The 125409-nt window shown below is 37.5% G+C and overlaps 3 protein-coding genes and 1 long non-coding RNA gene across 4 annotated transcripts; 2 read left to right on the top strand and 2 right to left on the bottom strand.

Annotated features, from left to right (window-relative positions):
• Positions 1–36248: 36248 nt before the first annotated feature.
• LOC121259423 lies at positions 36249–43174 on the bottom strand. The gene is made up of 3 exons (XR_005939584.1): positions 42940–43174; positions 40634–40638; positions 36249–36260 (listed from the first exon to the last, which is right to left on the bottom strand). It is a non-coding gene; the product is annotated as an uncharacterized LOC121259423 (long non-coding RNA).
• Positions 43175–45533: 2359 nt separating this feature from the next.
• LOC121259422 (transcription factor BHLH42-like) lies at positions 45534–54511 on the top strand. Its single transcript, XM_041161015.1, has 7 exons — positions 45534–45976; positions 46109–46363; positions 50799–50895; positions 51443–51514; positions 51623–52247; positions 52897–53873; positions 54225–54511. Exons 1-7 carry the CDS (start codon positions 45873–45875, stop codon positions 54312–54314), a joined length of 2220 nt encoding a protein of 739 aa, XP_041016949.1. The 5' UTR covers positions 45534–45872; the 3' UTR covers positions 54315–54511.
• Positions 54512–55429: 918 nt separating this feature from the next.
• LOC121259421 (general transcription and DNA repair factor IIH helicase subunit XPD) lies at positions 55430–70601 on the bottom strand. The gene is made up of 12 exons (XM_041161014.1): positions 69954–70601; positions 68136–68416; positions 67728–67810; positions 67223–67626; positions 66770–66963; positions 66435–66615; positions 66206–66330; positions 64261–64350; positions 64007–64085; positions 63805–63881; positions 59370–59478; positions 55430–55785 (listed from the first exon to the last, which is right to left on the bottom strand). The coding sequence occupies exons 1-12, from the start codon at positions 70485–70487 to the stop codon at positions 55666–55668; spliced, it is 2277 nt and encodes a 758-aa protein (XP_041016948.1). The 5' UTR covers positions 70488–70601; the 3' UTR covers positions 55430–55665.
• Positions 70602–84666: 14065 nt separating this feature from the next.
• Positions 84667–104954, top strand: LOC121259420 (mitochondrial Rho GTPase 2-like). The gene is made up of 14 exons (XM_041161013.1): positions 84667–85018; positions 85427–85559; positions 85694–85843; positions 88289–88465; positions 88566–88817; positions 90586–90654; positions 90764–90819; positions 92394–92475; positions 102204–102415; positions 102637–102703; positions 102954–103066; positions 103957–104107; positions 104395–104581; positions 104687–104954. Exons 1-14 carry the CDS (start codon positions 84684–84686, stop codon positions 104758–104760), a joined length of 2058 nt encoding a protein of 685 aa, XP_041016947.1. The 5' UTR covers positions 84667–84683; the 3' UTR covers positions 104761–104954.
• Positions 104955–125409: the final 20455 nt, after the last annotated feature.

Here is a 125409-nt window from a genome sequence, read left to right as displayed (position 1 = left end):
GAATCAAGCATAGCTGCAATAAATAAGATTTTGTTTACCTTCTCAAAATCTCCCAAATACTTTTCATTTTTCAACAGCATCCTCTCCGACATGGTTTTTAACATATCATCACATATGATCATCACCCATAGAAAATTTGTTCAATTGGTTATAGATTGTAGCTATTTCTTTGATTAACAAATTCGAAGTTGCATGAGTTAAGCTTGAAATCCGCAAGGTGACATCCTAAAGAATCTTCTAAAATCATACAAAAACCTTGATGATTTTCCAATCATTTAAAGTTGTGTTCCTTTTCCAACCTCACGTAAATACGGGCCAAACTTATTGTCTTCATCTTGCATCACCTCAAACGCTGCATAATACATGAGAGCCACACTCAACATCAGATATGTTAAGTTCTACTTGGTAGGAACATCAAGAGAAAGAAGCCCACCACCCAATATATTTTGTCTCTCTACACATGACTTGAACTTATCCAGTCTTGGATGGGAAGACTTCACAAATTTCACCGCATTTTGAATCTTTACAATTGATCCATCAATTTCTTTCAAGCAATCATGGACAAAGAGATTCAAAATATATGCACAACACCTTATGTGCATAAGGTCATTGTCTAATACCATACAATCCCTGACTTTAGTAATTTTTCTCAAATAATCGATGGTCATAGTATTAGAGAATGCATTGTCTATTGTGATTGTAAATATCTTCTTTATGCCTCATCTAAGTATGGATGACTTGATCTCTCTTCCTATTGTCCCTTTATGATCAAGAAATTTAATAAAGCTTATAATTCTTTTATGCAAATCTCAATCATCATCAATAAAATAGGATGATATGCACATATAGTTAAGATTTTACATTGATACCACATGTCAGTAGTGATGCAAATCTTATAATTGGATGACATGAATATGTCATTTAACTTGTCTTTTTCTCACAAGTACATGTTCATATAATCTTGCATAATGGTAATGTGAGAGGGGATTGGAAATCTAGGCTCAACTACAAACATAAAGTCTTTAAATCCCTGTCTTTCTACAAATCTAAACACACTCATCCACAATTATCATCTTAGCTACCACCAATCTTATTTTCTGTTCATTGTATTTGGCAAGCCCAAAAGTAGGATTGCTAGTTGTACCATCCACCCCATCCTCCCTAAGTCTGGTCATTTTTTATTAGGGGTCATCCCTTCCAATCCCACTAGCAATGAAGGTCTTGCATGTGTCATTATGGTACTTCAAGGATGAAGTACCTTGTTTTTTAAAATGACATAATAAAACCTTACCATAGTAATTGCATGCAGCTTTGTACTCATTAGGATCCTCATCTTCAATCCTAGTAAAATAATGTCATACATTTGATCTACCCGAGATCTTTTGATAGGAGGGCAAACATTAGGACTAGTTGTAGGAAGAGAGCTATCCAAATGAATCACATCGAGGATTGATTCAAACTCGGACGAAGGCATAGCATTAGATTCCATAAGGATCAACTACAATTTGAAATAAAACAAGCATCATTAATCACATATATCAACTTTATAACACAAATTAATCCACAATATAACACCAGAAAATAAATAATAAATATATCTGGTGTGTATATATATATATATATATATATATATTTAATATTAAAGAAACAACATGCAAATTCGCATACAGCATGCATGTTCACCATAGATGATAACAAAGATATATGGAGGGGGCCATATCATTTGCTAAACTGAGTGATACTTCTAAACATATCTATAATTTTTCTAATAGAAATAAATAAGTCATCAGTGCCACACTCAACTAAAAAAATGCCAAATTAATTAAACATGTTTATTTTGACCATGTTTGAGAGAGGTCTTAGAATAAGGGAGTACAATTTCAAAGCAAAGGATTATACGTAAAAGAAGTGGGAAATGATTAAATTAAGAATATGTGTGTGTGTGTATTACACACTAATAAGGGTCTTTGGTGATCAGATCTGGGCATATCTTCATAAGAGCTCCAAATCCTTTTCAGTCAATAAGTTTCAGGACCCAAGCCAAGATACATTATCTCTATAAAGGCACCTGGTCTGTGTTTGTACCTGTTGGTAATGGGTAAATCCCATGACCAAGTGGTGTCCACATGGGTGGGAAAGTTATTTGTTAACTCCCCACCACTATCACAACTCAAGGGAAGTTATTTAACTTCCACATATTTAGGGAAGTTAATTAACTTCCAAGCATATCTCTTCTAAGATAAGAGGGCGTACATCATTTAGTTGTGTGCGAAAAAAAGTCCTACAAGAAGACAAAAACTATCCTCTCTCTCTCTATCATCATTTTTTCTAGAGAAACCATCTAGATCTCTTGATCTTGAAGCATGGAATTTTCTAGGAAACTCTAGTAGCCTCCTAAACGACGTAGAAGTGCAAACAACGAAATGAAGTAGACTGTAAGATGAGCAAAGATCCGACCTTGTAGAAATTCCGCTCCTTGAGGTATTTCGATTTAACCTTTATTTAACATTGGTATCAGAGCTAGGTTGCTTGTTTTCGCCCATGTGAATAAGATTACATGTTGTTTGATGCTTTGAAATGAGTTTAAAAGCATATTATTAATGATATGCCATGGTCTATTAAGTTTCGGATTTTTCATTAGAGGCTATGGTATGACATGTTTAAGATTGAAATATTTACATGAAAATGATCCTTATAATGTCAGAAACGTGTCTATTAAATTTGGTGAAGTTTTGTTGCATATAGAAGAAGAAATTTGAAACCCTAGTTTTAAAACTTCTTGTTTGGATCATAATTTCGAATCACGTTTTAGCCAACCAAATCTAATTTGGAAAGCTGGGTTCATTAGCTTTAATTTGATATATCATATGCTTAATTTGGACTCTATACGAGTAAGTTATGATCGATTGAACATGGCTGCTTGAAATAAAAAAAAACCAGTTTTTTTGCTTGAGGAAGAAGATGATGAACAATGTTTTATTTTCCAGTCCCACTCTCGATAAGAGAGAGTGTAGTCCACCCATCCACTTTCCTCCGTTTTTAGTCACTTTATCGACACATATACACATTAGTATGACTGAATTTTGAGCTTAGAAGTCTCAAAACACCGTAAGCGGAAGAGGTGATGTACACTCTCCATCACAGCAAGTAAAATAGAGGCAAAACAGCCTCTAGAGCAAAAATGAATCCCACACGCGTAGGCGGCGCGTGGGGGCGTGCGCAGACGATTCTGATGTCATTTTTTACACTTCCGGCACGTGTAAAAATGTGTTGGTGTCTAAAGTTGATTGCTAATTTTTTTTATTGAAACAGAGAGCCGAAAATATTTTTTTTGAAAAAAAAAATGATTTGGGACTTTATATTTTGTCATACTTCCTCAAGCCATATTTTTCTGTGTTATGTGATATTTATATACGTCAGTTGTGGATTCTCTATCCATTGAACCATCATGCATACCAGTATGATTATTATTTTTTTATATAAGAAATGGATAGAGTTGACATTGGTAATTTGTTGGGATCATGTATAATGCTTGTATGTATTTTTATGTGAATGGATAAGGTGTTACTTTTAAGTATATTGATGACGTGGCATCTCTATTTATTTATTGTTTTTCCTAGAAAATTTGTAGTAGGATTTTCTTTGGAAATGTAATTTTATTATTGAGGCCATGTAAAGGGATGTGTTTCACGTCTATCGATATACCTTAACATGATGCACTAAATTACCAATGTGGCTTCAGGTGGAGCCTATGTGCTATGTGTTTAGCGCAATAATTATTATTTTTTTCATATTTGATCAATGGACTATATGTGCATGAATTTTAAGGATTTAAAAAAAAATCCTCCATAAATTTTATTCAAAATTAATTAGATATGGCATTTGGACTTATATAGTGGGAGATGATTATTAGCTTTTTGTGAAATTTTTCGATCTCACTATATAGGAAGGAATTCCATAGTCTAGTTAGATTTTGGAATAAAATTAAATGTGTACTAATATCAATCTCACGCAATGAATGTAGTGATGGCCACTAAGAACGTAGTTGCTGACCTTACTAAAGGGGAGAAATTGGACAGAACTAACTATGACATGTGGCATAGAAAAATTCAATATCTGCTTAATGAACAAGAGGTCCTTGAAAATCTGTCTCACCTAATGATACAACCTGATGAAGGGAATACTTCTCAATATCGTCGTGATATGGAAGCCTATCAGATTTGGGCAAAGAAAGATCGATGTGCACGCTTTACCATGCTTAGCAGCATTCACAATGATCTTATTGGGGAGTTTGAGAACTGCCCAACTGCCCAAGATATCTGGAACCAGCTGAAAATCACCTATGGAAGGATATCAGCGACTAGGCTCTGTGCTCTCACTTTGAGGTTTGAGCAATATGTCATGGACCCTAAACATACCATGACTGAGCATTTGAGGTCGATGTCTGCCTTGATTGGTGATCTAAAGGTTGCTGGCAATAATCTCACTGATGAACAACAAGTTACCGCTGTGATACGATCTTTGCCCGAGTCAACTTGGGGGCAAATGAAGCTTGTTTTGACACACAGTAAGAATATTAAGACTTTTGCTGATATATCTCGCCATTTGGAGCTAGAGGTGGAACGCAAAGATGCGCACCGTAATATTCTACTTGTCGCCCAAGTTGGGTAGCACAAGGCATTCAAGCCTAAGCGCAAGCAACATGGGAGATCTGCTGGATCGGCAAATAGACTTGGGCCAAGGGATGGAAAATTAGCAAAGCACCATAGAGGCAAACGTGCTAGCATGGACAAATCCAAAATGAAGTGCTATAACTGTGGAAAAGTGTGACACTTTGCTCGTGAGTGCACTGAGGCAAAGAAGGTATCCCCTAAACACAACTCTCTCATTGCTTATGTTTGTTTATATATTTTTGTTGCTCATTCAATCCCTGAATGGATTGTAGACACAGGAGCAACCAAACATGTAGCTCGAGATTGAGTTGGGTTCATAGATTAAAGAAGAATACCAGCTAGCAAACAATACGTTATATTGGGTAACAGAACAAGGAGGAAGTGCTTGGAGTTGGCACCTACCAACTCAAGATGCATCTGGGGCGCTTATTACTTCTTCATGATGTGCTACATGCACTTGGTGTTCAATGTAATCTATTTTCAGTTATTTCTACGTTGGAACTTGGCTTTACTTTTCATTTTGATAGCCCTCAGTTGGACTTTTATTTGGATAGGGCTTTGTATGGACATGCATTTCTTTCGAATGGTTTCTTTATGTTGGATTTAGATAATTCCTCATTTTCTTTTATGGCTTCAAATGATGATGATGTTGTTTCTAATTCATTGAAATGGCATGCTAGACTAGGCCACATAGGAAAAGATAGAATAGCTAGATTAGCTAGAGAATGTCTATTGGGGTCTCTCGCTAATGTTACCCTACCTGTGTATGAGCCTTGTTTAGCTGGTAAGGCTTGTAGGAAGCCTTTTGGAAAGGCTCCTAGAGCATCTTATCCTTTAGAGCTAGTCCATTCTGATATTTATGGACCTATAAATATAACGGCATGCCATGGCGCATTTTATTTTCTCACATTTATAGACGACTACTCACGTTTCAGTTATGTCAATCTGATCTCTCATCGCTTTGAAACATTAGATTGTTTCAAGCGCTTTGTGGCTATGGTTGAGAATCAGAAAGAAAGAAATTTAAAAATTCTACGAACTGATCGTGGTTGAGAGTAGTTGTCTAAAGAGTTCTAGGGACTATGTGAGCAAAAAGGGATACGCAGGCAATTAGTGATTCCTGGCACACCACAACAAAATGGTGTTGCGGAAAGGAGAAATCGTACCTTATTAGAAATGGTTCGATCAATGATGGCGCAAGCTAACTTGCCAATATCTTTTTGGGGGGATGCTCTTCAAGCTGCTACCTACATTTTGAACCATGTGCCTTATAAGTTCGTTCCTTCAACCCCATATGAATTATAGAATGGTGCAAAACCAAATTTTGAACATTTGCGGCCTTAGAGTTCTGCGGGTTATGTTCACACCACTTCCCATAAATATGGAAAACTTGGCCCTAGAGCAAATAAGCATATCTTCATAAGATATTCAGAGACCTCAAAAGGTTATGTGATGTTTGGTGAACATCCTAATGGAGGGATGACAGAAATAGAGTCACGTGATGTCACATTTATCGAGAATGATTTTTCCAATATTGGTGAAGCAAAGAATGATCTTGAACTTTTTGAGTTGCAAGAACTTGAGGGAGTTACACAATCCTTAGGCGAGGATGGAGAATTATCACATCCTAGAATCACAAAAGATAGTGGGAGTGACTTGCCTCCAAATGAGAGTATACCACTAGAATGCAACTCACAAGAGTCTCAGTTACGTAGAAGTGAACGTGGAACCATTCCTCGTCGTCGTTTTGAGATTGAAGGGGAATCTTTCATGTGTGCTCTGTGTGACTTTGATGACCCTTCTTCTTATGAGGAAGCATTAAATTCACCTGCTTCAAATAAATGGCTGGCTGCTATGAAAGATGAGATGAGTTCTATGGCAAAAAACTAAGTTTGGGAGTTAGTTGATCTTCCACCTGGGCGCAAATCTATTAGAAACAAATGGGTTTTAAAAATTAAGCGTCAGGCAGATGGATCAATTCACAAGTATAAGGCCCGACTCGTGGCGAAGGGCTATACTCAAAGAGAGGGCATAAATTATGAAGAAACATTCTCCCCTGTGGTGAGATTTGCTTCCATTCGCCTTATTCTAGCTATAGTTGCACATCTGGATTTGGAACTTTTCCAAATGAATGTGAAAACTGCATTTCTCAATGGAGAACCAGACGAGGAGATCTATATGGATCAACCTGTTGGTTTTGAGGTTGAGGGACAAGAGCGCAAAGTATGCCAGCTGAAACGTTCCATTTATGGCCTTAAACAATCGTCTAGACAATGGTACTTCAAATTTCATGAGGCCATTACTTCAATTGGCTTTGAAATGCTAGAAGAAGATCATTGTGTGTATGTCAAACGTACAAGAAAAGGTTTTTTGATTTTATCTTTGTACGTGGATGACATCTTATTAGCTGGAAATAACATGAAGATAATTGTCGCCACAAAAGAGTGGTTGTCCTCTACTTTTGAGATGAAGGACATGGGTGAAGCAAATTATGTGCTGGGAGTTAAAATTTCAAAGAATCGATCTAGGAAACTTCTTAGTTTTTCTCAAGATACTTACATTAAGAAAATTCTAGAACGATTTCGTATGCACAACTCCAAACCCATAGACACTCCAACTGAGAAGGGTTATACTTTGAGCCTAGAACATTGTCCTAAGAATGATGAGGAAAAGAAAGGAATGACCAGAGTTCCTTATGCAAGTGCAATTGGAAGTCTGATGTATGCTATGTTGTGTACACGACCTGACATTTACTTTGCGGTTGGATTGGTTAGTCATTATCAAAGTAACCCAGGACCTGTTCATTGGCAAGCAGTTAAGAGGATTTTTTGATATCTTCGTGGGACAGCAAACCTTGTTTTTTGCTACCAGGGTGGAGACATGAGATTGAAGGGTTATAGCGATGCTGATTGGGCTAGTGACAAAGATGAGAGAAAATTCACGATAGGTTACGCATTTATGCTTAGTTTGGGAGCTATTTCTTGGTGTAGCAAGAAACAATCATGCATTGCTTTGTCCACGATAGAATCAGAGTACGTTGCTTGTTCAGCAGCTGTACAAGAGGCTATCTGGTTGAAGAGATTTTTCCAGCGCCTAGATGAAGCAGTTGTATAAGAGGCTGCTTGCAGATGAAGCCATTAAGATATACAGTGATAGTATGGCAACTTTGGCATATGTCAAGGATCCCAAATACCATGGTAGAACCAAACACATAGATATTCGTTTTCATTACATTCGAGATGTTGTTGCGTGAGGTGAGGTGATCCTACAACATATCTCTACTAACCAGATGGTAGCTGATCCTCTCACTAAGGCTACTAGTAGAAATATTTTCCAAACTCATGTTAGGAGGTTTGGGACTTCATCGGATTTGATATATGTTGTATTAAGGATATCTTAGACTTTATTGTATATTTAACACTGTTAGTATCTATTGCAATGAGATTATTGTGTTTATCTCATATTATTAAATAATTGATACTAAGTGAAAAGCACACATTATAAAGAAGTTACCAGGCAAAGATCAGTCCACTCACATGGATGATCACCTTGGCGCTTGAGTAGCAAGCAAAATGAGACAAGTTGATTACTTTGGCGCTTGGAAAGCAAGCTAGTAAATATCTTAATGCTTTAGAGTATTTAAGATAAATTTAAAGAATGTCGCCTTAGCTTGGCTAAGATGAGACTTACAAGAGTCGTATATAAAGTATTTGCACAAATTCATAAAGCCTGATTAAAGCGGAATATAAGATCTTAGACAGGCGCTAGATGAGTGACCGTGCTAAGAAACTCAAGTTAGAGGGCCTTTGTGGCGACTAGACTAAGATTCCTACGGCGTTTGAATGTGACAAGCCCAATTAAGTGGGAGTTTCGTCGTAACATACATTTCATACTGTATGTGCTGTAGACAACCATATGAGGAAGTGATTGGATGGGTCCCTGCTCCATCACTATGTGAGTCCTAATAGATCATTAAATGATCTAATCATATGCCCTTGAACCTAGAACTATGCCATGAAATGAAAACTTGATGATTACTACTTTAGCATGTTTTCTTAGGGCCACGAATAATACGGTCTCGCGGAACATGTCTAGGAAAGCAATCAAGTCTAGTTGAATTGACATGAGTGTCTAGGGAAGATTGTTTAGATTCTTACTTGTTATTTTATGTCTCATAGCCCGGGCGATTGTGTCGTTTTAACTCGATATAATCATGAGCATATTATATATGTGAGATCAAGAATTGCTTTGACTTATAAACTTATGAGGGATTAAGGACACTTGATCTAGTGAGATCAAATAATATGGGGCATAGACAAGATATAATGAGTGATGTACTATGTTGGTATGATGGTGACTTAATATAGTACTCATACCCTTTGTCTTCTCGTCAGGTTGCACGCTTCATTTTCTGTATGAGAGATAATTGATTGAGAGAATATGAGGAGATTGTTAATGGACATAGCACCCATAGTGAACTAGTGGGAGATGGTACCATTAGCTAGGTTGCATATATCAGAATTCAAAGGCACACATGAAGGAAGAGCTTGCCTATCTTGATAACAAGGACCGTGTCTGATTTCAGTGTATTACTAATTCAAGTATATAAGAACAATGATCCTGTTTTCTACGCCTTCCCCAAATTTCTTCTTTTACCCTATTTTCTCCATTTTGACCCTGTTGATCTCTAAAGTACATCAGAAATTGTTTGAGGTTATTTCCTTGGTAGTGCCTTCAAATTCCTTTATGTGGTTTTGAGCATTACTCTCAATAAATCATGATCCAACCATTAACTACATGCATATGCATGTAGTCCAGTGGACAGAATCATGTCCTGTATTTAAAAATATACATATCTAACACCTATAGCTAAATGCCACTAAGCTATCAGTCTAGGGCATATGTTTTAATCATATAGACGATATGCAGCACAACCTAAATGCTAGCTTTCAAGGTTCTCCTGCATGCATGGAAACTAAAGGAAAGAGGTGTTCTATATCCCTTGTGAATCAACTGTATGAAATAAATGGTTTATTTCCAGTATGATATGCTGACTAACACCCGCAAATGATAAACTAAAAATCAAAACAAAATCCCAATGTTGTAATTTTTAGCAACATTGTAACATAATGATAAAGTGTTGATGATGACGCCCAGATTTTGATCCAAAATTATAACCCCTAAAATGATGTTCTGTAGAGAAATTGATTAAAAAAATAAAAAGGAACATATGTTCGGTTGCCTACCGTCTGCTATTTCAAATATTTGTTAGTTATATTAAACTTTTTAAAATTTCAAACATTTTTATAATTATGCCAAGAGAAAATGGAATGATTAATGGTATGTGCGCCCACTCTTCATTGAAAATGAAAAAAAAAAATCTCTTGTTCAAGAACAACAATCTAAACAAGCCTTTCTTCTTTAAACGAAAGTTAAAAAAAAAAAAAAAAAACAACAACAATGTAAATGCTTGCTACGGTACTCATGTCCATGCCCGTCCCATCCAAAGCAACACAGGACTTGGTAATAAGAGAAATTATTTACATCAGCCGTTGTAGCCGCAGCACACCGCGATGAGGAAGAAAAAAAATCACGTTAAGTGTGCGAAGAGTGCGGCTGATGCGTATCATTGCTCTGGTAATAAACCGCGAAGACCCATCTTCCAATACAAATGAATAAGGAATAAGAGACTAGGAAACAACAACTCAAGAATGGATAATCGTATGGGTAAAACGGAGGACATGATGACTACTCATTTTAGATTGTAATAGGGGTGGGCAATGGTACCACGCACCCCGCTGCCCCGCCCCACATCTGGCCCCCCTAGCGAGGGTGGGGGGCAGGGAGGGCCCTACTCCGCCTCGCACTTATATATTTTATTATATATATATTTATACTACACATATTTATAAATATTTATTATTTGTACCATATATAAATATAGTAATATGTATTAAGTAGAATTTTTATTTAATATTTTGTGTAAGATGATCCTTTTATAGATTGCGAAGGCAATACAAGAGTCCCACATTGCTAAGTGTGGGACTTGTATTGTGAAGGCAGTCTATATAAGAATCACCATACTACACTACAACTTATACAAAATATGCACTAACAAATTTAAAAACTACATTATTTTTAAATTATAGTCATATTTACAAATTTAAATTTACAATTTGGATCCAAAAATGTGTTCTTAATAACTTTTGGACTCAGGAATAATTTTTGGGCCTAGTATATTGTAATTCATTATTGAATTGGGAGTCCGCCCTGCCCCTGGCATGTGGGGGCAGGGGTGAAAACCCCACCCCTCGTTTATTAACTGTATGGTGCAGGTAGCACCCCTAGGCTATAAGTTAATAAACAAGGAAACTGTCACACGCATTAGGGCACGACAGAGCTTAAAGGGAGTCTGGGTTGTTCGTGGGCCAGGGTCATGAAAGGCCTTCACTCTGTCTGCATGCATGATCCGTGTATGGGTTTTGGCCCAGTTATCTATCTATACATAAGTGTTAAGCCTTAATCGGCTCAGTAGTCTAGTAGCAGTTGTTTTACTATTTTACCCTTATTGTTTGTTATCAACACTTTACTGCTATTGGGTGAGGCTCTGAAGGCACCTAGTGGCAGCATTTTACTATAAGTGATTGTAGGCGTGTAAGGGGAGAACGGACGAATCTTTTTAACAAGAATACAATTTCTCTCAATTTCTATATTTGTCTCTCTTCCTTTCTATGTTTATGGAGGATTCTCACCCTCTTAGTGAGCAAAACCCATTTCAATCCTTGCATTCCCTGGTGTGTGTTACAATCTTGTATCAAAGATTTCGATCTCATAGTGCAAAAAAATGGCAGATGGTACACGATTGAGTCAATTACAAGATGGCATAGCAAATCTCACTAGATCTACAAATTCCCAATTTAAAACTATACATACTCAAATGCTAGCTTTGAAACACCAATCTGATGCGATTGTACAGCAACTGGCTGTGATGAATGCGGAGTTGCAGAGGAAGAACCACCAGACCCACCTTGGAGAGTCTTCCAACCAGCACCCCCACTGTGAAGAGACCCTGGAATCTTGAGAAGAATCAATGCCAAGGTCAGTACAAATAGACTTTCCAAGTTTCAATGGAGAAGACCCCACTGGATGGCTCTATAAAGCCAACCATTTCTTTAATTTTTACTACACATTACCCCACCAGAATTTATGGTTGGCATCATTTTATATGGAGGGACAGGCCCTCATTTGGTTCCAAGACTTAAAAGAGTCTGGGAACTTAGACCATTGGGATGGATTCACTAAAGCACTCTTAAATAGGTTTGGACCTAGTTCATACAATGACCCAATGGAAGCTTTAACAAGATTGAAACAGGTGGGAACTGTAGAGGACTACAAATCCAAGTTTGAGGCGTTGTTAAATAGACTCAGGGGGCTGTCTGAGTCCTATAAACTTAGCTATTTTTTGAGTGGCCTCGAGGATGATATCAAACTTCTAGTACAAATGTTTAACCCAGAAACCTTACTCACAGCTTACAGCCTAGCAAAAATTCAGGAGGAACACTTGGGAGTGACAAGGAGAAACTACAAGGGACTACTGCCCTTACCAGAAATAGGAACCCTGAGAAACAACACCAATGCAGCCTCTAAAGGGCCTCCAAAAGCCCTAGTTCCAATCTAGAAAATAAACTCAGTCCAGATGAAGGATAGGAGAGAGAAAGGACTCTATTGTTATTGTGATTCCAAGTAGAATCCAAACCACAAGTGCTCCAACTCTAAGTTGTTTCTAATTAAGGAAGTAGAAGAGGTGGTTGATGAAGAGATTAACCCTGATGAAAACACTACAGAAGAAGAAGTTTTCAAAGTTCCTTACACACCTTGGTGGGGTCCCAAAACCCTAAGACTATGAGGGTTAAGGGAGGGTGGGGGAGCAAGAAGTGGTGATACTTATTGACTCAGGTATTACCCATAATCTCCTAGACCCTTCTGTGGTTATAAAGGGAAACATCTCAGTGCTTGTTGATGAGAGGGTTAAAGTAAAAGTAGCTAATGGAGAAGTGATTTAGTGAAAGGAAATGTCCAGAATTGAGGCTTAAGGTGCAGGGAATCAGTTTCACTATTAAAGTGCATGTTCTAGTGTTGGTTGGGTGTGATATGGTGCTAGGGGTGCACTGGCTGAGAGAGATGGGGCCAATACTATGGAACTTTGGGAACTTGACCATGGAGTTCCAGCAAGAAAAATAATATGTGAAGCTAAAGGGGCTCAGTCCGACAACTAGAATTGAAATGGGTGGTCTAAATAAAAACAATAAGTTAGAAAGGAAAGGCCTATGGTTATAGTTGATTGAAGAGGAAAAACTTATGGGGTATGGACAGATTCCCGAACCTGTGCAGAAGCTTTTAAACTAGTTCTCTGGTGTGTTTGGGAACCACAAGGACTACCACCGCGCAGGGCACATGACCACTCCATCACTATACTACCAAACACCCCACCAATGTCAGTGAGACCATACACGTACCCCAATTTCAAAACGATGAGATAGAAAAAATTATCCGAGAGCTAAAGACTGGGGTGATTTAGCCTAGTCAAAGTCTCTATTCCTCCCCCGTGTTATTGCTAACGAAGGCGGATAGATCATGGAGGATGTGTGTGGACTACAGGGCACTCAACAAGGCCATTGTTAAGGATAAATTTCCAATACCAGTGGTCGAGGAGTTGCTGGACTAGTTCTGTGGTGCAAGGGTGATCGCAAAACTGGACTTAAGTTCAGGTTACCACCAGATTAAGGTTAGAGAAGAAGATATCCCTAAAACGGCCTTTAGAACACATGAGTGTCATTACAAATGTTTAGTTATGTTGTTTGCGCTAATTGATGCCCCCTCTACCTTCCAAAACCTTATGAATAAGATATTTAGGCCCTACTTGAGAATGTTCATTTTGGTATTCTTTGATGATATTTTGGTGTATAGTAAGACAGCTGAAGAACATGTACAGCATCTGAAACTGACCTTGGAGACACTGGGGCACAACTTGCTTGCTACACCCTCTAAATGCATATTTTCTTGTGCTAAAGTAGCCTATCTGGGGCGCGTAATATCAGTAGAGGGAGTGAGGGCAGATCCTGAAAAAATCAGAGCTATGGAGGACTGGCCTTTTCCCACTTCACTTAAGGTATTAAGGGGCTTCCTAAGCCTCACAAGGTACTATAGAATTCATTAAAGGGTACAGGGGCATTGCTAGACCCTTAACCAGTTGTTAAAGAAAAATCAATTCAGTTGGACTCAAGAAGCCAAGGAGGCCTTTATTAAATTAAAGGCAGCAATGACTAAGCCCCTGGTGTTAGCTTTACCAGATTTCAATCTGCCATTTGTTATTAAGTGTGATGCATTGAGGAAGGCCATTGGGGCTTTATTAATGCAGAAAAATAGGCCAATAGCCTATTTCAGTCAAGCTCTCAAGGGTAGAGTATTGGCTTAGTCAACCTACGAGAAGGAGTTATATGCATTGGTGGTTGCTATAAAAAAATGGAGGGCCTACTTAATTGGACAGAAGGTAGGGACCCCTATGCAGCAAAAATGGGTGTCTAAGTTGTCAAGCTATGATATAAGGGTGGAATACAAAAAGGGAGCAGACAACCGAGTAGCTGATGCCTTATCAAGAAGGTATGAAGGCACCAAATAGGAATTGAAAATGAATGTTTCTGCCTTGTCAGTACCTACCACTATTTGGTGGGATGAAGTGAGAAAGGGGTACACCCAGGACCCTTACACAACCAACCTGCTCAATCAGTTAAAAAATGAGCAGCTTCCTCAAAACTTTGCAGTAAGATAGGGGTTGATTTACTACAAACAGAGGTTGTGTGTGGCCAACCAGGGGGACTCTAGATTGAAAATAATGCAGACACTCCACAGTGGTCGCTTGGGGGACAATCAGGATATGACAAGACTCTGTAGCGTGTGAAAAGAGAGTTCTACTGGCTAGGGTTGAGGTCTGACTTGAAAATGTTCATAAGGGAATATGAAGTCTACCAAGGGGTTAAGCAGACCAATCTAAGCCTAGTGGGCTCTTACAACCCCTCCCCATTCCATCAGAGCCATGGATACACATCACCATTGACTTTCTAGAGGGATTGCCAAATTTGTAACGATTCAATAGTGTGTGGGTGGTTGTGGATCGATTCACTAAGTATTCACACTCCATCCCTCTAATACACCCCTTCTTGGCCAAGACAGTGACCCAACTCTTTGTTGAACATGTCCTGAAGCTACATGGAATGCCCCAGTCGATTGTCTCTGACAAAGGAAGCATCTTTACAAGTTTGTTTTGGTAGGAACTCTTCAAAATACAGGGTATCCAGCCGGCCTTCAGTACCTCCTATCACCCTTAGACTGATGGCCAGACTAAAGCAGTGAACAAGTGCCTGTAAAACTACATTAGTTGCTATATGTGGAATCAACCTAAGACCTGGGCACATTCGGTTCCCCTAGCCAAGTGGTGGTACAACACTAACCACCACTCCTCTACACGTACCACCCCATTTGAAGTCCTATACGGCTATGCCCCATCTAAGTTTCTTCCTTACGTTCCTCGAACTACTAGGGTTGAGGCCGTGGAAGAAAGTCTAAAGTCCAAGGACAAGATTCTTTAGTTACAACGACACAACTTACACAGGTCACAAAAATGATGAAGAAGTATGCAGACTTAAAACGGAAGGAACAAAATTTTGAGGTGGGTAAGTGGGTTTACCTCAGACTCCAACCATACCGACAGCTCTCAGTAGCTCATCGACAAAGCTTGAAGCTTTTTCCCTGATTCTATGGGTCGTACCAAATTACTCAGAAAATTGGTGAAGTTGCTTACAGGCTAGAGCTCCCCCCATCCTCCTCCATCCACCCGGTGTTCCATGTGTCCCATCTCAAGAAGAAATTGGGACAACAAGCATCAACACTCCAGACCCTACCTCCCGTCTATACTGAGAGCGTGATAAAGCCAGAGCCAGAAGAGGTCTTGGCTAGAAGAATGAAGAAAACTCGAAATCAGCCCCTAGTCGAGCTTTTGATCTGTTGGCAGGGGCAACACTGTGCAGATGCGACATGGGAACCCTTCCATGAGTTGAAGAGAGCCTACCCACACCTTGTTGGCAAGGTGTTCTAAGGGAAGGGGTTCTGTCACACGCATTAGGGCATTGCAGAGCTTAAAGGGAGTTTGGGTTGTTCGTGGCCCAGGGTCATGGAAGGCCTTAACTCAGTCTGCATGCATGATCTGCATATGGCTTTGGCCTAGTTATCTATCTATACATAAGTGTTAAGCCTTAATTTGCTCAGTAGTCTAGTAGTAGTTGTTTTACTATTTTACCCTTATTGTTTGTTATCAACACTTTACTACTATTGGGTGAGGCTCTGGAGGTAGTTAGTGGTAACATTTTACTATAAGTGATTGTAGGCATGTATGGGGAGAACGAACAAGTCTTTTTAATAAGAGTACAATTTCTCTCAATTTCTATCTATCTTCGTCTCTCTTCCTTTCTGCATTTTTGGAGGATTCTCATCCTCTAAGTGAGCAAAGCCCTTTTCAAGCTTTGCATTCCCTGTGTGTTACAGAAACTATTATAATAAAAATCAAAATAAAGCAACTAATAAACCAAAAATCACAATCAATACACAAAATTCAAATAGGGACAAAACTTATAAAATTCCAAATCCAGCAACTATCATACAAACTCTAAACCTAGGACCTCATAAAATCAAAATAAGGACAGAGATACAGTCCTACAAAGAGAGAGTGAGCTGCGATACAGAGAGAGTTATGAGAGGTCGTTGGGTGAGAAAGAGGGAGACAGACGACTGTGTGGCTGTGTTAATATATATGTGAGTAAAACGACGTTGTTTTCAGGTATTCAATTTGGATAAAGTTCGGGTATTGGTTAATACCCGATTAAATGGGGACCAATTAAGGATTATTCCGTTTCCAACTTATACTAAAACGGGTTAGGTAAATCGATCGTGTCGGGTAAACGGCCTTTTTTATAGCCCTAATTGCAGGTATTACCTCTCTCTTTCTCTCTCTCTCTCTTTATATATATATATATATAAGACTATGATCACCTGAATCTCCTTTAGTGTTGTATCATCTTATAAGCATGCTTAATTTTATCATAGATTATGAGTTAAATTTCTCCATAAACTTGCTCTAATAACCTGTAGTTTTTCTTGGGGAAAATAAGTCCAGCAACCCTATTGGGTTAGGCCTTTTTCCTAGCTTGTTTATATTTTTACCTTATTGTTTCAATATTATGATTTTCTTCTGACATAAAAAAATTAAATTAAAGATAGCAAAAACTTCACGAGATTAAACATAATTAATACTAAATCACATACACATCATGTTGTAACCACACCCACAAACAACTATAATGAGACAGATAATAAAATAAATGCAGAAACACAGGAATCAAGTGCACACACATGACACACAGAATTTAATGCAGTTCAAAAACGTGCCAACGACCACAAAGTTGCAGGAAATTTTAGTCTAGAGAAGATAACAAACACACATGATGAGTTACAAGAGATTCACTCTACTCACAAATCTCAACTCTATCTCTCTCTCTAGGGCCTTTTTTCTCTCTCTTTTGTGCTCAACACACCTCTCTCTGTTCTCAATCTAATCAATTTATGTTCCAAAACATAACATCTATATAACATGGTGTTAGAAACCCTAAGGCGGCAAAACAAGGTTATTCTCTCTAGCGAACAGCCTATCTAGCATTGGTTCAAGCCAACCATCGAGCGCAACTCGAGCGAATACTAGGGTTGTGCTTCGTCCTAGCCCACTGTCGCACACGCCTCGAACGAACAATCTGTCTAAGCTTCTCTTGATCTAATCATCAAGCCCAACTCAACCGAACTCCTTGCTTGAGCTTCGCTCAAGCGCCTTGTCTAGCAAGAGTCAGGGAACTCTAGGCTTAACGTCTTCTCAGCTCAAGATGAGGCTCCATAATCCAATAATCTCATACTTGGAGACTGGTTCTTCACATGCTAGCCATTGTCTCCAGCATAAGCCCTACCCTATCACCTCTATAGCTCACAGCTTCCATCTTCGTGCCAGAAGATACATTAAAGTTGAGCCCAACTTTAATCTCTCATGTACATCACCCTCAATCAACACATTGACTGGGTGACTCACAACTCCCATTGCACTGGAAGCATTTAGTCTTGAACCAACCCTGGTAAACATCAGAGAACCTATTGTTGACATCCCAATCTCTGATCTGGGTGACTGATCCCACCTCCTACTGATAACATGTTCTATCTTTAGTCGACGTGCCCATCTCTTATGTTGTCTTTGCTTCCTCCCTGGAAGTCCAATCAGCTTCCTCTCAACTAATTCCCATTTGCTCAATCTCCCATCTCACAAGATTTTCCCTTTGTATCGTGGTTCACAACCTTTTGTCAGCAGGACATAGTTCAAGGTAGGTGACCATTGTGTAAGTCTAGTCGTCCTAGTAGTTCAACAAGCACCAACTGTAGGTGTAGATGTCCCTGGAACACTAGACACTTTGTCCCCGTCTCTTACACCTCTACTTTGCATTGTGGTCTTGGGAGATTTCCCCAGGCTTACATGAGGAACAAAAAAATTGAATCCATTTTGCTTCCTCATCTGATTCGCGCGACCAAGCCTTCTCTACTACAACCTTATATCTTCCTACACATTAATGGAGCCTAATGTCAAATACATAGTGTTAGTTCTCTTACCAGGCGCCAAGAAGCACACTTTGTAACCTTCCACGCTCCTTCAGAAAACATTACTGTATGTTTATTGTCATCAAGCTGTCTCACAGAGATCAGGCTTTATTTAAGATCTAGAACATGTCTAACTTGCTGCAAAGTTCATACACTCCTAATTGGGAGTGCAATGCTCTAATCACTCACTCCCACTACATCCAGTGCCTCTCCATCAGCCATGTACATCTTCCTAAAACTACCAACAACATAAGTTATGCATTATCTCTCGATGTGAGGTGCTATGGAACAAAGCCTTTGAATCTAACACTCAACCATCAAATTTCTTTAGCCACCACGTTCACAGCATCATTCTTAGTCTGTTTCTGATTCTGGCACTCTTTTGATATTGCCTGGCTTGCCACAATTTTAGCAAGTGATCTGCTACCCAGATCTTGACTTACTCGAGCCCCTGTTCTTGGACCTATCATGTCCCCTACCCTGATCGTCAACCCTCAGGGCAGAACCTATACTAGAAAACTCGCAGAGTCTTTCCTGCGTACCTCCTCAGCAAGAATCTTATCACAAACATCATCGTAATTCAATTTCATCTTGCTAGTAAAATTACTTGCCACCATTCTCATGGCCTCCTAACTATTTGGCAACTATGCCAACAGAATCAACATTCTAATCTCATCATCAAACCCAATTTCTTTAGACAACAATTGATTTGTGAACATCTTAAATTCATTCAAATGTTGGGCCACAAACCTACCTTCTACATTCTCAGATTGAGCAATTTCTTCATTAGATGCATATTCTTATTTTCCAATGGCTTTCCGTATATATATACCAGACAAAGTCACCATGAGATCCATCGTAGTTCTCTCCTTTACAACATTGTGCACCACTAACCTAGACAATTTGAGCCGAATAACTCTCAGAACCTCTCGATCTAATAGATTTCAATCAGTATCATTCATACTCTTCGGCTTCGATCCCAAAATATGTGCTATCGAACTTCTCAATTCCAACCTTTACGTCTTCTCCGGCCATCATTCAGCCCCGAACTCCAACCTTAGAGCTCAAATACCAGTTGATATGAAAAACACCACACCCATAAACAACGATAACGAGACAGACAATAAAATAAATTCAAAAATACAGGATTTAAGCACACATAGAATTTAACGTAGTTTGGCAACGTGCTTACGTCCACAGAACTGTAGGAGATTGTATTCCAGAGGAGATAACAAATCTCAACTCTCACTATGGCCTTTTTTCTCTCTCTTTTGTGCTAAACACGTCGTTCACTCTCTATGTTCTCAATCTAATCAGTTTCTATTCCAAAACATAACATATATATATAACAAACGACATTAGAAACCCTAAGGCAGCAAAACAGGATTATTCGTTTGAGTGAAGTGTCGAGCACGCCTCAAGCAAACATCCTATCCAATATTGGCTCGAGCCAACCATTAAGCGCACCTCAAACGAACATTAGGGTTGTACTTCACTCGAGCCTACGTCGCGCACTCCTCGAACAAACAATATATCTGAACTTTGTTCGAGTCAACTGTCAAGTGCACCTCAAGTGAACTCTCTACCTGAGCTTCGCTTGAGCACCTTGTCAAGTAAAAGTCGAGCGATCTCTCGATTTGACATCTTCTCAGCTCAAATCCAGGCTCCATAACACAACACATCAATCTAAGGACAATGAGGAGAAGTATATATTTTCTCTCTCATGAGCACCAATCTATCTTTTCTCTCTCATCCCTTGTAGAAGTATACCTGCATTTTATTAGGATTGAGGAAGGATCCCAATTAGCACAAAGCCACATGCAATTACTGTAGTAAGGTTTTATTATGTTGTTCTTAAAAACAAGATTTTATTATGTCATTATTATTGTAGTAATATTGTTGTAAAATCTTTCTTGCTAGTGGGATTGGAAGGGATAACGCCCAATTAAAAACGATCAGAGCTAAGAAGAATGATTGGGGTGATGGTTCAACTAGCATTCCTAGTGTTGAACTTGCCAAATATAATGAACAAAAGATAAAGTTGGTAGTAGTTAAGATGACAATTATATCAACTTCTAAGGATTGCCAAATTTTATAAAAGTGTTGATATTAAGTTGGCAACCATCGAAGAATATGATATTGAGATATGAAAAATATTGGAGGATTTTGAGGCAGTAAACAAAATCTTGTTTACTACAGCGACCCGCGCTCCAAAGTTGGAAGTTTTAAGTTTTGGTTGATTGGTTTTCTTGGTTCTGAGCGAGCATTTGAACTTATTGCACGACTAAGGGGAATTGTTGAGCTGTTGTATAAGCAATATTCGAGTATGGGCCAATCAAGTCATGTTGATAAGACCCAAAACAACGCATCTTATGATGATGAGGATGATCTTTATAGTAAGAATCACCAATATCAAGCATTAAAAGGTATTGTAGAGTCCATATTAGAGTTGGATAAGTATTTCATGGGAAGCCTTGAAGGATTAACACCCATCTTTGATATTCTAATGTAATGGAAAGTGAACTCAACCAAATTTTCGATCCTTGCCAATGTAGCACGAGATGTGTTGGGTATTATCATCTCTATTGTTGCTTATTAGTCGGCATTCAGCATTGAGATCATGTATTAGATTCATTTTGAAGCTCCTTGATCCCAAAAACAGTTGAACCTCTTATTTATACACAAAATTGGTTGAAAATTCCTTCCAATAAGTACGACTCCCAAGACTAGTATTTAATGGAAGTTGCTGAAAGCTATAATCTTGAAATTGGTTAGTTGATCATTTTGAAGTGCCATATATTTTCATGTAGTATTTTTTCATAATTATATTTTTAACATAGTTTCTTTTTTTCTTATAGAGATAACTTTGTATAATATTTTGAAGGAGGGTAATTGAAGAATATTTGGCTTTTCCCTTCTTAGATTTATGGCGATTGTGAAGTTTCTTATGGTGTTTCATAAGTTCATTTAACTTCATTGGTTGGCTAACTTATTTAACTTGATGATTTTTTTAAGAGAATATGGACTTCTTATCCACCTGGCCGCTTGTCTAGAGATCAGTATTAATGTGACCTTTTGAGCTAAGGTATTGTCATACACTTGAGAAACCATGTACCATGTCCACTCTAAAAAACAGGCCAACACCAACCCCAACCCCATGCAAAAGAAATAGTTTATTATGTATTTATTTAATAATCATCATGAGCATTTCTTTAATTTTTCTCTAAAGTCTACTTCTTCATATTAAAGAATCGTATAAAATGAACCCCATTAATTTCTTTTCTTTTCCTTTTGTTAACAGGCATGTAAGTGTTATAGGGCTATTCGTGTGACAAGTTTGATTTCTGGACTCAAGAGCTGAGGCCGGGGATTCATGGGTTGGTGTTGGCAGTAGATGCAAAAAACTGGAAGGTTTGATCGACGTTGGTCTTGTGTGAGGTTTAGTGGGGGGAGATTATCATTTTGATCCAATCTGTTATTAATTGGATGGTAAGAGATTGTTTGATTCAATAGTCTGTGATTTTTTTGATAATGTAGTGATCAATGCCTTGAGAAATGATTTTTTTTGTGGGAGACTATTTGGCCATTTTTAACTCACATGACATGTATTTTAAATGCTTGATATTGTTTAATTTGGTGAGAAATTAAGTGGCTACATTTTGTATGTAAATAGAGCATGTTAAACTGCATTTTAATTTTACAATGATCATTTGAAAATGTCAACCTAAGAAATCTCAAATTTGAAAACAACCAAATTTGGCCAAACGATCAGTTGTATTTGGCCATATGGGTTTGGTTTTGGTGTAACAAAAATAATAATATTTAATAAATAAAACCGGGTCAGGTCGGAAAACCTGCTTTTCCAAATAGAATCGGATCGAAAATACTTCCTCCGGCAGCTTCAAGTCGGAAATCTAGCCGGCCAATTCTTTGATCAATTTTACTGGTTAATGTATTTTTTTTTTTTTTTTTTAATCTATCTGAAGTGCAAAAGAGGTTAGAAATTTTGTTTTCCACCCCACTGTGTCACGTACACAAAAAGAACCACGTACGTTCCGCACACCGTGCTCCATCTTCAGGCCGAGTTTCTGGGCCGAGCCCCAGTGGGCCTTTCTTAGGGGGAGAAATCCCCTGGAATATCAAATAAACCATCATAATAGTGACTTCTTTTTTTTTTTTTTTTTGTTAAATTTAGATAGTGAGTTGAGATGAAAGTTAAAAATTAAATAAAATATTATTTAAATATTATTTTTTAATATTATTATTATTTTAAAATTTAAAAAATTTGAATTATTTATTATATTTTATTTGACAATATATAAAAATTATAATAATGAGATTAGATGGATTGAGAATATTTCTCAATCCAAACCTAACTTAGCCAACATGACAGTTCTCTTGGCCAATAAATTATGGTATGGGATGCTAAAATCTTCTTGCAAGCGAATTCACTCATCAAATTGTGCACCGATACTAATAAGTAAGGTATCTGTTTGATGAAACGATACAAATTAAAAACGGAAATAATTTTTATCAGACAAAGGATCTTCTTTTTCTCTCAAAAAGTTTATTCTTTTATTTTTCTTTTCAATAAAAAAAAATGTCAGCGTCGGTACAAGCATCAAACTGATTGTACCTAGCAAGCTCCAATTGCTATCTGTCAAGCACTGTGTTTGGGTTGCATTCAAGTGTTTATAGGGGCACCCACGTCCTTTGTCGTATACTTGATAACTATTGAATAAATTTATTCGTCCAGAGTATGGGCCTAGACTATTTTATTTGGTCCATTGCTTTTTTTATTTTTTTCTTACTTTCATTAAGTACTACGTCTCTTGTTCGAAGTTTTTGCTGGGGGTATTAGTATTCTACCCCCTCCTATTTCCATTAATGCATCCATGATTTTCTGGGGAAAAAAATAAACTAAATAGCATGAATCAAAGTGTACATGGCGGATAGCACAGCCACAAACTAACTTGGATAGAAGCTACTAATGAAATGAACAATAATATTAGAAATGTTATTTACTGTCATGGATATGCAAGCCTCGCAAAAGTAGGTAAATCTGGAACACATAAAAAAAATATTTTTTTAATAATAGATCTTACTTTTTTTTAAAAAAAATATTCAAAATTTATGAACCCTAAAACTATATCTACTATTATTTTAATAATATATAATAAATAACTACTGGGCCAAAACTAATTGGGCTTAGTTTAATTTCCAGTACTAAGACTTTTTGAAAAGAGATAGTTTAAAGGAAAAATCTAATTATAAGCGATTATACGCACTAAAACGCGTATTCATTCAATATGATTGGTCAAAAAATAAACTTTATTAAAAACAGTACTAATTTAAATTTAAAATATAAAGATAACAATATTAATACGTAAATTGATACGCAAACTTACTTCTACCTGACAAAATTCTAGTTTAAATCCTTAAAATATATGCGCACCTATTGGAAGAAGGTTGGATACTTTTTCTGCCCCTAAGCCTGGGCGAGCGAGCACCTAGGGGCCTAGAAATTGGCCCCGGTGGAGGCCACTATGGCAAATATATGTTATAAGACAAGTGGGAAACCCGTGATAGATTCAGAAGGGTGATAATTTATCTATGAAATGTAAAATCAATGTCATGTCCAAAGGAGGAAAGGTTTCATGCGAATGTTCCAGCAACTTTGTTACGTACCAAAGCATAAACATAAAGACTAGTCTGCAGTTGTCACATCCATCGTATCAACTTATGCTAGCGGTGTCTCGAGTCTTGAGAAAAGCTCGAAGCGCGATGGATTTAAAAGAGACTTTTATACAAGTCAATAATAATAATGTGTTGTATAGACATTTTTGAAAAATTTTAATTGAATTCATGTTCATCCGATTCTTTTATTTTTCTTCATATTTTTCAATCTTCTTTATCCATCATTTACACGTCAATTTCTCTTAAAAAAAAATAAAAACTCTCTCTCTCATTTTGTATTTTTTTTTCCTCTCTTGCATTTGCTTTCTTTTGTTTATTTTTTACAGAATTCTTGGTTCTTTCTCCAATTTTGAAAATCTCTTACGTTTGTTTTTTCTTTTATACTTTAAACCATAAATATCTCGGTACTTTCTCCAAATCAGTCGAATTTTTATTTACCTTTTGTTGGAATTATTCATGGAGTTAGAACAAGAAGTCAGCGTTATTATTTTGTGAAGAACGAAATTAGAACATTTAGATATGTGATTTTCTCGTTACGAAAAAAACTGAATATAATGATGTGAAAATCTCCAACTTCTTAGTTCCTTATATTTCTCGTCATATTTGTGGGTTTATCCACATCAAACTTTTTGTTTACATTTTGAGCTTCATTACGTATCGACTAATAGTATATCCGAGTTTATAAACCTAAAAGAACTCAAAGAAATAGAATTTTTATTTTTTTTTTCTGAGAGAAGCTTGCTTGCAGATGATGGGTTGGGGGAGGGAGAGATTCAGAGGAAAAGATGAGGATCGGGTGGACGTGGGTTCAGCTAGTATTTTCTTGAAATGTCTACGTGACATATTACTATTGGCTGGTATAAAAATTACTTTTAAATCCATCCGGCCCAAAACTTTTCTCTTGAATCTTGTCTTGATTTACAAGAGGGTATCTTTCTCACATTATTGATCAGTGAGATTTCGATCGAATTCTCTATTAATTAATGAATCTGTTACTCCGGAGTTACAATTTAGATATATAATTTTCACACGACACGATACAGCAATTAGGATTAAAAATTCACCAAAAAATGGATTATTTTGCCTGATATTAGAAATGCATGCAGCAATATCCCAAGCAGTTTAATTGACAGCTGCAGTACCACAAAACTTGGTATATACTGCATTTGAATTGATGAACAACGTGCATGCTTGCTAATCTCCAAGTAGTTTGGGTTCGATCGCCTAAAGTGAGCTGTCTTGACTTGACTGACTCATTGTCCACACGATTCAAGCCTCGAACCTTATTCCATGCCTTGATCAGACCGATATGCATGAACGCATGTCCAGCAGAGTTTCAGTGTCAAACTCAATGCAATGATTTTCTCAAATTTCATTGGCCAGTGTATACAATACTTGAAATATTGGATGATGATGTCTTCGCAAGAAACAAACGACAGCAAAAATGCATGGTAAAGTGTACGTACGATACAAGGAACTATCTCCGTCTTCTAGTTAGCTGGGGTATACGTACTGCGTGCGTCGTACGTACCTTTATTATATAGCTAGGGATAATGCTAATTTTCTCATGAATTCAATTAACTCCAAATTTTAGGATTATATTTCGTGGAAAATATCATTTTCTAGGTCATTCGCGAATTTTTTTACCGCTACCAGGTGAACAACCCACCCACTCCCAAATAGTGACTGGGTATACAGTAATTAGTTTGGATAGTAAGATAATATAAGATAGTTTTATATGAAAGTTGATAGTTGAATAAAATATTGTTAGAATATTATTTTTTTAATATTATTATTGTTTTAGAATTTGAAATATTTAAATTCAGATTTGAAAAATTAGTTGAATTGTTTATTATATTTTGTGCGAAAATTTAGAAAAAAAAAATTGTAATGATGAGATGAGATGAGATGAAACACTCTCTGAATACAAACGAGAGCTTGGCTCAATTTGGATTGAGAAACACTCTCAATTCATCTCATCTTATCTCACCATTATAACTTTCACAAGCTCCTATATAAAATATAATAAACAATTAAACTTTTTCAAATCTCAAAATAATAATAATATTAAAAAATAATATTCTAATAATATTTTATTTAACTTTTAACTTTTATCTTAACTCACTATCTAAACCTAACTTCATTTTACATTGGGACAATTATAATCTTAGTTCTTGGTGTTTGGTCATTTTCAAATAGCTTAAAAAAAAATTGGCATCGATATTTAAAGTAATACTCATGTCTTAATAACAGCGAAATTATCATTTGTCCTAAAAGTTTAAATGGTTAGAAAGAGATGAGTTTTATTATTTATATTATATCTTTAATACTCTGTGGCGCCCTATTTTCTCATTAAAGAGTTCAGCGAGGATCCTCAATGTCAAGGGTGCCAACCAGTCGACAACACCCAAGATCTAATTCAAGTCTAGGCATGCATTCTCAAGTGTAGCGCACGTTAAGTGAAATGTATATTGCAGTGGAATAAGTACTAGGATTAGTCGTAGACTAGTATACTGAGTATACCAAAGATTTATACCGTAAGAAAATTAACCTTCATTGTGATTTATTCCAAATTATATACTGAAATTATCCAAGTACCTTTGTAATGCAGTGGAAATATCTATCAATTCACTCAACAAATTAGTTAGTATTCAAGCATGCAAATAATTTAATAATTAAATAATAACATAAAATAAATAAATTACATAACACTAACATTGGTATCGAAGGGAAACCCTTTAAAGAATTCTTTAAAGGTAAAACCCTACGGGGCAACCAAACTTACGAAAATCAATCTTATTATTTGAAAATCAATTACAAGTACTCATCAATTACAAAACCTTTGCAACTTGATTCTCTTATTTGTCCAGACAAACGACCTGTTTATCTTCTACCGCAGTAGCAGCCAGAACATCTGGCGATCTTCAAATATTGACTTTCCCCTTAGAATTTTAGGGGCTGAAGTCCAATCACAAGATCTTCCACGCTCGAAACATGATCACACTCAAAGAGAGATCACAAATATGAAAATTCACTAAAGAATTTTCTCACTAAAATAATGCACTAGAAAGTGCTCTAGAAAATATGTAGATCTGAATCTCTGTGGATCCTAACCAGTAGGATCCTTTAAATAAACAACCTGATAAGATTTCCAGTTTCAGTAGGATTCTGCTGACGGATAAAATCTGTCGCGAAGATGTCTCCTGACTGATTGCTGACATGTCGCAATAACTCTTCTCTACAGTAATTGATTTCTGTTCAGCTTCTGTTCTAGATAGCTTCTTGATAGTTTGAAATTCTTTCTGCTTGATATCTTCTTTTTGAATCTTCTATTCAGATCACTTGATATCTCCTATCTTTCCGAACATTCAATCTTGATCAAAAGTCTTTTGAACATTTATCTATTTAACCACTTATCTTAGAATTCAAATATTCATAGATAAAGATAAAAATAAACCTTTATCTATTAATCTATTTATCTTTGAATTTAGATATTCATAGATAAAGATAAAAACAAATTACATTCATCCAATAATTCAAATAGGTCCTAGTCATCTAATCCTAGCCAACAAACTTTTACATCAACATATACTATCATCAATTCTCTAATTACATCAAAACACAACAAATTGTATATGATTCATCACATAACTAAAATCTATATCTTAACAAAACAAATATCTAACATAACTAAAATCTATATCTTAACAAAACAAATATCTAACAATCGGAGACAGACCTATGTGTCTATACCTCGGGTGGGGCTAGTCCTCATCCTCATGAATATTTGTATGTGCCAAATCTGCATCAACATCTACAACTCCGATAAATGTAAACGAAACCACAGGTGGGACCATCATAGTGAGACTTCTAAGAATTATTCATTAGGGGTGTACCTGGTCTTGTTCAGTCTAATTTTGAACAAGATTTGGATCCAAACTGATATACACCGGTTTTGAAAATTTAATAACCAATACAAATAGATTTATCACCAAAATCAAAACTTTAAATTTTTTCAATTTTAATCCAATCTAATTTTTTAGTTTACCATTTACACGTGACACTGCATAAGTTGAGAATATATAATTGAGTGTGTAAAAACATATTTATCAAAACTAATATATATTATAATTTATTATGTCAAAAATTTATATATCCACGAACGAATGATGAATTGTTAGAATAAGAAAGGACATCCATTTGTTGGTGTCAGGTCCGAATATGCTAAAGGCAAAGGGAGATTTGAATAGCTTCTATCTATAGCTAATTTGTCATTTCATGATGTGGCTTTGTCTGCTGCTGTATGTTATCATGACATCCTCATCCAATCTCAGTTCAACATTTAGTTCACATAGAGACGAGCCACAATCAAACGCTTCTGAAGATAACCACCATCTGCGGCAATGACAATATTAATAGAATTTGGTTATCGAAAAAAAAAAACAGTATTAATAGAATTTTGACTGTTTTCAAATATGTATTTATCAAAAGTAAGTTTATATTAATAACTTAATTTTAATGTTCATATTTAAAATTAAAGTTTCATGTTAAATTAATAAGCAATTTAGAATATATAATATATTATAAAAAATTAAAATATATATCGGTCTGGTTTGGTTCAAACTGATTTTCAAAATTTGTAAATTAGTACCAAACCCACCAGTTTGGTTGGTTCAATCGGTTTTCAATTTTTTTTTTTACGTCCCTAATCCTAGTAGATTAAAACTCATGACAATACTATTGATGAGAAATAATGGACATGAATATGCATTCATTGTTTCATGTAAATTAATATGTGAACACATATATTTATGCATGGTGAGGAATCACCCTTCAAGTAGAAACACATGTATTCATAATGATGGAGAGCAATCACCCTTAGAATAAGTCACAAATATATAAGTATGGTGAACAATCACCATCCGAGCAAATCTCATATATGGATAGTCATTATCAAGGCGAAGAATCACTCTCTTATTAAAGTACATGAAATTCACAATATCTCATCATATAATTACCAATAGGGAATTACTCCACCGTTCGACGCGTTGAATCACTCAACCCGGTCAACACACACAAGGACACCACGCATGATCAACTCAGAGACTCTCTTTGTAAGAGCCACGCTAACGCAAGGGGACAGACCACCAATGGGGTTGAATGAAAAGAAAGATGAGGAACACTTCATTGGTTTGTTGAAGAAAATAGTTGTGGATATTGCATAATGCAGCTAGTCCAATATGTGAGTGAGCGAACACCTTGTAGAAGGCTTAATAGATACATCCTAGCGTGAGGTGGGTATGAGTATCCCGCCTTATGGTAGGCGACTTAGAAAAGTAGTCCACCATTAAGGTAAGGACGAAGAGCTGAAGAGGCTGGTAGCTCTGATGAGATAAGAGCTATTCACCCAAGGTGAGCAAAGGTCTAAGACAGACTGGAACAGATATGGGAGCATTCCGGAATCACACAGAAAATGCTCAGAGTGGTAGTATCGTACAGAAAAGCCCACATTCCACCTAAAGGGTCACATCTAGAGTGGGTCTGCAAAGGAATTACGACTCGAGAAGTCATATCGTCTGAACTTAGAAGTATGGCCCAACACAACATGGAAGGCTTTGATTCAAGGAAGAATTAAGGAGTTGCTAGGCCATAAGGGAGTGTGGATTATGCCTTGGTCGTCTATCACTATTATCCCAATGTACGACAGATGAGGCTAAATGACTCATATCCAAGCATACCTGTAGTTAGAAGTATGTCAGAAGAACGTCTGACAACCCCACCCTATAAAATGGATTTGGACATGGGACAAAATCTCACTTTTGAGATCTTAAGCACATGAGGTCTTGTAGAGCCGGATTCTTCAAAAGAGCAAGGAAGGAGTGGCGCAACGCAATAGCAAAATCGACGTTGTGAGGTAGGTTAGCTTCTAAGACATGACTGTAGAATGTGGCGTGAATGTTGTATATAAGAGACATTTGCATTTTCTATAACTTTCCCCTTTCTAAACATGAATAAGTCTTTTTTATCATTATGTTTATCTTATGTTCATTTTCTTTTTTTTTTAGACTTTGAATGTGTTTGTTGTTTTTTCCCTGACTTATGATCTCGGTGTGAATATCTATATCTCTGTGTCATGAGTAAGTGTATCGTGCGTCAATAATAATGGGACTGGACAGGGTTCCCCGAACCATTCTTGTGAGATGTCGCCATGAGCTTCAAACGAATAGAGGGATTCCCCGTGAATGATTGGAGTAGGGCAGTATTGTGTTTGCCTCACCTAATAGTCGGGATGTAGAATCCCTCATCATATCACGTGTTGGAGTCTTTAAATTAGTTGGCCAGGTAAATGTTTCTCCGATGCAACATGTTATCTCTGTGTAAGAGTTGACCTGTGTTGGGGCACAAGCGAGCCAAGTTGCACCATATTGGTCAGATAGAAAGGATTTCCCTCATTTTGGTGGTGGAACGGCTCATCCCCTGTTGGCCCATCAGGCAATGAATATCTATGTGAAGAATACCTATGTGATAGGCATCTGTGTGATGGCAATTGTGCATGTGGAACCATATATGATTTTTATGTATTTGATCTATTGAAGCGGAGGGTGATTCCTCGTCTAATTATTATGCTTATTTGTTAGTATGTTGTGTAAGAGGGTAACTCCTCGAAGGGTGATTCCTCGTCATTCTTATATATCTGTGTGTGTGTGTGTGTGTGTGTGTGTGTGTGTGTGTGTGTGTGTGTGTGTGTGTCTGTGTTTCACTAAGAGAGTGCTTTCTCACCATATTTACGAACCCATATGTCTATACCTCACCAAAACGTATATACATATGTCCTTTCACTATTTACATGAATTGTTCATTGCATCTTTAGGAGCATTATCTCTCATTAGTAATTTTTGTCATGGCTACTTAACCTACATTTGGTTTCATCCTCGGAATCATAGATTTTGATATGGAGTTAGAACCAGGAATGATGCTCGAGGAAGAAGAGCTGATCATGCCCGAACCCTAAGGATTGGGGCTTGTCTCTATCGTAGGAGCCATGCATCATTTTGAGTTGTACTCAGTCCTTTAAAACGAGGCAACCAATCGTATTCGATCTACCGCCCATTAGGTGATGAACATACTCTTTGGGATGTTTGTCTCTAAGAGGAATGACACTAATTATTTCTAAGATTGTGTTTTAGATTTCTAGTAATACAAGGTCTAGTTTATTTAGTGAACCTTCATCTTTTCCGTTGCGATTTTATATATGTATCCAATACGTGTACTTCCATCTGGATGAGGCATGCCTAACCTGACCAAACCCTAAGTATTAACCTTTTATCTGGCACCCTTAGCACCACAGAACCTTACCAAAACCATTACACAAGAGACGAGGCACCACAACTTAGTATCAAAGCGTGCTTATACGCTCCCTTTAACTAAAGGGGTCAAGCTCAAAAATCCTAACACGACCCATATAGCTCATTTAATAATTAACTTTTAATGAGTTAATATGGGTACGACCGTTTAACCCGTTTAAACTAATTTCAATTCATTTATTTACTTTCATATAAATGGGTTGAGATTACCTATATATTTATTTTTAACTCAATTAGTATAATTTCATATATAACACAAGAATAATTATATAAGTCATTCACAATTATAACTAGATTCATGTTAAAATATTTTATGATCAATATCCAAACCAATAATATTAAGAAATTAATAATTTCATAAAATAAAATTACATATAAAAAAAGGTTAATAATTTAAGATATTAAATAGTCAAATACTAATATTAATATTACATTCTAACAACAATAAAGACATATAATTTGAAAATAAAATTTATTCTTGTCATAGGGTTGATTGCGGATTTTCCGGATTAACCCATCTCGTTTATTAATTATATCTTATAGAGTCAATTTGTCTTGAGCTAAACTTATTTATATTAAACTCTAACTCACTTATTTCATAAGAGATTCAGAGTATACCAAGTATTGTCACCCAGTTTAAAGGCAAGCCAGCTAAAAAGATATATAATTGGAGTGGCCCTACAGCTACTACTCTCAGGTACCACTGGGAGCTATTGTTAGTTATAGGATTTTTTAATTTTTTTTTAATTTTTTTATTCATATATTTTTTAACAATTTTATATATTTTAAAAAAAATAAAAAATATTATAATATTATTAAAAATATTTATTTAATTATTAAGTAAGAAAATCTAAAATCACAATGATAAATTTGAGCGGTAGAAATAAACTATGAGAATAGTATTTTTCGTATAATTGGAAATTTGGAGTAAACACAATAGGATTTTTTATTTGTAAGTAACAAGAAAGAGATAGAGGCGGCTAGAGTACTGCCGAGTCGCTGACACAGGAGACTGGACACTGAAAAATAGACAATATTAGTTAATGCTAATTTTTCACCGCATCTTGAGATTGGGCCGAGCCTGACTCTTCTAAATTTGTCGGTGAGGAAGGATTTCGAATTCAAACGTGAGGTGAAATTGGCATTAATTATATATACATGTGGCAAACCTGGGCAAGATCGATGAAGTTTACAGTAAAAGTGAGGAAATTTTGAGATTGAGTTGCTTGTTGAAATGATAAAATATTATTAAAATTATTTTTTAATAATAATATTATTTTAAAATTTAAAAAGAATTAAATTATTTATTATATTTTATATTAAAATTTAAAAAATTTATAATAATAAGTTAAATTATTTATTATACTTGACATGGCAAACAGATGCAATTAAAGTCTAGAGATATTTGACGTGCCAACCTCCTACTCGATGGTGTATGTGATTAGGGGTGTAATGGTCCGGTCCGATAATTTTCAGACCGAACATCCATAGGGACTAGATCGATTGCTATCGGTCCGGTCGGTCCATTTGGTCCGGCTTAATTTTTTTTATTTTTTTATTTTTTTAAATAATTAATAAAAAAATTTATTTAAAATACTAAATTAAATTAAGTGACTTATTAATGTGGATTATGTAACAAGTTCAATAAAAAAATATTTTATATGGTCAATGATAATAAATTAGATCAAAATTATATTATTAATTTATATAATTACTATATAATTAATTAATTGATATTATATATTAGTTAATTCAAAGAATATTAACAAGTGTTAATAACATATTTAAAATTTTATATTGTTAATAGTGATAGGTTAGATGAAGATATATATAAAATATTGTTAATTTATAGAATATTAACAAGTATTAATAACATATTTAAAATTTTATATTGTTAATTGTACAATTATTATATAAATAATATATATAAAATATTTTTTTATTTTTATTTTTCATTCGGTCCAGTCCGATCCGGAAAAATCCTGGACCGTGGACCGAATCGAAACTTTTCGGTCCTCTAAAATGTGGACCGAGACCGACCGATCTCAGTCTCAGTCTCGGTCCGACCGGTCGGACCGGACTGTTTATCACCCCTATACGTGATGACCTTATTTTTATTTTTTTTAGTAGGGAGGGGGGTTTCAAACTCCAGACCTCCCTTTTAGGGATTAAGGGTTATGCCAATTAAGTCACAAAACTTTGACATATGATGACCTGATTTGATTGAAGATAAAGTACTCAAACAATATTAATATAAATGTATTTCTGGCTCAAATGAGTGAATTAAATTTGCAAAACAACATACATAAAAGAAGAAAAAAAAATAGATGTACTTTCATGATGAACACATCAAACATCACATTTTTAGAAAGTTAATTTGAGATTTATATATATATAAATATATAAATGTAAGTGGGGGCGGAGAGGGCCGGGCCCTAGATGCAGGGCGGGGGGCCCCGCCTCTGCATGGGCAGAGCGGGGTTGTCCGCCCTGCCATGCGGGGGTGGGGCGGACGGGGGGCAAGCCCAACTGCCCATCCCTAGAAATAACTCTTTATATACAATAAGTTGTACGTCATGTTCATCCAAATATTAGATAAATTTGAGATTAATTCCAATTATTCCTAATAATTCCTTCGTGATCACTTGTAGAAAATTAATTAATCATTTTTTATTCGACTAGGGAAACGAGTACTCTTGCAAAAATTATAAATATTTCCAATTTGATATTTGTGATCAATATATAATAATTATTAAATTATATATATATAAATGTTGCACTGTTTTTCTTAATTAAGGCTAGCTAGCTTGACTAATTTTGAAATATTGGTCCTAATTTAAGAGTTGAAAAGGTCTCAAATAGATCTTTGAGATCATTATTGTTAGAATGCACAGCGAAAAAATACCTCAAGCTCAGCTTAAAGAATTGCTCCACAAGTTTTTCCAGATTGATAAACTTCAAGCGTTTCCTCTTAGTGGCGAAAGTGTACTACGTAGTATGAAACTAGAGTAACACTTACAAATCCACAGCCTAAGTATTTTATCAAGAGAGAACAAAAAGAGAGAGAGTCTTTTGTCTATTTTTCAGATGGGTGCAAAAAACACAATTGAGGAGGACTATATATAGTCCTCCTCTGCACGGCTGGCCTTAAAGGCCAGCCTTCAATTGCCTTGTGTAACGGCAGTAACGCATGGCTTTAAGCCATGCGTTACATACGTTACAAGTAACAGGAGGGGGTCAACCCCACGTGGGCGCCCCTCCATCTAATATCTCCCACTCGCACACAGTGGGCATGACCCCAGGTCAGCATCTCTCTAATGTTCTCAATTTTGTTCATACAAATAAATAGGTCGTGCGACCACCAAGCACATATGTAGAAAGGAGGGAGTACATACACTAAATCTCTCCCAGAGAAGACCAGCATAGTAACATCCCTAAAGTGTCTGGTCATGTCCTAGACTTATTCGATCGCATCAAGATCAAGCATTTTCGAACCCTCTTGAGTTAAAAAAACTCAGAACAATGCTTGACTACCTCCAAATATTTCAATGTGTTCACAACCTTTAGCCGCTACCAAGATGTAGCGTCATTTGTATGACGTCAGCAAACACTATCGAAGATACGATATCGAATAGTCTTCCCTTTACACTCATATCACTCAATTTTGGTCGAACTGATTTCCCAACAATGCCTCTTTAGACCGTATCAATCATGGCCATAGACAGCATGCCAAAGTAGCAAACATCACAACCTCCATCTCGTGACATAGTCAAAAGTAAAGGACATTTTTTAAGAAATGAGACTCACACAGTGAGAAAGAGGGAAACATTTTACTCACTTTCTCATATGGTCGTATAAGCACATATAGTATGAAACACATGCTACGGTGGATTTCTCTTTCTCAAAGAGCATATGTCTATATCAACACCGTACAGATCTCAGTCTAGCCGCTCCTTAAGCATCTAACCCGAATTCCTCAATTTGCACGTCTCCAAGGCGTCAAAGAGGAACTCGCATTTGGCTTACTACAGGTTACATGGATGGTGGGGTAACCCATGCATAGTCCTATCAATGGACCTCATCTTAGCTCCCACTAAGGCGACATAACTTTGTGTCAACCAACTTATCTCTTTGGACAAGTACCTAGGGACACAATGTCTCATCTCTACTCGCTACTTAAGCGCTAGAGGCGATCGCTCGTGTGAGTGAGCCAATCTAAGCCTGTTGACATATCTTGTGTATGTGTATTAAAAACAATACGATAAAGACAAGAACTGAATCATATTGTATTAATATCCCAAAGGAAATGTTACATCTTTATGTCATTTGAAACACAAATTACATTTATAGTCTACGCAGTCCTAGATTCCTAACATGAGCCTCGAAGACATCTCTTGCTATAGGCTTCGTTAAGGGATCAGCAACCATGCGACTCTTAGAAAGATGTTTCAGAACCACTTCCTTTTGCGCTATCATGTCTCTGATGTAGTGATATCTGATATCTATGTGTTTGATTCTTCCATGATACTTTGAGTCCTTAGCATATGCGAGAGCTGCCATGCTGTCACAGAATATTGTCACCGGATCTGAAGTATCCGTGCCAATGTCTAAATGCTTGAGGAACCTCCGTAACCAAACAGCTTCTTGAACTGCTGCAGAACAAGCTATGTATTCTGCCTCCATGGTGGATAAAGCTATACAGGGTTGTTTCTTGCTGCTCCACGTAATGGCGTCTTGGTTGAGCAGAAAGACATACCCAGTGGTTGATTTGCGCTCATCTAGGTCGCTGCCCCAATCGGCATCACTATAACCTCTTAGCTGCAAATCTGAACCCTGATAGCACAGCACATAGTCTGCAGTTCCCTTGAGATATCGCATAATCCTTTTGACCGCTTTCCAGTGAGCTAGTCCGGGGTTTGATTGGAATCTACTCACTAAGCCAACTGCATAGCATATGTCAGGTCGAGTACACATCATTGCGTACATCAGACTACCCACAGCATTAGCATAAGGGACACGAGCCATCTTTTCCTTTTCTTTTTGAGTCTTAGGACCAATGTTTTGAATACCGTACCGGACACCGTACCGGTCAAGGCACTGGAACGAAATATTTCGGTACCGGTACCGTTTCGGAATAGCGTTTCGGGATAACGTTTCGGGATAGTCGATCTATAAATAAATTATATATATAAATATATATAAAAATTATATTCTAAAATAATAGTCTATATATAAATAAATTATATACAAATACATATATATATAAATTATAAATAGTCTAGTCTGAATTGAGGGTTAAAAAATAAGTTTGTAGTTTGAAAAAACGAAAAAAAAAAAAAACACAGGCCAAAATATCGGCCGGTACCGGCCGAAATATAGGCCGGTACAGGCCGAAATTTAGGCCGGTATGACCGGTACCGGCCGGTATTTTGGCCGGTACCGGCCGGTATTTTGGCTGGTACGGAACAGGTATAGTACCTGTACCGGCCGGACGGCCGAAACGAAAAATTTCAGCCGTACCGGCCGATACGGTACGAAGTTTAAAACTGTGCTTAGGACACATCACTTTAGACAAGTTCTCGCTCCTTGCAACAGGGGTGTCAATGGGTTTACATCCATTCATTAGGAAGCGCTCGAGGACTTTCTTTATGTAAGTCTGTTGAGACAAACACAAAAGTCTCTTTGAGCGATCTCTGTAGATCTTAACTCCCAAAATGTATTCTGCTTCACCCATATCCTCCATCTCAAAATTGAAGGATAACCACTCTTTTGTGGCGACTATCAACCCTTTATTATTTCCAGCTAGTAGTATGTCGTCAACATATAATGACAACATAATGAAACTCTTCTTAGACCTTTTGACATAAACACAATGATCCTCTGTGATCATCGTAAACCCATTCGAGAGAATGGCTCGATGGAATCTGAGGTACCATTGTCTAGATGATTGCTTTAGGCCATATATAGATCGTTTGAGCTTGCACACTTTGCACTCTTGACCTTTGACCACAAAACCAGTTGGTTGATCCATATAGATCTCATCATCTAGTTCTCCATTGAGAAATGCTGTCTTAACGTCCATCTGGTAGAGTTCCAAATCCATGTTTGCTACTATAGCTAGAATCAGGCGAATTGAGGCAAACCTCACTACTGGTGAAAAAGTCTCCTCATAGTCTATACCTTCCTGTTGGGTATATCCTTTCGCCACTAAGTGAGCTTTGTACTTATCTATTGATCCATCCGACTTGCGTTTGACCTTAAGAACCCTTTTGTTCCCAATAGTCTTACGTCTTATTGGTAGATCAACCAGATCCCAGACCTGGTTAATCTTCATAGACTCAATCTCATCATTAAGAGCTTTCATCCACTCATCTTTTGTAGAAGATGAGATAGCCTCATAAATTGTCCTAGGCTCGTCATCATCATGCGGAGCTACCATAAAAGCTTCCCCTTTAATCTCAAAACGACGACAGGGAATACTTTCGCGTGTGCTTCTACGCGGCTGAGGTTGTTGTGATTGATTGACAAGTGATGTGCTCCCACTCGGATTCAAATAATTCGTAGGAGCTTGAAGAATTTCTTCCTCATTCTCAACTAAATTCCTTGGAGCACTTTCTTCTTGTTCTACAATCTCATGAAGTTCTAAACTCCTATCAACCTCACCTCTACTTGGAAACTCATCTTCAATGAAATCCACATCTCGTGACTCAATCTCAGTCACACTTCCATCAGATTGTTCACCTATTAATACATACCCTTTAGAGTGTTCTGAGTACCTTATAAAGATACACTTCTTCCCTCTAGGGCCTAACTTCCCATACTAATGAGAAAAATTGTGAACAAAACCCGTTGAACCCCATGGCCGCAAGTTACTCAAATTGGGTTTCTCGCCGGTCCATAGTTCATATGGGGAGAAAGTTACTGATTTGGAGGGCACTCGGTTAAGAATGTAGGCAGCAGTCAAAAGTGCATCCCCCCAAAAAGAAATTGGTAGGTTTGCTTGCGCCATCATTGACCTAACCATCTCAAGCAGTGTTCGATTTCTCCTTTCCGCCATGCCATTTTGCTGGGGCGTATTCGGCATCGTCAACTGTCTTTTGATTCCTTTTTCATCACAAAGCCTTTTAAATTGCTCAGAGAGATATTCTCGTCCTCGGTCAATTCTTAGAGCTTTTAAACTCTTGTCTAACTGATTCTCAACCATTCTTAGATATCGCCTAAAGCATTCCAATGCTTCAGACTTATGGGAGATTAAGTAGACATGACCGTAACGTGAAAAATCATCTATAAATGTGATGAAGTAGACACCTCCATGTCTTGCCCTCACACTCATTGGACAACAGATGTCTGAGTGGACTAATTGCAGTGGAAAAGATGCCCTTGTAGCTTTTCCAAACGGTTTTCTCTTAGCTTTTCCCATTAGACAATGTTCACATGTGGGTAAGATGACCTTAGCGAGATTGCCTATAAGGCCTTCTCTAGCTAACCTAGTCATTCTATCTTGCCCTATATGGCCAAGCCTAGCATGCCATTTATATGAATCCAAATTATCAGATGTAGAAAGAAAAGCAATTGACTCATTTATATTTGAATAATCTAAATTCAATATCATAAAACCGTCTTGTAGAAAAGCATTGCCATAAAACACATGGCCCAAATAAAAGGAAACATAATTGTTTTCAAATACAATACGAAAACCAAGTCTTAATAGAGTGACTACAGAAAGTAAGTTTCGTCGGATCTCGGGAGCGTATAGCACATTGTGAAGGAAAAGAGTGCGGCCACCCCGCCAGTCCAGCTTGTAGGTACCAAGTCCCAGTACCTCAACGCTAGCTCCATTCCCCACCTTGATATCACGACTCCTAGCTGGAATCCGGCGATACTCAACAAATCCAACTCTATCTCGCGCTATGTGTTCGGTCGCTCCTGAATCAACAATCCACACAGGATAGGAGTGAGCAACCATCACATGGCTAGTTACAAAAACAATGCGAGAAAAGTTAGAGTGTACCTTCTTCGGCTCAGTGCAGTCACGAGCGAAGTGGCCATTCTTTCCACAGTTGAAGCACTCTAATTTCGACTTGTTCTTCCCGCGCTTGCCCCTCTTGCTGCGCTGAGAAGTTCCTGACACCTTCTTAATTTGTCCAGCAGCTACTCCATTCTTAGACTTCTTGCGCTTAGGCCTTGATGCCTTACGCGAACCAGAATCAGCCACATAGGCCGTGTGATTGGGCTTGGCAGCCTCTAGGCGCTCAGCCTCCAATTCCAAGTGACGCGAGACATCATCAAAGTCTTTGATATTCTCGTTATGCGTCAGGTTCTGGCTCATATTCTCCCAAGAATTCGACAGTGATCTTATCACTGCCTGGACTTGCTGTTCATCAGTCAGGTTGTTTCCTGCCGACTTAAGTTCGCGGATCATGGTTGACATAGCCCTAAAATGCTGCTTCATCGTGTGGTCAGAGCGCATCTTATAGGAGTCAAACCTCATGGTTAACCCACGCAACCTAGTGGCTGAAGTTCCACCAAACTTCAACTTCAAAGCCTCCCACATGCTTTGGGCAGTGTCGTAGATCTCGAACTCACACATTAGATCATTGTGCATGCTGCTTAACATTATTATGCGCGCGCACCGACTTTTCTTAGCCCATTGAGTATAGGCTAGTTGATCTATTTTGTGTTGTTCCGAAGTCCCTTCCCCGGGCTCAGTAAGGGAGTGAGATAAGGCCTCCAAGACCTCTTGCTCATCTAAAACATATTGGATCTTGCGATGCCAAATGTCGTAGTTCTCCCCATCCAATTTCTCCCATTTGTTTAAATCGGCAACTATACTCTTGGATGCCATTTCACTACAAAATGCAAAGAAGGGATATTACACACACACCTAAGAAATCTGCCGCGTCCATCCAAGTTAGAAAAATAATTTAGACATGTCGCAAGATCGAAAAATCGCTAGGCTTCAGAATCATCTCTTGCTCCACAATATCCAATTATTAAATTTCTAACCTAATTCCCGCGCAAATTCAAAAAAAATATGGGAGAATTAATCATAAATCTCAACCATACTCCCACTATCTTAAGTAGTCATCTAGTCCTAGTCACATGTAAAGACATAACCTACTAAAATCGCAGTAACCTTTTGGGCCAGTCTACAAGGACAGCTACTCCAACCACAGTAACCTGTTGGGCCAGTCTACAAAGATGGCTCATATAAGACCATTACAGTCTATTTTTCTTGTTCCATCAGTGCATTTACAGTTCTTACTGGGGTCACTGTGGTCTTTTGGCTATACAGTGCATTTACAGTTCTTACTGGGGTCACTGCAATTTTTTTTCAGTCTATCATCTACACTGACATTTCTAACTAAGACTACTTAGTGGGAATTTTTCTATTTTATCAATAAAGACTAATGTATAAACATTCAAGCCTAACATTCATAGATGATAAAAATAATCACATATCCACATGTTCAATTCACATATACATGTAATCACATTTAATATAACAAATTAAATAAAAGATCACATGTAATATAACATAATGGAAAAAAAATAGCATGAATATAACTATATATTCACATGTGATCACATTTAATCTAAAAAAAATTAAATAAAAAATCAAATGTAATATAACAATATATCTTAGAGCAAATTTCATCCCCTCATTTTATTTTCTGTTTAAAAAAAATTGGGCTTGAACAAAGTTGGGCTTTAAAAATATGCCCAGTAAAAATGTTGGGCCAAGCCCAGCCCGTGATATTTAAAAAGGAGAAAAAAAAGTGTGGGCCGGGCCATGAGGCCCAAGCCCATGGAAATCAGATGACCTAATGGTCATCTTCTTCCCCCCATTCGGCTACTGTTCACGTGAACAGTAGCCGTTCGAAGCAGCACGCCCTCGAGCCTCCCACGCAGCACCGCAGGCGGCGGAAGTGATCGGTCCAAGCAGCAGGGTGCTGCCGACCACCTCGCCGGTGCGCGCTGCGCCTCCGTGGTGCGAGCAGCACCTCTCTGGTGCGTGCAGCACCGCGGGGGTGGGCGCAGCACCTCGCTGGTGCGCGCTGCACCGCGCTGGTGCTCGCAGCACCACGCTGGTGCGCGCTGCACCACTGTGGTGCGAGCAGCGCCTTGCGGTGGTGCGCGCAGCACCACTGCGTTGGTGCTCGCAGCACCACCTGGTGTGCGTTATTTTTTTTTTTTTTAACAGATAAAAAAAAAGAGGATAAAAAAAACACCATACAAATCTCAAGCATATGCGAGAAAAAATTAAAAACTGGAAGCAATTCAAAAAATAGCTCTGATACCAATGTTAGAATGCACAACGGAAAAGTACCTCAAGCTCAGCTTAAAGAATTGCTCCACAAGTTTTTCCAGATTGATAAACTCCAAGCGTTTCCTCTTAGTGGCGAAAGTTTACTACGTAGTATGGAACTAGAGTAACACTTACAAATCCACAGCCTAAGTATTTTATCAAGAGAGAACAAAAAGAGAGAGAGTCTTTTGTCTATTTTTCAGATGGGTGCAAAAAACACAATTGAGGAGGACTATATATAGTCCTCCTATGCACGGCTGGCCTTAAAGGCCAGCCTTCAATTGCCTTGTGTAACGGCAGTAACGCATGGCTTTAAGCCATGCGTTACATACGTTACAAGTAACGCATGGCTTAAAGCCATGCGTTACAAGCAGGAGGGGGTCAGCCCCACGTGGGCGCCCCTCCATCTAATAATTATGTATCAAAATAATGATCTCTCCATCCAAGTTTTGTTAATCTATTAATAATGAAAATTGGTGATTTGGCACTTTAATTATATATCATAACCAATCACAAATTGACACATCATGTCAAATATGCATATATAATGATCACATGCCTTTTCATCCAATAACAGTTTAACTAATAATTTATTTTGTGAATGCCAATGATCTTTTGTTCCTTCTAATTGTGTCATAAATAGATTATATATCATAAACGCTGTGGAGCGGTCCCGCTTTTAAGCCTAGAATAGCAGCCCTTTAATCAGACGCTGATACATAGATAAAAACACAATAAATCCTTTAGACCTCATCACCCAGAATCACGAACTATTTTCTTCACAGAATCGGTTTGCATTTTCCAACTCACATTCTTTGTCCACTTCCAATCCACCTCTTGTTGCGCCATCAAGCCCGCCGCCCACCGACCAAGACTTGAGCACCACCGTCAGACACCGACCAAGGTTCCACCACCACCATCTAATTCCGACGCTGAAGCAATTCAATCGGCGATTTCAGTTATGGGTTCACAATTAATTAGGGCTTCCAAATATCCAGTAAAGCAAAGCTATAGAAACAAGATTCAGAAGAGAAATCCTATGGTAACTCATAAAAAAACAACAGGAAAGAAGGAACAAATATAACCTAGAAATTTCAAAGAGACGAAGAGAGAGATTACCGAAAGACAAAGATGAGAAATGCACCGTCTGAGTCACCACCACTGTCTGGGTCGAGCTTCACCACCGTTTGGGTCGAGCGCCATGCGGGATGTTGAGTCCGTCGAGGTTCCTCAGGAAAATAGAAAGGGCACATGAATACAAGTGTGAGGAAGGTGTAATGAAAATGATCGAGTGTCTGTAGATGTAAAAATTTCACAATAAGTCACCTACGTGTCTGATTGTGATTGGAGAACTACTATTCCAGGCTTAACAGCCGGACCGTTCCCCAGCTTTTCTCATTATATATATAGCAATATTCCTTATAATTACTTTATTTTGGAATATCAAATTAATGATATGTAGGATGAGATCATGATCATGTACTAGCTCTAGCCCGCGTATAATTAATTAAACTCATCTACCGATCGAATAATCAGAAGTAGGCATGCATGCAAGTCAGATATATCGATCGATGCATCGCTAGTATATATAAGCTGCGGCCTCTCAGTCTCGATCGCCACATGATTACCGCAATCCCTCAGTAAGATTACACCAAAAACCGCCTTAATTTAATCATAACGTACGTACTGGATCGATTATTTGGCCACCCCAACGCCGTATATATATATATATATATATATATATATATGTCTTATGTAGATCACCACCCCTTGTGGGTGGTACTTGTCCACCTTTTTTTTTTTTTTTACAGTTTTTAAAGGGATTTAATCTAATGTAGGAGTTTTTCTCATGTGTTCTTTAATAAAAAGCAAATCATGTATTAGCTTTCTTTTTCATTTTTACATTTAGGCATGTTTGGACATTTGGATTATTTCAAAATTTTGTGAATAGTACTTGTGAAATAGTTTGAATGAAGATATTTTATTAAGTTTTGGAAAATGAGAAAGAAAAAATTGAATAAAAATATTATAAAGTTCAAAAATTGTTTGAACATAGATTTTTAATATTATTTTTATTTCAAAGTTTGTAAAAGTACTTGTATTAATTTTTGTAATTTGTTTTGAAATTTGTAGAAGTTGTATTGATTTTTGTATTTGAATAATAATTAGATGAAAAAGTTAAAAATTAAAAATTGAAAAGTATTTTGTGTTTGAGTGATATTGAAATGAAACTATAATATTCTTATTTTTACAGACAAGCAAACTATAAAGTGAAGCGATAGGAAGTTACCCGATTAAGTATTAAAAATTTTTTAGGACTCATTTAGATACTATATCTCATAATTTTGTAATGCTATATATAGTCATAGGTTATGCAAATACCGCGCACTCCTCTTGAAAAATAGTAAGGTCTACTATTAAAAAATTAATTTTTTTCATATGAATCTCAATTTTTCATATTTACTCAATAGCGCGTGCCCACACAACTAACAAAATTGTTGTCAATATTATTTTTATTTTTAAATTTGAAAAATTAGTATTATTTTTTGTATTTTGTTTAAAAGTTTGAGAAAATTATTTTAGATTTCGTGTTTAGATCGATAATAATTATGTAATAATTAGATAAAAAATTAAAAATTTGAAATTGAAAAGTATTTTATATTTAAAATAATGTTTGGAATTTGGGACGGAAATTATGAGAAATTTATATCCAAACTTTAGAATCTAAAATGACAAAATATATAAAGTATGTCCTATATATAATATTAATTATATATTTAATATTACGCCAAAGATTTATACCAATATTATCAATCGTATTGTAAAACTAACTTCATAGATCATGATTAGAAAAAAAAAAAAAAAAAAACTTCATAGATCATGTGTTTCTCAAAAACTCTAGGGGTCTATTTCCCAAACTTATAATGAAGTTATGTTACATCATGTTTTCATATAATTGGAAAAATATTTTTTAAAATTCTTCCCACATATTTGAGAGTTCGAACCGGGAGATGGAACACGAAATTGGCTTAGGATATTTATTAAGTATTTAATATTATTTAAAAATTACACATACAATAATAAATATTATAAAATTCAATTTATATATATTTAAATCTCTTTGGAGGATATTGATTTTCTTAACGTGAATACAGCCGATTAAAAGAGAAAAGAAATTAGATTTATAAATCGGTATGGATAACATATCAGTAAAATGTTTATATACTATAATTAAATTTTTAGAAAAATTCTAAATTTTAAATTTTATTATTTAGATGACGTGGATGGTATCTAAAAAATATAATGTTGAGTATTTAAAAAAACGTGGAACAATTAAAACCGACTGTGTATTCAATGTTGAGTATTTGACAATCGGGTGTGGAAGTACTGGTGGCCTCTCCAACCCAATTGAAAACTCAAAAGTCAAAATTATAGAGATGGAAGTACCACCCCAACGCCCAGTCTTCGCCACCTAATCACTCTTCTACTCTCTCTCTCTCTCTCTCTCTCACAACAACAACAACCGCGCGCGCGCGCGCGCCCACACAACTAACAAAAAAATCCCACACTGCACACGTATCAGAGCATCACATATATCTATCTCAACTGTCTGGTAGACCTTCCAGTCAAAACCCGCATCTCCCACTCTCTCATCTCCTGCCTCCGATATTGCACAAACATTTCAACTATTCTCTCTCTCTCTCGAACTTTTATATTTATTTACAAGGTGTGGCATTTTCTGGGCTATTGACATATCCTCCTCAAAGTCATCTAACTTTTTTTCTTCTCGATCTCTTTTCTTTACCTGCAGGTCTCTGCCATTTACCTTCTCTTCTTTCCTAAAGGTCCTTGTCCACTCGTCTTTTTGTTTGGATTACAGTGGCTAGAGTTTTAGCTTGACTGAACACTTCTCCTAATTTAATTCTGTCTATTTACTGTATCCGAAACCCAAAAGTGGTTTTCTTTCTAGCTTCCAGCTCTTTTTCTTTTCCCCAAAAATATGTTTTCTTTTGTTTCCTTTCCTGAGGCTGATATTTCATAAAAAGGAGCTCAAGCTGTCTGCTGGGTTAGAACTCAGCTGCAACGTCCATGGCTGCACCGCCGAGTAGCCGGCTTCAAACTATGTTGCAGGCGGCGGTGCAATCTGTTCAATGGACATACAGCCTCTTTTGGCAAATCTGTCCACAGCAAGGGTAATTTCACCTGAAATTCTCGTAACATTCTTCTACTCGGATAATCGAATTACTGCTCAGGCTGCTCAATTTGCGTACCTGAGAGCATTCTAACATTCATTTCCTAATGTTTACATTTATCCTTGTGTACAGGATCTTAGTATGGGCGGACGGGTACTACAATGGAGCAATTAAGACTCGGAAGACGGTGCAACCCATGGAGGTTAGTTCCGAGGAGGCATCCCTTCAGAGAAGCCAGCAGCTTAGAGAGCTCTACGATTCTTTATCCGCCGGAGAGACAAACCAGCCGGCACGGCGGCCTTGTGCAGCCTTGTCTCCGGAGGACTTGACCGAGTCGGAGTGGTTCTATTTAATGTGCGTCTCTTTCTCTTTTCCGCCTGGGGTGGGGTAAGTACTTTCTGCACTACTTCTGCTAGATTAGCTTTTTCTTTCCTTTGCCTGCAGCCAAATGATTAGAAGCAGATTGATTTTCCCTCCAAATCTTTTGCTTGTTAACCATTTAATTTACAACCACAGAGTTAAATTAATTTCTTGAAGTGAATCTCAGTGCGCATGATGATCGATCAATATGCATACAAAAATAGAGAACGAATCATGAGTGAATGATTTCTTTTTGCTTTAAACACACTGTCACATAGGCAACAAAATTGTTATATTTCTCTTGGACTTTCGCCCGTCTCTCACATCAGATGTTAGTGAAAGAATTACGAGAATTTCCATTCCTAGATAAGCATGCAGGACTCTATCACAGACAAGTACTTAGCATCCCATTCATTTTTTCCTACAAAGGAGCGAAGTGAGTAGATGAGTACAGACTCAGACTGTACTCTCTCTCTCTCTCTCTCTCTCTCTCTCTCGTGTCATGTGTACGAGATCGTGAGGGGCGGTTGTGTGAGTAAATGCTACATGGCTAGAAAATATGTCTGAGTACGTTTCACTGTTTCAGAAAGAGTAATTGAGGCAGTTACATGGAAATGGTAGAGGACAAGTCCAGATTAATGTGAAAGGAAAAAAAGAGACAACTGTTGTTTGTGGGATTACTTTATTTTCTGAAAGATGAGTTGTTGAAACTTGAAATTGCCCTCAGATCAATAAGTGCGTTGGGTGGTGGTCAGATCAGCCATTAATTGTGTCATATATGTTTCTTAATTTCCTGATCTTCATGTCTGTTATAAGTTCATGATCAAGCAAGGTCATTTGAGCCAAACATAGATTTGTCTTTTAAACAATTTTAGTAATATAGAAAACTACTTCAAAGACTTCGGGGGCCAGAAGCTGTCACGAAAAGTCATCGGGAGTGTCAAATAATAAATGAATTAGTGGTTGGACAATATCGCATGCCTCCCTGAAGAATTTGCTACTTTGGAAAAGCAAAGCAACCTTTTATATCACAAAAGCACGAAGCTTTTGTAGTAAGATCTCGATCTCTCTCTCTCTCTCTCTCTCTCCCACCATAGAATATACAGATACATACCCTTTTGGCACCATTCATAGTCTGAAAGGGACGGATCGATCGAACATGGATCAGAAATTAAACATCATGTGTTTTTCGACCCTTCAACCCTCATCCACAGATAAGAAAACACAAATCCGCATCCACAAATATCTTATTTTGATCAAGGGTGGTCATTAGTGTTGGCAAATGCAAACTCATATTGGATCATTCACGTTCATGTCATAAATCATGAGTCAACGATAACTCGATCCAAATAACTAAGGACTTTGTATATTAAGTTGAGTTCTTTATAAATATTAATGAGTTAAGATGATAGAGTGAGCTTTGTGGGTCTCATCTAAGATGAGTAAAAGATATGTTTGGTTGTTAAGATGAGTTTAAATGTATTTATAGGAAGTTGAAAAAGATTATAGATCCCACTTGTAAAGAGATATTGAGTTGAAAAAGATTATAAGTCAAACGTGTAAAGAGGTCTTGAGTTTAGTGATATTTAATGATATGTGTGTTGTATGTTTAGATGTTGGACTAAGCTTAAATTTGACTTCAATTCAAATGACTTGAGATGAGTCCATATTCCAAACAAGGCCTAAATGTATTACTCAAGTTTGTGTTGAGTTATTCAAGCTTGTGTTGGCCAGCCTTATTTTATCGCTTTCCATTGGGATTAGGAATAGGTAGCAAGTCAAATCCGACTCACCCACCCAAATCCCAAGCCCGCTGGAAAGCAAGCTAACAAACATGGTCTTCTAGCGAGTTAAGAGCGGGTACGTTTGGATATTAAAATGAGTTGAATTGAGTTGTGAATAGTAATATTTTGTGAGTTAAATTGAGATGAGTAACTTTTAGGTTGAAATGTATAAAGTAAGTTCAAATGAGTTTAATGTTTTATGAAAAATTGAAAAAAGTAATGGGTTTCATTAATAATTGATTTGAGATAAATTGAGTATAAGTGGGTAGATAGCAAGTGGGATACCCACCCGGCCGATAATAACTTGTTCATGCGCTTACATCAATATAAATTAAAAAGGAAAAATACTACAATGAAGTCTTACACCACCTACATCCATTTAACCAACACGTGGTTTGTCATTTTTACCTTTTTATTTAAACAAACGCATATTTAAGCATTAAGATAAAAATGCAAAAATGAAATGTCACATTTTAACTAGGTAGAAATATGTGATGTAAGGATTCCGTGTAGAATTTTTCATTAAAAAAAAAAAAAAAAACCCTATTCTTTATTCAAACACATACATGCACTTGAACTTTTCTAATTCTCCTTACTTTTTCTTTATCTCCCTTTTCTTTGGTTCTTCACGCTTCCTCTTCTTCCTACTTCTCTTCTTCTTAATTTATCTTTTTCTTCTTCAAGTCTCTCGAGATCGATCTTGAGATCCAGGGACCAAGCTATCTTCTAAGGTACAGTCTCGCTTGCATTTTCTTTATTAATTAGGCAAATTTTGGTTTGATTTGGTCTGGTTGAGCGGGGTCACCTTACGGTTGGGCTAGGCAATCCTCTTGCATATTCAATAGGGATGGGCGGGATAGGGATGGCAACGAGGATGGAGAATTTTTATATTTTCTATTGAATCTACTTAATTCAATCATTTTCTCATTTGCTTCATCAATTATGCACAAATTATAATTAGGAATATTTATTAATTTGAAAGGTTTCAATTTTCAAGAATTCAAATAGATTTGGATACTCAAAATAACCTAGCTATTTTACAAATGTGAAAAATTATATAATTTCTGCAAAAAAAAAAAAAGCAAAAAACAAAAAACAAAATGTAAAAGGAGAGCTCTTGAATTCCTCGTGTTAGAAGGCGGTACAAACCAGCATGGGCTTGGACTATTGAGTTTTACTATGTACAAATAAGTTTGTGTACCAATCTGCGTACTAATTTTGTTGCCTTCATATTCTAAATTCAAATTAGCATTATTTTCAATAAAATCTATTTTCTGACCAATTATATTCAATGGGTGCTCGTATTAGTGTGCAGAACTGCTTACAATTAGATTTTTTCTAGACTATTACTTGTTTGTTTTAGGCTCCATTCGAATACTAGGAGAAGGTTTGGATATAAAAATTCACTCATCTCACCTTATCTTATTTAATAATTATAATTTTTCTAAATTTTATATAAAATATAATAAATAATTCAATTTTTTTTAATCTCAAAACAAAAATAATATTAAAAAATAATATTTTATTCATCTCAACTGTACTTAATATCTAAACCTCCTCTAAAAGTATCTCAGATGATTTATGAATAGTAGTAAATAGTTTGTGAATAGTAGTAAAGTAGTTTGATAATTATATATTTGAGAATAGTGTGTTCCCAAACAGACCCTTAATTTTAAGGGTTTAGGATTTTGAAGATCTCCATTATAGGATTTTTTTTTTTTTTTTTTTCAATATAAATGTCAATGGTTCTCTAGGATTTGAGGGGGTTACACTTTTTATTACTCGTGAGTTTCAAAAAACTCACTTTCATAATAGATGCAAGAGTATTTTTAGCAACTTCACTGATAAAATAGTCAAAAAAAAAAAAAAAATCATTCATTGATCATTAAGATCACTTTTTGAGGATTGACTATTAGTAATAGACGAAACCAAATGTACGTAGAATGTGAAAATGATATATCAAATAAATGATCGAGTCAGGTAGATCAATCACGAATTATAAAAAGTCAATATGAAAATTAAATATATGATTATATTAACTCATGAGTCAATTCATATTCGTATCTGAATTAAACACGTTAACACATTTTAAAGCCAACACAAAATAGATGTACGTTGTAATATGATAATTTGTAGTATTGGTCTGCATGATGAGTAATGAGGATATATAGACGTTGCTTTCTCCACATCCTCGATCGATCATGTGCATTCTAATTTGGTGATCTGATTTCTCCCATCAAAGTGGTTTTTATGAATTACGATGCAATATTGCATGAACATTTCCTCTCAAAATATATATACATATATATATAATAATGCTACTATATATGCCCCTCCATTTTGTCTCCTTATTTTGAGCGTTCATGCATTTAATTTTTTTTCTTTTACTTACTGATTAAGGAATTGACTATTAGTGTATTAGTATTTTTTTATATTTTTTAAAAATGTTTAGAAATGTTAAAAAAAAGTATGAATAAAAAATTTAAAAAATGAATTTTGCTTAGGGGCATGCATGCCCAGCTGTCACTGCTGGACGGCATCATAGCAACACTCATACATATATATAGATGTATATGTATATGTATATGTCTATGCACGTCTATATTAAATTGTTAATATATAGCATTAATTACGTTATATAAATATTGAATTAGTTGGGATGGAATTGATTAATGTAGGTTACCAGGAAAGGCATATGCAAGGCGGCAGCATGTATGGCTCACCGGTGCAAATGATGTTGACAGCAAAACTTTTACTAGAGCCATTCTAGCCAAGGTCAATGATCTATTATTTTTATCTTAATTTCTAGTTTTCCTAATTTCTTACTTTTCTTTATTCTAAAGATTTCATGCATATGGACTCGTCTCGATTGCATGCAGTACTTGGTCATGAAGTTTCTGATCATCTTCATGAACTACGAGCTCACTTTTAAATTAATAGTGCTTGCAATTAATTAATTTATGTTTAATTTATTTGAGTTGCATTCTTTTTAGGAATCGTTTTGACACTTTAAATATTTTAAATATTTATAAATAGTAGTGAAATTGTTTGAATTAAAACATTTTATAGGATTTTGAGAAATGAGAGAAAACAAAATTGAATAAAAATACTATAAAGTTAAAAAATTATTTGAATATTATTTTTGTTTTGAAATTTTTTTGAAAAAAATATTATTTTATTATTTTTTTTTAAGTTTGAAAAAAATTTAATAATTAAAAAATAATTAGATAAAAAATTTAAATTTTGAAATTAAAAAATGTTTTATGTATTAAAAAAATAAAATATCTAGAGAATATCTTATTAACACTTCAATTATCAACAGAGTGCTCGTGTTCAGACTATAGTCTGCATTCCCATAATGGGCGGCGTAGTGGAATTTGGCACCATCGATAAGGTATCTAAGTACTGAACAAATTACAACTATCCAGTACGTATTATACGTACGTAGTACTAGTAGTACTGAAGTTGTCTTTGCAAATTAAATGTATATGTATGATTGAAGGTGCAAGAAGACCTTGGGTTTATCCAACATGTCAAGAGCTTCTTCACTGAACACCCCCACCAACCTCTCCCCCCAAAGCCAGCTCTATCCGAGCACTCCACTTCCAATCCCGCTTCTTCCGACCATCCCCACTTCCACTACTCTCCTCTTTCTATCCCTCCCATCTACCCGGCCATCTCAGACCAACCTCCGGTCAACGCCAACCTACAAGAATTAGGACATCCCGAAAATCAGGATTTGGAAGATCAAGAGGAGGAGGAGGACGACGACGACGACGACGAGGATGACGACGGTGAATCCGACTCAGAAGCCGAAACGGGACGTAACAACCGACCCATTATATCGGCCTCCAACGTCTTTCGAGGGATAGCTGCAACCACCACCTCAGCAGACACAACAGCCGAACCGAGCGAGCTCGTGCAGCTCGAGATGTCTGAGGACATCCGCCTCGGTTCCCCCGAGGATGGGTCCAATAACTTGGACTCGGATTTTCACATGCTTGCCGTGAGCCAATCGGTCAATCCTACGAACCGCAACAAGTTGCGCCAAGCCGACTCGTATCGAGCCGATTCAAGTACTCGAAGATGGCAGTTGGGCAGTGGAATTATCCAAACCCCACATTCAGGTACGTCATAATAAATTAAGGTCGTACATATGTAGTTAGAATATTTTGGTTTCCAGCTATATATGGTTCGGCCATCTGCAAGCAATTACTGCACGTACAGCACAATGGCCCCAGGTCTGACCATATTTATGTTGACATGAGAGTACATTCACGCCATACATATGGGAAATTGGTTTGTGTTTTAATCTTCTGATCCTGACCAAAATTTAATTAGTTCTAGGTCTATCAAGTGTGGGTCCAAACCCATGCAATACGTACGTTGCTTTTGAGTTCACGTGTGGAGGAGAAAGTATTATAATGGCAAAAAAAAAAAAAACCATTTTCTAGCTAATATATGGATATATGTATTATTTTCTGTAAACCCATAAATATATATATATAAGAAATTGACACATTAATTAATTCTATCATCTGAATCTCGAGTCTCTAATTAACTTATGCATTCATGCAATATTCCCAATGTAACAAGCAAATCATGTACCCAATTAATAGTCTTACAATCAAATTTCTGTTAAAAGAAACCAACCATTATTAGTAGTTAACCTATGATCCCCAGAAATATAGCTTTCAAAAGCATGCATGCAATATTTAGCTAATTTTGTTATTGCTTGTTCATGATCTCATTAATCATGTCAATAAATGCATGCAGGAGCCCCTGCAATATTGGACGACTTGGCACAAGTTGACACCCACTATTCCCAGACAGTCTCCACAATCCTCCAAATGCAGCCCATCTTTTGGGCCGCCAACGAGTCTTCCTCCATCGGCTACATAATTCCCTGCTCCACCCATTCAGCATTTGCCAAGTGGACGAACAGCGCGCGCACCGACCACAAGTTTCACACCCCGCCGGAGGGCACCTCCCAATGGCTTCTCAAGTACATTCTCTTTAGCATTCCTGTCCTCCACAGCAAGTATCATGAAGAAAATTCTCCTAAACTTCGAGACGGCTCCGATGCCACCACTCGTTTCAAAAAGGGAACCTCTCAAGATGAGCTCAGTGCCAACCACGTCCTCGCCGAGCGCCGCCGTCGAGAAAAGCTTAACGAGAGGTTCATTATACTCAGGTCACTCGTGCCTTTCGTGACCAAAATGGACAAGGCCTCCATATTAGGGGACACGATCGAGTACCTGAAACAACTACGTGAGAAAATTCAAGATTTGGAGGCACGTAACCGGCAAATGGAGGTCGATCATCAACGGTCGAGATTAGGAGACCTTCATAGGTCTAATAGCTTAGGAGACCTACCGAAATCTAGTACTTTGAAGGAGCAACGGGGTGGAGGAGCAATGTCGATGGATCGAGCCGGGATGGAAACGGACCGGATTCGAGTTGGTCAATCCGGGCAGGATAAGAGGAAGTTGAGGATTGTGGAGGGGAGCAGTGGTGGTGTAAAATCCAAGACGGTAGTGGAGTTGCCGCCGCCGCCGCCATCTCCGACATCAATGGAGACCAGCATAGAGGTGTCAATCATAGAAAGTGACGCGTTGTTGGAGCTCCAATGCCCGTACAAGGAAGGGTTGTTGCTTGACATCATGCAACTGCTCCGAGAGCTCCGGATTGAGACCACGACGGTTCAGTCTTCATTAACCAATGGATTCTTTGTAGCTGAATTGAGAGCCAAGGTAATAATATCATGCTCACTACGTACTCATGTCTAAATATGTGACAAAGATTTCAACAATTTTCTAATCAAATACTATCTCATGCAATTCATGCAAAAATATAGACACAACACTCTCACATTATTTATAATTAATAGTTGAGTCGTCCATGCACATCGTCTACGTGCGAGCACAATATTTAATATAATGAATATATGCTGTATCTCTTTTCGAATTGTAGAAAATCTTTACATCAAAACAAGTTTTTATACTTTTACCGATTGAAGTAACTAAATTTCGTTAAAACATTATTAGTTTTAGGGTGATAATTAATTCGTTTTGTTTTTCTTATACGTACGTGCTGCTGAACAGGTGATCAAGGAGAATGTAAATGGGAGGAAAGCAAGCATTGTGGAGGTGAAGAGGGCAATAAATCAAATCATCCCCCACACAGACTCTTGAGATCATCATTATAATTGCATATTAATAAAATATATCATGAGTTGTGGGGATTAATCCATGAAATTACTATATACTGACTTAGCCATCGATAAAAGTAGCAGTGTAATTAGTTAAATTATTAATTCTAGTATCTTTCGTACGTTGAGATTTAAGATCAAGAAGATTAATTCCCAAGTGTAATATATTATTTAAAGCTAGATTAACCTGCTTTCATAACACTCTGTCGGATCATACTAAAGTTAACATTATTTGACTACTGCTAATCATGGAGATGGCCATAACTAAAAATATTTGAAATTGTTACGCGCCTCTGTGCATGATCACAACAACATCATCCTTTTGGATTAATTAGAATTTACTACAACCTTTTTTTTTTTCTTTTTTTTAACTTGAAACATGCAGTTTTCTGTAATTCAAAAAGAAAAGGACTTGAAATGTATATATCAACATAAAGTATTGCAAGATCTATTTGTCGTGTCCATCTCGACTTATTCGGGACTTTCGACATATCTCATCCGATCCCATCCTAATGCTGTCATGCAACATGAAAAGCTTAATGAGAGGCTTCATTATGCTATAGTTGTGGCCTTCATAAAAAAGTATTAATTCCAATCCTAAACTAAAGCTTTTATATATAACCAGCAGGCTTATAATCTGATGATTCAGGCCACATTCTCCCCGACCTTTTTCCAAAGTTCATCAGCATTATGGTACGCTTATTATACCATTCATCATAACAAGTTCAGGTTGGTACATGCATTTCATGAATAAGATCGACTGTTGAAAGGGGTTAATCCAAAGTATTTTGCTCTAATTTCATACTGAAATTATATATATATATATATATATTTTTTATATTTCATTCTTTGATTCATGTGGCGAAGCCAAACTGTAAAAACGCAACATCACGAAATGGAACTTGAACATTAATAACCAATTTTCAACAAAATGGTCAAATTTGTGCAAGTAGCTAGCGCCACATTAAGTATCACAAAAAAAACAGGAATCTGCACCTGCACAAGAAATCTTCTCCTAAAAAAATTTCAAATTAAAAAAAACAAAAAACAAAAAAAACAAAAAAAAAAAAAAGAAAAAAAAAGAAGAAGAAGAAGAAGAAGAAGATCATTTATGCGAATCCATGCAGAACATTCTAACATCTTTACGAATTCCAGGACCAGGCAAAATTCAAGGCTTTAACAAGCACGGTATGTTCTGCTTTAACAGAAAGCTACTTCTCACATAATCTTTCCCACAACCTAGCCAACTAAATGCAGTCTAAGCATGGAACAAGGAAAGAATGAACCAGGAACAGACCATCAGACACATAATTAGCTAACAGGCAGATAAATCCTCAATACAGCATCTCATTGAAGTTGCCATCGCTCATCTTCTCCACATCCTCTTGGGACAAAAGCGTTTTACTACTGCTGCCACCGGCCTTGTCATATGGTTGAGCCATCTTCCTAAGGAACTGTACCCACATATAAAAGAACATTTATAAATTGCATCAGCATATTGTATATGATAAACGTCGCAACCTACCTATCATACTGAAATGACTCGTACAAGATACGAATTTTGAATTTTTTGTCATCCCTTCTCAAAAAGAATTGTCATCTTGCTTTGATACCAAACCACTCAAAATATTTTCTGATGCATAAATTTAAAACTTTATAGCTCTACAATTTTCAATTGGTGACTTTGTTTTCCACTCAAAAGTTCCCCAAAAACTCGACTAGTGAACCAGAAAGATCTGTGGATCTGTCTTCACCTCAGATCCTTGAATCTTTATATGTTGCTACTTGTCCCAACAAATGGGTCCCGACATGGGTCTTGACAATTTTTTTTTTTTTTACTTGGTGATTAAGGAAGTGTTTTTAAATGATGTTGTGAATTTTTTTTTTTTTTTTAAATGTGTAAGGGTATAAAAAAAATGAATAAAAAAAAAAGGCCAAATGATCTTATCGGGACCCATCCACAGGCTACACCTTCAGTGGGATTAGCACGACTCTTATATGTTTGGTCACCAAAGCCAGCTAGCAAAGTGGCAGGTAGACAATACCAACCGAGATTAGGTTACTGTTCCTATCGAACTCCCAAGCTCAATCAAGCCCTTGTCCTTCCCCCCCAAAAAAAAAAAGAGAGAGCAAAGGTAGGACTGAAATAGTGTTACTTGCAAAATCAAAATCTAGGTTCACGTTTCCACAAAAACTCCTTAGGTTCATAAATTTCGCAATTTAACCCTGATTTTGATGAAATTTGTAATTAGATTCTTTCATCCATATTGCGTTAAATAAAGTGAATTAGTGGTATCAATGCCATGTGTCACCAAAGCCATCTGGCACCCAAAGAGACTATGCCACGTGCCCAGCATTTAACACATCAACTCTAAAACATTAAAAATACTGCCACATCATCTTAAAAAACAATAAAAATAGTTAAAAACTAAGGGCAAATAAAAATACAGAAACACACCCCTCCCAGCCTGGGTAGGGAGGGAGGGTGGAGACCCCCTGCCCTTGAGCCACTCTGCTTGAGTGGCTAAACAGCCACTAGGGGTGGCTCACAAACCACCCTTCATGGGGTGGCCCATTGAGGTTACCACCTCACTAGGACCACCCCTAGACCACCCAGTGAAGGTTGCTAACAAATCACCTCCCAAGGGGCTAGCCTGCAAGCCACCTCGCATTCAGGGTGGTTTGGGAGCCACCTTTCACGGGGTGGCTAACCAGCCACTCTTGCAGAGTGGTTCAGCCACCCGTGATAGTGGCTCTCTAACCACTCACAGGAATGGCTCAAGACAAGGGGAACACACCCTCCGCTACCCCTTCCCATGTGAGGAGGGGTGGTTTAATTTTTTTAATATTCAAGTTATTTAGTATCTTTTAAGTTCTGTTGGTGGTCCACAACAGATGGTTTTCAAAGTTAATTCTATTGGTATGGAGGAGGCCGAGTGGATGGAAAGTGTTTGAAGAAAATGAGATCCTTGCGGTGTTGAAAGCTTTGGATGTGTTCTCTTTGGATTTCTTTCAAACTTGTCCTTGAAAATCCCCACTCAAGTAGAATGTGAAAATGGTCCGAGCAGAGTCCAGCAAATTGCTTCTGGGATACTCCACAAAGTGTAGTTCCCACTTAAAAGAGAGGAGAAATATATCCCATCTGGACCAAGGATGGGTAGATAGCTGGACACAAGTGCCTAATTCTAGTGGCAAAACAATTTAAGTTGTGCTAAAAAGTACATAAAAAAACTCCATAGCTGGACACAAGCAAGCGTCACGGGAAGAAAGCTGCCACCTTGTGCAGTTCATCACCAAAAGCTTTCCAACCATTTAGAGCTTTTCATTCTGGGATAGCAATAAAACCCTTTCGACCACCTTTTCCTAACCTATATGCAACAAATACCAGACCATGGTTATTATAACAGCATTGGTGATCAGTTCAAGCTTCATCTCATCAGCTAGCCCAAGATTTGTACTCCGGTTTCCTCAGATTGGTTGAAAAACTAGAACTTTGATGGTGTTCAACTGTACCCTGCTGGGTAAATGGCTATGATGCTTTGCCACAGAAGGGGAGGCTTTATGGTGTTGGTGGTGGAAGTCAAGTATGGCAATATGTGGGAGGAGGGGTGCTCGTAATGAAGTAAGCAAGTCTCATGGGCTTGGAGGGATGAAAAACATAAGGGGCAGGGGATCTTCTCTAGCTTTATCAATATGTCAGTAGAACAATAAATAATGGTGATAAGATGAAGTATGCCGGTAAGCTAAAAGAAGGTGATATAGATCCATTCCTTACAACATCCTCATGGGGCCAGAGAGAATTTTGTTTTTTTGACGAGTAATGGAAAATTTTATTGAAGAACACAAAAGCTTAGCCAAGTACATGTTTTAACATGACATTTGGTTCAACAATCAACCCTTGAAAGTAGTTTTTCCGGAGTTGTTCAAAATTTCTCGCGGTAAGGACGAAGGACAACCAGTTTATTCAACCAACACAGTGGAACATCAGTTTTATTCGACCAGCACAAGATTAAGAAGTGGGTTTTTTTCATTCTTCAAACTCTTGTACTCTATTAGGATGGGAGCTGGTAATAAGGATAAGATCTCATGGATTGCTTCCAAAAGTGGAAGTTTGAGGTCAGAACTTTTTGTCATGCATTGTGTCCAACAGGTGCCCGTTTACCTTCGAAAGGCATTTGGCCCAACAAAGCTCCATCGCAGGTGCGTTCTTTGTGTAGACAAATGCAACAGGGAAGATTCTATTTTTTAGGAGAATCTTGGAGATCAATTGCTGCCACATGTACAAGAAGAGTAGGGAAACAATTGATCATCTTTTACTGTACTGCTCAGTGGATGATACCAAATGGGTAGTAAAGTTGTTAGCTTGTTGGAGAAGTCAAGATGTAGGTCAATGCAGGATGGATGTTTGGCGGATGGTTCCTTTGTGTGATGTGGGGGGTGTGGAAGGAACGCAATGCTCTGAACTTGAAGATTGTGAGAAGACAATGGGTGTGTTTAATGTTTTGATTTAAACGTGTTTATCGATAAAAAAAATTTGTGAGAAGACAATGGACAAGCTTAGATCCATAGAGCTTGGAACTTGAAAATTGACTCGTCAAAAAAATTATTTTTCAGGTTGATATAGCAAAACTTTTTGTTTTAACGTTTTAGAGCTAACATGACGCACTCTGATAGAGTGCCACATGGATTCGAGGACTCGTGGCAATGCAGCCATTAATTTAATTAACAGAGTATGGATGTAATTATTGCATTGAAATATTCATCTAACCCAAGGATTCAATTGTGAAAATTATAGACCCAGTAAATTTTTAGCAACATGAAATCCAAAAAGTTTATTTTGCAATTAACCCTTAAAATAATGCAATTTCAATTTAACGAATAAACTAAAATAGTTAAGATCATATTTTCGAACCGCCAATTGGAAAAGGGAACAAAACATGACTCTGAGACTCTGACTAAGCCTCCATAGTTTGATAGATTTGTCAAATTGTAAAATGTCACAACCTAGTACAAACATGTGAGAGCAACAAGGACCTACCTCCCGAGCTATATGCAGAGCCATATCCGTGCTCAAATTCAGGTGTGAATCACGTAAATGCGACAGTATCCAACCAGGCAATTTAGAACGCTTGTCATGACGGCTATACCTGCACAAAATATAGGACAACCATCCACCAAAAAAATCTCATGATAAGTATATTTGAGCCAAGTTAATTAGTGGTTAGTTTCTGGGAACTGCAGCCATAAATAAATGGAGCCAAAAAATAGGAAGCCGTCATCAAAGATATCTGCTCAGTGCTCAATAAAGGTTTACCAATAGCAGTGCAAAAGCCCCAGGTAAAATCACCTGGCTCCTTCTACTTGTATTCATTTTGGAAGACATTATTTTCAGTTTTCTTGTGCCTTTTTTTTTGGATAGGTAGTTTTCTTGTGCATTTTTTAACAGTAGAAGAAGAGAGTATCATGGTAAAGTACAGATACAAATACGTAAGTCACGAAATCTCCAATCAGCACAGACGAAGCCATGATTTTCATTTAGGGGGATGGATATAATTCTCTATAAAACATTAACTTACAAGTTATTTACCTATTAAAAGTACCATATAACCCAAATTACTTATAAAAATAAATCTTAAAAAAACTAAATAATTTTGATATGTTTCAACCTAAGTTTTCAAGATAAGAAACGAAGTACCACAATCAATGATTTTAAATTGTCAATATGCTTCAACCTAGGTCTGCCAGACTCCAAAAAAGAACTAACCAAAAACAGTTAAAAAAGGGTTAGAAGTTATAAATTGAAATATTTTATTCTCGTATCTGTTTCTGCTTTTTTGCTTTTTTTTAATTAAATGAGAAACCGTTCTTTGTATTTTTATTCATTATATATATTCAATAAATTAGTAATGATCCACCAATTCTGCTCAGGGAATTTTTGAAGGTTTTATTGAATCATCATGGTTGTAGTTTTAAGTAAGAAACGAAGAACCTGACTTGTAAAAACTCAAAAGACAAAAAATATAAAAAATAAAATCTCGAATGCTAATTCAAAAAAGTTAAAAAGGTAAAATTCAATACACAGGTGCATAGAAAGAATAATCTCTAGGCATTTTACAAATTTAACAAGTACATAAATATATTTTTTTTATTGGCACCGGGTGTCGGGAACAGCGTCCCAACTAATCCCGAAGGTGCACAGGCCCTCGACAAGGAGTTTCCCGCAAGTGCACCTCGGGTAATTCAAGGGGAAAATCCTCCAATCCTATGGCCCCTAGAGATTGTTTACACTCAAGTGGATTTGAACCTTAGACCTGAGGAGAGCATACCCCCAAACCCAAGGCCTTTACCACTTGAGCCAACCCCTAGGGGTTACAAGTACATAAATATATGGATTTTAGCAAATTGACATTATTTTTTTTTTTAAATAAACTGATTATGCTCATATAAAACTTGAAATGGTTTTAACTTTTCACCCCTTACTTTTTCTTTCAATATCAGAAAGTGTAAAATACAGAGAAATATGCAAACCTTTTCCTATTTTTAACTTGTACCAATAAAAACTCGAGGCTTAAATGTTAGGCACAACAAGGCATGAGTGGTATAAGCCATCGCAATGTTAGTTTCATAACGAGAAAATGATAGAATAAAGGAGAACAAAAAATAATAGATGTAAAGGAGAGGAAGAGAGAAGAGAGTGAGGGGCCTAAAGTTAAAAAACAATGAATAAACTTTCACAGGAAGTAATTTGAAAAGATGTTTGTGGTTGTTGAAAAGTCAAACATATATTAAGCATTAACTATATCTTCCGACCCATTAGTCTTGTAAATGGGATATACAAGATTCTTTCCAAGGTAATTGCGAATCGCCTTAGTGAGGTAGTGGGAAAGATAATCTTAAAGCCTCAAAATGCTTTCGTAAAGAATAGACAGATTTTAGATGCGGTCCTTATTGCAAATGAATGTCTGGACAGTAGACTGAAAGCTGACAATGCAAGGATTAATGCAAGTTAGACATGGAGAAGGTGTATGACCATGTTAATGGGACTTTCTACTCGACCTTCTTGGGAGGTGTGGTTTTGGAGAGAAATGGTGATCATGGATCCATTGGTGTATATCTACGGTGAAATTCTCAGTTCTGATAAATGGAAGCCCAATAGGTTTTTTTAACAGCACACGAGGTCTAAGACAAGGCGATCCATTGTCCCCATTACACTTTGTTATTGTAAGGGAGGCTTTGAGCAGAATGATCTCAGCCCTGGTCACTAATGGGCGTGTGAATGGTTACTCGATTGGATCCCCGGGTGGGGGACTTATTAATATTTCGCATTTATTGTTTGCAGATGACACTCTTATCTTCTGTGAGGCAGACCATAATCAGGTTCGAGTTTTGAAGGCCCTTCTACTTTGTTTTGAAGCAGTTTCTGGGTTGAAAGTGAACCTGGACAAATCAGAAATGGTGCCTATTGGAGGTGTTCAGCATATAAGACAGTTGGCTAATACTCTTGGGGTGTAAGATTGTCTTACTCCCAATGACATATCTTGGTCTTCTGTTTGGGGCTGCCTCAAGAGCGGCTTCATTATAGGATACAGTGATTGAGAAAGTAGAGCGTCGATTAGCAGGCTGGAAGAGAATGTACCTGTCAAAAGGTGGTAGGATTACCCTGATAAAGAGTACGTTATCTAACCTACCGACCTATTTTTTGTCCTTGTTCCCTATTCCAGCAAGTGGCGCTTCGTATTGAGAAACTACAACGGGATTTCTTGTGGAGTGAAATAGGCGAGGAGTTTAAATTTCACTTAGTCAGGTGGGAGAAGGTATGCAATCCTCTCTCTAATGGTGGTTGAGCATTAGAAATTTGAGAATTTTTAATTCGGCTCTATTTGGAAAATGGTTGTAAAGATACCATAAAGAACCAGAAGCTCAATGGAGTTGGTGATTGAGAGTAAATATGGTGGTCTATGGTGGGGGGGGGGGGGGGGGGGGGGGGGGTACCAATGAAGTGAGAGGGGCACATGGAGTGGGGTTGTGGAAACATATAAGAAAAGGATGGGGGGGGTCTTCACTCGCCACACAAGATTTTGTCTAGGAGATAGGGCCAGGATCAAATTCTGGTTTGATATTTGGTGCGGTAATTGTGCTCTAAATGATCTATTTCCTGCTCTCTTCAGGGTTGCAAGTGCCAAGGATGTCTCAATGGCGAAAGTCATGGTGATAGTAGGGGAACAAATCCAATGGAACATCAATTTTAGCCGGGCAGCACGTGATTGGGAAATGGACAGTTTTGCAACTTTTTTCAGCTTCTTGAATTCACTCAAACCAAGTAACCAGCTTGCTGATTTATTGTGGTGGATACCTACAGGTAAAGGTCTATTCTCGATTTACTCGTTTTATAAGTCTCTGTCACAAGAGCTTCCAACTCAGTTCCCCTAGAAATGGTTATGGAGACATAAGGCGCCTCTCGAAGCAGCGTTTTTTGTGTGGACCGCTTCCTTGGGTAAGATCCTCACAACGGATAATTTGAGGAGACAGAGTGATCATCGCAGATTGGTGTTGCATGTGTAGGAACGAGAATGAATCAGTGGACCATCTTCTACTACATTGTGAGATAGCTTGAGGGATATGGAACGAGGTATTTAGTAGACTAGACTTGGGTTGGGTTATGCACAAGACAGTAGTGGCGATGCTGGCTAGTTGGACAGATCTAAGAGGTAATCAACAGATCAAGGTTGTATGGAAGATGCTTCCTATTTGCATCATATGGTATGTGTGGCAGGAGCGCAATGAACGGACATTCGAGGACAAAGAGATCGATGGAGGAACTTAAAGCTTTCTTCTTTAGAACTCTTTGTACTTGGGCCATTGCCGTTAATTTAAATGGCCAAGATTTCCATGATTTCCTTGTATCTATTGCTCCTATGTAGTTAGGGCATTCTTTGTACTGAACATGGCTTTGCCTATTCTTTTATTAATATACTTTTACTTATTAAAAAAAAAAAAACTATATCTTCTTTTATACTGGATCAAGCATTTTTAACCATATATTTGCCCCTGCCAATAAGTGAACTGAGGGCTTCTCGGACCTTCCCTCAGGCAACAAGTTATGTACATGCCAATCCCCCAGGGATTATTTTTTGGACTTGCATATCTATCCAGTAGCATCTCTCCAACTTTTTGTTCATTATTGAAGTGCTTAGTGGACATATTTTACAGCACCATGAACTGAACTCAACTTTGTTTCATGTCGTTATTTAATAGAAGAAGCAGCTCATCAAACATAGATATGATTGTAGACAAATATCTACAGTTCCAAAAATAAACAAAATCAGCATAACAATGTTTTGAAATATCCATATGAAAGTTTATCAGACCTCAAAGAATATTACTTCTGGAGTAGAAAAGCACAAAGCTTCATCGATCTATACAGGAACTTGAAAAGAAAATATGTGATAAAGAGGAAGTATGAGGATATACACCTTTTGTCAGCAAAGATCATCATCCCATAATCAGCCTTTGAGCGGATCACTCGGCCCACACATTGAGCAGCTTGTCTCTGTTGCAGTAAAATTCAATTAATAAAAATATTAATATCTCCCACAAAACAGAGAAATCCTGAAATCATACAGCCATGATATAGATGCTTCTTTGAGACAAGGGCCAAATCCAATGGAAGCATACCAAAGCATCGAAAGTCAGAAAATCTCCTTCCTTTATCTGAAAGGTATCCCGTAGATATTCCAACCGGGCAAGCAAAATCCTGCAAAAACCATGCTTTCATCTATCACATCATAAACAATGCAACTTCATAAACTTTATTCGAACACATATAGATCTCCCAAAAACCAAAAGTATATAGAGCTGAAAACCTACTTAGTTCCCAAAATCTCTTTCTCAGAAAAGAAAGCATAGTAACATGTCATCATAAAACTCACTTGCTCAATGTGTATTGGAAAGGGACACCAAACATGATGACAAGTCTACCATAATGGCGATCAAAGTCTATACCTTCAGCAACTTTTCCCCTGCAAAGTACAGTATTTTCAATTTAATTGAACCTTGATCGACCATAAATCTCCTCTTATTATAAGCAATCATTTTAAGAGCCAGCAAATGACATGATGATACATAGAAAGATACAGTGATATACGGAGACAGGAAGTCTGATCCTCAAAATTTAGAACGAGTGACCTAGGAATGCAGAAATTTAACAAAATTACAACCTGCTTCCGGCAAAATTTAATCTGTCACCACGAGTCACTAAAATTTCCATAACATGGCAGGGTGTTCTTGACACTTATAGCATTAGTGTGAAGAGAAAAAAATCTGCACAAGTAGTTGATAGCCCAAGACTTTACCATGCATCAGACGATGGTCCCATATCCTACTACTGAGCTTACTCCATTGCATTCTAGAAAAATTTGACTGCAAAAAGCATTCAAAAATATATTTTTTCTTTCCTGTCCAAAACCTTTAACTCGAAACAATTCTTGGCACTCACAAGAATCGAAATGCAACACCCAAACCCAAGAAACTAAATATCTCTACCTTTACTGCGTGGAGAAGGGCAACTAGGTTTCAGAAGTTGAGAACTAACAGTCAAAACTTTCAGAATCATAGATTTTGACATTTAGGTTGTCTTTGTTTCAACCTAAAATGCTTTCAAAGCTTATCCAAATAAGTGGGTGAGTTTGGAACAAACATTTTCTACAATAATCACTAATTTCCCTGTCATTTGAAATCCCAGAATGGCAAGCACAGAAAATCATAACCCACCATCAGAACTGGAAAAAAAAATACCCCAAAATCAGAAATCATTACATTTAACAGCCAAAGACTCCTAAAAAGTGCCATGATCTCACCCACCACCATTCTTGAAACAATCCAAAACTGGAAACGGCTGGATCCCTCAGCCAATAACCTCCTAAAAACACCATGCCACTGATCCAATCCACAAATTCACACAAATCCAAATCAAATTCCCAAAATTTAGACACTTCTGCCCTTCATCAATAATGATGACTTGAGTGAAAATTTTACTTTCAGATCGTAGGAAGTTGGGTTCACTGTTATTATTGGGGTTTCAAGCAGCTTTTCTTAGATTATAGATAAGGCTGCAAATTGGGAGTCAACAAGGACAAGAGGGAGAGTGCAACTTCCTGAATGGCATGCACTGAAAATCATTACCCACCATCAGAACTGGAAAAATAAATAAAAAAACAAATCAGAAATCATCACATTCACAGCCAAAGGCTACTAAAAAGTACCATGATCTCACCCACCACCAAACCTGAACGGTCCAAAACTCGAAACATCTGGATCCTCAGCCAAAAAATCCTAAAAACACCATGCCACAAATCCAATTCGCAAAACCATATGAATCCAAGTCAAATCACCAAATTTGAACACTTCGGCCCTTCATCAATAATGGTGATGAGTGAGAGAATTAATTTTGGATCATAGGAAGTTTTGTTCTAGGTTATAATGGGGCTTTTAAGCAGCTTTTTTAGATTATAGCTAGGGCTGCAAGTTGGGAGTGAATGAGGAAGAGAGCAAGAGCGCGAGGATTGATCGATAGGGAGTGAGGAAGAGAAAAGCAACAGGGTGTTTTTTTAGGGGTTTCGGAACATCAAGAGTTGCAAAACGGTTTTCTCCTGTTAAATTGACCCGAAATACATTTTCCATTGACTTCCATTTTTGGTGTATGGTGCAACATAGCACAGAATATTTTATCCCCTAAAGTTCATTTTTTGGTTGCACCAAATATTGAAAAATACAGTGTTTTCTGAGAGCATTTTACACTAAATAAATACAGATTTGAAGGATACCTTTATCCCCAAAAAGATTTTAAGGTATCAAAAAGTGAGACTAATACGATACCTAGCAACAGAGAAAAAGATAGCACCCCTCCCACAATCACAAGCCTTGCGATAGTTGTCAAGAGCCAATGTAGTTTCTACAACATCCTGAGTCTCGATGAAGACAAGCTTATGCTGCATTATATCCTATGACAATAGCATCAAGAACCTTTAATCAAAATCAAGAAGGCAGTGGGATCAAATTCAAGGAAACAGAGTTGAAACAAAGAGAACATGGATGGTTCAAATACCTTCAAAAGTCCATTTTCATTCCAACTATTCACTATTCCATCCATATATGAGTAACTTACGAAAAAACATACAATCCCATCTGGAACAATAGATGCCATCTCCACCAAGAGCCTTCCATAGTTTCTCACAACACCCTTATCACTTCTCATGTCAAATTTGGTACTGACCGGAAGTTGGTCACTGAAACAACCAAATTACATAGATATTTAGTGATGAACTGAAACATATAATAAAGTTAATCAAATTTATAGCAAACTATTTACAAAACAAAGATGAAAGCCTACAACCATTATACACCCACTAAAATCCTAACAGACTTAAGTAAAACTTATACCTTCCACGAGTGAGAACCATCGGACATATGCAATCTCTTGTTAAGGACATTTTAAAACTCCGACTGACAACTGGATGGAAATTAAGAAGGCGGGGGTAGAGATCAATTGGACTCAGAGTTCCAGATGTAATGACAACTGACTGAAATCGATCAAATACGGGCTTTATGGCAAGAGAAGCATCGTGGCAACTAAGCTGAAATTCCAAATACAAAGAGAAAACACAACAAGTAAATAAAATCTTGATTGCATCCACTTCCAAAGATATAAAATTTAAACCTAGTAACACCATTCAGACATGCAGGGCAGGAAGAATCAATGGAAGAGCTCTTACTTAGTAAGTTGTATGCCCAAACATATAGAAATTAAATTATCAGAACACTCCACTCATTATTATCATTACAAACGATGCTGGCAAAGTTTCTTTTTTAATAAGTGGGGTGGGCACAACCAACCTGTAGCACAGGGTCAGGAATATGCGGCATTCTCTCATCGAAAGGTTCGATTATAATTGAAAAACCACGAGTGTATGTCCCAACAAGCGTTGCAAAGTCACATATTGTTTGTATATGCAAGAACTCATCTGTGTCAGTGATTTCAAGTGTCAACATCAGCGAATGTAGTCGATCATAACAAAATTTCAGTGTTTTCTGATCAATTCCAGCATGGGTATTAAGAGAGGAAACAAAAGCAACAGGACCCTCCTTCTCGACATTCTCAGTTTCCAGCCGCCCCTCCAAATACTGGACCAATCTGCGTAAGACATGCACAAAGTGCTCTGCTCTGCGAATATTTCCAGGCACGGCCTCCTTCAAAATATCATCAGGTAAGGCCGGATTAGAGAGCCAGGTGTCCGTGACTGCATAGAGAGAAAGTGTAGCTCATGACAACTAAGGAATTTGTCAAACAGAAATCTTGGGTCTTAAGAATGAAATATTAATTTCAGTGCACTCCACATACGTGCCAGGTTTCCTCTCTGTGCCAAACCCTCAACAAGACGATTGTATTCTGCCCGCAGTCTACCAGCATCTGTGGCCTTGAACCTTCCTACCACATTGAACAATATAATAAAGAGCTATATCAAATTTTAGTTCAAGGTTCAAAGAGAAACTTCAAAATAAAAACCATAACTGTGAATAATTGAGCCACAAGTTCTTAAGAAACACACCAGACTAAGACTCAAAATGAGACATACAGATTAGAAATAGAAAATCCACGGCAAAAAGGTCAAACCACTTTATATAATAGAGGCCCCATATTCTGGCAACATTTACAAGAAAAATCTTTCACTTCTGTGAAACAAACAACTATGAACCTAATATGTTGTATGAAACAGGAAGAAATTGAAATTTTGAGAATAACACATACTTCTCAATCTCCTGACGCATTTTGTTAAGATTCCTTCTGGCCCCTTCAAGTGTCTGCCTTCTCACACTAACGCTAAGAGCCTCAATACACACATTATCAATGTTATGCGCCTCATCAAACACCACAACAGATTCCCTCTGCATTTCCTTAGATATAATCCCAGCCACCTTGGGATCCAGCAAATACTGGTAACTATAAACCACCACATTTGCAAACTGCACCATATGCCGTGCCAAAAAGTACGGACACCACCCTTTCTTCTTTCCGTACGCCCTCAAATCCTGCAAGCATAGCAACAAAATTGAATTCAAGAATTGAACAACTTCCTAGAGATTTTGGAATTCCGGAACTAGTAGATATATTATCGAATTTTTATGCATGACTTGGATGTAAGAAATGATCTTGGCCATTTTGATAGTTGAAATTAGAGGTGATAAGCCAGCATTATTCATAGCAATCATTTGAAACTAAAGATGATAAGTCGACACAATCTTATTAATATAATTATCAAAACCAACAGCCACAATCAGATTCGTCCTTCCAACCAAAGTGGGGAGAAATTTGCATATTTTTTACAACATTTTCACTATGCAGCCAACAAGGATATGGCAGGAAAGAAATGTGTCTTCATTAATATTTAGAAATCTTGATTCACACAGCTGAATTCATAAGCCAAGCTGCAAATAAGTTCCAGCTACTGGAAAATGATGACTAACAATTGGGACGCAGCTACTGCAGCTCTCTATCACATTGCTGTCAATAGGGCCTTTCCAGCTCTCTTTCTCTACGCAGCTACTGCAAATAACTTCCAGCTACTGAGCCAAGCTAAGTTCATGCTTCAAAGCTCTCTATGGGGCTTTTCCAGCTCTCAATCGCATTGCTGTCAATAGGGATGCTTCTGTGTCGGATCTGATGGTATTTTCCCATGGTTCGCACCAGTGGGATGTTCAATTTAATAGGGATATTCATGATTGGGAAATGGATAATGTTTCAGAATTTTTCAGTTTGATATAGTCCACGGGAGGTCTAATGGCACATGGGGATATGATGCATGGAGGCCTAACGGGAGCAAGTGGTTTACAGTGAGATAGTATTATAAGTTGTTATCATCACATGGTAATGTTCCTTTCCCGTGAAAGAGTATTTGGAGGTCTCGTGTGCCTCCCAAAGTAGCTTTTTCCGTATGGACCACCTCTCTTGGGAAGATTTTTACCACGGATAATTTGAGGAAGCAGGATCTTATTTTTATGGATTGGTGTTATTTGTGCAAGAAGAATGGAGAATCAGTGGATCACTTATTACTGCATTGTGAAGTGACAAGAGTATTGTGGGATGAGATATTTAGAAGAGTTGGTGTGGCTTGGGTTATGCCTTTGAGGGTAGTGGATTTAATAGCTTGTTAGAAGGAGATCTTCAAGGCTGTCCCCAAGTGGCGGCAATTTGGAAGATGATTCTTTTGTGCATTATGTGATGTATTTGGATTAAAATGAATGCTCGGTGTTTTGAAGATAGGGAGCGTACAATGAAGGAACTTCAGAACTATTTTGTACACACATTATTGCTATGGTTTTCAGCCATTGTGCTTAACGGAACTAGTGTTCATGATTTTCTGTTCTTAATTTCTGGTTCCTAAAATGTATTTAGGTATTCTTTTGTATACTTCTTGAATACACGGGCTTCGCCTACTTCATTCCTATTAATAAAATTTTCATGTTACTTATAAAAAAAAACAATTATCTATCACAAACGCAGAATACTCGGAAATAACTCATAAAAATCAACGAACAAAGAAACACTCAAACCTTAATTCGCTTCTACCTGCAAGGTATAAACTCCGGGCGGCAAAACCGCACTGGACCCTGCCCGCTCGTACTCCTCGAAGAACTCGCACGTCGGCAGATTCGGGTTCGCCGCCGCCGCGGCTCTGACCCAACTGGCCGTCAACCTCCGGCAGCCGGCGTCCACAGAATCCCGATTCTCGGCCGCAAGAACCCGTGGATTAACGCAGAGATTCTTGCGAGAGGAGAGGCCAACAGCAAGGATCTTAGAGCGGTCGCCGAGATGGGTGGTCTGGTAGTTGTGGAGGAGCTTGAGCTCGGCGAGGGTTTTCTCCATCTCATGGACAGTGCGGGTGCAGTAGATGAGCTTGACGGGGTTATGGGGCTTGGAGAGGACGTAGCTGGTGATGAGGGAGAGGAGGGCTATGGTCTTGCCGGTGCCGGTGGGCATTTCGAGAAGGCAGTGACCCTTGGCATCGAGGGCTCGCTTGAGTTCGAGCATGTAGGCATATTGCTCTGGGTATATGTGGTCGTAGGGGAAGTATACTGTTACGTCCTCTATTTGGAACTTCATCGAAGGCTTTCTTTCGCTTCGGAATCTTTAGGGGTTTTGGGGTTTGGAGAGAGAGGAAGAGGGCCAGTCAGTGGCTCTCAAATTTGAATGTAGCAGAGCTGTTTCCTTCTCTGCTTCTTGACTTCTATTATAATACTTGTGTTTTATGCCTTTTTGATCTCTTTATCAATGTTTTGAATAGCGTGCCGGACATTTTACCGGTCAAGACACTAAAACGAAATATTTCGATATCGATATCATTTTAGAATAACATTTTAGAATAGTCGATATATAAATAAATTATATATATAAATATATATGAATTATATTCTAAAATAATAGTCTATATGTAAATAAATTATATATAAATACATATATATATAAATTATAAATAGTCTAATCTGAATTGCGGGTTAAAAAATAAACTTCCAATTTTAAAAAATGAAAAAAAAATACAGGCCGAAATATAGATCAGTACAAGTCGAAATTGAGGCCAGTACGACTGGTACCAGCCGGTATTTGGGCCGATACGAAACAAGTATAGTACCTGTACCGATCGGACGGCTGATACGAAAAATATCGACCGTACCGGCTAGTACGATATGAAATCTAAAATACTGCTCTTTCTTGATCGAGAAGTGATATATTTTTTTTTATCGATAGTGAGAGGAAAGTGATACATAAACAAAAATATTATACAAAATAAATGATTTCGTAGAACGATGAATTTTATAATAAAAATAATTTTATAATTTGACGTATTATATTAAATTATATTAATTTTTAAATTTATTTTTAAATAATTTTTTTATAACTAAAATATTTTTCTTTAAATTATTTATCGCTTTGCCCCAAATAGATGAAGGAGAAAAATATTTTAATCACAAAAAATTAAACGAAAGTAATTTAAATATTGTATTACCGCACATCATCTTCTCCATCCCATAATTTTATCTAGAAATTTTAATAAATAAATTTTAATTTTTTTCTAATATTTTTATAAGATTTATTCCCACAATTATATTTATAATAACTCAAATAATATATTTAATATTAGAAACATGAATTTCTCTGATCTCTTTAAATATTAAAAATACTCCCATTATTAATATAAAAATAATAAATATAAGGTTGTTGGACTTTATAAAAGCTCATATGAATTACATTATTTAATAGGCAATTATAATTTTATATTTTGAACAATTTATGCAATAAATTAATCGAGCCAAACTCCATTGAGTTGATTTTGAGTGACTTATCAAATAGTATTATTTATTTATAGGTTTAATTACCATATCTTTAATTTCAAATAGAGTTATTTTACTTAGCAGTCCACCACCACACACTTGTTGGGGTTTGTATTTTGTATTTTGCATTTTTTTTTTTCCCTCAGTAGATGTGTGATACAAGTTGTTGAGTATAATTTTTCTTCCAAACAACCTAGTACGAAACCACAAAGATTTTTCCTCTATTTTCTCACTTATGTTTTTCTTTAAATTTAAATTTGAAGAAATCTAACTCAGAGCTAGAAAATGAAATCAAAGGAAATGCCATCAATGTATTTTAGAATATCGAATGGCTCATTTGAACACTTAGAAGATTTTAGAATATCTGTAAATAATAGTGTAATGTTATCAGTTAAATAGTTTGAATTAAGATATTTTATTAAGTTTTGAAAAATGAGAGAAAAAAATTAAATAAAAATATTATAAAGTTAAAAAATTATTTGAATATTATTTTTGAATGTTATTTTTATTTTAAAATTTGAAACAAAATTGTATTAATTTTTATATTTTATTTGAAAGTTTGGAAAAATTGTATTGGATTTTGTGTTTGGATAATGATTACCTAATAATTAGATAAAAAATTTAAAAATTTAAAATTTAAAACATATTTTATATTTGAGTGATACTTTAGAATGAAATATATAAGCATACATTATTATACAAACAAGACCTAACTCATATTCTTTGAAGAACTTAATAATTATTCATACCGAACATTTTATAAACCTTCAGTGTGAGCACTTTTAATAACAAAGAATAATTTTTTAAAATTAAGTGAATGATTTAAAAAATGTACCCATGTTTTTTAAAATACGGCCTGTTTGAGATTGTGTTATGAGTCTTAAAAAGTATTTAAATAGCCATAAAAGCTCTTTAATGAGAAATTTAGACTGTTTGGGTGTTACATATTAAAATATTTTTAATTTTAAATAACTTAAAATGTATATGTGAGAAAAAACATCATTTTGATTTTTTTCTCAAACGTACTTTTTCGAACAATGCGAAATAGAGTTTCAATTTAAAAAAAAAAAAAACTATCAATGGATGAAAATACTCATACAATTTTAAGATAATTACAACTTTTCAAACTTTCAAGATATAGTCATAACATTTAAAAAATCAAATCATGATCTTTTATGTCATTTTTATCTCATAAAACATTTTTTAAATTTATTTTTAAATAAATATAACATGTTTAAAAATATTTTAAACATATAATTATTAGATAGTAAATACTTTTTTAATAATAATACTTATTATTTAAGTTATAAGTTATATTTTTTACCGCAATTTCAAACACGCTCTAATACCTTCTCAAGAATATAGATTTTGAATTCCAATCCACTTTCAATATCTCCGTTTAGAGCATTGACATTGGCTTCATCAAAGTTATCTATAAAATTTAATGAAAAGTACATGATTTTTATAATCCAAAACTTTCCTAACCATAACTCCACATTGAATTAGATATTGAATTTATCAAAATAATAATATAATATTATTTTTTTAATAAAAATATTTTTATTTTTTTCATATTTTATAATTACATTAATCATATGTTAATTAATAATTTAATTTGATTCTTACATTATTATTACAAGACAGTTGGAGATTAAACGTGAATAAAAAAAACTTTTAGAGATTAGAAGTGAATAAAAGATAGATTTGATGAGTAAATAGTAACCCTTCAAATTTGAAGAAACCTATCCATTTACTGTAGCTCAAAGTTTCACACTTATATCTTTGATTAATCCAATGCAGTATTATTTTGATGAAATTTATCAAATTTTACATTTAGCCAGGCTTTTGATGAAGCCAATGCTAATGCTCTTAGTATTTTAGACCGGATAGCTATGTTCTAAAAAAAAAACAGAGGCACAGGGGACCGCCGCTTGTTTGCTAGTTCATGTCTCCATCTTGTAAATAATTTGGAAAATGTTGGATTGTCCGGTAGTAGGACTATAAGAGCATTAATAGTTGACTCAATAAAATTTGATCAAAATTTAATTAGAAAATTCACTTTTATAAATTTAGTTAGTCAATTTTTAACAATATTAAATAACACTATTTAAATCTATCATTATTCTATTAAAATATTGATTTTAACATTTTCATTTATTTTAATTCTAATTGTAATTTGAATATTTATTCTTTATAAAAAAAATACACATTAATTTTCTAACGTTTATATTATTCCTAACGGATATAATTTTCTAACAGTCATTTTTTTACAACGGTCATATTCTTTCAACTGATATATTTTTTCAACGGTCATATTTTTCCAACGGTCATATATTCACAATGGATATATTTTTCTGTAGTATTTTTCACTTTTTGCGTGGGTCGAACAACAGGCAGCGGGAAGAGAATTGTTTATGGTAAAAATAATATTTAGCCAGTCCAAGGGGCTAGCCAAGTTTAGCTAATGAATAAATTTTGGGTTAAAATTATTGTTCATTTATTATGTCCATTATAGTGGATTTTTGTGCAACCTAGCTAAACTTTGGCTAAAATTTGGCCAAGTTGAGTCCACTACTAGTGCCCTAAATTAGTCCAAGGGAACGGACCAATCACCCATAATGGATCGGACCGGACCGTTAGCTATCAGTTCAGTTGGTTTGCTTGGTCTGTTCGGTCCGGCCCAGTTATTTTATTATTTTGTCTTATTTTTTTAAATAAATTATTAAAAAATTAGTAAAATTAAAATTAATTGAATTATTAATGTAGATTATGTAATTAACTCATTAAAAAAATATTTAACTATAATTATATTTATGATGTTGATAGTTAGTATTTACTAACTTAAACTTTACTTTTTAATATGCATAATTATTAATAATGTCTTATATTTTATATATGGTTAGTGAATATTCAATAATTTCATTGTATATAGATTATTCATACTTACTTGCAACTTAGGTATTTAAAAAAAGTTACCTAATTACTTTAATTAAGTGTATGTATGAATGTATTATGTATATACATATATTATTATATGATTTATAATACATTATTAATTGATGGCATATATTATGTAAGATTTTATATTGTCAATGATAATAGATTAGATGAAAATTACATAATTAACTTATATAATTACTATATAAAAATAATATATATTTCAATCAATCAATTTCGATCCGATCTGGTCCAAAACTTACAAACCCCGAGACTGGACTGAACCTCTTCAGTCTCACAAGTTGTGGACTGAAACTGACCACATCAATTTTTAGTCCAGTCCGGTCCAAACCGAACTATTCAATCTGGTTGGTTTTTCCGGTCCGGACTGAAAATGTTTCACCCCTATCTAGTAGGTTTTGACTGATAATATATTTTATTTTTTATTTAGAAAAATTTTGTTTTTGTTTTACATTTAAAAAAAACAAAATCAACTAGGGATTAAATCCAGCGGTAACTCTTGGGTAGCATAATTGTACCACCCAAATAATTTTGGATAGTGCTACTGGGAGGGATCGATATTTAGCCGAATGAAGTGTACCAACGAGTGCAAATCCACTTTTTTATTTTTTATTTTTTCTGTTTCTAATCATTTTTTACACAGTTTTAAATATTTTTTTTTACAAAAACATTAATTCACTAATATTCACTTCCTTAATCATTAAGTAAAAAAATTTAAAAATAAAAAAATAAAAAATTCAATTGGTTACTTTTCTCAGTTCAACTAGCATTTTCCAATAATTTTATCTTAAAATTCGTTGTGGCGTTGACACGTATTTCATCCTAAGTTAAATGCATTCATTCACACATTCAAAACTTCTTAATATTTTTTTTAAAAGTAGTACTATGTGTACTTATAATTTTATTTATAACACTCATTTTATTATTTTTTTTAAATTCAAATTTTGAAATTCAAATTTCATTTCATAATTTTCAATATATCAATAACTAACATGTAAAGAAATAGATTTTTTGTAAGTCTTTTTTTAAGTACATTTAGGCTTGGTTTGGTTTCACAAGCGTTGAAACCATATCATCTCATTTCAATATTCAAATGTCATTCAAATACAAATATTTTTCAATTTTAAATTTTCAATTTTTTCATCTAAGTATTACTTACTTATTACAACTTTCTCAAACTTCCCAAGAAAACACAAAAAATAATTCAACTTTTTCAATTCTCAAAACAAAAGTTATATTAAAAAATTATATTCTAACTATTAACGTTGTGTTTTCATATGTCTTTGGGTCAGATTCCAGCAACTCAGATATTCAGAACTAGGCCTAGGAAAACGAAGTATAAATCAGCTAGGAGAGGGTGGCCTTGGGACCAGGTAGTCTCCAATGCCAAAATCAGTAAAGTATTTTGGAAGTTTGTAAATAATTAGAGAGTCTAAAAACTAGAGAGAATTCTCGTACCTGAAAATTGCTATAGGAGTCTGGGGGGACAGATCGGGCCTGCCTGCATGGAGTCTATAATATTTTTATTGTTCCTTTTGTCAGAGTCATTTAATGTGGCATACGTCATTAATGTGGCATGTAGCATAGGTAGTAATGTCATTAATGCGATGTGGTTCTCCGATTTGGCTTACTCTGCTAGTGTCTTCGATGGTCCGTTGATGTCACTTTGTCAGAGGTTCGAGAGTCCCCCTTATTTCCCCTTGTTCACGTGGACATGTACTCAAAGGTGGACGCTGTTAGAGGGATCTCCAAGACTACAAATCTCATCCCCCTCAATATGCTCCCACATGGGGGTTGCGTCCAAGGGGGTCTACATGTAGGTTGGGCGAAGAGCCTATTTGTTTTGGGCTTGGCCTTCATTTTTTATTCTCTTAGTTGCTCCTCTTAGGGCCACTAATAGGGAAAAAACCCCTTGCACTAACCATATTTTAATCTTACAATTTTTTAATTCAATTTTTTCTCTATCCTTTCCCAAAACCTTATAAAAACTTGAACTCAAATAATTTCACTGTTATTCACAAATTCTCTTACTATTATTTACAAATTTCTCATTTCATTCCATTAATTAATCGAGAGCTTAGCATTTTCCTTTTTTTAAACATTGATGGTGGTTGCTCGCGATTAGATTTCGATCATCTTCGGTCACTTGATTCTGGTTAGCGCCATCCCAAATAACAAACAAAGTAGTGGCTGGAAGTGATATTGCCCAGTTTGGATAGATAGTTCAGATGAGATGAGATATTTTAAATAGTAGTGAGATTTTTTTATTTAAGATGAGATAAGATAGTTTGTAAAAAATTGTATGTTTGAATAGTGAGATGAGATGAGATGAGATAGTTTTGACTTTTTGAGATTTGAAGGTCCCATAGTATTTATAGAGTACTTGAATCCTTGAGATTTTGCATTGTTTACGTACTGTTCATGTCAATTTGTACTGTTTATTTACTATTTTGAATTGTTCACTGTTAGTTTTATACTGTTTATTTATTGTTTATTTAAGTGGATGTTTTCAAAACTTAGAGATGAAATACAATATTTGGATAGTCAAAACTCTAAGACCATACATCCCAGATGAGATACAGATGAGATGCTTTGGTCATCCAAGCCGGGCCAAATAATCAAGGTCGTTTATGCTTTTGGTTTGAAAATTTTGATGATTATCTAAACATAAAATTTGATATATTTCTCCAAACTTTTAAATAAAATAAAAAAAGATATATAATTTTTTCAAATTTCAAAACAAAAATAATACTAAAAATTAATATTCAAATAATTTTTTAACTTTGTAAAATTTTTATTCAATTTTTTGTCTCTCATTTTCTAAAATTCAATAATAGAACATCTTAATTTAAAAAAATTTACTATTATTCACAAACAACTTCATTACTATTCATAGATATTTTAAACGAGTTCTAAATTTTTCTTAATTGTAGAACTCTCATGTGTTGATCGGAGATTGGAGGGTGTATAATCATTTTGTATATGCATATATTATATGATTTTCAAAAATCAAATATAAAGATGATCTCACTGATCATGTATATATTGATCGATCTACAGAAAACAAATTCTTTTTCAAAATTTTTTAAATCAACTGCTTCATTTTTCTCGTCTTTTCATACAAAATTACAAATAAAGTTGTCGCATTATAAAATAACATATAATTCAAGTAAAGATATAAGAGTAACTATAAACTTATCCAAAAAAATGCATTTAATCCTTTTTGTAGGTAATCACAATCATGCCCGGCTTGTTGTGAAAAAATATACACACATACCAACAATGACAACCAAAGTAAACAAGCACACGATCAAGTAAACACACGACACACAATTTATGTGATTCGGCAATTTGCTTACATCCACAAAACTGCAGAAATCTTATTAACCAGAGGAGATTACAATTACTCAATCTCATCTCACTCTCTCTAGATATTTTGCTCTCTCATACAATCTGCACTCAATTGACTTTTGTTCTCTCTGAAAAATATGTTGAAAATCGTACACAATAAGCCAAATATTACATATTTATAGTAAATGGCACTGAAAACCATAATTGGCAAAAACTGGGTCCTTCACTCGAGCTGTGTGTCGAGGGCGCATCGAGCGAACAACCAATCAACATTAGCTTGAGCGGTGTGTCAAGCGCAGCTCAAGCGAACACTAGAGTTTGTATCGAGCACAGGGTTTGTGTTTTGCTCGAGTCCACTGTCGCACGAGATTTGAGTGAACTCCTGGGTTGAGCTTCGCTCGAGTGCCAGGTCGAGTGACAGTCGAGCAAACTCTTTGTTTCTCGATTTTTTGCTTGCAAATCTGGCTCCACATATAACCCAACAATCTCTCACTTGGAGGCTGGTTCTCCATATGCCATCCACTGTTTCCAGCCAAGCCCTACCACTTCTGCAGCTCACAGATCCCATCTTCAAGCTAGAAGATGCACTGAAGTCGAGCCTGACTTCAGTCTCCCGTGTACATCACCCTTAGTTAGCACATCCACTAGGCGACTCACAACTCCCATTGTATTAGGAGTATCCTGTTTCGAACCGATTCTGGCAACCTTTGCCAACATCCCAAGCTTACATGAGAAACGACAAAGCTGACTCCCTTTTACTTCCTCATCTGTTTCACGCGATCAAGCCTGCCCTTTTATACTCTTGTATTTCCCTGCATATCACTGGATCCTAATGTTAAATACAAAGAGTTAGATCTCTTACCATGTGCCAAGACCAGCACACTCTTGGTGATCTTCAGCGCTCCTCCAGATAACACTATTGCATAACCTTTACCATCAAGTTGTCCCATAGAAATCAGGTTTTTCTTTAGATCTGAAACATGTCTGACTTGCTGTAAAGTCCACACGCCCCTATTTGGAAGTGTGATGCGCACATCACCTACTTCCACTACATCCACTGTCTCTCCATCAGCCGTATACATTTTTCCAAAATCACTAACAATATAATTTTGCATGATCTCTCGATTTGAGGTGTTTTGGAACGAAGCCCCTAAATCCAACACTCAATTATCAATCAGACTGTGCACTGCAATAATTCGGGCATCATGTATTTCTTTAGCCACTATATTCACAACATCATCCTCATCATTTTCTTGATTCTTTCAGTTTCTCTTGATGTGGCCAGCTTACCACAACTCCAGCACGTGATCTGCTATCCAGATCTCATCTTGCTATTTCCCTACTTTTGGAGCTTGACATGTCATGTATTCTGCCTTGATTATCAACATTCAGAGTCGATCTCGAACCCGAGAACTCACCTAAGTCTCTTCTACTTACCTCTTCAGCAATGATCATGTCACGTACGTTGTCGTAGTTCAGTTTCATCTTACCGGCTGAACTACTCACAGTCATCCTCATGGCCTCCCAACTATTTGGCAGCAATGCCAACAAAATTAATGTTCTGATCTCATCATCAAACTCAATCTCTACATAAGAGAGTTGATTTGTGATCATATTGAATTCATTCAAGTGTTGGGCCACAGACATACCTCCTGACATCCTCAGACTAAACAACTTCTTCATTAGGTGCACTTTCTTCATCAGGTGCACTTTCTTATTCGCCAATGGCCTTTCATATATACCTGACAAATCCGTCTTGAGATACGTCATGGTTATCTCCTTACTAACGTTGTATGCCACTATTTTGGATAGGGTCAACCGAATAATCTATAGAATTTGTCGATCTAACAGGGTCCATTCAATATCATCTATACTCTCTGGCTTTTTTCCCAACAATGGAAGATAAAGCCTTTTCTCATAGAGATAGTCCTTGATCTACATCTTCCAGTACCCAAAATCAGTGTTGTCGAACTTCTCGATCCGTGGTGGTTTCACTTTGTCTCCAGCCATTGTTTTCTTTCAGATCCAACCTTGGCTCTTGATACCAGTTGTTATGAAAAATACATACACACACACACACAAATGATGACAACCAAATAAACAAGCACACGATCAAGCAAATACATGATACACAATTTACGTGATCGGACAACTTACAATAGGCAATCAATATTGACTCGAGCGGTGTATCGAGCGCAACTCGAACGAACACTATGATTTGTATCTTGCTCGAACTCACTATAGAGCGAGACTTGAGTGAACTCATGGGTTGAGTTTCGCTCGAGCTCATTGTCAAGTGCACCTTGAGTGAACTTTCTATTTCTTGATTTTCTGCTCATAAACTAGGCTCCACATATAATCCAACATGACTGGCCAACACATATATTCTTAGAAAAAATAAATCGCTACAACACAAGTAAATTTAATACATATTTTTTTTTTTATGTCTCGTCATCAATGTATTAGGTATATGGTTGTAAATAAATAAACTGTTAGGCAAGTCTTTCAAATTTGATTTTTTTTTTAAAAGTATAGCTTATAGTTTTATTCAAAAAATCAATGAAATGTTCATTACAAGCTTTCTCGCTCAAGAACGAGCTAAGAATTTGTCTAGGACCTTACTCAATCCGTACTCTCTCTTTCAACATATTTATAGCTAAGTTTGTAAGTTTAAGAGCTATAGCATTTGTCTCTTTGTATGCAAAGTTGAGACTTTAGCTTTGTCTTTCAAACAACATCCTTCTTGCATCTTCGACCAGAACACCATAATTAATACAAATGTCTTCATAATTGGAAAGCAGTTTTAACAATAATTCGGGCATCTCCTTCCAGGATTACGAGACAACCCCAATTCAATGCATATAACCATTGCTCTTCTCAGAGCAAATGCTTCATCAGTAACTAGCTTCATGCTATAACTAATAGTTGAACATAGATATCACCATCTGAATTCCTCATTATAATTCCAATTCCTACCTTTTTTTCTTCATTATTTACAACAGCATCCTAGCTGGCTTTTGCATATGTGCCAACTGATTTCTTCCATCTAACATGTTGCCTTACTATAGGATTTTGTTGGTGATCATCTTGCATCTGACACTGAGTTGAATATAAATCTAGTAAACTTTGTTTTGCAAACTTGTATAATTGTCTCGAATTCTCAAATTTATTTTAAAAAATCAGAGGGTTTCTCCTTAACCATATCCTTTTCATAACATGGGACACTAGTTCTACATCTTTAGCTTTTAATTTCCTAGTAAATTTCTTCTGCAGATCCATAAAGTATACCTTTGCCCTTGACCACTTTTGAACTGGGCTATCATATTCAATCCATACATGTGATGCTGTAGAGTAGCTCCAAAATGCATGGACTATAGTCTCTTATTCTCTTTCACATATTGGGCATAAGTCTGTATCAATAATCCTCTTCTTAAATAGGTTACTTCTGGATGGAAGAATATATGAGCTGCCTCCAACACTGTTTTGCAAGTAAGGCCATGTTGAAAATTTCAGGATCTCTAAAGCTTAACCTTCCATTTTTCTTTGATTCTTCCATCTTGCTCTAACTTCTCTACTAAATTTTAATTCAATTATTTTTGAAGCCCCACAATTTGGATATCATGAAAGTTATTTCTTTGCAAAGCTTTTGGGATGGCTTGAAGACTCGTGAAAAAAGTAGATAGAGCTTGGATTACTGCTTTGACTTGATTGGATTACTGCTTTGACTTGATTCATGAGTTAGTAGTTAGAGCATTGGCAATGACATTGCCAAATCTAAAATTTAGTTAGAATGTTAGATTTTGGCCATAAAATAGACTTGTAGCTAAATGATCCACATTGGACTAGCTTTTTTAAAGTCTAAATAATAATAACATATTATATATTTTAACAATATATATATTTTTTAATATTTTACAAATACACTTCATATATTAATTAATAACTTTATTAATAAATAAAATTATTATTTTTCAACACTTCATATAATTTGTTGTTGTTCCATAAACCGAAACAACAACAAATTCAAAGAAACAAATTCCAAGTATCTTTCATTTTCTAGCAATCCCCAGCAAACCGAAACAACAACATCAGCAAAGGTACTTCATCAGCAGATATTACCCTCATGGACTTGTATCTTTCATTTCCTAGCAATCCCCAGCAAATCGAAACAACAACATCAGCAAAGGTACTTCATCAGCAAATATTACCCTCACGAACTTGTAGATATGCCAAAATCAACAAACAATATGCCAAAACAGAGATGGTAGAGAATCAATATGCAATCAAATACCAAGCAAATCCGTGGATACAACAATCAAATACCAAGCAAATACCAAAACAGAGAATCAATGATAGATGAAATCACAAATTTCAGATCATGGAACCCAATCAAATACCAAGCAAATCTGTGGATACACCATAAATCCACCATACCATTTCATCCTCAAAAGAAAAAAAAAAATTAACAAAGCATTTACCCAAATCGCACAACCAGATTTCTAGTGGTAGATGTTGTATAAGGTAGAGCGAAGCTGATTCGTGGTTAGTGCCTTCTGGACGATTTGTGGAGCCAAACCGAGAATGCGACCGCTGGAGAGAAGGGGACGCTACGAGCTGGGGAAGAATGGGACAGAAGGGAAATCTCTTGCGGGTTGAAGAAGAAAGGGGCGAAGACAGAATACACAGAGGAGAGAGAGAGAGGAGCGAGGAAGAGAAAATAACTGTTGAAGACGACGGCTTTTGGCTGGAGAATGCGACCGTTGGAGATAAAGCAACGCTGCGGGCTGGGGAAGAATGGGGTTGAAGGAAATCTCTTGCAGAGAAGAAAGGGGCGAAGACAGTTTAGGGAGAAAGAAAAAAAAAAATAGATGAAACGAGGGTTTTGGGATGAAGAAGAAACCGAGGGAAGGAGAAGGAAAGAGCGAGAGGTAGAGAAATAATAAAAAATTAATTTGGTGTGTATACAGTCCCTCTCTATACTTAAGAGCTGCTAACATTTACTGTAGCAGATATGTTAAACTTATTGTATTTAGCTAGGCCAATGCTGGGTGTTTTCTTCATATTCCCTTTTAATTTGAACTTGTATTGGCAAAAGGCTAGGCCATTGCCAATGGTCTTAGTGAACATAAAATTATAAATAATAAAATTATTATAAAAGTTAGTTCGACTCATATAAGATAGTATGAAATCCAAATAATTTCATATTTATTATTTTTATACTACTATATATAACTTTATAATGGAAATATCTTGAATATCTAAAAATAACAAGAAACCATATTCTTAGATCTCGTTTGTTTACACAGATGAGATAAGATGAGATGATATGAAAGTTGAATAAAATATTGTTAGAATATAATTTTTTAATATAATTTTTATTTTGAGATTTGAAAAAGTTGAATTATTTATTATATTTTGTGTAAAAATTTGAAAAAGTTATAATGATGATATAGTTTGTCAAAACAAATGATACCTAACGTATAGAATCTTATAAATAATATATGTAAATATAATTTATATAAAGATGTTTAGACAATTTAAATTTTGTAGATAAAATTATAAAACAAAGAGTAATATTACTATGCTTTTCCAGTTATATTGTTCACTTTGCCCAATTAATATAACATCACTATGTCACGTGGTTTATTAAAAATAAAAAAATAAACTCATCTCAACATCGAAATGGGACAGTACGACTTATTTGAAAATTGATTTCAACTCAAAATTATCATCTCATTCCATCTACTTCCCAAGTATAATTTAAATACAAACATTTTCAAATTAATCATTACAATTTTCTCAAACTTTCAAATAAAAAATAAAAAATAAAAAATATTTCAACTTTGTTAAATCCCTAAACAAAAATAATATTATAAAACTATATTCTAACAATATTTTAACTTTATAATATTTTTTATTCAACTTTTCTATCTCATTTCCCAAAACCCAAAAAATACTAAACTCAAATTATTTCACTACTATTCACAAATCATCTTACTACTATTCACAAAATTTTCATCTCATCTCACTCTCCAAACAAGTCTTAATTTATGATAATTAAATAACTCGTAAACAACTCAATTCACTGTAATAAAATGTAAGAGTATTAGTATTAGTTCCATCAAAGTTATATTCAAAATTTAGCTAAAATTATATATTTTTCATAAATCCAAAGCCATTTAAGCCATAACCCCACATTGGATTAGTCCAAATAATAATATAATATTATTTTTTTATAATCATTTATTTTTTTTATTTTTTTATATTTGTAACTACACTAATTATATGTTAATTAATAATTTAATCTTTAGTTAAATTATTGTTTTCAAATTATTATTTTTCCTCAATCTATTTCTCAATTATTAGTTGGGTCTATTTTTAGAATAAAATATTAAAATAGTTAGATCTGATTTTTTCAAAATAAAATATTAGAACATAAATAATACATTTTTAAATATGAAGACACACTTTTAAATATTATAGCTCATATTTCAAATCCTCATTGTTTGACTATTACAATGCATTACAAATCATATTTCTTCAAATTTTGAAGAGGGCATCCTTTTCCTACGTTAAATTCAGACGTTAAAAATAGAAAAAGATGGCAGACAATTGCAGCGAGTTTACTTCCTTTTCCTACGCGCGTGTGAAGAACTCGTCCATGACCCAAACTGTCAACTTTCCCTCATCACGCATACTAGCGTCCCACGCACACACGCACATACTGTGGCGCGCACTCTGTCTCTCTTTCTATCTTCAATCAAATCGGAGCGGAATGGCGGGTGGCTTTGTCGGATATTCCAGAAGCTCCAGCAGCCGTACCGTCGTGCGAGTCGTGGTTGCTGGAGACCGCGGCACCGGGAAATCGAGCCTGATCGCAGCAGCTGCCTCCGAATCCTTCCAAGAGAACGTCCCTTCAGTCCTCCCTCCCACTCGCCTTCCCGCCGATTTCTTTCCCGATCACGTTCCCGTCACCCTCATCGACACCTCCTCCAGGTACTTGCTTCTTTCATATGGATTTTGTACATTCGTGTATGTGCGCGCGCGCGCGTTGCTTTGGAAGCTGAGGAAATTGAACGGAAACGGAGCTTTACTTATTGCGTATTATGTCGTGATTTTTTTTTCTGCTTAAAATAATCTTGTTTGTAATTTTTATTCACCTAAAAGTGATTCGATTCGAGGATGATTTAGTTGAGTCATTGATTAGCATAATTTAGTGGCGAACATTTCACGATTCGATTTTTAAGTTTACAAGTTAGAATCTCGCCACCCGCCCGATCATATTATTCAGCGACTTTTCAATTGCATTTTGGCGTGTGTACCGTGTACCGTGAACGTCTGTGTGCTTGCCTTTTTATCATGTAGAAGAGTATGCAAGTTTATGATTGAGTTTAAATGTTTTAGCCTGGAGAATAGAGGTAAGCTTAACGAAGAACTGAAGCGAGCTGATGCCATCGTGTTAACATATGCCTGTGATCAACCTTTGACGCTTAGTCACCTGAGCTCTCACTGGCTCCATGAACTTCGTCGCTTGGAGGTTCGAGGATTATATATTAATACTACCAACTATCATAGTTGTTATTGTTATTTTTGTTTTTAATTTTTTGCCACCCCCATGCTAGCCAGTAAACTAATGCTGCTCTATCTCTTTGCTGTGTAACAAATGGGTAGGTAAAGGTACCGGTTATTGTTGTTGGTTGTAAACTAGATTTGCGAGATGAGAACAACCAGATGAGCCTGGAGCAGGTCATGTCACCAATCATGCAAAAGTTCAGGGAAATTGAGACATGTATTGAATGTTCCGCAGCTACCATGATTCAGGTATTGAAATGCCTTGGGGTTTTGTTGTGCTTATAACTCACTGGAATTCACATTTGGCGAGTGAGTCTTCCACCAGAAAACCACAAGAAAGATGGTTCTTGTTTGTTTTCTTGCTGGTGTTAGTTTTGACATTGGGAAATGCTTGATCTACAAATGATTCTTATAAAATGAAGCTTACAAACTAACTTGACTTGATATAGTACATTAGATTGTAAGGTACCTTTTATTGTAAAGTAGATTTGACGTATTATATGAAACCACATCAGTTTGTAAACTAAGGGGATGTTTGGAAACATTTTTCATCCCATCCCATCCCATCCTATCTCATCTCATCCCATCTCATTTTCTTCTCAAATATCATTCAAATACAAACACTTTCAAACCAATCATTACAACATTTTCAAATTGATTTTTACAACTTTCCCAACTTTTCAAATAAAAAACAAAAAAAATTCAACATTTTCAAATCCTAAAATAAAAATAATATTAAAAAATTATATTCTAACAATATTTTAATTTTATAATATTTTTTATTCAACTTTTTCTCTCTCCTTTCCCAAAACCCAATAAATACTTATCTCAAACTATCTCACTACTATTCACAAACCATCTTACTAGTATTCACAAAATTCTTATCTCATCTCATTCCCCAAGGCCCAAGCATTCCCTAACTTTTGTAAGATCTCTTTGTAGATTTAGCACTTCTCTTTAACATTATTAGATATCATAGAGTGGGAGAGGATGATGAGATTCTATGGCGCTCTTCGAGGAAAGGAAAGTTTATCGTATGTTCATCCTACAAGTCTATTGTCATGCATACGCAAACCCATTCCCATGGAAGTCCATTTGGAAGACTAAGGCAAACCCATTCCCATGGAAGCCCATTTGGAAGACTAAGTAGGGGTGGCAAATCGTGTTAATGGGTCATGTTCATGTCGTGTTAAGTCGTATATATTATACTATATGGGTCAATTCAAACACAACCCGTTAAACTTAGTGGGTCAAAATTTCAAACCCTAACATGACCATTAAAATAACGGATTGATACGACACAACCTGTTTTGACCCGTTATGAATTAATTAAAAATATATCGACACGACCTGACCCTTTTCGACATGTTTTGACCCTTTTCAACCCGTTTATATAAAGGGGTTGAATTGACCCAAATAATCAATTTGACCTGATTAATATAATTTCACATAAAATTTGAAATCACAATATCTCCCAAAAATGTAAAACTAACTATATAAGTCTAAAATCACAATCCAAACAATAAAAATACCTAAATTAAAATTTATAGGAAGTGTGGGAGGCGATCGTGACTCGTGAGAACTGACTCAACTGAAAACTAAGAGAGAGAGTTGGGAAATACGAAATAAGATTAAAGTATTTTTGTTTTTAGGTTAAAAAGGATATAATTATAATTTTGGGTAAAAAAACTTTAATGGGTCTAAACGGGTCCCTAACGGTTTAAGTGGATTGACCCGATAGTGACCCGTTAATGAATCGTGTCTTAACGGGTCAATCCGTTTTTACTTGAACCCATTAACATCAAACCCAAATCCGTTAATTTTGTGTTGTGTTCGTGTTAAGTTAACGGGTCGTATCACATATTGCCACCCCTAAGACTAAGGCCCTTAGGAAAGATCCTCTCTATAGATAACTTAGAAAACACTGGACTATTATATTGGATTGGTCTTGCATGTGCAAAACGAGTGGGGAGACTGTTCATCACCTACTACTTCACTATGAGGTTGCCATAACTCTATGGAATGAATTCTTTGCTAGAGTGGGTGATGCCGAGAGTGGTGGTTGACTTCCTAGCAAGTTGGCAAGGCGTATGTGGAAATACTCAAATCGCGGCAATATGGAAGATGGTCCCAATTTGCCTATGGCGGTGCCTTTTGGAGGGAGTGGGATGAAAGAAGCTTTGAGGAGCACGAGCGGTTAAAGGACGAACTTAGAACTTTTTTCTGCAATACCTTCATTGGTCTTTTGTAATAGATTTAATGGATTGAATATCCATGATTTTCTTGTATTACTAGACACTCATGCTTAGGTGTCACCCTTGTACACGTCCTTGTACTTGGGCTAACCTTTAGCATTAATAAAACTCTTTGTTTACTGATTAGAAAAAACATCATCAGATCATACATAAGTATAGGGGTTAGGGGCCATTAATCATAATACCATGTTATATCTCTACTCATTGTCTTGAAAATGGAAAAAAAAAAATCTAAAGACATGGGAAAGGCACACCCTTAGAGAAGTTAAGAAAGATAAAATCTTCTTTTCCAGAGCAAAGGTCATTGAGCGGTACTTCTCTGACATTACTCCTATCATCTAGTGCATGTAATACGTGTCTGCATCAAAATTATTTGCGTCCGTATTGTTTAAATGTCATGATTTGGTTTATGTATTTGAGGTTGCCGCTGAGTTTGTAGGTCCCCGAAGCTTTCTATTATGCCCAAAAAGCGGTACTTCATCCAACAAGCCCATTGTTCGACCAAGAAAACCAATGTTTAAGAGAACGATGTTCAAGGGCATTAAGAAGGATATTTGTACTTTGTGATCATGACATGGATGGAGCCCTGAATGATGCTGAGCTGAATGAATTTCAGGTTCCTTTTATGTGTCTTTTTTAAAATATCCTCTTTCGGTTTTGTGCAAGCCTTTTATTTATATCGATTGGCGTCTAAAGTTTTGTAATTTGTTAAACAGGTTAAATGTTTTAATGCTCCGCTGCAGCCTGATGAAATATTGGTTGTTAAAAGGGTTGTTCATGAGAAGATACCTGCTGGAGTTAACCAGCTTGGCCTTACCCTTACAGGGTTCCTTTTCCTCCATGCTCTTTTCATTGAAAAAGGCCGTATTGAGACCACTTGGGCTGTCTTGAGGAAATTTGGCTATGATGATGATCTAAAACTCAGGGATGATTTTTTTCCTGTTCCATCTAAGCGAGCTCCTGATCAGGCATATCTTGATCTCACTTTCTTGCTTTGATTTTTATGAAGTTACGTTGCAAGTTACTTTCCAAACAAAAGTTTCCTTGTTGGCTACCTTGTTGTTGTTGTTCAAACAAGAGGTTGGATGTCACACACATATTTGGCTAGAAGAACTTATTCTAGGTTTGAGTTCATTGAAGCATGCTTATGATGGCTATCATGCAAAAGTACAATCATTTTGTTCCTTCCATAGGCACCAAAGAATGCATATAGGCACCATCTTCCACACAACTGTGATTTGTGGAATTCCGCCCAAATTCTTCCAACTGGTCAGGAGCTCAACCACCATAGCAGGCATAACCTAGGTTATCTCCAATCTTCTACAGACATTATCCCATAACGATCTAGCGACTTCACAATGCAGTAGAAGATGATCCACAATCTCACCATTTTTCCTACACATACAACACCAACCCACAACAATCACCCGATGTTTCCGTAAGTTATTCATAGTCAAGATCTTGCCCAAAGATGCAGTCCAAGCAAAAAAAAAAAAAAAAAAAAAAAAAAAAAAAGGCCTTAAGAGGCGTCTTATTTCTCCAAATACTTTTCCATGGAAAGCTATTGTGTTGTGGGTTGATGAGGGTCTTACAGAAAAATCGCCTTTTCTAGCAAGTATCCACCGCAATTTATCAGTTCCTTGATTGCTCAATCTCATGGCATGCAAAGTTCTGAAAAAATCAGCAAAACTGCCAACTTCCCAATCATGAGCCTCTCTCATAAAGTTCACATTCTAGTGGATTGAGCCACCGAACATCTCCATGAGATCCACCATTGATGCTTCCTGTCCACCCCCAATCCTGAAAACTATAGGGAATGTGTCTTTAAGGGCTCGATCTCCACACCATAAGTCATGCCAGAATCTTATTCTAGAACCATCACCCATCACGATTCTAGTGTGTTGAGCAAACACCCCCAACCTCTACATATGTGCTTCCATATTCCCACTCCATTCGCCCCTTGTACCTGCCTAGTACTCCAACCCCCCCAACATACACCCATATTTAAAATCAATCACCATCTTCCATAGAGCTTCCCTCTCCGTGTTATACCGCCTCAACCATTTTTCAAGAAGAGCCCGATCGAATACCCTCAAGCTTCTAATTCCCAACTTGTTAATAGAAATTGGAGAACATACCTTATCCCACTTAACTAGGTGGAACTTAGACTTGTCCCCTAACCCAAACCAAAGAAAATCACGCTGAAGTTTCTCTATACTTGATGGGCTTAACTTTCATGATTTTCTTGTATCTTTTCTTCTTCTAGATAGGTATTTCTCTTATATACATCTTGTGTAATTGTGTTGTCTTTTGCATTTTTTTTTATGAAGATTTCTCAAGTGTAAAAAAAACTCAAGTAATCAAGTGATTTAAGGTGCTTCATTATTGAAAAGTTAGAATGTCTTTAGTTTCTGGTGGTTTTTAAAATAGTGAGTCCCTGTATATTTAATGGATGCAAATGCATATTCACATATGAGAGCTTGCTATGTGTGCTGTGCTGTGTATGCACCAATATTCAAGGAAACATATAACCTGGATTGTTGCGCTGCAAATTCATGGGATCCTGTTTACCTGATTTCTGGCTTCATTACCAATGATATTATGACAGTTCCCCTTTTAATTCCCACCCTTGTTGTTGAATATTTGATGTTCTAGTCTTGCTTACTATATTAAGGTTTCTTCTTATATATAGATATATTCTATATGAACTAATTAATCTTAGATGTCATCTTGTAGAGTGTGGAGTTGACAAGTGAAGCTGTGGAGTTTCTGAGTGGTGTCTTCCGGCTGTTTGACACTGACGATGTATGTCTCATTGCTGTTAATATATGCTCTAGAATTAGACAGTTTACAACTTGCTAACTGATTTACTGCCATTAAATTTCTGAATATTAATCCTGGAAATTATTATTAGGATGGAGCCCTACAACCCACTGAGCTTGATGAACTATTTTGTACTGCTCCAGAAAGGTAAAGTTGGCGTTAAATTTTGTTCTATTATTTTGTATCATTACCACAGTTCTGTTTCTTTCATTTGTTTGATGTGGCTGCCTGAAAATGATGCTACTCATGCTTAATGAAATATCGTTGGTCTCCGGTGGATCCACTATAAACTCAATTCATGAATAAGCTGCTTCCAGTTTCACTTGATTGTGCTGTTATATGGGTTGTATGTTTTGTTATTTCTTAGAAACATTCATGTTATTTCTTTTTAGAGTTGAAGAATCATCTTAACAGTGTATTACTGCACTCACATACCATTTAAAGGATGCGGTAGCTTTGTATGTTTTGCCATAATAGTTTAATGTAGTCATTTGTGAACCATGCTCTGTAACGTCACTCTTTGGATGGGATTTTATGTGTGATTATAATTTGATTTTGCATATAGTTCGCAGGAAAAAGCTAACTAATAATAGGATATCAACAAGAAACTAGAAATCCGTGTACAAGGCTTTGACAGTTCGGAATAGCAATCTGTTTCCTTGGAAGAGCATTTGAAGATATAAGGTACCCCCAAAGGTAGCTTTCTTTTGGCTGGACTGCTTCCGTTGGGAAATTTCTTACCACTGATAATCTGAGGAATGGAGGGCTTATTGTCATTGACTGCTGTCATATGTGTAAGAAAAGTGGAGAAACCGTGAATCATTTACTTTTGCATTGTGAGGTGGCCAGGATTTTATGGGATGACATTTTTAATAGGACCGGAGTCGCTTGGGTGATGCCTAGAAGGGTGGTGGATCTTCTTTCATGTTGGAATGGTCTTCTTGGCAATCGTCAAATTGCCGCTATATGGAAAATGATCCCCCTATGTCTCATGTGGTGTCTTTGGATGGAGAGAAATGGGCGGTGCTTTGAAGATCGGGAGCAATCTCTGGATGAGCTCAAAAGATTATTCAACAATTTATTTTTCTGGGCTACTGTTATTGACTTCAATGGGATTAGTTTTCATGATTTTCTTTTATCCATTACTAGTCCCTAAATTGTAGATAGGTGTTCTCTTTGTATACGTTATGTGTACTTGGGCTATGCCTACTCTCTTCTATTAATAAATTTTATTTTACCAAAATTAAATATTTTAAATATTTCTGTCTATTTTGCTTGGTACTAATTATTTTTTATGTGTAACTTTGAGTGCAACCCTTGCCTGGGTCAGGCCATAGGGAACTGTTTGATACAGGGTAAACAATGTGTGGCTAAATGTTAAATTCATTGCTTAGTAATTGGATTTTGGAACAGGATCTGTATTTCCATCCCTAGCTATCCAGCATGTGGCACTTGGTATATATGTGTATTGTCTTCAGAAAAATGTTCCGATGGTAATCTTTGTTTGCTGCATACACATTTATTTACTGCCCTTCTAATTAGAACAATGTTAAGTCTGTTGCGCACTTGTCTGTTTGTGATGAGTTGTTTGTGGTTTCCATTCATTCTGCTTCTTCTTTTTGAAAACTAAACAATTGAATCATAAGAATGACCTTTAACTGGTGTTCTTATATACCCAGGCTATATTTTTCTTACATGTGTTGTTCATGTTGTAATTTCAGTCCATGGGATGGGGCTCCTTATAAGGATGCAACCGAGAGAACAGCACGGGGTGATATATCACTTGATGCCTTTCTATCTCAGGTGTTTATGACTTCTGTTCTTTGATTCTTGCACCTCCCATGTGTGGTTATATCGATTTCGTTCATGTTTTATATTGATGATATTCAATGGTGTATATGGTATATGACATTTTGGTGTAACTTAAGTATCCTGGCTTCATATCAGTATGTATAGATACTCATCGGGGTGCAGCTGAGTGGTACAGCCAAGTGGGATGACTGGTAGACACAAACATCTCGGGTTTGAATTGCACTAGGAGTTTCCTTAGTTTACCTTATATACTCTTCTAGTGGGTGGGGTCATGTCTCCAAGGTTTACTTCCCAAGGGTGGGTCTGAGGACCCTACCAACTTATCCATCTTGGTGTGTTCAAAGAAAACCTAGAAAAATAGCCTCCAAGGTCAAACATCCAAACCAAACCTAAAAGAAAATCTAATACTTGCCAACATTGACATGTATAAGAACTAGCACTAGACTCAATTACATAATAAAGTAGTAATATCCGTGCAATCAATAGCCATTGTCCCTCGAACCTCTTTTAGTAGATCTGACCACTCCATGTATTCCCGAGTGGTTCCTGTTGCCCCTAGATTGACTAAAACATGTACTACACTGTTTGCTTCTCTGACACCTGTGACATTTTTGGATATATGATTTAATACAAACTAACAAAATTTGGTCCCATACCCTCAGGGTACAATAGCACTACACTTCCAAATTATCCAATTAGAGACCACTTGTGAATTAGATTTTCAACATTGTTCCTCGAGTCTAATATTAGGCATAGCTTCCGCCCATCCAACAATGCTCTCAATTCAGCCATAGCATTGGATCGCTCCCCATAATGAGCAACAAATGATGTTATCAACCTTCCCTAGTTTGACCAAAGAGTCTATTTGTGTAGGAGTTTGTTTCTCAGTTTTGTACAGGTTTTGCTTATTGATTTTGTACAGTGGCTTTTGCTGGAGCCCAAATTTTGAGCTGATATACAAAAGCTCATATGCTTGATTAGAAAAAACTCCCCTAGTTTAATTGCAAGTTTTTGTATTTCTTGAATTTAAATCTATTTGGGCTTAAGTGGAGTTATATCTTTGGTTTTGTTAATGCATAAAGTCTCCCCACTGGCCGGAACGGGAGAAAGGGTCATTTCCGGCCCATGGAGGTGTCCCGCATCTCGTTGAAGCACTCTAAAGCCTGTGGATTGGCTTGGGGCGTTGGTACAGTGCCTGTCCGCACATCCATAGCAGTAAATAGAGAAAAATTATAGAAAATATAAATAAAGGAGACTCACAGATGTATGTGGTTTGGCATAGGATCTACGTCTACAGGTTGTTTGGAAGACAAATCCACTATGACGAAAGTATTTTATAGTCTCTTATGGTCTCTGGTATCTTAGTGTACAATGGGGGTCGGACCCCTTTGGCTTAGAGAAGATAAAAATGTCATATCTTCTCGTGAGGTCGAATATCTCTCTCCCTGTGTCCACTATCCTCATAGTAGTCGCCCAGCCGTCTTGAAGTCCCCTTCCCTCAGATCTCAGATCCCTTTTATTATGGCCCTGTCAGTGGTAGATGAGAAAATTTATGTCACTTCCTCTCCTTGTAATGCCCCTGTCCCGGATGGGTTGGAGAATTATTTCTTGTCACCTAAACTCATGTCTCTCAAATACAAATATCATTTCCAAAGGCTCCAAAACACGAAAACATAAATTCATCTATTCAACTTAATGCATAAATTTCTCTACAAAGTCATCAATGCGATAAATCTAATAAAAATAAATCTACTTATCCACAATCTCTAATAACCCCAACCTAATGAACTGTTAATTACATAAATCTCCACAATCCATAACAAATTGAAAACCACTTTACCAAATAAAACTCCTCTAATCATCAATAGTATCCTTAGGTACTCCACTTCCTATCCTTGGCTAGTCTTGCTCACAATAACCATTCTTGATCCCCAGTTGAACAATCAACATCATCTGAAAATATTATGAAGATAAGGGGGTGAGTTATTAACAACTAAATAAGCAAATAACATATACTAGTATGTAAACATGATCCTAGAGGTGTACAAAAACCATTAAACCGGCCGAGACTGACGTGGAGTGGCTACTGGAGTATGGAACTGTTCGAAACGGCAGAGAATTGATCGGCTGGCGATAGAAATAGGCTGCAACCGACGTCGCCTGGTTCGATTCCGGTTTGAACCTGGTTCAAACCTGCAAACTGGCCAATTATATATATTTTAATATTATATGAGTATAAAACAACAAGTAAGTGAAACGACATCGTTTTAAACCCAGGGTTTTGAAAAAAAATATATGAAACGATGCTGTTTGGTTTAATACACCATTTTGGGTTAGGGCTTCAACCCTAACCCCCGACCCCCCTTCCCCTCTCATTTTCACGCCGTTTCCCTCTCATCTCTCCCTCTCTCTTCGATGCAATCTCCCTCATCTCCCTCTTAGGCTCTTAGCGCTCTCTCATTTCCCTCTCAAATCTCTCATCGCCCTCTCAGATCTCTCATCTCCCTCTCTCTCTCTCTCTCTCTCTCTCCTCGATGCAATCTCCCTCTCAAGTTCTTAGCTCTCTCATCTCCCTTTAGCTCTGATAGGATGACAGATGACACACGCACAGAGGGCCGATGAAGGGCTACCTCCCTCTCAAGTTCTCAGCTCTCTCAGTTTTGAATTTTTCTATTTTTTGTTGTGATATTTGATTATTTGTTGTGAGATTTGCTGATATTTGTTGTGAGATCTCAGATTTGTGAAATTTTTTTTATTGGAGTGAAACTGATGGGGTCACAGATGAACTGAGGGTAACCGGCCGAAACTACGCGGGCTGGTTTTACCCCCCTTCATTGGTTGGTTTCGATTGGTGTCACCCTTTGAAAAACATGTCGGTGCGGTTTCGGTTTTGGACCGAAATCGCATCGATATGGTCGGTTTTCACCCCTACATGAGCCTTTTCAGAGAGTTCAGAATGCAGTAACAAATCATTTTAGTTTCAATATGCAGATCTCAAAATGTGTTATCAGAACATCAGAGCGACATTTCAAACTGTTCATATTCAAAAACCCTTTGGCATAACATGACTGAATGTCATCATCTTATCATATCAGAGACCATGTTTAACCCCTGTGGTAGGGCTGTGCTATCCCTGATGGCCAAACCAGGTAGGATTAGAATTGAATTTTCCCCTTATTCATTCTTGAAGCCCCAAGTGTGCACACAAGAAAGACTATGCAGAAAAATCACTTTGCTTCCCAAGTGGATGCACTCAAAAACAGAGATGTTGGTACCACCCATATAACAGAATCAGAATCATCGTATCAGAACCAAAATCAGAAACATAATCAAAATGTCATGCCAAAAGTTTTTCAGATGCCTCATCATATCAAAACTGAGTACTGAACAAATTCATATCATTTTCACATAATCAAAACAGATTCAGAGCATCTTCACATAACATGTACAAAATTACCAGATTTCATATTTGCTCTTTTGCGTAGTTCGGAAACAATATGCCAAAACTTTTCTCATGTCTACACGAATCATGTCAGAAAATACTCTCTTTATATAACTTTCATGAGTAATGCAGAACACATAGCTGAGGTTGTTTTCACATTTCTTTTCAAAACATAACATGCATATTTTTTATAAAATCAATCTTAGTTCATTTTCTTTTTATGCAAAGTCTAGCATAGGAACCTCGCTTACTTGGTTTTTAAATTTTTTGAATTTTTCCACAACTGTGTCGAACAAATATCAATCATCACCTATACAGAATACTAAACGTTACTAAATTTCTAAAAAGACTTACTAAAATTCTCCATTTACTTAGATACATACAATGGAAATAGCTTTAATAATTATTTTGTTATATATATAAATTAATAGATACTAATATTATTAATTTCTATAATAACCTATCTACACTTTCAATTTACAACTTAATAAAATAATTGTATCAATTTCAATTAACGTAACCATTAGAAACTCATTTAGTAAGATAGACTTAAATCAGACTTAAAAATAAAATTAAAATCTTATTAATTGCTACTGAAATTTAGTTGTAAAAAGTAATACTTAATAATGTAACTTAAATTCTTAAGTAATTTACTGTAAAAATTACTTATAAAAAAAACGTAATTTACTGTAAAAATATGAATTTGGGGCTAACAAAATAAGACTAAGCCCAACTTAAACACTATCTGTAAAACAAGCCCCGCCTGCAATGTAAGGAGCAGCCCAACATAAACAAGTCTAACATAAAACTCACTTCCTGTCGTTGATTTTCAAGTTGAGGCAAATACATAATTTGGGTTTGTACATGGTTGCTTTATGGAGGCTACACGATAATTTTCACAGTGATGGTGAGACAGACTCACCGAGAAGGAAGAGACCGTGTGGCGGCTGGTGGCTAGACCTTCTATGGCGGCAAGTGTGATGGAAGAGGAAGCGCTGTCGGTCGGAGTTGGAGGGAACCACATCTTCTCCGATGTACTGTGGAGGTTGAACTGATCTTTAGGCCTCACAACTTTCTAACATGAACAGGCATTCATGAGGATCCTTGGTGCAACTACTTGGTGGTTAGGCCAGTGGTTTATGCGGGCTTGGTTGTGCAAGGTGAGGATTACGATGGCTGGGTGGTGTTCGCATTGAGGAGGGTGGCCGTGGCCTTGTTGCTTATGGGAAGAAAAAAGTGCTCTGTTTTAGGTTGCCAAAACAGAGGACGTTGGGCATGTTTGTGTGGCCTGAGTCTCGGTCTTCACCATTGCTCACTGTGGTTTGCCTCTAGGAGGTGCACAACTTGTAGTAAGGCTATGGCGGTTGACGTGTATAGGGCTGGCCGTGGCCTTGGCATGGTGTACGTGGGACGTGTAGCTTACTCTTCCATGGGTTGGCAACAATGATGGTGGCCCTTGGTGGAGGTGTTGCGGCTTGGAACAATATCAGAGGCTAGTGGTGCATGGGTTTAGACGGTGGCTTTCTGGTTCGCTGTTCATCTTTGCAAGTTGAGATGCTATGCATGGGTTTCTTGATGGGGGAAAAAAGAAGGCCTTAGGGAGAGCTTGGCATGCGTGAATAGAAACTTCCGGTTACGTGTTCATGGAGGTTGGGCTGGGGTAGGGCTTGGGTGACAAAACTCACAGAGAATTAGAGAGAGAGACGTCTGCGTGTTGAGTGCAAAGGAGAGAAAAAAAAGTGGGAGAGTCTGTGGGGAGTGTGGCACGAAGGAGGTGTTGAAGAACAGTTTAAAAATTCGAGTAAGGTGAGATACGGTTGTGAGAATCCGAGTGTAGTGACAAAAAATGAACTGAAATGAGAAGTGAGTGGGTGAGATCACATCAGGGAGGAGAGAAAATGGGGTCGAAGATTTTGGGGGGAGGAGGAAACCGTCGGGGTGGGGTAAAAAAGAAAGAGAGGTTAGAAGGGCACTTGCCAAACAATGTCGTTTTACTCTTTAATTGCTGGGTTCCTCGTGGGCCTGGGCCTGAGCTCGAGGTGTGGGTGTTACACTCCTTGCGTGTTTGACTTACTTTTCTTCTTCTGCTCTTGCTTTTCCTTTCCTTTCTCTATCTTCCTCTAGCTTCTTGATGGGACATTTATCATGGATTGGGCTTGGTGCATCTTGAGTTGGGCTTGGTATATTTACCCCCAACATGATGCTTGTGATTCTTAAGGTCGATTTACTCAACATGAAGACTTTGAGAATCTTCAAGTCAATCGTGATATAGATAGTCTATGGAAAACTATAGAAAAATAAATTCTGGGAATTGGTCTCTAGTTTTCTGTTTGTTTATGCTAAGCAATGGAGAATTCTGAGTTTGGAGCTAGGTGGGAGATGGCTCGACCGCGCTAGGTGCAAATGTGGAGCTTGGCTTGGAGAGCTAGGTGGGAGATGTTACTCGCAACGGAGCTCGGTTTGGAGAGCTAGGCAGGAGATGTGCTCGACCGTGCTAAGTGCGAGCGCAGAGCTCGGCTTGGAGGGCTAGGCGGGAGACGACTCAACCGCGTTGGGTGCGAGTGCGGAGCTTGGTTTGGAGAGCTAGGAGGGAGATGTGCTCAACCGTGTTGGGTGCAAGCGCAGAGCTCGGCTTGGAGGGCTAGGCGGGACATGGCTTAACCATGCTAGGTGCAAGCGCGAAGCTCGGCTTGCAGAGCTAGGCGGGAGACGTGCTCAACTGCGCTGGGTGCGAGTGCAAGGCTCGGCTTGGAGGGCTAGGCAGGAGACGGCTCAATCGCGCTGGGTGCGAGTGCAAAGCTTGGCTTTGGAGGGCTAGGCGGGAGACGGCTCAACCGCGCTGGGTGCGAGTGCGGAGCTCGATAAAAACTTGCATAGTTTGTAATAAGGGCGTTTGAGGATGCAATTGTCTGAACGTTATCGATAGCAAATAGTGCATATTTCCGTGATCTTTTTTGCCATTGTTGGTAGTAGTGGATTTTTTTTGCCCCTTATGTGATTTTATGCTGGTGTTTCCATTTTCGTAGTGGAGTTTTTTGCCCCTTGGTTGCGTTGCTTTGGCGGGAGACAAAGCTCGACCACATTGTTTTTGCTGGAGACGGCTCAACCGTATAGCTGTGGCAAGAGACATATCTCGACCGCACGGCAGTGATAGAAGACGGATCTTGACCGCACGACTGTGGTGGGAGACGAATCTCGACTGCACCAAAGACCAAACATGTTAGTGTAGGTAATCCAAATCACAAGTTTGAGATTTGCAAACCTGAACCGTTTCACTAGTGTGGTGAAGGCTTGAGATGCACAGGCGAGATGCGACAGCCATACTTTGGCAATGATGAAGATCTGGGGTGCCTATGATACTTAGCGGCCTATTTAAGGTTGTTTAGCCGTTCCGATCGTGCTTTGCATGGGTTGTATGCCGTGGTGAGCAATCTTACTGTTGTGAACAACTGATTATGGGCAAACAACATTTTGTAGGCGAGGAGAATGATTGCCGCGTTTGGCTGCCGTGGTTCACGTAGCTTTACGTGTGCGCTTAGCTAGGCGGTAGCAAGAGGGTGGTGAGATGTGGCCTGCCATGGTGGTGAGATACTGCTTGTTGCTCACCAAGAAAATGGAGCCTGGCCTATCTGCATGTTGGCAAGAGACTCATGGTCAGTTGGTGCACGTTGGATGGCCCATGCAACGTGTTGTGTAACTCAGGTGGTTGCTCGCCACAAGATGTGGCAAGCTGTTGTGGCCAAGGAAGATGTGGCCGAGCAAGCTGTGGTCGAGTAGCTCCCTTGCCAATTGGCCATCATTGTGGGCTAGCAAATGTGGCTGAGTTACTCGGGGCTGGGCTAGATGTGGTGGGCTTACATGCCCGCCACTATACACATCTCGATCGGGTTCATTTGTTGTGTGCATTGGATGACTTTTATGGGTGCTCCAGCTGTTGTGGCGTTTTTGGAAGAGGGATACCGTGCTGGAGACAGATACCACGGGGACCGTGCTGGCCGACGGTTGCTTCTCCAGCTCACAATTGGCTGGCAAGATGGTTCCCATTGGCCCCTAGACCTTGCATGGCAAGAACCAAGCGGAGCAACATTCGCTGATTCTGTCCGGCCTTCTGTTGGAGTGGGCGCTCGCAAGTGGAGCCATTTGTGAGCGGTAGCGAGCAACCAACCTGTCACACAAGCCTCTGGGTGCACGATTATATGCACCCGTTATGGCACTATGCATGCCATGCACAACGCGTTACGTTCTACATGCACCATGCACTATGCACTTAAGTGCATAGTGTTCCTACTTGTATCCCAGTGCTCCATTGTTTATGGCACTATGCATGCCATGCACTATGTGCCCTGTGCAATTAAGTGCACAATGCGCTTGAGGTGAGGAACTTGTGGCTTAGAGTAATTAAGTGCACAATGTTCTTAATCGTATGGGCGATGAACTCTCTCTCGCCCAATTCTTCTCTCTTTTTTTCTTTTATCCAAAGTAATAAGATAAAAATAATGACAAATGAAAAGGTGAGGGGAATCTTATCTGCTCATTCGAAGATGACTTTAGAAGCCAGGAAATCCTCCTTCTCTCTCTTCTAGTGTAGAGAATAAATCGATCCCAACTGTTAACGTATAAAATCTCCCAACTAGTCAGAATGGGAGAAATGGTCATTTTTGGCCCACGGAGGTGTCCCGCATCTTGTTGAAACCGTATGAAGCCCGCAGAGTGGGTTGGGGCGTCGGTACTGTACTCGTACGTACATCCATAGTAGTAAATAGAGAAAAATTATGAAAAATATAAATAGAGAAAGAAACAAACAAATTTACGTGATTCGGAGCAGCGCCTATGTCCACGGGTAGTTTAGAGGGCAAATCCACTGTGATGAGAGTACTTTACAGTATCTCATGGTCTTTCATACTCACTGTATGATGGGGGTTAGAACCCCTTTAGCCTAGAGAAGATAAAAATAGCATCTCTCCTTGTGAGATTGAAGATCTCTCTCCCTGTGTCCTTGTAGTAGTTGCCCAATTGTCTGGAAGTCCTCTTCCCTCAAATCTCATATCCTTTTTATTATGACCCTATCAGTAGTAGGTGAGAAAATCAGCTTTATGCCACTTCATCTCTTGCTTGTCTCACTTACTTTTCTTTCTCTGCTCTTGCTTTTTCTTTCCGCCCTCACTCTTACTCTAGCTTTCTGATGGTACCTTTATCATGGATTGGGCTTGGTGTGTCTTGGGCTGGGCCTTGTATATTTACCCCCAACAGCTACATTTGCATGTAGCCTTGTAGGAATTACCTGTGATAACAAACTTGCAAAATGAATCTATTTAAGAGTAAAGAGATTTATGTTGACATTTTAACAATGAATGTCCCTGTCCAAGTTGGGATATCATTTATTTTCTCCGCGTTTATGTATTATTTTATGGATTACATGCTTACGTATCCCAGTAGCCTATGTTGACTGGGAGATGAGGCATAGTGATCTCTACTTCGCTTTGTGGGAATTCACATTCAATGACCTCCATCCATCACTAATGTATATGATATGATTGTATCTGCACGGTGATTGACACTGGAGATTCTCTGAGCATTCCTGTCAGGATCTCATCTTCCAATGACGCTAACTGATGATAACAGTTGAATCTCTGACTAGCATTTCATTCATTTAATCAGCAAAAAAATGTAAAAAAAGAAGAAAGCTTCCTTCTAACCTTTCAAGGCTTATTTGCCTTTGAACATGAGGATACAACTCTTCATTTCTTCTCTCATTGGAAAGCTGCCATCAAAACTCAGTTTGACTACTGTTTATGGTGGTCAAAGGCCTGCAAAGGGTGCTTGGAAAATTCTGATATGATTCTCCCCATCCATACGGATGAGAAATCAAGGCATCATTTCATATTATATTTCCCTGAAAATAAAAGAAGAGCCAGAAAAGCTAGCTTTATTTTTAAGCAAACTGACTTTCAAAATTGTGTTCTAAGTAATTTTAAATAAAAAAAATAGCATGTATTCCACCAAATAACTTAAACTACAGTAAAAATAGCCAAAGCCCCACAGCCTTCCCCTAACCACTGCCGAGACCACAAAAGACTATTTCCAACATAAGAATTATATGAGCACCAGTAACCCACAACAACTGACCAATCAATGTACAAATGAGTACCGCACCTTGTCCCTGATCTCTTTGTTTGTTACATAATTATGATTGCTTTTTTTTATCTTTTTTAGATTCCATCCATCCATCTTCTGAAGCTAAATGTTAATAATACCACTGTTAAAAATGTGGTTGCAGTGGGCTCTTATGACATCACTAGATCCACAACATAGTTTGGCCAACTTAGTATATATTGGATATGGTGGGGATCCTGCTTCAGCGGTTCGTATCACAAGGAGAAGATCAGTAGATCGTAAAAAGCAAAGAACAGAGAGAAATGTTTTTCAATGCTTTGTTTTTGGTCCTAGAAGTGCTGGAAAATCTTCTCTATTGAATTCATTACTAGGAAGGTGCTGCATCTGAACCAATTACTATAGTCAATATAACTTTATCAGTGGATAACATTCTTGATAGGTTCATCCTCCAGCTTTTTCTAATGCACCTGGTTAACTTCTTCTTCTTCTTCTTCTTCTTCTTCCTTCTTTTTTTTCCATATCATGTACTCATTATAACTTTTCATTTTTCTCTCCTTTCTTCTAAGCAATGCATTCACTGCCCATTCCAACTACAGGCCTTTATCCAAAATTAATTCAGCAACTGGCGAGCATTATGCAGCAAATGTTGTTGACCAGCATGGGGTGAGTACGCTCAGTAAAAATGTGTGGTCTAGTTGTTTAATGGAATATTTCCCCTGCCCCTCCTTTGCTATTCGTGCAAACATTTCTACAACAAGTATTGTGAGTAAAGATGATGTCCAGAGGAAAAATAAACTACAGGCTTCTTTTTTTTAATCTGCATGCTAACTTCTAAAAATAAATACGCCCATTCATCTTTTTTAGTTCTTGTTGAGCTACATAATCATGTTTTGTGATATTACTTCCCTTACAGGGGTGTAAGAGGACTCTTATATTGCGAGAGATACCAGAAGATGGAGCTAAAAAGTTTTTGTCTAATCAGGAATTTTTGGCTGCTTGTGATGTAGCTGTCTTTGTCTATGACAGGTAAGTACGATGCTGTTTGTATTTATTCGAATTAATGTATGTCATGGGTCCAACAACATGATATGCTAGTGCCGGGTTTTGGAATTGCAATTCGATTTCAATCCAGTTAATTGAAATTGATCTTGTAGGTGCTGATATATATTCAACCCATTGCAAAGGGCTCTAGAAGAGAGCTCCTGCCACACACCTATTAGACTCCTAGCTGAGACTTGTCACCTTGCAAGGCTTGTGTTCAGTGAGGGAGTGCTAGCCTAGAGCTATTATGGTTGAATAGCCTACGTCTTTACCCCTAGACTGCTTCCGAATTATATCCTTCCTTTTCATATGCTGCTTCCTGGAAGAGCCTTTCATTATCTTGTTAGGTTCCAATTTCCTAACTTTCTACTTATAAATAAAGAAGATTATTTTCTTTCCTTGGTCCAAAAGCACGATTAGCCTACTAGATTGAAGTTGGATTTGTGGATCCTAAAATCATAATGAAAGAGGGTCTTGTTGAATTATACCTGGCAAATCCTACCACAAAGTTTGTTTTTAACCTCTCAAACACGTACATGTGATTGTTCAACTTATTAATGAACAATTTCCATATCCTGGGGTGTAATGTGTTCCATTTTGTGGATTTGGGATAGACTTAAACCAGAATGAAGATGGAAAGGGAGATCAGCTTTTTAGGTCCTCGTGCTCTTTTAGTTTTCCTTGAAAAAAGTCTAGAATAAAATAAGAATTGCATCTTTTCCAGGATAGAATCACCAAAAAATCGACCCTTTCTGGATAAAAATAAAAAATTGGGTTCGAAAAAAAGAAGTACCATCTTTTTTACCAGAATCAAATAAAGGTACTTAACTTTTCTGCATCATGATCAAAGTGTGACAACATTCTTCTACCTCCAGTTCAGATGAAAAATCATGGAAAAGTACAAAAGAGCTTCTGCTGAATGTTGCTAGGCATGGAGAAGAAAGTGGTTATGGAGTGCCGTGCCTCCTAATTTCTGCTAAGGATGATCTAGATCCACATCCAGTGGCAATACGAGATTCATTAAAGGTTTTTTCCATTCTCCTTGGTTACCTTGTCTGCACATACTCTTTTTTTTATTATTTTTTGTAGGATTTAGCCAGAAGGGAGTCCTTTGTACAGATTGTTGACGGCCTGATCTTTAACCCATGCCAAAGAAGGGGTTTGGAAATAGTTTTCAACCAGCAATATGCACTTTCTCAATTACGTTTACATGATTTATAAACTGTTCCTTCAAATATGCGATTTTATTTGCTCATACATCTTTTGACAGAGAAATGTGCTGATAATTCCAAATTTTGACTTTCCTGTCTTAGGTAAGTCAGAAATTAGGAATAGAGGCACCCATTCCTTTGAGCATGAAATTGAGCAATCCGCACAATATATTTGGTAGAATTATAAGTGCAGCTGAACATCCACATTTGGGCATCCCTGAAACTGAGACTGGAAGAAAGCGCAAGCAGTACCAACAGCTTGTTAATCGATCTCTCATCTATGTCTCGAGTATGGTTCTCTAGCTCACTCATCTCCCAGCATTTGTACTTTCACAATTATCATTTCTATCTTGTTTATGCATTTCTTTGACTGGATTTTTGTATCAAATTGCAGTTGGGGCTGCTGTTACTGTTGTCGGACTGGCTGGATACCGTGCCTATGCTGCTAGCAGGAGCACTTCGAATTAAGCATTAGGAGTCTGTCCATCAATAAACTTCTGCTGTGCCACTGCTGCAACTTCAATAAATGGTTCGTTTGTCTAGCTTTGCCTTTTTTTTTTTTTTTGGCAAACAGATCTTGCTGGCCATTCTGAAAACAAAGATGTATACCTAACAATATTAGCAATTTATTCTCCAAGGTATATTATCCTTTTCAGAATCAACATTATTCGCATAGATTCTCCTCCCCATGTTATTTTTGGCCCTTTCAACATCTATGCACGTGATTGTGCATTTTTTGTTTTTCGAACGTAATTCTGCTTGAAGACAGTCCCTGGCAATGCTGGTCCTCGTGGTGTAAGCATTGAGTTCAGAAAATGTTAGCAGTATCTACGGCGATATCAGGTTAGATTGATCTGTGATTCTTTGCCTTCCTCCTCCTCCTCTTCTTCCTCTCTACCAACCTTTGAACCGCCAACTGTGGAAGCAACACCTCATACTTTGAGGGTAAAAAGTTAAAAACTGTATTTTTCTCTTTGTAAGGGAACATAAACTTGTATACTCAAACAAATTTGAATATAAATTTATTTACTCAAGTTTTCAAAAAAAAAAAAAAAAAATGAACCATTTTTAAGTCAATTTAAACACTTCCTAATCTATTGATTTTTTCTTTCTTTTTCCTTTTTAATACCAAGTAGATAAGTGAAAATTACACAAGATAATTTTTAAGACCAGTTCAATTCTCTTAAGAGTTGAGTTGAGTTCAACTTTTTATAAATAGTAATGAGTTGAGTGGTCAAGGGAGTTATGTGAGGCACATTTAAACTGAGTTTAAAGTGTGTTTGGATGTTAAGATGAGTTTATTACTTTTTATGGGAAGTTGAAAAAAGTTGTGGGTCCTACATGTAAGGAGGTTTTGAATTGAGATAAGTTTAGTAATTTGAGAATTGAATGTTTGGATGTTAGACTCAGTTTAAAATTAGACTGATCTTAGATGAGTTCAACTGAGTCTTGCAACCAAATGCAACCTTAAGATTCAAAAGGATTTTCAATTGTGGGGTTTATTAGCTTTGGTCCTCTCCTCTCAAAGGGTGATGTGTTTCACTTTGTTTGTTGACAAAACTTCTGTCTCTTGGGCGTAAGCTTATAGAGTTCTGTAACAATGGAGGAAGAAATTACTGCACGTTGGGGAACCTTGAAGCTCATAGAAGAAGAACAACAGGAACTAATTCTACCAGAGGAAGTGGTTTTATCTACCAAACTCAAGGGCAGTCATTGTCTCCTTGCTCTTATTCTAAACAATAGGAATGCAAACCGTAAAGCCTTCAAGACCACCATGGCCAAGGTGTGGAACACAGCAGGGTGGCTAACATTCAAAGAACTTGGCACCAACAAATTTCTATTTGAGTTCCAGCTGCTGTCTGATCAGAACAAAGTCTTGCAGGGGAGACTTTAGACTTTTGATCAACACTTGATCTGTCTAAAGGATTTCAAAGGGGAGCTATCTTCCAACGAGGTGCACTTCATCTTAGAACCATTCTGGGTCCATGTACACAATCTACCATTCGCAGGCATGAATGAGTAGCTGAGAAAAATGATAGGTGCAACCATAGGCAAGGTGCACATAGTGGAAGTAGATGACCAAGGCTGCGGATGAGGGAGTTTTCTAAGACTCAGAGTGGAAGTGAACATCACCAAGCCTCTGTTACGAGGCATAATATCAACCTGGGAGGCAAATAGTGCTGGACTTATTTCAAATATGAAAGACTTCCTAACTTCTACTCTAAGTGTGGTCTACTGAAGCATACAAATGGGAAGTGTCCAAGTTTCAATCTTGTCCCTTAGTCTCAAGAGCAATATGGACAATGGCTAAGAGCACCATTTGTCCCTCTTCACCCTTCTGATGTGAGGAAATATGGAGGTTTACCAGAGTTCACATCTCAGGAACCTCTTCCCTGGGAGCAATTAGAGGAAGTAGGTGATCGGAATATTGTTGGTGAGAAGTCACGATTAGTAGAGGAGGCAGAGGCTACAAGTCAGTATACCACAACTATTTTCCAGGAGCCAATCATGCACCAGCAAAACTTAGGCCAAATCAATCAGGAAAGCAACTTGTCTTCTGAGCAGGTTAGCAGTCATGTGAGTATGTCTGAGGATCCCTAGAATTTTGGGATTCCTGTTGAGCCAAAAGAGGTAATTCCATCTTTTCCTAAGGATGCAGCGCAAGAGGTTAGTAACAAAGCCATAAATTGCCTTTTACTATGAAAGAAAAGAGTAGGCTAGCAATCAACAACATTACTGGACACTGTCATTCCCTGAACAAGTCAACTCCCACTATGTCTAAACCTCAATCAACCCCACCTCTACCTACCAAAGGCAGCAAATGGGAAAGGAAAGCTAGGGGACAACCCTCTATCCTTTTAGACATTACTAATCTCTCAAATGCCCCTCCTCAACTTCATAATGCCAAAAGACCAGCTTCTGTGATGGAAACTCGGTCCAGCTCCCATGGCGTTAAGAAAATGAAAACCAATCTCACACCTGCAAGGAGACTAACTCAGGCACATGTGGTGGAGGCTGCTCAGCTGCTCTACCTTTCCAACGAACATTTTAAGTTGGAATTGTCGGGGGCTTGGGAACCCTCGAACAATTCATGAACTTCACCTGATGGTGAAATCAAAGGCCCCACACTTGGTTTTCCTCATAGAAACTAAGTGCAACAATGTCAAGATGGAGAGAACTCGAATCAAGCTGGGCTTTGACCATTGTTTCAGTGTCAATAGTAGGGGAAGAAGTGGCAGATTGGCCCTCCTTTGGAACTCCACAGTGGACTTTAAAGTCGATACCTGTACTAGTTGGCATATCTCGTGCTTTGTCAAGACATCTAGTGATGAGTCTCCCTGGTTATTAACATATTTTGATGGCCACCCTAATACTGCTAAAAGAAGTGCTACTTGGCATCTCTTACAACCCATGCAATGAATGTTTTTTGGATGTGCTTTGGGGACTTCAATGAGATCATGAGTCTAGATAAAAAAATTGGAGCTGCTTTTAAACCTTATAGATAGATCTTAGACTTCAGGAAGACCTTAGAACACTGTGACCTCAATGACCTTGGTTATGAAGGAGGCAATTTTACCTAGACTAATAATAGAGAGGGAGAGCATTTCACAAAAGAAAGAATAGACAGTGCCCTAGGAAACTGGATTGCAAAGTTTGAGGATCACTTAGTCCAACACCTGGCAGCTGCCATCTCAGACCACAGGCCCCTTCTTATTCAAATCTAGAAAAGTTTGCTAGGAAGAAACAAGAAAGAATATTCAGGTATGAAGCTAATTGGAGTAGCAAGGAGGGATGTGAGGCTTTGATTAAACAGTCCTGGGAATGTCATGTAGGACAGCCAGACCCTCTGCAAAACACCCTCCTTGGCCTAAGAAATTGCCAAGAAAGTTTGAAAAGGTGGAGTAGGGATCTGGACAGAAGCCATGGGGAAATTTTGAAAGCCAAAACTGATCTGCTTAACTCTCTTAAAGACATAAATGAGGGCCAATTGTATGATGAAATTCGAGTTCTACAAAAAGCAGTGGACTTATTGCTTGAGGCAGAAAACACAAAATGACAACAAAGAGCTAAGCAAAACTGGTTTAGAGGGGGACAGGAACACAACTTTCTTCCATAAATGTGCAAATCAAATAAGAAAGCAAAACACCATCACTAAGATCAGAGATGAGTCTGCACAAGAGTTTACAAGTCATAAGGACATAAGTCAGATTTTTCAAAATTTTTTCCAAAACCTATTCACCTCCTTCAGTCCCACTGGCATTGTTGGATGCACATCATCTTTGCCTCGGAAACTCACAATAGAAATGAACCTCACCCACTTCTGACCCTTCACAGAATCTTAAGTCAAAGAGGCTTTGTTTAGTATGAATCAACTAGGATCACTGGCCCAGATGGATTCCCTATTGTGTTTTACCAAAACCACCGGTCCATAGTGGGAACTAGAGTCACTCAAGCAATGCTAAAAGCACTAAATGGAGGCAAGTGGACGAAAGCCCTGAATGAAACCAATATTGCTCTGGTCCCCAAAAGACCTTCCCCCTCACAAGTGACTGACTTTAGGTCCATAAGTCTTTGCAATGTTTTTTTACAAAATCATTGCCAAGACTTTGGCTAATAGACTGAAATGTGTCCTGGCAGAGATAATATCTCCCACTACAACAGCCTTTGTCCCTGGTAGGTGGATAACAGACAACATTATAGTGGCCTTTGAGTCTTTACACACAATGAAGGCTAGACTAAAGGGAAGGGATGGCTTCATGGCTCTTAAACTTAACATGAGTAAGGCCTATGACAGGATATAATGGCCTTTTCTGAAATCTATTCTGCAGCAATTTGGTCTTAATCAAAACTGGATGGACTTGATAATGAGATGTGTACGGACAATTTCCTATTCTCTCATTCTTAATGGTGTTCCCCAAGATAGCTTCCAACCCACAAGAGGGCCCAAGCAAGGGGATCCACTATCTCCTTATTTGTTCATCATGTGCACATAGGTCCTCAGTTGCATGCTCAATAAGGCTGAGAGATCTAGGATGATCATTGGGTTACCTATTAGAATGAATAAACTCTCCATTAACCATTTGTTTTTTTGTAGATGACAGTCTTCTCTTTTGCAAAGCTAACTCTATTGAATGCAGCAAACTCTATTATTTGCTTGAATCCTATGAACTTGCCTCAGGTCAGAGACTAAACAAGGAGAAAACTTCAATATATTTCAACAAAAACTCCAGTGAGGAGTCCAAAGGAATCATCACCAGCATTGCAGGGATAAGGGGTACCAACTCCTATGAGAAAAACCTAGGCCTACCAGCTCTTATTGGGAGATCTCGAGCTAACTCTTTCAAAAGTATTCTAGATAATGTGCAGGCAAGGATCACAAATTGGAAGAACAAGTTCCTCTCCCAAGCAGGCAAAGAAGTACTCATCAAAGCCATCATTCAGGCCATCCCAACTTATAGCATGGAGATTTTCAAGTTACCAAGGCAGCTTGTCCATGAACTGAACAAAATGGTAAGAAATTTTTGGTGGGGGCAATAACCTCAGGAACAAAAAATCCACTGGGTCCACTGGAGCCAAATGAAGAGAGCTAAATGCCAAGGTGGTCTGGGACTAAAGGACTGCAAATTTTAATTTAGCCCTTCTAGCTAAACAAGGTTGGAGAATAGTTTCTAACCCTGACTCTCTTGTTGCTCAAGTGCTTAAGGAGAAATACTTTCATACCAAATCATTTCTTTATGCAAAACGAGGCTAGAATACATCTTTTCTATGACAGAGTTTCTTAACTGCTAGATCCTTGCTCACTGAGGGCCTGATTTGGAGAATAGGAGATGGTGAAACAACTAAGATCTGGAATGGCAAATGGCTCCCTAGACAGACCACTTTTAAGTCTCAAAGCTCTCTTCAATTTCTGCAAGTTAACACAAAAGTCTCTCTTCTCATTGACAAAACAACAAACCTATGGAAAGAGGACTTGGTCACAACTATGTTTACACATGAGGAAGCAGACCTAATCAAAGCAATACCATTAAGTCCTTACCCTAGACCTGACAGATTAATTTGGAGATGCACCACCTTAGGCCAAGTTAGTGTCAAGACTGCCTATCATCTGCTCACTGAGTTGGAGACTCAAAAGCTGGGACAATCCTCCAATCCCAACACCTCACAAACCTCTTGGACAAAACTCTGGAATCTTAACATCCCAAATGCAGCAAAAACATTTCTCTGGAGAGCTTGCCTTAATGCATTACTAACTCGAGTCAATTTAATGAAGAGAAAGGTCATTGAAGACCCTATCTGCCCAATATGCAAACAACAACCTGAATCCATTGAACACATTCTTTGGGATTGTCCCTTAGCATGAGATGCTTGGGCCTAGAGCACTAGAAAATAGTAGAAAGCAAGTCATTTCTATCTTCACTTTGCAGAGTTAGTAGAAGGTTTTGCTGAGTGCCTAGAACTAGAGGAGTTGATGTCCTTTGCAATTACATCGTGGCTCATTTGGAAAAGGAGGAATGACATGGTGTTTAGGGGACTTTTGTCACACCCAATCAACATTGCCCAGCAATCAAGCCAAATGGTAGAGGAGCTAAAACAAATCACCCAACAGAAGAGGGCATAAGTCATCCAATAGCCAACAACACACTCAATGGGAAGCCCTACCTCAGGGAAAGCTAAAGTTGAATTGGGATGCGGCCTTAGACAAAGTTTCATGCAAGGTAGGAGTTGGTGCAGTAATTAGAGATTGGGAGGGACGTGTGCTAGCTACTCTTAAGAATGAAACATGACTTGTACCTCGATCCATTTACAGTAGAAGCCTATGCGGCACTACAAACATCTTTGTTTTGCAAGTCCTCTGGCTTCCAAGATATTATCATGGAAGGGGATTCTTTGTAGGTTGTATCAGGCCTCAACTCAACAACAGATTCAACAGATTCCATTACCTATGCAGGACAATTGATGGCAGACACTAGAACAACTCTTAACTCCTTTACTTTTTGGTCAGCAAGGCATACTAGTAGAGCAAATAATTCTGTTGCTCATGCCTTGAGCAAGGATGCTCTTAGCATCAGAGGTTATACCACTTCCTTTTCATCAGTTCCATGTTGTATCCAAACTCTAGTTTAACTTTATTAATACAGAATCCGTTATCCTAAAAAAAAGAGAGGATTTTCAATATTTTATCTTTTTGTTCCTTGAGTTTTTAACTTTGTTATCCTTCTCCCTTTATTTTTAATTTTATCCCCACCCTTCGGCTCACCCGCTTAACCTGTCCGTGCCAGGCCCCTCCTTATAGGGGTTATAATCAGGCAACCAGTCCGTTTTCCCAAGCAAGCGAGAATTGTTTGATTGAGTGGACAGGGTACAGTTTTTGGGGTTATAATCAGGCAACCAATCAGTTTTATTCTAATATAAACGGTGTCATTTTATATAAGAATAAAATTATATATATATATCAATCGGTTCATCGATTTGAACACAGTTTAAGTTGGAACCGAACTGATTGACATCGGTTTCCATCTATTTGGACCACTTGCCAACTAGTTGGTGACGGTTAGTTCAAATGGTTACTGTTCAACCATATAAATGGCAATTTCACATCTTTGAGCATCATGAATTACTTGTACAACAACATAATTTTGAAGCCTCATCGCAACAAGGCACTTGGTTTACCATGTTGCTTGTTTAGGACTTATAACATTGTGAGGATTAGCTTATGCTACTAAAAAAGGGGCTACTAAAAAAGGGGTAGTTGATTATTATATGAAGTATGCCAAACAAGAGAGATTTAGAGTGTAAAAAAGAACATCGACCACTCGGGATGATGGGGAATGTAGACCAACAAGAGCAAACTAGATCTCAATATATTAACTATTAAAATGTTGAAAAATCAAAAATTGATATGATATTTGAGACTCAAGAAAAGTGATTGAATATTACATGAAGTATGCCAAACAAAAGGCTTTAGAGTGTCAAAAAGAACATTGACTACTGGGGATGATGGGGAGGTGAAATATTTCACCATTGCATGTAGTTGCTATTACAAACGTAGAAGCAAGACATATAAAATTGACAAGACAAAACCGGAAAGGACAAATTGCAAGGCTAAACTTAACGCAAGACAAACAATTAATGAAAGGTACAAGTTATCTACTATTATCCTTGAACACAATTATGGTGTGAGCCCGAGCAAGACAAGACATATTGCTTGCCATAAAAAATTAACTAGTTGGTCCAAAAAGTGGATTGGATTATAAACAAAGCTAGAATCCATCCAATTAAAACTCACAAAACTATAGTTGTTGAAGTTGATGGATTTGAAGAGAGAGCGTCGGAATCATATCAACAAAATTTGGAATGAGACTTGGAAAAAGGAGATGCAAAGTCATTTCATAACTATTTAGTACGACAACAAGAAAAAGAAGTAATGGCTTCTTCTATGTGATGGACCTAGATGAAGACTTGAGATTGACAAATGCGTTTTGGGCAGATGCCCAAAGCAGGCAGTATACGAGTCATTTGGAGATGTTATAACATTTAGTATAAAATGTCATTCGCCCATTTTGTGGGAGTCAACCACCATGGCCAATCAATACTCTTTGGATGTGACCTCATACCAAACGAGGACATAGATACATTTGTGTGATTATTCAAGTCATGGTTGAAAAAAATGTTAGGACAAGCTCCTAATACAATTATAACCGACCAAGATAGGACAATGCAATTGGCAATTGCAAGAGTTTTGCCAAAGACCAACATAGATTATGTCTATAAATTATGGCACGTTTTATGCAAAGGTCCTCACAAGCTTGGATCTTATTTACAATATAACAACTTGAAAATTTATTTATTAAATGAATGTATGACTCTAGGAGTTGTGAAGAATTTGAAGAAAGGTGTCACAATATCGTTCAGACTAATGGTTTAACGGATAGTGCTTGATTTAGTAAGTTGTATGAGGAGCGACATCAATGTTACCGGAAATTCATTGAATGTGCAATATAGTCATATGAAGTTGTTGACCATTTGAGCATTTATGATGATTTTGTGAGAGAAGTGAAGTATTGTATATCTTTCAATGAGGACGAATGTGAGGTGATGTGTACTTGCAAACTATTTGAGTTCAGGGAAATCTTGTGTGACATCCATTCATTGTCCTCATCTCGTGAAAAACATTAGTGTAATTGTTTTGTACTGTTTCAAAAATGGGTTTTGAGGAACCACAAGTTGTATATAAATATTGTTTTCATGTAGTTCACAAAGTGAATAAAATATATTTTAGCAACAAGTAGGGATGCTTCCTGCACCCCCCGTTGCCCATTCAAGCACCCTGTCCCCCAAGAATCTGCCCCCCACCATCAGGAGCGGGGCCCCTCGTTTGGGTTTAATCCCCCCCCCCCTCCCCACCACCACGACCACCACGACCACCACGTAGATAACCAGGAAAAGAAAACAACAAAAAATTTACAACAAATACAAATCCAAAACGAAACCCACAAAAAATACAGCAAAATATACAACAAATCAGAAGTTAAAAAAAAAAAAATCCTAAACTAGTAAAAATCCTTTGCAAACCCACAAACACGAATGGCAGTTGGTTTCCGTGGCGGCATGGCCATGAGTGCTTCAAGAAGGAAGACATAAAAAAGTGGAGGACGAGGCCAAGGATGCAGCCGTGGCTAGAGGGAGAGAGGGTCTGAGAGAAGAACTAGAGGAGAGAGAGAGAGAGAGGTTTAAGTTCAAAACGATTTTGTTTTGTCTTTTTTTTTTAATCAATCTAAGATAAAACGACTTCGTTTTGAAGAATTTTTTAATATTTTTATTGCACTGGGTTGGGCTCAGGTGAGAGGGCTGAGGGTGTGGGGTATGGGCACAGCCCACCTCCCACCCCAGCTGCTTCATAGCTTACAGGTGGGGTTGCACGAGCCAGGGCAATGGACAATGTGGTGGCAGGGGCAGTGTCCTACTGTTTAGCCCTACAAGTAAGCAGTCTTGTACAACTTATATAGTATAAGATTCCATTTCTATTTCAATAGTAAGAATATTTGTATAACTTACATAGTTCCACAACAATATGTCAACATCTTACAATGCCAAATCCTAGTTACAATATGTGAACAACTTCATTAGATTTCAAAGTACAACTTGTGCAGTTAATACACCAATAAAAAATATCCACCATAGAAAAATTGATATCCTACACTTTAATTTGTAATTGATATGTAATTTTCTCAGTTTCCATTTCAAATTTGTGCTTCAACAATTTATGCTCAATTACTATATTGATATGGTTGGCTTCAGAAGCTTACTACTCATTATTCTCTTAAAGATGCTTAATCAACATTCTAGCATAATTGGACATCCCGGGATTGATCTATCTAAAGAATTTGCAGGAATTTTTAGATTGCAAAATAATACCACAAGATCTATGTCTCTTTTACATTATTCATGATAGATACATACCAGTCTTTACAGCCCAATAAATGTCGACTATAACTGTAATCCTTTTATAAAGTGATGCCTAAAATCAATCAATAGATCCTCAATCAATAAAATGACCTTGATAATGATGCCTAAAGTATTGCATACTGTACTACTAACATGTAATGGACATCATATAGGAATTTTTAGAATTTAGGTGTATTGGTGCAAGGATACGTGAGAAGATAACGTGTTTGTGATTGTTTCCATTCCTTTACTATCTTTGTTTGGTGCACTTTATTGTTCCCCTTCGCCACTTTCTCAATTTCTTACTCTTAAGATGATAAAAATAATTAGTCCTTCAAAAGAAAATCCTGATGATCATAACTCTAAATACATGGCTAGTAAGGGTGGTGGGCAAGCCCCCATATTTGGCCCGCCCCCTGGCCTCAGTCGTCCGACCCTTGCCTGTGATGGGTGGGGGCCTTCGTTAGTCCTGTGCGGGACACACTGTAAAGGGCTAGTGATGAGGTCTAGGCTGGGCCTAGGCCCACCCGAGATTTTCCCCGTCTGCCCCGGCATTTATATATATAAATATAAATATATGTATATATATATATATATATATTTATATTTAATTAGATTTCTAATGAAATGTACCCAAAACGGCGTCGTTTCATTACAGGGTTAATGAAACCCTTCCCCATAGTGTCTCGAGCCCTCTCAACTTTTTCTTAGTCTCTCTCGAGTCTCAGACCCTCTCACTCTACTCTCAACCTCTCTCTTAAAGGTGGTAATTCGTGTTCGTATCATGTTAAGTCATGGACATTCGATAATATGGGTTAACTCGAACATGACTGATGAGTCAGACCTTCAAACCTTAACACAATCCATTTAAATAGCGCGTTGTGTCATGTCACCTGTTTTGACCTGTTTAATAATTAATTAGAAATGAGTCAACATGACACGACTCATTTCAACATGTTTCATGTAAATGGGTTGAAGTAACTTACATAACCCATATGACCTAATTAACATAATTTAAAATAAAAATAAAAATTTATATTTATTAGTAGCTATAATATCTTAAAAAATAATAAGACTACTTACTAAAAAAATATCAATAATTTCAGATTTTAACTTATAATAAAATTAATATTACAAACCCAACAATAACAAATACTAGCATAGGTCCATAATTACAATCACAATAATAAAAATATAAGCATATTGAGAAATACCAATATTACAATCCAACAATCATAAAATTGTAATTTTGAAATAAAATTTAAACTGGTTATTGCGGGTTGATTTTGAGTTAAACAAGTTGACCTTTTATTAACACGTTTATTAATTGTGTTTTAACAGGTCAACTCATTTTGACCCGAATCCATTTATATCAAACCCAAACCCAAACCCACTAATTTTGTGTTCGTGTTTATGTTGGATTCACAGGTCATGTCATATATTGCCACCCATACTCTCTCAACTCCTCACTCACCGTCGTCATCTTCATCGCTGCAACTCACGCCTTCATCTAGGCCCAAAACCCCTTCTCTCTCCATCTCTGTAAGTATTTCTCGAGAGTCAAAACCCCTTTTCTGTTTCTTTTCAATTATTTGTGGAGGATGAGATTGTTTATGCAGAAGATGAGATTGTGTTTTAGATGCTGTGGAGAATGGGATTAATTGATGTTTGTCTGTTTGAGCTTGAATGGTGTGGGTTTTAAGGTTTCAATCCAAAATCCTAAATTAGTTTAGGGGTTTGGATTGAACCCTAGATAATTTTAAGGGTGTTAGATTTTAATTTGAACCCCTAAATTAATTCTTACTTTGTATGATGGGTTTCAATCCGAATAGGGTTATGTTAAGATTTTTGATTGAAACCCTAAATTAGGTTAGAGGCTCATTATGAAACCTTTAACCTAATCTTGCTGGGGTCAAGCCGCCTCTCGTCCTAGCCCCTACTAAGATTTCTCCCTATGAGCGTGGTGGCAGGAGGTGGGGCCCTGTTGCCTTTCCCTAATTCTCTTATTTCCATAACTTTGTATTTTTTTTTTTTTTGCAGCATCCACGTGATACTTGCAACAATTAAATCCATCATTTTTACCTTTCTTTTTTTCTTTCTTCTTCTTCTTCTTCTTTTCTCTCTCTCTCTCTCTCTCTCTCTCTTTTTTTTTTTTTTTTTCTTTCTCTCTCTCTATAAGAAAACTCTTTAACAGGGGTTAGAACCCAAGACCTCACACCCCTCCCCTTTATTACTAGGAATGAAGGAAATGTCAATTAAACTATATACCAACCAATAACTTGTATACTATACCTAAGTATAATACCACGAATGTATATCATAATACATTGATAATATACATTTACTAATTATATGCTTTGAAAGAAGGATTCAAAAAATTAGTTGATTTATTTTTTCAACTTCAATATTGATTTTGAAGAGATTTTCTTATTTCTATTAATCAAAACTATTTGGTTGAATAATTAAAATAGTTAGGATCTGTTTTACAACACAATTATTTTCAAGTATTCTCAAATATTTAATTTTCAAACATCACTCAAATACAAAACATTTTCAATTTCAAATTCAAAATTTTCATCTAATCATTACAACTGTCCCAAACTCTTAAACAAAACACAAAAAATAATACTACTTTTTCAAATTTCAAAACAAAGATATATTCAACAATTTTTTTAACTTTATAATATTGTTATTCAACTTTTTCTCTCATTTTCTCAAAACTAATAAAATATCTTAACTCAAACCATTTTATTACTATTTACAGATATACTGAGATATTCTAACTACCCAAACTAGTCCTTAAAATAAAGAATATATTTCTAAAAAAAATTGGGCTGGAGCTCGACTTCTTCAATTGTTTTTATTGAGACTGAGTCAAGGTCAAATGTAATTATTATTTAACGAGTTGAGTCCAAACAAGGTCATTCAAGTTTGATTTAAATTCGAGCTGACTTCAAACAACTAAACATGTTGTGAAGGGAGAACCCATATATTGGGCCGAAGAATGGGCCCAGGTCACAACCCAGATATATGGTCGGGGTTGGATTGGGCCAGAGGCAAGGCCCAACCATATCACACGGTCTAGGTCAAACAAGTAATACCTGGATCAAGGCTCGGGCAGGAGATCCGGGTTGGGTCATGCCAACGGGACAAAAGAGGTATGCAAGGCTTGAGAATGAAGGAACATAGCATACAACCACCAGGCGGGAGTGTCAGTAATATGGAAGGGACCTGGGACAGAAAGCATGCCGCATTCAATGCAGCCTAGAGCAGAAAGCATGCCACATTCAATGCGGCCTAGTGCATAAAGCACACTTCATTCAATGCAGCCCAAGGCCCGAGCAATGAACATCAAGCCTAAGCCCTTCGCAACTCGGCAAGGTGACGACCCAGGAGCAACTCGATAGGAGCAGCTTGGTGAACAAACAGCACAAGCATATTATTCTCTACTATGCAACACCCCATTATGGTGGGGACCTGGTCGGTAATTATAAATAGGACACTACCAGCAGCGAACAAGGTAATCAATGAATCAATCAATATCACCTTACACTCTCATCTTCATTTATGTTTATCATCTCCTTCACCATTACTGACTTAAGCATTGGAGTATTAACGGACCTCGAGGTCCCCCCCCCTTTAGTTACTGTGCGGGTGATCGCTTGAATACTGACGGCATGAAGTTGTCCAGGCCCGCAAAACAAGACATCAACAATGGCGTTGTCTGTGGGATCTCTGTTGTCCCATAACTAGCATGTCCTTCGTATGCTGGCAACAACTCGCTCTCAGCATTCGTAACATGAAACGATGCAGTCCGAAGCAATGGAAGCAAGATTCAATCAGCAAAATGAAGCAATACAGAAACTCATGCCAGACATGGAGACCCTCCGACAAGAAAACATTGCCTTACGAAGGAATGACGAAGAACCTGAGCCAGACCAATAGAGTCACCGCTCTGGGGACCATCCTCAGCCTAATGCAACCACCACAGATGAAAAACGAGCAGAGTCAATTTGCAAATCCAGATAGAAGTAGCAAAGCAGATAGGTCAACCCTCTACGGTGGACCAGTTACTCACCAACGCTAAACTATCTTACAGTACTGGGATTTTGGTGGTACATATATCTCCAAAGTTTAAAGTTCCTCAGATGGAGGCATACGACAGGTCGAAAGAACCGTTAGAACACTTGGAGACCTTCAAAGCCCACATGACTCTCCACAGCTTCCCTAGTGAGATAGCATGTAGGGCTTTCCTCCTCACTCTAAAGGGGACAACACGAGTGTGGTTCGATTCCCTACGATCAAGAATTGTGGATAGTTTCAACGAACTAGCATGTCGGTTCTTGACGCAGTTCATGGAAAGTTGAACGAGGAGAAGACCAACGGCCTATCTGTTGACTGTTAAGCAGAGGGATGACGAAAGCCTTAAGTCATACCTCTCCCGGTTTAACAAAGAACGGATGACGACGAATGACCAAGATGAAAAAATCACTCTAGTCGCACTAATAGGAGGGATTTGGCCTTGTAACCCCTTTATGACAGAGATCGCTCGAAAGACCCCGTCAACTCTGAGGGAATTTATGGACCGAGCAGACGGTTACATAAACGGAGAGGATACACTCCAAGCATTAATGGTGCCCAGAAAGAGTGACTTGGAAAGGGCGGACAAGAAAATGGCAGACCGGCATCAAGGGTCAAACCAAGGGGTCTACAAGAAGAGGACTTATGAAACCAAGGGCAAAGGAAAACCTAGCTCCCGTGTACACTCTAATCTGACGGTAGAAGTTGAGGAGGACAGAAGTCAACGAGAAGAGCGAAGGCAAAGTATGTCACGCCCTAAATATTGTTCCTTCCATAGGTGCAGTGGACATAACACACAAGATTGCTATACAAAGTGGAGAAGATTTGACGGCCCAGAAATTTGTGCTAACCAGTATAAAGACGAGAGGATGAGTCACGACGAGACTACCGTCCTTACTCTTGGAGAAACCAGGACCGAAGCCCCGTTCGAAGAAATCAGAACCTAAGCCCCATTTGGAGGAATCAGGGCCCAAGTCTCAAGAGTTACAACCCGACCCGTAAGGACCAGAACCTTGCTTAGAGGAATAATAGAAGCCCCAACGGAAGAAGAACCGCAAACCCTCATGAAGAGAACCCGCGTTGAGGAAACTCGAGAAGAGAAGAACCTTTCATAGGCGAAATCAGCACCATAGCTAGAGGATGTGCTGGGGGAACGACTTCCTCGGCACGAAAGGCCCATGCAAGGAGGGCTAGGTACGGAGAAGTATTCTCCACCCAACGACCATCTAGTAACAACAGAGATTCGTCTGGCGAATATCTTGTAACGTTCAGCGAGAAGAGAAGGTTTGTTGCGCCCTCATGACGATGCACTGGTAGTAAAATCACAAATTGCTAACTATCGAACCAAAAGAGTATTGATTGACAATGGCAGTTCTGCCGACCATCCTCTTCTAAGAAGCATTCATTAAAATGGGAATCACTCCCGATATGTTTGGGCCAGCACCAATGCCTCTCAAAGGCTTCACAAGGGACACCATCTAACCAATCAAAGCAATCACTCTATCTGTATTGGTGGGAACGGCTCCCTAAACAACATCTCTCATGATAGAGTTCTTGGTGGTGAAGGCCCCTTCTTCGACGCCCATCCTTGAATCAAATGAGGGCTATAACTTCCACGTATCATCTGAAGGTAAAATTCCTGACCTCATCTGGAGTATGAGAAATGCGTGGCATGCAGCAGACCACAAGAGATTGCTACACCCGGGAGATGAAGTTAAAAGCAATAGTTATACAAACTCTTGAGCAAGGCCACGGGGAAGCAGCCATGCCGCCACCTCGGGCTCGAACAGAACCAAACCAAAAGGTAAGGGACGAAGAGGCACTAAGGCAGGCAGAACTTAACAAGGCGACCATACCTCCACTTCCAGTTGTAACAGAACTAGACAAAGAAGTAAGGGACGAAGAGGCACTAAGGTAAGTGGAACCCAACGAGCTGCTACTTTTGATACAGATAGATCTTGAAAAACTAGAGCGGACTATGTGAATGAGATCCAAAATGTCCACTGAGCTTAGCTAGTCTATGAAGTGACTACTTGTCGAACATAGTGATGTCTTCGCCTGGTGCCATGAGGAAATATCGGGTATTGGTGAATCGATAATAGAACACCACCTCAGTGTAAATCCTGAGGCAAAAAGAGTCAAACAAAAGTGCCGCAGTTTCAGCGTGGAGAAATATGCTGCCATTGCTGAAGAGGTGGAACGCCTTCTGACTGCGGGGTTCATTGGAAAAAATGGCATTCATCACTAATCGAGGACTTTATTGCTACAGAGCAATGCCGTTCAGTCTTAAGAATGCAGGAGCAACATACTAGCATCTGATCAATCGAATGTTCAAAAACCAGATCGGGAGAAACATGGAGGTTTATGTAGATGGTCTTCTGGTTAAGAGCAAGGAATCCGAACATCATCTTGATGATCCCCAGGAAGCCTTTGCAGTACTGAGAAAATACAAGATGAAACTCAATTGGCAAAAGTGTGCTTTTGGAGTCGAATTAGGAAAGTTATTGGGTCTCATGGTCTCCAAGCGAGGAATTGAAGCTAATCCAAGAAAAATTAAGACAATTCTTGGATCTCATGGTGTAGCCGCCCTGGGCCGCTTCATCACGAAGTACACCGACTGGTGCCGCCCTTTCTTCAAGGTCCTACAGAAAGCACAAGAATGGGATGAAGATTGTGGAAGGGCCTTCAACGAGCTGAAGGAATACTTGGCTCACCCATCTTTGCTTAGCCAAACCACGCCAGGAGAAGACCTGACAGTCTACCTGACTGTATCACCCAATGCGATGTCCTCCGTATCGACTAGAGTAGAAGAAGGAGTTCAACGCTCGGTTTATTATGTAAGCAGAGCCTTTCGGGGGCAGAGGGCAGATGCCCCCGAACAGAAATGCTAGCATTCGTATTAGTGATCACTGTCAGACGATTAAGGCCTTATTTTCAAGCTCACCCAATAAAAGTCCAAACTGATGTTCCCTTAAGAAAAATATTACAAAAACGTGATGCTTTTGGTCGGATGACTAATTGGGCAATCGAGCTAAGCAAGTTTGAGATCGAGTATCTTCCGCGCACTGCCATAAAGGGCCAGGTGTTGGCAGATTTTGTAGCCAAATTCTCAAATTTTCTAGAGGAAATGGTCATTATGCCCCAGGGCAAGCCGTGGTAGGTCTACGTCGATGGTTCATCCTGCCGGTCCGGAGGAGGAGTGAGAGTGCATATAATAACGGACTCAGGACAAAAACTTGATTACGCGCTCAAACTTGGATTCAAAGTCACCAATAACGAAGCTAAGTATAAAGCACTCTTGTCAGGTCTAACAATTGCCAGATCGTTGGGGGCCACTGAAGTTGAAGTAAAGGCTGATTCTCAGATAGTGGTGGGGTAGGTAAATGGATAATTCCTTACAAAAGGGGAAAATTTGAAAATATATATTCAATGAGTAGGAGAAGAGCGAGATCTTTTCCAATAATCTACCATCCATCAGATTCCGAGAGGAGAAAACCAGGAGGCAGATCGGCTAGCCAAAGCTGCCTCAGGGCAAGACGAATTCCCACTCCCAAATCATGTTGTAATTCAAACTATTGATGTGGTAGCAATGGGGATTCGAGTGTCAACTATCGAGGTCCTACAACGCCCAGAATGAGCCACGAAAATTTTGAAATTTCTTCAAGAAGGGATCATTTTGGATGATCAGGAGGAAGCCCGAAAAATCAGGAACCGAGTGGCTCAGTTCACTTTGGTGAAAGGAGTCCTATACAAGAGAGGCTACGTCGAGCCTCTATTATGATGTATCTCCTCCGAATAAGCTCAATACGTGCTAGCAGAAATACATGAAGGAGTTTGTGGGAATCATGCGAGTGGAAGGGCACTAGCAGTGCGAACGACTTGAGCAGGATACTATTGGCCTAACTCTCGCAGGGATGCCGACGAGTTCGCTTGAAAGTGTCTCAAGTGCCAGGAAAACGCTCCTATTACTCATTGCCCCTCGAAAAACTCACTTTTGTCATCGCCCCATGGCCCTTCGCGCAATGGGGATTCGATCTCATTGGCCCTCTCCTTGTAGGCAAAGGAGGAGTAAAGTTTGTCGTGATAGCAGTAGACTACTTCATGAAATGGGTGGAAGCCGAAGGACTAGCAATGATTACAGCTCGGGCAATTACAAGTTTCCTTTGGAAATCTATAATCTGCCACTTTGGAATCCCTCAAAGCTTCATCTCGGACAATGTGAGACAGTTCGATCGTTCCCATTATCGCGAGTGGTGCTCAGAGCTTAGAATCAAAACTAAGTACTCTCTGTCGGGACATCTCCAAGCCAACGGGCAAGTAAAAGCGACCAACGAAACATTACTCAACATTCTGAAGAAGAATTTGGGAGGCCAGAAGGGGGAATGGGTTGAAGAACTTCCGAGTATGTTGTGGGCATACCGAATGTTGGTAAGAACCCCAACGGGGAAAACTCCCTTCTCCCTCGTCTACAGAACTGAAGCCATGATATCGGCTAAAGTGGCGGTACCCATATATCGAGTGCAACATTACGATTCGGATCGTAATGACAAACGATTGAGAGAGAACTTGGACTTCTTGGAAGAAAGGAGGGAGGGAGTCGTAAGCCGAGCGGCAACCAACAAGCGGAGAGTTGAACAATATTTTAACAAACGAGTCTGGCCCTGCAATTTCAAAGTGGGGGACATGATTTTGAAACAAACAGGAGTTACTACTAAGGATGAAGGCAAACTAGGTCCCAAGTGGGAAGGACCATATTTGGTAACAGCAACCAGAAGACCTGGTTCATATTGACTTACGAACCACGAAGGCCACGAGTTGCCACACCCACGGAACGTCGAGCACTTAAGAAAGTATTTTATATGAAAAGTCCAAGCTAGGCTCGAATAATGTAAGATTGTGATTAGTTGAAATTTTATGGACTAATTTCGGATGTGCATTATTGTGTCTCCTATAAACGGCCTAAACAAGATAAGCTCGGTCTCTGGATCATCCACGAAGTATAAGGCACAAGAACCGAGCCATGAGCTCTGACCTGCTAACAGTTATTCTCAATGCAGTCTAAATGACTTGCCTAGCTTCGTGTAAAGATGATAAACGATGTGTTGGTGAGGGAGTAGGGCCTTAGGGCTCTGCTAACCTTATAAGTGTCAATCCACGAAGTATAAAGCACAAGAACCGAGCCATCAGCTCTGACTTGCTAACAGCTATTCTCAACATAGTCTAAATGACTTGCCGAGTTTCGTGCAAAGATGATAAACGATGCGTTGGTGAGGGAGGAAGGCCCTCGGGCTCTGCCAACCTATAAGTGCCAATCCACGAAGTATAAAGAACAGGAACTGAGCCATGAGCTCTGACCTGCTAACAACTATTCTCAACGTAGTCTAAATGACTTGTCAAGTTTTGTGCAAAGATGATAAACGATGCGTTGGTGAGGGAGCAGTGCCCTCGGGCTCTACCAACCTATAAGTGACAATCCACGAAGTATAAAGCACAGGGACCGAGCCATGAGCTCTGACCTGCTAACATCTTTTCTCAACGTAGTCTAAATGACTTGCCAAGCTTCGTGCAAAGATGATAAACGATGCTTTGGTAAGGGAGCAAGGCCCTCGGGCTCTACCAACATATAAGTACCAATCCACGAAGTATAAATCACAGAAACCGAGCCATGAGCTTTGATCTACTAACAACTATTCTCAATGCAATCTAAATGACTTGCCAAGTTTTGTGCAAAGATGCAGAAACGAACAGACAGGTACACAAAATTATTTTATGTACAAACCAGGCCTTCGTAGGATACATGCTCGGTCGCCCAATTGAACAAAGCAAGAATTAACGGAAAAACTACGGCTCGGAAAAACTTCACGCTAGTGGATCTTTCATAGCTTGGATTCAAAAAGCTCAACATACAAAAGCATAATAAATACAACGAGTCGTGCAAATAGATATACAAAAGCATTGTAGTCCTTTTATTTCCCGAACATGGTTATGAACAGGGTTACAAACAGGGGTACAAAAAGATATTACATCGACGAAAGCTACAAAAACAAAAAGAAAAATCTCGTCCGGATAAAAACAAGATGATCAACAGTGCAATATCTCCATCAGAGAGGAAGCCATCCAGTAGAATCTCATTCTGGCCAGACAGAATAGAGAGCTCGGCAGTGCTGCCTTGGCCAGACGGAATAGGAGATTGGCAGAGTGACTTCCCCCTCAGAGAAGATGGGCGCCCTGTCGATCCGGGTTCGTCTGAGCAGAACTAGAATGCTCAACGGTGTCGTTACATCCCCCCTGAAGGGACACTTATCTTCCTTTCTTAGGAGGAAGGGAATTCAGCGGCACCCCACCTAGGTTCTCCGAAGGGCAAACTGGGATTCAGGATTGAGCAAGGGCGGCATCTTAGGGAATAGAGGGTTGGTATGGAGGCAAGAGAAATCAACTTTGAAGATTTGATTGCCCCTTGAACTGTCTATTCCTGCCCTCCTCAGCCGCGGCTACTGCACCACTGCCTTGATCGAGCACAGTACAGAACTCATAGGTAGTGAGTTCTGATACAACGCTTACGGAGGTTGATACTCGTAAGCAAGGGGGCAA

Source organism: Juglans microcarpa x Juglans regia, chromosome 4D (assembly GCF_004785595.1).
Source record: "Juglans microcarpa x Juglans regia isolate MS1-56 chromosome 4D, Jm3101_v1.0, whole genome shotgun sequence".
Taxonomy (NCBI): domain Eukaryota; kingdom Viridiplantae; phylum Streptophyta; class Magnoliopsida; order Fagales; family Juglandaceae; genus Juglans; species Juglans microcarpa x Juglans regia.
The sequence above is the reverse complement of the archived record's forward strand: the minus strand, read 5'-3'. Positions and strand labels throughout refer to the sequence as shown.

Bases quoted from the DNA above. Each gene is read 5' to 3' on its own strand.
- LOC121259422 (XM_041161015.1), top strand. From the start codon at position 45,873: ATGGCTGCACCGCCGAGTAGCCGGCTTCAAACTATGTTGCAGGCGGCG. The intron at 45,977-46,108 runs GTAATTTCACCT...CCTTGTGTACAG, and splicing joins CAAATCTGTCCACAGCAAGG to GATCTTAGTATGGGCGGACG. The intron at 53,874-54,224 runs GTAATAATATCA...GCTGCTGAACAG, and splicing joins TAGCTGAATTGAGAGCCAAG to GTGATCAAGGAGAATGTAAA.
- LOC121259421 (XM_041161014.1), bottom strand. From the start codon at position 70,487: ATGAAGTTCCAAATAGAGGACGTAACAGTATACTTCCCCTACGACCAC. The intron at 67,811-68,135 runs GTATGTGTTATT...TGTGGTAGGAAG, and splicing joins ATGCGTCAGGAGATTGAGAA to GTTCAAGGCCACAGATGCTG. The intron at 63,882-64,006 runs GTATGCTTCCAT...TTACTGCAACAG, and splicing joins TTCTGACTTTCGATGCTTTG to AGACAAGCTGCTCAATGTGT.
- LOC121259420 (XM_041161013.1), top strand. From the start codon at position 84,684: ATGACCCAAACTGTCAACTTTCCCTCATCACGCATACTAGCGTCCCAC. The intron at 90,655-90,763 runs GTATGTCTCATT...AATTATTATTAG, and splicing joins GGCTGTTTGACACTGACGAT to GATGGAGCCCTACAACCCAC. The intron at 92,476-102,203 runs GTGTTTATGACT...ATGTGGTTGCAG, and splicing joins TTGATGCCTTTCTATCTCAG to TGGGCTCTTATGACATCACT.